Raw genomic sequence first — 119,849 nt, forward strand, 5'->3', positions numbered from 1 at the left:
CATTACTATTATAAAATGGCGGCCATCTTGAAGATTCCCGAACACGTGCTTTTATTTCAAACTGAAAAAAACTAATATAATTCGACGTTTGGAGCAATACAATTTGGCAGTTGGGTTGCACAGTATTTCAATTTCAAAGAACCTGGGTATGAACTACTGGGAGGGGGCTATATCTGATGTAAATTTTTATTTTTCTTCTTAGTAATGCACTCGCCGCTGCAACACAGTAAACCGGAACCGGTTACCATGAATTGTGTTCCAAAACAGTTTTTGGATCAGTCAAAAACGATTTCCAAACTGTTGTCTTTTAAGACTTTTATTATATTCTTGATTGTCTGCAAAAAACTCCGCCATGAATCAACAGTTGATGCCTAGAACCCCTCTGAAACGGCTTTGATGCTCGAAAGAGTCGTGAAAACATGTTACAACTGCGTCAACGACAAAGCGCTTTGTTGTTACACAAGCTTCCCTTAACCAGAGTAAGGGTTACGTACTACTATTATATTTGACTCGACTGTCGACTGTCAGTCAGTAACTATCATTCTTCTTCTTCTTCTTCATCTTCTTCTTCTTCTTCTTCTTCCAATAAAGCACTCCTTTGATAAACAAGATTTTGTCAGTTAGGTGTTGATTAAAAAAAACAATGATAGTGTGTACAGGAGGATAACTCGGAAAATGAGAGCCACATGAGTAAGAGTTAAAAAAATACTGTGGCTGGTTTTTGTATATAGGGAGGTAGTGGATTAAATTGCAAACCTGTTCTTGGTAGAATAAACATTTAAAGAGTCATGGGCGTCCGGACATTGGGGGGGGGGGGCGGCAAAAATGGGGTTAGCTGACCCCCCCCCCTGGAAAATCGGTGAGCGAAAAAGATAGATGATTATGGAAAAATAGAAACGTGGACAATTATGAATTCTGAATTGAACAATTTGGGTCAGAATGACCCCTGGTTAGTTTGACACATGAACATCAACTCCCATTTACATGTAAACAAATCATGGATGCGGTTATTTCACAATTTATTTACTCTCAACACAGTGTTTTAAACATGATTCATTCGTGCGAAATCGAGGAGAGAAGTCAATCAATTTACATTTATTCAGTCCGTGAATAGGAAGTGGAGGCGACGTGGGTCTCTGCCGAATTTCTCGAGGATTTTTTAATGAACATATTCTTGTCGGTGTTGATTTGATCAATGTGAACGATTATCATGCATAATCATGACAGCCTGTCGTCAGACATGGTGGATCTTAGCCATGTCTTGACTCGTCTCAGCGTGCTAGATGATCGTTCCACCGTACAAGTGGCGGCGAGCATGGTTAGTAATATGATCGTCGCCTCACGCACGGCTGGGAACAAATTCGTTTCTTGACCAAGTAAACACAATCTGAATCATTCTGTTCGATGGACTGTTGTTGTTCATGTCGTAAAATGACATTGCCTCTTGTTCACAATTATCGATTTGATAAAATTCCTCGATGGTTCGGACTGTATCTGTACAGTCTGATCGATCGAAATTTTTGATATGGTTCGGATGGAGTTGATATAACATTAACGCAGGCATATTAGATTCTGAAAATCGGCTTCCTGATCATGTCTAATTGAACAGCCTGAAGTGCTTCCGTGATGGGCTTTCAAAAGTACGAATATTTGGCGATTATGTGGAGCGTTATCACAAATGTCGCCGTTCCACTTTCCGTCTATAGCTGATATGTGGTCTGTCGTCCTTTCGTGTTCTGTTGGTTTTGTGCTAAATATTCTAACTGACGGCGTATTTCTATTCATGGTTAGCTTAGATTCGTATGCTTTTATACTTTGCAGTCCACCTTGTTTCGCTTAACAATTGTGTGTTCGGAACTAGCCGACTTCTCTAAGGGATCTCTCTGAAATACTTAATGATTGCTTTCACAGTTTCTATGGTATTACAATCATCAGACACTGTATTAAGATCATTTACATCAAGATAAATATGGTGAGTCGAACAATGTACAAACACGGCGAGAGGATAATCGGCTTTAATACGGGCCACCATATGTTGCTTTCGAGCCATAGTCGAGCCACCATCGTATCCTTGGCCGCGCAGCTTGTTCAAGCTCAGATCGTACTTTTTGCACTGTGTTACGATTGTCCCTGCAATAGTTTCTGCGTTCATTTTATCAAGTGCTGTATATCCAACGAAATCGTCTCTTTCTCATCGAAAACTCTATGTCCGATAGACAGTTGCTCCGTTCCCGAGATATCAGCAGTCTCATCCGCTAAGATTGAGAATCATGTTGAATTGTTAGCTGCAGTAACATATATGGCAAAACATGTATTTATGCCCCCCTTCGAAGAAGAGGTGGTATATTGTTTTGCACCTGTCGGTCTGTCTGTATGTATGTATGTCCGTCCACCAGATGGTTTCCGGATGATAACTCAAGAACGCTTGGGCCTAGGACCATGAAACTTCATAGGTGGATAGATCATGACTCGCAGATGACCCCTATTGATTTTGGGGTAAGTAGGTCAAAGGTCAAGGTGACCCGAAATAGTAAAATGGTTTTTCGGATGATATCTCAAGAACGCATATGCCTAGGATCATGAAACTTCATTGGTACATTGATCATGACTCGCAGATGACCCATATTGATTTTGAGGTCACTAGGTCAAAGGTCAAGGTCACGGTGACCCGAAATAGTAAAATGGTTTCCGGATAATAACTCAAGAACGCATACGCCTATGATCATGAAACTTCATAGGTAGATCGATTATGACTTGCAAATGACCCCTATTGATTTTGAGGTCACTAGGTCAAAGGTCAAGGTCACAGTGATCCGAAATAGTAAAATGGTTTCCGGATGATAACTCAAGAACGCATACGCCTAGGATCATGAAACTTCATAGGTAGATAGATCATGACTCGCAGATGACCCCTATTGATTTTGGGGTAAGTAGGTCAAAGGTCAAGGTGACCCGAAATAGTAAAATGGTTTTTCGGATGATATCTCAAGAACGCATATGCCTAGGATCATGAAACTTCATTGGTACATTGATCATGACTCGCAGATGACCCATATTGATTTTCAGGTCACTAGGTCAAAGGTCAAGGTCACGGTGACCCGAAACAGTTAAATTGTTTCCGGATGATAACTCAAGAACGCTTTTGCCTAGGATCATGACACTTCATAGGTACATTGATCATTAATCGCAGATGATCCCTATTGATTTTCAGGTCACTAGGTCAAAGGTCACAGTGACAAAAACGTTTTCACACAATGGCTGCCACTACAACGGACAGCCCATATGGGGGGCACGCATGTTTTACAAACAGCCCTTGTTCCTTTGGAGTCTTGTCGAAAGTCGTAGTCAATAGGAGGTATGTATTCCTTTTGTTAAAAGCTTGTTGTGGGTATCACTAGAGATGAGTCGATCGTTATTGACGTGCTTCCCAATATCCATATCATGGCACACTTTAACACTTCGAGCGATTGACGGTTTAGGATCGGGGATAGCGCTGGTTAACGGTTCAGGATTGAGGGCAGCGCTGGTTGACGGTTCGGAATCTAGGTGTCTCTGGCGTGGGTTCTTTTGGCACAGATAGATCTATGTCACAACTGCAGTCGCGCTGTTTGCTTGGAGGTGCTTCCGTCGTGATGATACGTCATGATGACGTATTCAATTCGTAATTTACTAAAATTAAAACATTCGTAATGTTCTCTAGAAACTACATGGTGGCGTAGGTACCTTCATGGATCTCGATGGAAAGAAAATCCCCACTGTAAGCATCTAAAGTACCGGTAGACGAAAAACATCTTCGATGAAATGACTAATTAATACACAGATCCCGTCTGAAACGGGGCCTTCCGATTCCATTCACGACTTACCTATCACATTAGTTATTGTGGGTTAAACATAATGAATGTCTTCAGATGATGAGGGATGACTGATAAGAATTATACATGAGAAAGGTCACTATAATCAAAGGGGAGAGAAAATATGTATTTATAAACGACATTTTCTACTTTATTCAGAAAAGCTCACTATATAATTATGCTAATGACAATACCTTATCTTTTCATTCACCAGATTTTAATGAAGTTATTACAGTTCTACAAAATGAAAGTAACATCCTTAACGACTGGTTTAGGATTAATAAAATGTAAGCTAATCCAGATAAATTTCAGGCCATAGCAGTAGGCAAAAATTCTTTTAGTAAAAACCCCATAAACAAAGTTGGAGACAGCAGCATAACATGTGATGAAACAGTAAAACTTCTTGGTATTGATATTGATTATAAACTAAATTTCGAGGATCATATTGGGAATATTTGTAAAAAAGAGGATAGGCCCTTAAATATCCTTAAAAGAATAGATAAACATCTAAATAAGCTAAATAAATTGACAGTTTTTCATACTTTTATATTATCCAATTTCACATTTTGCCCAACGGCCTGGCATTTCTGTTCTGAAAACAATACAAAGAAAATGGAAAGACTGCAAGAAAGGGCACTTAGATTTGTTTACAATGATTTTTCTTCATCTTACCATGATTTGCTTCAAAAAGTTCAAATTCCATCTCTTTATATAAGAAGAATGCGTACTATGGCTATTGAAACCTACAAAATTCTTAACGGGCTTGCGCCTGTAGTACTAACTAACTTAGTTGTTAAAAGAAATTCGTCAATAAATTTAAGATATTCAAATATTTAACAGATTCCTAGAAGTAAAAACATCAACCTATGGTAGGCAGTCGTTCAGGTATGCTGCCCCTGTGCTGTGGAATTCCCTCCCAGAAGAATTTAGAGCCAACATAAATTATAATCAATTCAAAAATCTTATTCAGTCTTGGAATGGAAATGTCTGTAAACGTTCTTCTTGTTCCTGGGACAGGGCCACAGCACAGGTACAGCATACTGCAAAATATGTAGTTTCTAGTTTCTGTGCCCTTCTTTTTCATGTTTATTGTGCTTATTTTGTGCTTGTTTTGTGCTTTTTGCGCTCTTGTTGTGCTTTTTGTATTGCATGTTTCAATATTACCGTGTTGATTTCTATTGTCTATAAATATTCTGTACTGCTTGTTGTTTGTGCTGAAATGCTTAGGCCTATTTGCGTACCCGTCTATGTGTATACATGTACGCATTAATGTTGTATGTTTAGAGCCAGTTGCATGACACCAGTGACAGTCAAATAAACATTATTCACTTTTCATTACTATTTTTTATCTGTTACGTAATCTGTTTACTTAAATTCTAATACGACCCAAAGCTTGCCTTGCTTGTCAGTCTTTATGTGCTTGATGCCAGTCCATGAACATTTTTACCATGAACATTTTTCACTATTATTTTGTTTAGCATGAAATCTGCTTTTACCTTAAATCTATAACTACCTTCGGTCTGCTGTGATTGTCAGTTTTTATATGGGCTTATATATACTTGCTGTGCTTGTCAGTTTTATATGTGCTTATATGTACTTGCTGTGCTTGTCAGTTTGTATAGGCTTATGTGTACTTGTCAGTTTTTATTTGGACGCGATAGCGTACAAATAATGTAGCGAGTTTTGCAAGTCAGTATGAGCTTAGCTACGCTGGGCGGAGCGTCGTTGTATACAATCGATATTGGCCAATGAGAGTGCACGCTTTGCATGAGCGACAGCACTCGTAGGCCTGCATAACCTGCAGTTAAATTATGCAGTCGACAATTGAGTCGGAACAGTGGTGTAATGGTAGTTCGCTGGCTTAGTAAACGAGAATCCCGCCCTGATCACTGGAATTTTTCAGAGGAAGAAATTTTTCCCACATTTGCTTTTCTCGTGGAAATTGCGCATTACATGCAAAATACAGTTAAATCATATATTTGACGTAAAGAATTTTAATAACTTAAAGTTGAATTCATTACATATCACTAAACTGTTTTGTCGAATTCTCAAATTGGCATAAATAAATTTGTAATCCGAAACACGCTTCTGAATTTTATTGTTACGCCACATAAACAAATTGTAGCTTCAAATAAACAGTGCTTCGTGTATTTTTGCGGTTTCTTTGTCTCAGTAAAAAGCGCGCGAAAACTTTGAAGACGTTTACATTATTTCATCACATCTTTTAATTGTCACATATGCGAACAATTAATTTGCTACTTAAGAAAAAAGGCGAATGTTTATGTTTAAGAAATTCTTGAGTTTACTATTTAAAATGGAATATACGGGATAATCTGGCATTGACCAGCGACGAGAAAAGAAGTAAGTATGCAGTAATTCATAAGAGTTGCGCTGATACGGCTGCATTGGGGGATCGATCCAGTTGGGATTATGCGAGTCTATGCGTGAGAATAAGTGTTCAGCAATGAAATAAATGTCGTTATCCATGACTTTATAGGTTTTTTCTTAAAGAGTCATAACGGACCAAAATAACGTCATAAGAAACGTACAGAGGGGGCTCATCTTTCTACGTTATGTAATTTGTCGTGTCGGCAAAATTGTTGCTCAATAATTTAAAGAAAATAATTAAAATATTAGATACACATAACACAACATGTACATGATTCTAGGCTAGTTATTCTCTAGCAAGGAAACCAACATTCTAAAGATGGTTGCCATTGCAGGAACCAATTGCGAAAGAAAAAGAGACGTTATTCTGTCTAAGTTATCTCTATAACATAACTATTAGGATAAACAGTGCACCCACAATTCGACCCGTGCTTTAAGACACACTCTTTATAAATTTGAATGGGTTTTGTTCATTTCAAACGTGCGATACAAAAAGCTAAAACGTAATTTTCAAAAATGAGTCGCGTCTAAGATTATGCAATAGCGTACAAATTCAGCGCCTTCAGCGCTTTGATTTTTTATGTGCTTATATGTACTTGCTGTGCTTGTCAGTTTTATATGGGCTTATATGTACTTGCTGTGCTTGTCAGTTTTATATGTGCTTATATGTACTTGCTGTGCTTGTCAGTTTATATATGCTTATGTGTCAGTTTTTTATGTGCTTATGTGTACTTGCTGTGCTTGTCAGTTTTATATTTGCTAATGTGTACTTGCAACCTTTTATTTGTGAGGAAGCTGCTGACCAGTTCAATTCGAATCTGTTTCAATTTGATACCTCGTGTTTACCCACTTTCTTAGCTCATGTTGTGTTTGGTTTCTTCTTAGTCTTTAAACTCGCAATATTTTTTTAGATCTACTTATAGATCAAGATCAGCGGCCTCCTGCACAATATTTCTTTAAATAGTATGAAAACTATCAGAAAGTAATACTGTGATTTCATTAACTAAGTAGCATGCATTTCATATCTATTAACTTAATTTTGCTATATTTTATTTCCATATTGTAGCTGTTTTATACTTGTTACATTTTTACACATGTTTATATAGTCGGTTCAAAAGCCTTAATGGCTTTTGTTGTCTATTTGTGTCTTGCCGACTCAAAATAAATCGGCTAGATTGAACTTTACCAGTACGTAGTTGTTTACCGCTATCGACAAAGCGGGGGTTTGGTGGCGATAGCTCCCGATGCTAAGGAAATATATAGAATAAAAAAGATTATAAGGTGTTGCGTTAGTTGTTATACATAGGGTGTTAAGGGTTAGGGTACGCTGTACGATGTTAAGTGTTGCGTACCGGTAAAGTTCAATCGTCCCTACGGTCAAATTATCAATTCCAAATCCTAACTCGTAACCTTCCAGATATACTTCATTATGCACCATATATTATCTGGCCTTATTCGTTAATTTTCTAAGCCTCCGGAGCAAACGGCGAGAAACCCCCCTTGACTCCCCCCCCCCCCTAGGATCATTTCTGCGGACGCCCATAAAAAATAATCTTCTGAGGGGTGTATGTTTCTAAAGCAATGATTACTGCTGAGGGTTACCAGCCCCAGTTTTCTTTCGAGTTTTCCAAAAAAACTTGGGCGAGTTGACTTTTCTCCAAGAGTTGTCTTGGCGCGAGTTGGCTTTTGGGCGAGTTGTCTGCCTCCCCTGCTGAGTCTGGATCGTCGTCGGTCCTCACCCCAATATAACTACTAGCCAAATGACCTAATATTTTCCTTTTCAAGATTATCAAACTTATGGTATCTGACATATTTTTTTTTAATATTTTCATTTAATTATATAGCATGCACACACCTATTCTGGTACCCTGCTTCTTTCACTGAGGAAGTGAAAGGGGAAGGAACTCCAGACAAGCACACACCCTTCACAAACTCCATTGTTTTGATCGTAGACAGCCGAGTCATTCTATACATAGATGGTGACGTCACTACGTTATTGTCACCTCTATACTTAGACGCATCACGCACCTCCATTTGGAGGCATTTATGACTACGACACAAAGAAGTCCGCGGATGAATGAAGAATTTGCTTTATAAGTAAACATTCATGTTATGATTTAAAAGTTAAGTATTATTTTGTTCAGTCTTACGGTCTTATGTTAGTATCAATTATAATTTTCGTTAGTTTTCAACTATTTCGCTCTTTATTCATTTTTTTAAAAACAGAACTTTCACTTTCGTTTGTATAACAACATGTATCCTTTATTGACGAAAGTTTGCAATGAAATAGCGTTTTCAAAACCGCTTAAAAAGTTTCAGAAGGTGTGTCTGATGCATGTTTTGAAAAGACACAATGTCATAGTTATATTGCCGACTAGTATGGGAACAATTTGATATTTCAAGTGGCTCCATTTGCATTGCAAGAGAAGTTCAAATTGACTTGTTCAGTTTGTTAAATTTTGACACCCTTATTATATATTTTTTATAAGTGCCTGATAAATTTATTTCTTTAAATAATTGAAATCATTGAAAATTTAGTAAAAGCACGGCATTGATGTTCTATGATGGTCATTTTTAGTGGAATAGTATGTTACAAATTACAATAAAACAATTATAACTAATTTGTATTAATGAATTTAGATTAGGTGTCATTTTTAAATGGGGTAGTAATTCATTATATGAGATTAGCACATTATATAGTTGAAAAATAAATAACACTTTAATGACTTACCATAGTGAAATAAAGTAGCATAGAATATGTTGCAGGTCACAAAATGCAAAACTGAAGTTCAAACTCAGAAGAAGCTTTGCAAATATTTTACACTGACAACACTTTCTATCTTCCTGCCCTAGTTTTTTGGGGAAAATTTTAATATTATTAATATCATTGAGTTAAATTATTAAAATATCAATATGTTTTGATTACATTAGCTAATTATAGTATTATATTATTAATAATGAAATACTTTGCGAGGAAAGTCCCATTCTGTTTTAATTAGTCTTAATTACCTACTAGTAAAATTGAAATTATCAGTGACATCCAATAATTGAATTATATGCGTGTGAATGCATATGTTTTTTTGACAGTTACATAGTACCCTATTTAATTGTATAACAACAAATAACTATAGTTCCACAACCCAGCCCAAGTTTACACAAACTGAATTAATTCATCAATTGATCCTATTTAATTATATTAAAAACAACATGTGTAAGATTTTGAGAATATCCCATGTATTCCTCTAGTATTCCTTTAGTACACCCAATCAACGCCCCCGGTTTTAACCGGCGGTTTTTACTGGTTAAAACCGCCCCGGTCAATACTCCCAAATTTGTCATTACTGGTCAATACTGGTCGATTGAACTTTACCCCCAATTTTGATTAATATTCCATGCTTAATTAACAATATTGATAATATAAATTAAACAGACATGTTGCCAATAATGTCTTAAGCTATTAATACCCACTATTTTATACCTGTTCATGCAAATAAGTCAAAGTTGGTCAACTGGATTTTTCTGGTTGATTGTTTTTTTTTAAATTCTAATGAATCATGAATGCTCAGAAAATTCTGTGCTTGATTCAACACGAACCTGTCAATTACTGTGTATTAGTTGTTCCTCATGACCCACGTCCCCAGTCTTCTCACAGTCTTCTCACCTATACAGGTTAGGGCATCCAAAACTGATAATAGGGCCTTAAATGGCACCTTCTTGACACAACCCTTACTTGTCATGTATTCTTGCCTGGATTACTTTAAGTACTTTTTAAACAAAATAGTGAAAAAATATTTCATTTTCCATTGATATAAAAATTAACAAAAAATATAATTAGAAATAATTATTAAAAGAAAGTAGAGTAGACCCACAATTGGTAAACATTATTTGTTGGCAAAATCAAGAACTTTGATTGCTTATTCTTTTGAAGACCAATTGAACTTTAAAATATGAAAAACCTCTTAATACAGAAAGGAGACAAGTTAGAAGTAACTATTAAATTAATAGCAAGTTATCACCTTTTGTGTGAGTGAAATAGCCTAAGGGCAGATTTGCTTCATTGTCACTTTCAGAGACATAACACTGCATGCATATTATTACCAATTAAGGCTTAGGGACCAGATTTATGACCCTAGAAACCACACTAGTTCTGTTTGTCATTCTGCCTATTAAATAGATATATCAATAGATCAGTGAAATGATTTATTATGGTTGTTTTTAGGGAAGCCTCAAACAAATTTTACCAATTAAATAGATCTAATTAGAATTGTTTTTATAAGTACCTGTATTGTTTCTTTCATTTATTGAGATCCTTGAAAAATTGAGTAAAAACACATCTGTGATGGTCATTTAAAGTGGAATAGTTGTGATTTTTAATGAAGAATAATAACTATATCCAAGTTTTAACTGAAACACAAATTATTTTGACTAAATAAATATCATATTGGGATATTTATTTTGAGACAAGTAAATAAAATTGTTTTGTAACATTTAAATTATAATGTCCCAATACAGCTAGTATGAACATTTTACATTGATTTGTAGTACTCAGGTGTTCCCTCTCAAAAATATTCTTTAAAAATTAAAGGAAACTCAACGATGAAAATATTTTCAGAACCAGGCAAATAATAGGAAAGTTATGTTTTCACTAATATTAAGTAACAACACACACCTACCATTGAACAATATATCAGGCACTTATGGTGCAATATACAAGCGTTAATTGGATTAGCAAGTGTATATAACAAGATAACAGCTATTGTATAAAGGGGTACTTATGGTGCAATATACAGGCCCATTAATCATCATTGATGAGATAAGGTGACATCTTTGAAGGGGGATAGTCATTCATAAGATGAGATTAGTACATTATCATACAAAAACATTTTTATGTAGTTTATCACTCTTTTAATTATTATTAATAAATTGCTTTAAATTTACCTTTTTTTTAATTCATAAAGTGATTAATTTTTCCTTAAATTCCACAAATTCATTTAATAAAAACGGGTAATTGTGTTTTGTGTTTCTTATATCAATAAGTTTTTATTACATTTGCTAATAAATTATATTATTAATAATGAAATAATGTGCACGGAGAGTTCAATTCTGTTTTATTTAGTCTAAATGAGTTATTAGTAAAAAATAAAATATCAGTGACATCCAATAATTTGATAATAAACATATGAATGCATGAAAAAAATGTTGACAGTTACAAAGTAAATATTTATTTATCATATTTATCTGTTACAAGGAAAACAGTGTCGAAATTAATTTTAATTTGATTTTACCATTTTCATTTCACCAATTGACCATATTTAATTGGATAAAAAACAACAAACACTGCATTTGCACAACCCTGCCCAGGTTCACTCAAACTGAAATAAGGTGTTAATTGTGTATTCAAAACGGGTCTTGATTACACATTATTCTTGGTTGCATTTGTGTTGAGCAACATATATAAGATACTCAGTAAGATTTTGATGATATTCCATGTATTCCACTAGTACACCAACATGCACTTACTAATGATTTACATGCAATCATTACACAGTTAAACCCTCAAAAAAACAATTATAAAACCAAAAAACCATACAAGCTGCCACGGATTCTAGATTACACGGATAAGAAACGGGACCGTTATGCCAAATATCTTGTTGTGTCTAAGTCACGTGACCGTGTCGTAACTATCGATCTTTTATCGAAGCGCCGAGGTTATAAATTTGATGTACCCACTCACGTATTTTGTTAAATTATAGTTTCATTTCTAGGCCGATTTTGACAAATTATATATCATTAGAAAGCTTACGTAACGTAGTTTTCAGATATATCAATATATATTAAGTTTTTCTTCTGATTTCGGCAGCCCGGCGAGTTATAACTTTAACTTTTGCAAATAACATACCGTTTTGGAGTTTTAGAATCTAGATTTACGGTTGACATGTTCGTACTTTATACCGATTTGTAGCGTTTATATTTGGAGTTCAGTTTTAAAAATAACATCTTGCTTAGGAGAATAGAATTCTGTATACGATAGAAAAAAAAATTGTTTAAAAACGAAAGTAATTAAGGAATGAAGGCGGGAAAATGTAGCGCGCGTTCCTAACGCACTGAACTGATGCTACGGTCTTGGCGATTATGCTTTTGTTTAGATACCGGCCATTGAATTTCCTTTGCCATGATTATTATATTTTTTATGAAATATATTGAAATATTTTGTTCTAGAGACATATCCATAAAGCTAAGTATTAATGAAGCTTAATAAATTTACGATTTCAGCTCTTGATTATAACACAGAAAGGGTGTTAATTTTATTATGAAACAGCGTATACAAATGTTTAGCGGACCCTCTTGATATTTTTCGGCTTTGCATACTTCAAATATAATGGGTGTCAAAACATTCATCGTTTGTTGTTTATTATTAAAAAGGTAATTATGTAAAATTATATGAAAGGTTATTAACCATAAATTATCAATTAATTAAAATTATTTAAAGATTCTTGAAAATCACGGTCAACTGTCTATGCATGTATATTGAAATATCTTTATAAGTTAACAGAGTTATAAATATATAGAATTCTAAATTAAAACTCTGTATTATTTGTATTTTTCGGAAAGATTATTTAACCCCGTTGTGGTCAAATGAGAATGCTGTTTTTAATTATGTTGTTCCGTACACTACCATACACTCTTTATAGGACTACGAAATGACGGAGTTTTTTTTACCGGTACCCGCTAAATACGTTAAATGTTAAGTATTAGATTTTTAAAATGTTTAAAATGTACATGTATAGGTATTAAGCACTTATAATTATTGTGATTTAGCTGGCTGACATCTATACAGTATTTAGTTTATGGCAATCTGTATGGGCAGATGACTATAAATGTTTTCAATACGCTACATATCTTATAAACGCAAAATTGAGTATTTGGCGTTACATTACTCCAAGAAATGACCACTAATACCACGAGAAGACATGGAGGTATCATAAAAAGTGTAATCTGACCAGACATTGCCACCTGTGGTTAGGGACCAATATACAAGTATAGGTCCCTGCTGTGGCGTATGACACCATAGTGTTATTTAGTATTGGTCGGCACAGTATCTGATCATAACGAGATAATTGGTTTGTGCTGAACACAGGGGCAATAAAACCACAGATCTATCAATAAACAATATTATTGAGATATCTTTTTTTGAACACCGCGATAAAAATGCTCAAACCATGGACTCTAGATTACACGGATAAGAAACATGGCAACATTCTCAGAATCATCACTGCTATATGTGTAATCACCTAACAATTCGTCTAAAAATAATTTATATATTTGAGTTAAAGACGATGTACTGTTGTTTAAGTCTGAATAAACTATCTGTCTGCCTGTCTAAATCCAAGCCGTAATCGTCCCGGTGAAAAAAAATCTGATTTTCAATAGTTGGACACGATGCCCTGATGTCAAAATACGAAATGACCCGCGTAACACGGACCGTGATTTTCAAGAATCTTTAATAAATTGATAATTTAAGGTAAATAACATTTCAAATAATTATACAAAATTACCTTGTTGATAATAAACAGCAAACGATGAATGTTTTTGACACCCATTTTATTTCAAGTATGCATGCAAAGCCGAATAATATCGAGAGGGTCCGCTATATACGCTGTTTCATCATAAATTTTACACCCTTTCTGTGTTATAAACAAGAGCTGAAATCGTTAATTTATTAAGATTCATTTATAATAAGCTTTATTGATATGTTTCGTGAACAAAATACTACAATATATATTCCATAAAAAAGATGGCAAAAGAAATTCAATGGCCGGTTTCTAAACAAAAGCATAATCGCCAAGACCGTAGCATCAGTACAGTGCGTTAGGAACGCGCGCTACATTTTCCCGCCTTCATTCCTTAATTACTTTCGTTTTTAAACAAATTTTTTTTCTATCGTATACAGAATTCTATTCTCCTAAGCAAGATGTAATTTTTAAAACTGAACTCCAAATATAAACGCTACAAATTGGTATTAAGTACGAACATGTCAACCGTAAATCTAGATTCTAAAACTCCATAACGGTATGATATTTGCAAAAGTTAAAGTTATAACTCGCCGGGCTGTCGAAATCAGAAGAAAAACTTAATATATATTGATATATCTGTTTACTACGTAACGTAAGCTTTCTAATGATATATAATTTGTCAAAATCGGCCGAGAAATGAAACTATTATTTAACAAAAGACGTGAGTGGGTACATCAAAATGTATGACCTCGGCGCTTCGCTGTACGCTAATCGTAAAAGATCGATAGCCACAACACGTTAAAACGCGCGGTGGTAAAACATAAAATGTGTATTTCTTGTGTTTAACTCGCTATAAATCCATTAATAACAACGGGAATATACTAAAAGTTATATTTTTTTGAAAGAGGAATTAATAAGCAACAAGATAACGTATAAACCAATAAAATCGGATGAATAGTTTTTGCATAAGATTGAATTTACTACAGTAAGGGTCAAATACTCGATTCATCTCCTGTCAATATACACTCCGTGAAGCTGCTTCATAGATATTAAAAGTTAATTAAAGACTTCATTAACAAAATAATAATTTTGATAATAAACAAAGATTGTACTTCAACCGAACAATTATAAATTTATTGGGGGGGGGGGGGGGGAACATCTGCACTAAAACTAAAATGGGGGGGAAACATCTGGGGAGGAATTGTCTTTGCGGGGAAACGTTTTGGGGAGGAAACGTCGGGGGGGGGGGGGGGGAAATGACCGGAAACCATTCCCAAAATGGTGAAAAAAAAAACACTGGCATTTAAATTAAATGGAAAACATACAATATTATGTCAAGAAAAAAAAGCTGTAAAAATCTCACCTGCTTGTCTTTGATGTTGCAATTAGCACATTCAGCATTTTCAGTATCTACTAAATAAATATATGAAAGTGCCAAATGTCCAAGATACCATGACGTCTTCCTCAAAATGTTAGATCCTTCGAACTCAATTTTATTTTATCCCTGACTAATCCTCTCACACATTAGGCCTACATGTAAGATTCCTTGCAATGTTCACAGCGTTTATTTTAAATCGTTTACGTTCTCAAATTTCAGCAGGTATTTAATTATAAATATTTATTTATGATGTAGATTTATTAAATATTTCGAAGATACAGTCTTGCAACATGTTTAGTTAGTCTAAGTTACGTGTTTAGTGATTCTTACAAACAATAGACTGACATGAAAAGTGGCTCCTTTTGAAGCACAAACTGCATCCAACTATATATTACAGCTGGCCCGGTTTGATGGGGCCTGTTTTTGATAATAATTAATTACCATTTTTCACTTCCGTGTTTATTATGTTTACCAACGACATGACTGGAAAAAAAGTCCGTTTCCCACAATGCTTAGCGCGCATTCACACAGGTCAGTAAAGACCGGTGTGACACAATGACAGCCGAGTAGCTTCGATTGAATATATGACGTCATCAAGACGCCATTCGTTACGATGTAAACATGGTTTTCAGTTTAAAGGCGCTGCTGTTTTTGAATTGTGCTATATTTGTTCTGCATCCTGCACTGGGTAATAAAAAAATTATTTCGAAGTCTCTTCACCCGTATTTTAATTAAATATTATATAATTATTCATTAGCAATATGTATTTAACGTTAAATATAATAGGTCAGTGGTTTGAGCCTGGGGCTAGGCGGTGTACTTTTTCCTCAGTTTTTTTTTAAACTTCTATTCTTGTTGAAAGTTCTAAACTGCAGATCTTCTATAGTTCCCATGTTGACTTGTTTCATTAAATGACAAATGCCCCCAAAAACACCAACATACAAAGTATTTGATGAAGTCTCTTTAACAAAAGATTGAGTTAGAGAAATGGGTTTGGAAAAAATAAAGACAGCAATGTTTATTCCACATCTAACATGGCCATACATGACATCAATAGTATCCATGCAGGGTTTTGCAGCTTATTTTATAGCCATTATGTGCCTTAATGACCAATTTAAAAACTCAGTATATGATACACAAGGCAAAACAGGATTTTTTTTTAAAGATAAATTAGAAGAGAACAAGTCTGATTCTAAGTCTCTCTGGAATACACTAAAGAATCTTGGTATACCTTTCAAAAAGTCTAAATCATCCTCTTGTTCTAACATTGGCTTGAAATTGGATGATAGTGATGAAATATGTTTTGATAAGGAAAAGGTATCAGAGGATTTTAATATTTTTTATACAACAGTTGCATCTAAACTGGTTGAGAAGTTGCCAAAGGCTATTTATAGGTATGGAAGAAATTTTGTGTTTAGTTTTTACTCGCAGAAAGGTATAAGTCAAAACAATTTCTCTTTTTATGTTATGTCTGAGAATCAAATTTTAAAATATTTAAATAATTTGAGTGTTAATAAATCTACTGGGTTGGACGGTATTCCCTGTAAGTTTGTTAGAGATAGTGCTACAGTAGACTCTGCCAATACCGGACTCTCTGAATACTTGAACTCTCCCGATTCCGGACGGTCGGGCCAGTCCCGTATTTTCGCCTTCTATTTCTTTGTTAAAAAATGTTGAATAAACCGAACTCTCTGAAAACCGGAAACCGGACGGGTATCTCCGAAAATTTGGTCATTCTCAACGTAAAATACATTGAGTATACCGGATGGTCTAAATTCTCAAGATGCCAGAGGTGTGAAAATAACAATACCTAGTCAGCACAGCAAGTGCGGTGTCACACATTTTGCCATGCGAAATTATCGATAATCGGATTAAACATACCATAAAGGTGTCAAGTCGTTACCGCGCTATGGGAGTCCGATTAAGTAATGTTAAACAAACTGTGAATGTCTATAATAGACGTGCGGTATCACCAAAAAGTGATTGACTCGATCGTTTTATTAATTATTTATTTTCGCCTATGATAAACAATTTAATTTAAAAATTAATGCATGCCGTTGCGTCGGGTATTTTAAAAGATCTTATAGCCATGTTTTTAACGCTGAAATGGTTGTTTGTTTGTTTGTCAGATAAACTGTTAGAAATATGACTTTTAAATATCCATCCATCTGTATGCAAATTCATTCATTGCCGTTTACTAATTTCGAACGCATCTAAAATGTCGCAGCCTCCAGCTTAACGCAGACACATAGAGCTTACGTTAGAGGATAAGATAAAGCTCAGGCATGGCGAAATTAGAAAAAATCTGCCGGTCATCCGGACAGGCATTTCAGAAAATGTGCCGGTCCGGAGAAAATTTAGCCGGACCGTAAAGCAACAACAACTTAACTAGAAAATTCAAAAATGGCGGCGATCACATCTTGATCTCTTTATTCAACCGGCCGTTAAATTGATTTTAATCGCTTAGAGGTTACACTGGCAGCTAATTGGTGTTAATCGGTTGTGTGATGTCAATCATGTTGTGAAAAATTCGCGTGTCAGTTTTTATTACATGTATTCCCTATTAGAACGGTTCGGTGCGATAATTTCAATAACGTATGTGCAAGCCGAATAATTATCAAATTAAAGTTATTCGAAACGATTTAAACATTCTTACTTTAATATGATTGCAGTTTGGAGCGGCTGTTAAAATATACTGCGCACAGTACAAAACAAGTTACCTGACATTTAATGATTAAGGCATTTCATTTTTCAGAACGTTTACTAGTAATTAATTAAATAAAAAGACGGTTTATTTACATGCTAACGCAGTGTAATTGTTAACAGAGATTCATTTTCATTTTTGACCAGTATCAGAAAGTCCCCGGGAAGCACGTTTTTTTACATGGCACTGCATATGATGCAATAAAAACATTTCTTTGTACATGTATCGTATTGCATTCAATCTAAATTTAAATTCGCTTGTCCAATGAAAGCTCTGCCCCATAATGCACTGTACTCTTTACACTTATGAAAAATGGCGTATGCATATGGTTGTGTTGATCACGATACCATATTTTATTGTCCTTATCCTACTTGAAAAATATGTAAAAGCTATCATGATCTTTTTTGTTAGAACGCAGTTGGCGATTTTGCAAACGTGTTTAAAGTAGGTGTTGTGTAACAAGTTGGATTTGCTAATTGTACGTAACAAACCTACAGCAAACATCAAAACAACGAGCGATTTCATGTTCACGATGTAGTAAGCGATTTGTTCTTCAAATTTTCAACTTGAAAAAAAAAGATTTGTTTGCAATCATTTCACATTCTGCCGGTCACCAGGACCGACATTCTTGTTAAACCTGCCGGACCAAATTGAAATCTGCCGGTCAGGACCGGCGGACCGGCAATTTCGCCAAGCCTGAAAGCTCATCACAGAATCAACTGCTCAACCAAAACCATCTCTGAAGGCACTCTGCGTATGCAGCCGTATGGACATGAAAAGGATGGTGACTTCCTGGCAACGGCTGACACCCTCCTTAACATTGCAGAAAATAAGATCGTAAAGGAGAAATGTGTTTTGAAGCAGAGAGTGATCTTGGACTTTTTCGTGAAATCGTAAACTTTAAGAATTAGTTGGTTTTGAGATTATGAATATCTTAAAAAATAATTATAACGCTGTTTTTTGCTTGTGTGTATGTTTTATGAAATGTGGTACATGTATGTATTGAATAATAAATCGTGTATCTACAACAATCTTATTTGTGTCGTCACTCACCTATATGACAAATGCCACGTACGTACATGTATAAAGCACCACGCTCACTTTGGGATTAATCAAAACAAGATGGTAAGGATTTTTTTTTGCTTTTAATCGATTAAAAACACAAATTGTTTAAGTATGCAATTAACATCATCAGTACCTGCGTACAGTTATCACATGGTACATATAAATGTATATGGTTTGTTTTATTTTTATGTGATTCTGTACACAATGCATACCATGTATATTTCGGCAATATGCATACTCTTGGTAAACCGTAACTCTCTGAAAACCGGACGATCAGGCCGGTCCCGAGACCGTCCGGTTTACAGAGAGTCTACTGTACTATTATAACATGTCCACTTACTCATATCATTAATTTGTCTTTAATCCAAGGGGTTGTTCCTGATGACTTGAAATCAGCAAGAGTTGTCCCCCTTTTTAAGCAAAATGATAAATGTGATGTTGGCAATTATCGCCCTGCGTCCATACTCAGTATCATATCTGAGGTTTTTTGAAAGGGTTGTTTATGACCAAATTGAATCCTATCTAAATGAAAAAGAAATATTATACAAGTTTCAGTCTGGTTTCAGAAAAAGATTTTCAACTGACACTTGTCTCATTCACTTGTCTGATTATATTAAATTTTGAATGGATAAAGGTCAGTTTATAGGCATGATATTACTGGACCTACAGAAAGCGTTCGATACTGTTAATCATTCTACCCTTATTATGTAACTTGAAGCCTTAGGCCTCAGTCAAGGTATTTAGTGCGTATGTTCAGGTCATATTTATCTGATAGGCAACAACATTGTTGATGTGACTGGTACCTTCTTACAGCCTTGTATGATTACATGTGGTGTTCCACAAGGGTCCATACTCGGTCCCCTTTTGTTTTTAATTTATATCAATGACATATCCGCAGTGGTCAAAAACAAATTGTTACTATGTGCAGATGATTCTTCTGTTTTGGTTTCAGGGAAAAATAGGTCAACTTTTGAAAAAGAATTGACAAAAGATCTTGAAACTGTTAGCCATTGGTTAGTTGATAATAAATTGTCCCTGCATCTTGGTAAAACTGAATCTATCATAAATTATTTGGGTCTAAGCAGAAACTTAAGCAAAATAAGGATCTTCATACATGTATTACAGATTATTAATTCAACTTCATAAGTAAAATATTTATGTGCTACCCTTGATCAACATTTAACAGGTGAATCCATGGTTACTTCAATCATCAAAAAGGCAAATGCCAGGTTAAAACTTATGCACATGAAACAAGCATTTCTTACAGACCACACTCAAAGACTTTTGGTTTCTTCACTTAGCCAGTGCCACTAAAATTGACTATGCGTGTTCCTTCTGGTTTCATGGTTTAAATAAATATTGGAAGGATAAGCTCCAGGTCACCCAAAACAAATTGGTCAGATTTGTTTTCAATCTAGAACCCAGGTCTCATATCAGCAACCAACATTTTGTTTCTTTAAACTGGTTACCGGTTTCCAAAAGAGTGGAACAAATTACACTATGTCATGTATTCACAATTAAGCATGGTTATCTCCAAGCTACATGAGTCAAAACTTTGTAACTCAGGATTCTGTTCATACTTATAGAACTAGGTCTAGTGAACATGGGTCATTTTTGCCTCCAAAGTTTAAAAGTTTTTGGATTAAGTATTTTGCTTACCATGGATGTAAGTTATGGAACATATTACCTCCACATATAAGGAGTATTCCCACTTTCGATACTTTTAAAGGAGCGGTTAAGAACCACTTTTTAGAATTGTGATTTTTGTCCTATTTATTTTTGTTTTGTTTTTAACTCCTCACTAGTCCCAAGAGTAATGTGATATTATTTTATTTTTCAACATTGTGCTTTTAGCCTGAGATAACTTCATAGGTCAGTTACTATAAGGTCTTTCATTTTTATCTTGTTACAGTGTCATAATCAATTGAGCAACAGCATAATTTAGTCATCTTTATAACTACCTTTGTTCTTTCATATTGTAATGATTCTTTTTATTTTGTTTTCATGGTCCATGCCTCTCTATGTCTGACCACCATCAGTAGAAAGGACCACAATGGAAACAAGAGATTATCATCTCTTTTTTGTGTCATCCTTGATATTGATGCTTACTGACATGGTTCATCACACAGCATTTCATTAATAACATATTTTAAATGTTGTAAAATTTTAATGTATGTATGTATTGTTTTATTATGTTATGTTGCTCATTATTGAAATAAATCTATCTATCTATCTAATTTCACAAAGAATCTTTTTTTCATCAATCCTGGCCCAAAGTTCCGAATTATTGGTTTCAGATGTTTCAAAATAGAATGGTTAGGTATAGAAAAAGTTTTAAGTTGTAAGACCTATTTAACTGTTATCTTGATGGTAAGTCTTTTCTGTTTAGTATTATAATTAAGTGACTGTTATCAATAATTATTTTTAAGTGAACAATTACGGCAATTATATTTTTCCTTTTTAAAGTAAAATTGAGCTGAAAATCCCAATTTTATGGGTGAAGTCATATTCTCAAAATAGTGATAAAAGGCCCTGCAATGCATTTGAACGGGAAATTATAATTCTAGATAAAAAATCTCCATCTAAACAACATAGTTTCAGTGGAACAGTTTAACCATTGAACTTTAAGTATGGGAAGAAAACATGGGGGAAAAAAAGGAATGAAAATAAGGCGGGCATCCGATTGTGTCCCGCAGTTTGTTGTGTTTTCTTTCAAATTTTGGTCCGTTAGGGGGACATATTCCCAATGGAAAAAAAACTAATAGAAGGTTTCCATATTATTTTTTTTTTAATAAGTCTCAACATTTAGTTCATCTCCTATAGAGCTCTAAAAGTTTAACCTTAGTAAAATCAATGTTATATTGAAATCACTATCCTTCTCAATTTGATTGATTTTTTTAGCAGAAAACAAAAACTCTAAATTTCCCAATTTAAGTCAAAATGACGAGATTTTTGGAATTAATTAGCACATCCCACGTAATCCACACATACATACTGCATCTGTTTCATAATAATGATAAATCTGATTATAACACAAAAGGGAGTTCATTAAACTGTGTACTTAACTTACACATGAAATTTCGTGTAAAACACTAATGCAGTTAAACTGTATCGAAAACATCTGATTTGATTAAGTAGAAAAGTGAGGATTAGTTCCCATTGTTAACAACTTTATTATGATTGTGGGTATTGTGCTTTTCAGGGATGTTGATGGTATATGGCCAACTGACCAAAAATATTTTTTATTTCTTACATTATTTTGTTTTTTCAATATTGCCCTTGTCAAAAAAGTGAGCAAAATCCGGTTATAACCCAGTTTTAAACTGGGTTTAACCCTGCGGTATTGGCACCGAGCTAAAAGCGAGTCTTTTTAAACACACTTTTTGCTTACCGACTTGGTTTTATCTGAGTTAAATCTTGGTTTAACTCGCTTAAAGCCAACATAGTGGTTTTTTTAACCGTCTTAAGTGGGTTTAAAGTGTGTTTTTTTCAGGCATCTGTGTTTAACTCTGCGGTATTTGCACTGTGCTAAAAGCGGGTTTTTCAGACACGCTTTTAGCTTACCGACTGGGTTTTTTAGCTTACCGACTTGGTTTTTTCTGAGTTAAATCTTGGTTTAACTCGCTTCAAACCAACATAGTGGGTTTTTTAACCATCTTAAGTGGGTTTAAAGTGAGTATGATTTTCTACAAGTTGGTTTTTTGAGGTTTTTTAAACATGCTTAGACCAACTTCTGTCTGTGGAGTTGGTTTTAAGTGGGTAAAAAGTGTTTTTTATGTGAGCTATAAGCAGGCTAAACACGGTTTTTAAGTGAGCGAAAAGTGAGCTGAAAGCACGCCTTTGTTAGTTTTTTTCACAGTGAAAACATGCTTTTAACTCGCTTTAAACCTAGTTATTAACAGTATTTTATCTGTGAAAAAAACAAAAGCAATTTGTGGGTTTGGGTAAGTTGATTTTTGTCGGTTTTAACAGTGTTTTAGTGAGTTTTTTGAAGAAAGTAGGTTTTTTGTGAGCCTTTTGTGGGATTTTGCAGTGTGAAAAAAAATAATTTTGGACTAATATGTTCTAGAAAAAATGGTTTTTGTGAAGCAATTACAACAGTTCATTATAAGCCCCATGTGGTTAAAAGGGAAAAAAAAACAATGTGTACGAAAATTATGTTTATGTGACAAAAATAGTACACCGCAAATTAATACAAACAGATTATTTTTACAATACATTATACAATAATAGACATTTATGGAAGATTTGAAAGCAAAAGGTTGACCGCAATGGACCACTGCGGGTGGAGTATTTAGACCGCAGCTGCTGCAGAGACCTGGATCTCAGCTGTTGGAGGTACCTGAACCGCAGTGGAATGAGGAACCTGGATTTCAGCTTATGGAGGGACCTTGACGGCATACGGTGTTGGGACCTGCACAGCAGCTACTGGAGAGACCTTGACCGCTATGGGACCTGGAAAGCAGCCAGTGCAGGGACCTAGACCTGATCTTGGCGGGTGGAGGGACCCGGAAAGCAGCTGGTAGAGACCTGGAAAGCGGGCGCTGGAGCGACATGTAGTTGTACCATTGATGCTGCTTGTGTCCTTCTCCTCTTGAGCATCTCTTATGCCAGTTGATCTGCAAAGGATTAATACCATATCACTTTCAAAAGGGCAAGGCATTCTTCAAACATGTTGATTGGTTATGTTTTCGTTCCACTTAACTATGAAATATTGCTGTTATGGTAATCTTGTTGCTTTAATAATAATAAATTTAAGTTATTTGCTTGTTGTTTTTGTTTGTTTATTTTTGAAATTTTAATCCCGTGATCACATGTGACTTAGCACTTTTCATCAATTATTAAAAGAAATTGCGTTTGGTAAAAAATGCAGTTTGAAAATGTACCAAGATGCGTGGTCTCATTTGGCTGTGTGGTCTGGTGGCATTGTAAATGCAATAACCTGTATAGTTTACCTCTCAACAAATCGAGCTTTCTTGGTCAAGGACAGGGTGAGGTTTTCCCACTCTTGTTCCCCTCAAGTTTGCCAGCTTGTGCAGGGTAAAAACCAGGTTTAAAAGTACATACATCAGGCAGGCGATGATGCACATTCTTTCCAAAGGATCTTCCCATCGATGTCAATTTTGCCTTGTGGCAAGAGTTTAACCTTCAAAATTAAAATATATATGTTCTAATTAAGTATGAGGGAAAGAAATCCGTTCAGTAATAACCAGAAATAGATATAAATAAAATTTTAGATGACAATAACCATGAAACACAACCATAATTATTCACTGTACACAACATTTACACTTTTTCATGTGTAAGTTTATCTATTTTCGCTTCAAAATGTGTTGTTTATCCTTTAAATTGCAATACAATAACTTATCCATTTACATTTCCCAGTGACAATACATAAATAAGATAATGATCATAATTACTTAAATAAACTAAATAAAAAAGGGGTGAAGAAATGACAATACAAACCTGTTAAAACTGTTCTTCAGTATTCCAAAAACAACAACAGGCAGTTCAACCCCCTTTCCAACCAACTTATTATTGATTTCCACATTGCAGTAAAAAACACATTGTTTTCATCACACAATACTTCATGCTGACAGAATTTCAAGACATTTTACACTACCATTATAAGTCTTTCACTTCTTTATATTAATGTTGCTGAATTAAATTGAGCTCAATATTCAATTGCTGACACCAGCTTGTTTTTCAAAAGTTGTTGTTTTTAAAGATAACTTCCTCAGTGCAATAGCCAATCAAAAGCCTTATATCTTATTCCACACAGCCTTATCTCTAGGCAAACCCCATCAGTAGCCTTATCTGCCCCTAGATAATCAGTACCCTGTTTAGCTCTGAATGCCTGACAGATTGTTATCTGTTTATTGTTAGTGGTGTGAAATAAGGGTGTTTTTAGGTATTGTCTTGTTATTTTGTTGACAGTTTATGTAACACAGGTCATGTTTGGCATTTTATTATTTTATTGCAAATTAAGAAAATGGATATGATGGTATCATATGCAAATATCAAAATCTTGCATAACTTATGTACAAAAATGAATAGATTATTTCCAAAATAATGTTTCCAATACCATAATTATTTAAATATGCAGATTTAACAAGTAAATACTGTTTTAAACAAATATAAACAATCATATGAGATTAATCATATGAGATTGTTTAAAAAAAAATAAAATAAAGACATAAAACAATCATAAGATATTGTTTATAATAAAAAAAACATAAAGATAAAAATTCAAAGTGAAACACAAACTCTTTCATTTTCATGTATAAAACTAAGCTTGACCATTGTTATAGTTTTTGTCAGTGATACTTGTTGTCCATCTGTGAACCTGTGATGTTCTGAAAGAGCCATTTTCATCCAATATTCCCTAAAAATTATGGGGAGCACACAAATGTACAATAGGGACAATGGCAAACAAGCTGTAAAAAAAGCCCCTTTACAATTGACTTGTTTTATTTATGGCTATAAACATCAAACAAAGACCCAGTTGAAGAATTATTGTTTCATTGATGAGTTATATTAATAAACAAAAGACCAACTTGTTGAAAAGTGTTTTAAAGTGAGTCTTTAAGCCTCGTTGCAGCTCTCAACTTATTTACAAAAAGACCAAGTTAAACTCGCTTAAACCCACTTCTGTTTAAAAAAAGACCAACTTCTGTTGTAAAAGACTCGCTTATAAAACAAAAAGACACACTTAAACACACATAAACCAACTCATATTATAAAAAGGCTCACTTTTGACACACAAAAAACCGACTTCTTACAGAAAAAAACTCGCTTAAACACACATCTTCTTAAAATAACCAACTTTAAACTCAGTTAAGCACACCCGGGTGTACATTGTCCAGGGTAATCATGGAACTTAGGCTGGAAATCCATGGTATAACATGGAATTCCATGGTAATCCCTGGAATTTGAAACAGTTTCCAGGGTTTTCCAGGGTTTTGTTCTAGAAATGTCCATGAAACGTGGACTTTTTTTCCAAGCATTTTCCAGCCTTGGATGGAAAAGCATGGAAAAGGAATGGAAAACGCTGGATTTAGGCTGGATAACCCTGGAAAATATTTCCAGATAGCATGGAAAGTGGAACATAGAATTTTTTAAGCATGGAAAAGACTCTAACATTTTCAGCTAACCCTGGAAAAAACTTAGACTTTATAAGAGGAGAAAATAACTTATAAAAATGCAACACATTTTATTCAAAGTAAATCAGAGTTCAACAATTTACACAACATATGAATAAAACATATAACAATGTGCATAGTTTGGGCAGAAATAGTAGTAGTTATAGTAGTAGTAGTAGTAGTAGTAGTAGAAGTAGTAATGCTGGTGCTGGCAGTAGAATATGTTGTAGGAGTAGAAGTAAAAGTGGTTGTTGTATAAGTTGTACAAGCAGTTAAACTACTGATAATTATACTATTGGTGCAAATTTAAGTGACAGTAGCAGTTACTATTGTGTTGTTGTTTTAGCATTTACAGGAATAGTAGCAGTAATGGTAGCAATAGTAGTATAAATAATAATAACAATACTAGTAGCAGCAGTAGTAGTAGTAGTTAAGGAAGTAGCATTAGCAGCAGCAGCAGTAGTAGTAGTAGAAGTAGCAGCAGCAGCAGTAGTAGCAGTAGCAGCATCAGCAGCATCAGTAGTAGTAGCAGTAGTAGTAGCAGTAGTAGTTGAAGTACTAGTAGTAGTAGTAGTAGTAGTAGTAGTAGTAGTAGTAGAAGTAGTAGTAGTAGTAGTAGAAGTAGAAGTAGCAGCAGTAGTAGTGGTAGAAGTAGTAGTAGTAGTAACAGCAGCAGCAGCAGTAGTAGTAGTAGTCGCTGCAGCAGGAGTTGTAATAGTAGCAGCAGCAGCAGTAGCAGTAGTAGTAGTAGCAGCAGCAGCAGGAGTAGTAGCAGCAGCAGCAGTAGCAGCAGCAGTAGCAGTAGTAGTAGTAGTTGAAGCAGTAGTAGTAGTTGAAGTAGTAGTAGTAGTAGTAGTAGTAGCAGTAGTAGCAGCAGTAGTAGTAGTAGTAGTAGTAGTAGTAGTAGTAGTAGATGTAGTAGTAGTAGTAGTAGTAGAAGTAGAAGTAGTAGTAGTAGTAGTAGTAGCAGTAGTAGTAGTAGTAGTAGTAGTAGTAGTAGGTAGTTGTTGTTGTTGTTGTGGCTGTTGTAATAGTAGTAGTAGTTTTGCAGAAGTAGTAGTAGTAGTAGTAGTACTAGTAGTAGAAGTAAAAGTAGTAACTTTCAACAAGTTTAAATTCCTTAACCCTGTTCAAGGTGTATACACACTCAATATTTAACTACAGTCCAGGTTTGCAATTAACAAACTATCTGAAAAGCCTGTGTGTGAGTCAGATGTGTCTGCGGCTAATCTATTGGTTATAAAATATCACAGCCTTTTCTGATTGGCTGAGTTCAAATACAGAAAGTTTACCTGTTAGATTGAAATTATGGAGAAGGCGTATTGAAGAAAAAATGCAGGTTAAACTTGTTGTTAAAATGAAGTTAATGTAATTTCACAAACAGTAGAGTTTAACTTAATGAGTTTTTTCCATTAACAAGAATTTCTTAAAATAATAATGTATGGATATCATTTGGAAAGTGACATGAAATGTTGTTAAAAAGTGATGCATACAAGTGTTTCAGAAGTCTGTCTAGGAATAGAACAACAACTGAAGGTTTGTGCTTTTCATTATTTCTAAATATTCCTTTAAATTTATTCTTCTTATGTCATCATTGTAGACCTTTTTTATGTGACATTTTAGGTAAAAGTATGGCAAATATAGAAGTTTAAAAGCAGCTGTCACACACATTTTCACTAAGTGCAGTTTGCAGCTTGATAAAGGAAGTCCTATGTGGAGATATTAATAAGCTTGAATGTAGTATCGGAAGTTTATAATGCATGGCTAGGGAACTGAGGCTAAGGGAGTTATGTGCTGTGCATGATGAGAACTCAATGCTCATTAATGCTGTTAATGTTTATAAATAAATTAATTAAACCAATAGCATTGTTTTTTAGGTTTCACTGTACATTTTCATACCAATAGAATTACACATCATTCTAATTATAGCAATAATAAATTTGTACTAATCATACCTACAAATTTTGTTATGCTATGCTTTGTGATGTATTAACTTCATTGTAAGTTATTATTTAAAGACAATTTTACTAAATATTTAAAACAATACTTGAATTATTTTCTATATACATTTTCATTATGTGCTTTAACTGTAGCTGACCAGTTGATGGAAGATACTGCAGAGTTTGGCAGGGACATAACCCAAGACAGCAAAGCGGCTCTTTTGGCGCATTTACCAAGAGGACTAACATGGCCACAAATTCATGGTAAATATTGTTATGCCCTGGGCTCATATAAGTAATTTAGTGTTAACCACCTGAAAGTATTTTGTCTTTTTGGTATCCAATATTTTGGTCTAGTTTCAATTACAGGTTATTTTTATATGAATTAGCAAATTAGCATATCTTTCATATAGCAATATCTGAATATAAAATTCCTATATATGTTTGAGTTTCCAGATACATGCTAGTGTACCCCGTTTTGGGGCATTTAAGAAAACAACAATATAAATTTCAAAATAAAAGAGAGTCATATAAAAATATAAGTTAAATCAACAATTTATTCACTTTAAAGTCTCAGTTTTCCTGTGTGGTTGCCTGTTTGCAAGTAGATTAAAGCCCGCTTGCAAACTTTAAGAGAATAAATTTCACTAAATGGAAAAGAAATAATTGCTAACTACTTAGGATCGTAAATGTTCGCTCAAATACAAAAAAGCCAGATGTACCGAATTGAGCAGTGATATGAAATATCTAAAATAGATTAAAATGTGAATGAGCATTGAAGTATAGATATTCAATCATATGATTGCTGCACATTTACTTTTACAGATGAATGTAAAAAACTTATGACTTTCTTGTAATATTGTTTGCTTTGTTTTTCTTTCAGAGATCATGCAGGAGCCGTACAGTATAACAGCAGTACAAGTTCTATAAAAGATCCACGACCTACTGAAGCCCAGCTAATTAACAAAAAAGTTTTTAAAAACTGTAATTTTATCCCACCTGGGTACTTATAATTTACTAACTGTCACTTGGAAAGTAATACATGTACATGCATTCATGTTCTGAATTTCTTTGAACAATAAAATTATATAAAAGTATTTTAATGAAATTGAGCACCTAAATTGCATTAAAGTGAAAGTAGCTGAGAAAAATAGTAGTGCTGCAACAATACGCCAAAAACCGTATTGCAATATATTGTCAGCTCAAAAACCCGTATTGCAATATATCGCAATATATTGATAACTTGTACCAAAATTATAACTTGCCAATTACCCAATAATCCCATAAATTTCAATTTTAAAGCAAATTCCGGTAAATATTTACTATAAATGTGCTCAAGAATAATTAGAAACACAAACATTTGCAAATTTTCTTAAGTATCAAATACATTTTTGCAATTGTTACTATTTAAAGATGTGATGAAATAACGTCCAACCGGGGCGTTTTTCCCACTGAACACGCGTAATTCAGCTGACGTGATGTTCCCGTTTTTATACAACACAAAATACACCCATACTTTCCATGCGACGTTCTACATGTCTGTATAATTTTCGCGCGCTTTTTATTGAGACAAAGGATAAAGCACTTTTTATTTGACGCTATAATTTTTTATTGTCGCGTTAGCATTCAAATTTGGAAGCGTGTTTCCGAAATTCGGATTACAAATAATGCTCAAATCAGAATCGAACGAAACATTTACAGCTGTGCGCAATTAATTCAACGATAATCTGTTCAAAAGCATCGAATGAATGCTCCCATGTAACAACGCTACTCCGTATAATACACTTTTTAGAATGCTTTTTTTACATAAAAAATAATTTACACTGCTTTGTTTTGTTTACCTTTTTATCATTAATTCGGATGGCTTTTCTGGACGAAATGTGAATGAATTTTTGTAAAATTTTCGTACCGGTATGATGAAAATCATATCGCAATACAATATGCGGATTGCGTATTGCGATATATACCGATATACCGGTATATTGTTGCAGCCCTAAAAAATAGTATCCTTAATTGTTCTCATGGGCAGCTACATATATTGTGACAAACATGAAGTAGCTAAAATAACTTAAATTTTTCATTTTGTTTCTTGTATATCGTTTGTACAGGGTTCGTGAATTGTTACTGTATATTACTTGACTTGCTTGTATTTTGTTACTTTGAATACATGTTGTTAAGGTTGCATTATACTTTTTAACTTTTAAAGTAGCGCCTGTTCTGTTATGTAAGGGCCTGATTTATGATAATGGACCTAGAGGCTTTGTAAGCATGTATTAAACAACACTTGTTTGATCTGAATAATTTGTTAAATAAATGTAACACAATTTGTAATCTGATGTTATATTTTGATGAATTGTGAACAAAATAATGCATCGAAGAAACTAAGGCATTATGTTGATTTTTTGTTTTGTTTTAATCTAACCTTAAATTATGATTTATTTAAGCTGTGAGTATTGTATTCATTTAATACATGAATATTGTTTTTAGACCAGAAATTTCTTTTTCTATTCAGTGACCATGGTAAACGCTGGACAATTTTCCATGTTATACCAGGCATCCATGGAATATTAAACAAAGAAAAAACCTGGAACATTTTCCAGGGTTTTCCAGCCAGCATGGAAAAAATACCGTCCGAATACTCCATGTAATCTGGAAAACCCTGGAAAAAAATCCATGGTTTTCCAGATTACATGGAGTATTCGGACGGTATTTATTCCATGCTGGCTGGAAAACCCTGGAAATTGTTCCATGGTAATTATTCCAGGGAGCCTGGAAAACCATGGAAACTATTCCAGGCTATTTCCACATACCATGGACAATTTTCCACCCTTTTTTTTTAAATATTGACGCTGGAAAAGGCTGGAAACTTAGTCCGAATACTCCAGCCTCATATTTTCCATGGATTTCCATGGAAAACCCTGGACAAAGTACACCCGGGCAGTTTAGCGCACATAAAACTCACTTTTATTAGCAAAAACCAACTTCCGCTAAGAAAAACTCAGAAAAAACACAGTTTTATGTTGGTTTAAGTGTGTTTTGGTATGAAAGTGGGTTATTTTTTGACAAGGGTAAGACCTGATAACAAAAGACTAGTTCATTGGCATGTGATAAACATGGCCCATCTCCTGCAAGTGACACCCAAGTTACCCCTCCTGCCTACCACAATTTATTGTAATTGCCATTTATCGTGGACAAGTATTACAAACAAATCAGAAAATGACTGACTCATTTTTTTTCAAAATCATTAATTGGTGAATTTAAATGCTGCCCAAAAAGTGCATTTAAAAAAAAAAAGAAATTTTGTGTTGACGGTAAACAGTTTCACAGAAGTTCCATATTATTAACCAGATTTTAAACTTTAGCACTATTGTATTTTTTGGTTCCTTAATTTTTATGCAAAAAGTTTTGTCCACGTTTAAGCAAAATACAAAACTTGAAAGTTTTTCAATTTGACTTGAAAAGTATATTGTTTAGAGTGAAACGACATTAAAGCATGTTAACTCTCATGTGTGATCTTGCGTATGTGGGTATATGGATAAAGGTTTGTTTTTCCATATGACATTGTCTACTGCGCACTTTGAAAATGCTCAAGGCTAAAATTTTGAATTAAACTTAAATACATTTGAAACAACATGCGGGCAAAGGTACATTGGTTCAGTTAGTTTTTTTCGGACTCAAAATGATTTATTACCCCACAATTGCAAACAATAATATTGTGTTTTGGACTTATGTCTCACACATAAGTGGAATAGTGTAACTGTAAGCTTTATTTAACTTTATAATTGTACTAAGTTAAATCACCATTTGAATTTTTGCTGTTAACAACATATTTGAGACCCGGTCTTAGAAAAAGGCGCATAATGTATGTGCGTAAAGTGTCATCCCAGATTAGCCTGTGCAGACCGCACAGGCTAATCAGGGATGACACTTTCCGCTTTTATGGTATTTTTCGTTTAAAGGAAGTCTCTTCTACACGAAAATTCAGTTAAGGCGCAGGGGTTCTGAAATATTTTAAGAGTCTAATTGTCCACGGACAAGTTGGACCCACAAATTCACTTGTCCGTACCAAAGAAGTACTTGTCCGTACTTTTAAGATAGATAAAGGAAAAGGTCATTACTAATTAAGCAAATAATACAAGCATACACTTTTGTTAACTTTTATTTTAAATTATAAACATAGTTAACTAGAAAATTTAACAAAAAATACAAGCAAGATGTGCATATAATAAGATCACGTTTAAGTCACACATGATACTAGTCTTATTTATAAGACGCGCAAAGAATTTAGAGATACTTTTTATGTGGGCTAAATTCTTTGGAACTCCAAATATTACCAATATAAAAAGTAGCTTAATATTTGAGAGCGTAAACAAGTTCGACTAGCATGATACATGTACCATCACGGATATTTAATAATCTCAACATGACTACACAATTCACTTGAAATAAAATAATATTTAATAATCTCAACATGACTACACAATTCACTTGAAATAAAATAATCTCCGTTAATTATAAGTATATAAACATCCGCTAATAACAGAAACTCCTTACGAAGTTTACATTTACACACATCGGCAACGTTCCAAGCCAAGGAAAATCAATTAGCCAAGACTCAAAAAATTCTCGTTTCCGCTTGGCGTCGTGTGTTTATCATATTCAGACTTGGCTTTTCTCTTCTTTTCCGACGCCAAACTGATTTTATCATTGGTCTGATTAGCGTCATGGCTAGACGCTGAAGTGGTTTTATTATATAAAAATCGAATGCAGGTCGTTAGAACATGTATGCGGCCATTTGCAATGTACGAAAAGTGTTATCGTAAAATTCTTATGCATGATTGGCTGTTGCTATACACGTGTGCTGGTTTCTCTATTAAAACAGGGACATAGGTCCCTGATTAAAATTGTTTTCTTATGCGTGATTGGCTGTTGCTATATATACTCGTGGACTGGTTTACCACATTAAATAATTATTATCAGAAAATAACATACCTTTAGTAAAAAAGTGTGCTAGTCCGCAGATTAATCATAAGCTATTTATATAAACTTCGTTTTTTATTTTCGAAAAATATTGAAGTTTCGTTCTCGAAACAAATTTTACCACAGAAATTTTACTTGTCCCCGGACAAGCCAGCTTTCAAAAACTGCTTGCCTGGAAGGGTAAATTGACGACTCGGACAACTCGGACAGTATATTTCAGAACCCCTGAGGCGAAAAGTGTCGTCCCTGATTAGCCTGTGCATCTAGGATGACACTTTACGCACATGCATTAAGCCAAGTTTTCTCAGAACGCGACTTATATATATTGATTCGTTCTTTTTTAATACTAGTGAAGTTTTGAGACACTAGTGGATTGTTGGGGCATCCATGTCCAGCGGTTTTCAGCCTTATATAACAGGGGCCTATTAAAGGCCCCTTCCCAATTGAAAATTTCTTAAAAATTATGCAGTTTTCCCAAAAATCCTAACTTCGCTAGCTTTTTCATTTCCCAAAGCAGTAATTTAAGCGAGAATTCTTCCCAAAATGAGCAATTTCTTCCCAAAACCCATAGGCCTTTAAGGCCGTACAGATAACCACTTTCCCTTTCACTGTGCTTAGAAAGTGAAAACAATTTTACATAAAGGTCCATACAAACAGAAAATAAAACCTGAATTCTGAACTATCGCTTATCTTCTGAAATGGCGGACGCAAAAATGCTTGTACAGATGTGACGTCACAAACAGATGAGATAGGGGAATCAATGATATGCGAGATAGGATCATAAAAGTCAACAAAATCATCTTTTTTATGTTAAACTCAACACAAAACATTATTAACCCAATAATTTAATCAAATTTCAATGTAAATAGCGTTAAAATCTAAATATATTGACTTTGGATTTTTTTTTAAATTGACCTTTAACAAACTTAACTTTTTTTTAACATTGCAGGTAGGCGGGGCCATTATCGCCATCCCAATAGAGGTAAATTGTGCAACTGTGTTATATCTCACATTTACATAGATTTTCTTCATATTGACATGTTGTAGAATGTAACCATTTTTGAGCGAACTGAACTTCTCCCTTACCTTTACCACTTAGATACTTATTTATACGCATTTGTAGTCCCCTGTGAAAGTAAAATTATATTTAAGACCTTTCTTACTAAATTTCAAGTTTTAAAGGCTTCATTTCTAGGGCTGTAACAATACATTCGAATCTTTGAATTACTCGAAAACGGCTGTGGACAAATCGTTTTCGTATAGGTAAATACGAGTGATTTGATGCTCAAACATACACACAACAGATTAGCAGACGCAATTTCTTTTTTGTTTATCTTTACGACAATGATTGTGCAACTTATCAACAAACATGGAGCCTAGCAAAGGGAATGCTCATAGTTTCATACTATGTAATGTCATGTCAAGTTGCATAATTGTTCTACTCAAGGATTTTATTGGTACTAGTCATGTTCTCAAAACTAAGTTCAAAGTTTAAGCAGTTTTAGTCAGTGTTTTGTTATTTCAAAGTGTTATATTTTCAGTATGCAATTAATCAAATTGACAAATACTCATAGTTCATACTATATAATGTCCTGTCAAGTTGTCAGTATTACTTTTGTCCATTGAAATTCATATTCATGAATAAATATTCGTATTCCCAACCCTGTATTCGAGATACGTATCGTATTCGTCTCCTAGTGTATTCGTTACAGCCCTATTTATTTTCAACCTTTAGATACTGATGAGCAGCATACAGCATAAAACCTGAACAAACTGCTAGCGACTGGCTGTTCTGGTTTTATGCTGTTTGCACATAGCAATTTTCACTTTGCTTCTTATGGGGAAAAGGTTTAGTTGAATGGGATAATTGCAGCCCATTATGAGCTTTATTTTAAATGATGCTGAGGCATCATAAAACTTATGAATGCTTTTGTACCTATTCACATAAATCAATTTTGATGCATAGATTTTCAGTCGATGTTTAAATAAAGATTTCAAGAGAATAAAATATATTTTTTAATCTACAAGGCCTTATAATGTTGTTTTCTGTTCCAATAGGCCAAAGGTTGTCATGATAATATATCTCATGCACCTTGGCTCAGAAAACAAAGTTTACTATTATGCCCCCCTTTGTAGAAGAGGCGGTATATTGTTTTGCACATGTCGGTTGGTTGGTTGGTCCGTCAGTCCTTCCACCAGATGGTTTCCTGTTGATAACTCAAAAACGCTTAGGCCTAGGATCATGAAACTTCATAGGTACATTGATCATGACTGGCAGATGACCCCTATAGATTTTCAGGTCACTAGGTCAAAGGTCAAGGTCACAGTGACTCGAAATAGTAAAATGGTTTCCGGATGATAACTCAAGAATGCTTAGGCCTACAACCATGAAACTTAATAGGTACATAGATCATGACTGGCAGATGATTCCTATAGATTTTCAGGTCACTGGGTCAAAGGTCAAGGTCACAGTGACTTGAAACAGTAAAATGGTTTCCAGATGATAACTCAAGAACGCTTAAGCCTAGGATCATGAAACTTCAAAGGTACATTGATCATGACTCGCAGATTACCCCTATTGATTTTCAGGTCACTAGGTGAAAGTTCAAGGTCACAGTGACTCGAAACAGTAAAATGGTTTCGGGATGATAACTCAAGAATGCTAATGCCTAGGATCGTGAAACTTCATAGGAACATTGATCATGACTGGCAGATGACCCCTATTGATTTTCAGGTCACTAGGTCAAAGGTCAAGGTCACAGTGACTCAAAACAGTAAAATGGTTTCAGGATGATAACTCAAGAATGCTTACGTCGTGGATCATAAAACTTCATAGGTACATTGATCATGACTCGCAGATGACCCCTATTGATTTTCAGGTCACTAGGTCAAAGGTCAAGGTCACGGTGACTCGACACAGTAAAATGTTTTCCTGATGAATAATTAGGCCTAGAATCATGAAACTTCATAGGTATATTGATCATGACTGGCAGATGACCCCGATTGATTTTCAGAACACTTGCTTTGGAATGTTATCATGCATTTGCACATCTTTTTGAAAAGGGGTATGGCCTCTTCAAAAACATTGTGCCAAGGGGTGAAGCAGTTTTCCTTAAATGGTTATGGTGAAAAGCATTCTGGAAGTCACATTTGTACTCCAATACTCATGCAACTTGGTCAGATAACGTGTTCTTATTTATATCAGCTAAGTTAAAAATAGTCCTACTTAAACACATTGCTACCATGTCGCTTGACATTTTTCCTAATACCGGTAAGGCACTGGTGAAATCTTGTAGACAGTCTAAAAGTTATATTTTTAGTCCAATCATCATGAAACTTGCTAAAAAAATGTTTCTATAAATGATATCTAGGCCCATAAAATGCTTCTGGTCTGTTTAAAGGCTTTGCCACAAGCACTTGGCTAGGTTTTTATGCCCCTGAAGGAGGGCATATAGTGATCGGACCGTCTATCTGTCACACTTTGCATTTAGGTTTCTGCGTTTAGGTTTCCAAAAATGCTCATAACTTCTATGTCCCATCAGATAGCAACTTGATATTTGGCATGCATGTGTATCTCATGGAGCTGCACATTTTGAGTGGTAAAAATTCAAGGTCATCCTTCAAGGTCAAAGGTAAAAAAAACAAATCCAAGGGAAGTAAGAAGCTTCAAAGGGAGATAATTATCTGTACCTGCCAAATGATAAAAAACAATTAATAAATCAAAGCGGCGCAGTATGGGGCATTGTGTTTCTGACAAATCCTTGAAGAGGTTACGAAACAATGGTAAGTTATCTATTAAGCATATTTGCTAAATGTTTTGAGAGACCAGTAATATAGAGCTCTGGGCAGTCATATTCAGAAAAAAGTCCTTTTCTTTTGACATTTTGTAATATTTGATGATAATATAACGTCTGATATTTAAGTTTTCTAGAAAAAAATCATATATTAACAAACAAAAAACTTAGTATAAATATGATGATATGATATCATCCATATAGGAGGAAATCCACAGCAACAACTCCATAATCAGCAACTGCTGCAACCGCAAGGGCAGCAGCAACAGCAGCAACCGCAACAGCAATTACATCATCAGATTCATCCATGTAATTGAAATTTGTTCTTTTTAGTTTTAGTGATATGCATGGAAGTATAGATCCGCCATACATTTACCACATTACCAAATAAGATTTGCGTATCATGTTATTTATGCTGTATCTTAATAGCGTTTAGAGAATCATATTATTCAATACAAATCATTTAATCATTCAATACAAATAAGCAGATGATGTATTGTTCATTACCAGCTCATTCTGGAGGAAATCAGAATCATCATCAGATGTTTCCTGAACAACAACGGCAGAGACAACTGGCTCAGCAGCAGCAACAGATTCAGCCATGTATTTTAAACCGTTATTTTAGTGTTGTGATTTATATGGTTACTAAGATCTGCCATGCAATAAGCACAAAGTTTTGTGGAAAACAAATCTGTAAATAAAAAAAATATTTTTTTTTAATGTATCTTGATCATGATGTTTTTCCATGTAATATATTCATCTGCTTAACAAACATCTGGCCTGCTAGTGTCCCAAACTGAAACCATGGTTTCAGTAAATAAAACTTACTTTGAGTAGTAAGCAGAATATTAACATTACATGTACGTTAAAATTTGCATAATTGCGTTATACAAATACAAATAAAAACTTTGGGGGCAAATGCAGGATTATGCAAAATTTGCATAACAGACAAATAATTTCAAACAGATTTTACCCTACTGTCCCTTTCATGGATGTGTATTGTGCTAGAATATGCCTCTTATGCTCTAGATCAAGGTCACAATAAGCATCCGAAGGTCAATTTTTGTCAGAAATAGAACTTCTCTGTTCATATATAGTATTGTTTTTTTCAGCACATATATAATCACCTTTTTTTCTTTAGTAAACAATTCTATAGCAATTCTTAAAACTGATATCTTAGAAAGCAATCATATTATTCAATAAAAATTGTTGAATCATTTAATACAAATAAGCAGATGATATTTTGTTCATTACCAGCTGATTCTGGAGGAAATCATCAGATGTCTCAAGACCGACAACAGCAGAGACAACAACTCGCTCAGCAGTTTGAAGAACGACAACGGCGGAGACAACAACTCGCTCAGCAGCAGCAACAGATTGAACCATGTATTTTAAACTGTTATTTAAGTGTTTGTGATATCTATGGTTACTAAGATCTGCCATACGATAACCACAAAGTTTTGTGGGAAACAAATCTGTAAAAAAAAAAAATCATGTTATTTTTACCGTATCTTGATGTTTTTCCATGTTATATATTCATCAGCTTAATAAAATACTGGCCTGCTTGTGACCTAAACTCAGAAACCAAGGTTTCAGTAAATAAAACTTTAAGTTAAGTAAGCTGAATATGAACATGTTATAATTTACTTTAGATTTTAATTATCGTCAACAATATCACATTTTTCGTAACGATGGAGACCTTGGTCACAAATTAAATGGTAACAAGAATATTAATGGTAATGTGTTTTGATTTACCTAAGCAGAAACTTTTCATTATAAATTTCACATTGTTACAAAATAATGCGGAATACCTTGGGAAAAAAATCATTGATGAATACAGAAATGATTATGTACAAGTTTGCTTTGCATGATAAATAAAATCATTTTTAAAGTTTGAGAACTTTAGAATACTAAATTTATAAAAACTTAATATTTTGATTGCAATAAAATTTTTATTTGCAAACAATAATTCTTGACTAGTGATAGGAATATCATCTTGTTAATATGTGTATCAGCAAGAAAATGCTAAGCGCTTCGGGCAAAATTAACATGTCAAACGCAGTCAGCACAGGCTAATCAGGGACGACACTTTCTGCTTGCATGATTTATTTCATTTCAATATAGTCTCTTCTTAGCAAAAATTAAGATCAGGCGGAAATTGTCGTCCCTGATTAGCCTGTGTGGACTTTTAATCTTGTTAATGTGTGTATAAGCAAGAAAATGCAAAGCACTTCCCGCAAAATGTACAGGTCAAATGCAATCCGAACAGGCTAATCAGGGACGACACTTTCTGCCTGTTTATAAAAAGAGTCTGTTTATAAATTAAAAATTTCATAAAGCGCAGTGTTGTCTCTGATTAGCCTGTGCTGACTTCACAGGCTAATCTGGTACTTCACTTTAGAAACTTGCATTAAACCCCCTTTTCACAGAGCTTGGCCAATATATAATTCAAAGATCTTGTTCAAGAAATAACAATCTAGTCGCTCCTGTTCACTTTTACGGAATTAGGAATATTCATAAACAGTTAAATTGATTGTATACAACTCTGATTGTATATTAATCAACCATTTTAGTAATAATAAGAATTTATAAGTTTTTTTTATGACAGTTCTATGCAACTAAAAATGCTAGTATATTTAATTAATAAGTTTATGACATGTCCATTTCATTTACACTGCTTTACGAAATTCAATTATGAAAATGCGAAAAACAAGAATGAAAAACAAGTAAAGTGATGATCAATGTGACATATTTTTGGCTGCATTCACATGTTAATTTATTTTATGTCATGTTCACAACCAATTTTGGTGTCAGATAAGAGCCCTTAGTTCCAGTAGTTTTAAGCCATTTTATTTCCCTTTGCACTGCCTTTGAGCTGTGCTCTGTGAAAATGGGGTTAAATGCATGTGCGTAAAGTGTTGTCCCAGATTAGCCTGTACAGTCCGTACATGCCAATCAGGGACGACACTTTCAGCCTTAACTGGATTTTTGCTAAGAAGAGACTTTTTAACACGTTACCACTTACATGCGTATTTTCACGCATTTGTAGTCCCTAAGAAAGTTATATTTAATTTAATACCTTTCTTACTAGATTCAAGTTGTTAAGGCTTCATCTCCAAACCTTAGTTACTGATGAGCAGCAAACAGCATAAAACCTGAACAGACTGCGAGTTACTTGCAGGCTGTTCTGGTTTTATGCTGTTTAAAAAAGCCATTTTCACTTTGCTTCTTGCACGGGAAAGTGTTAAACCAAAAATGCCATAAAAGCTGAAAGTGTCGTCCCTGTTTAGCCTGTGCGAACTGCACAGGCTTATATGGGACAGCACTTTATGCATATGCATTTAACCCCATTTTCCACAGAGCACAGCCCAGTTATATTGTTATACAAGGCATGTTAGGGAGTTTTCATCAGCTTTTAAACGATATTCTTGTTCATCATGTACACGGTTTGTAAAGAAGGATTTTTTGACACTGAACTTATATTGACAAAACTAAATTTATTGAACAGAAAAAATGATAAAGAAATGTAATTGTTCATTTTAGTTCATTCTATACTGTTAATGAGCCGTATTCTGTAAAAAGGGGATTATGGCATGTGTGTAAAATGTCGTCCCAGATTAGCCTGTGCAGTCCACACAGATTAATCAGGGATGACACTTTCGGCATAAACTTGATTTTTGCTAAGAAGAGACTTTCTTTTAATGAAAAATATCATAAAAGCGGAATGTGAAAACAAATAATTAGTATATCATAAATTATTATTTGTTTAGCCCTGGTTCTCATGCATATGCTGAATAGTATTTGTACAGAAAATGTCATAATGTTAATTCTATTTTCAGCCTCCCAAACAGCAGCTGGACCTGGCAGCCCAGAACATCACCATGGCAATCAAGGTAGGTGTTTCTGCACTGTGCCTCTGTTTCACATGGTGTGTGCCAACCAGGGTTGGCATATTGACCGGTCAATTGAGTATTGACCGGGCCGGCGGTCAATACCCGGTTAAAACCGGTCAATACTGGTCAATACTGGTCATTACTGGTCAATACTGGTCGATTCAAAATTGTAGCATTTAAACATTACAAAGGAGCCATTTTATATTAAATCAATAATTATTCTGTAATTGATAAACTTTTTGCTGAGTTATTTTTTGTAAAAAAAATCTTTAAAGCTGTAAAAAGTTACTTCTTTATTATTTACGGAAACAGCCTCAAATACATAAGGACTAAGGCAATATCTTTATCTCAGTGTATCACATCTGTTACTAAAGTACTATTGTAGGTACCATTGCATTTCACTTATCTATTGATATATCTATTTGATAAGCAGATGGACAAACAGAACTCTTGTGTATTCTAGGGTTATAAATCTGGCCTCTTAGTTGGTAATAAAATGCATGCAGTGTTATGTCTCTGATATTGACAATTAAGCAAATCTGCCCTTCGGCTATTTCATATCACTCACACAAAAGAAGATTACATTGTACTTACTATTAATTTAATAGTTACTTCTAACTTGTTTCCTTTCTGTATTAAGAGGGTTTTTTTTCCTTTTCATATTAAAAAGTTCAATTGGTATTCAAATGAATAAACAATCAAAGTTCTTGATTTTGCCAACAAATTATGTTTTCCAATTGTGGGTCTACTCTTCTTTTCAATTATTTTTTTCTTTTAATAATTATTTCTTATTATACTTTTATATTCTTATATCAATAAAAAAAGTTTTTTACACTATTTTGTTTAAAAAGTATTTAAATAAATCAATGCAAGAATACATGACAAGTAAGGATTGTGTCAAAAAGGTGCCATTTAAGGCCCTATTATCAGTTTTGGGTGCCCCAACCTGTATAGGTGAGAAGACTGTTAGAAGACTGTGGGGACAGTGGGGTATGAGGAACAACGCATACACAGTAATTTACAGGTTCTTGTTGAATCAAGCACAGAATTATCTGAGCATCATAATTCATTAGAATTGAAAAAAAGTTCAATCGACCAGAAAAATCCAATTGACCAACTTTGACTTATTTGCAAAATTTTGAGAGATTGGCCTACAAATTGCATGAACAGGTATAAAATAGTGGGTATTAATAGCTTAAGACATTATTTGCAACATGTCTGTTTAATTTATATTATCAATATTGTTTAATTAGGCATGGAATATAAATTAAAATTGGGGGTAAAGTTCAATTGACCAGTATTGACCAGTAATGACCACATCGGGAGTATTGACCGGGGCGGTTTTAACCGGTAAAAACCGCCGGTTAAAACCGGGGGCGGTCGATTGGTGCCAACCCTGGTGCCAACCTGTAAACTGTATCAAACATAGACATGTGTAAACCAATATATGGTAGGGATATAGAGCATGCCCATATCTTTGCATGCCGTGTACACAAAAATAAGTGCATATTCCATATATGGATATAGTCAAAGGAAATGTTTGTGTCCTGCCCATTTCTTTATTCTACATCTTTTATTTTAGAACAATTGACACAAGTTATTCCCATATTAATTTGATGTGATACATGCGAAACCATTTTGGTTAAAGGGCTAATTTAACCACGATAATATTTCAAGCCATATTCATATTATTAATGGATATAGTAAAAGCACATGTAGAAACTTGTAGTACATAACATTATAGAGAATTAATTGTTGGATTTTAAAATAAATTGGCATAAATGATCATCATACAAAGACAACAGTTTTCATTTGAAGTCATCCTGCTCTCGTAATGCTCAAGGTCACAGATCAAGGTCACAGAGGTCACTAGAAGCTTGTGCATATTTCTTCAATGGAAATAGAGATAGATAATTTACATGTAAGGCCAGAAACTTTATTGTTCATGATTGGATTTTAAATAAACTGGCACACATTATCACCACATCAAGTCCATGTGATACATACAAAACCATGGCACTTTAATGTCAAGGTTGTATTGGATATTGATGTGTTTGCAAACCATATTGGTACAAGAGTTCCGCGGTCGGAGATGACCGCATTGAAGCCGGATTTTTGATTTAAATGACAGGAAAGTACCTTTCGTGTTTTTGTCAATGCAATACTTAAATTACTGAAATATTGTTCAAAGGTCAAAATGAAATGTAAGTACTTTTCAAGGCATGAGCAAACCTTGTGTTATGTTTTGAATGCATGCATATACATGAACAACAATAACATTTAAGGTCACAAATATGAACTTGAATTGACAATTAGGAAAGTTTGATCTCAATTTTTTTATTAGCAAATTAGTAACATATTGTTTGAAGTTTCCATCAATTTCATTTTCAAATGTAAGAAAATAAACTTAGATGAAATAATACTATTTATTGTTTTGCTTTCACATACCTACACAGAAATCCAGACAGCCTTATGATCACTCCAAAAGGTTTCTATCACACCAGTTCTAGCAGATAGATTGGACACATAAATATGATCCAAGCTTGAATGATAGTCTGTGGTTTCACTAAGCTACTAGTTCTGGCCAACCTTCATATCAAGTTTGAAGACTCTAGGTCTAAGCATACCAAAGTATTAACAACTTTAACATATTTACATCCAAGGTCACAGTGACCTCGACCTTCAAATGAATGACCTTGAAATGACCAGTGGTCATCTAAGTGTGCTTGCAAACCTTTACGTCAAGTTTGAGATTCTAGGTCCAAGCTTACCAAAGTAACAACAATTTTAACATTTTAACATTTAAGTTCACAGTGACCTTGACCTTCAAATGAATGACATTGAAATGAATGACCTTGAAATGACCAGTGGTCATCTAAGTGTGCTTGCAAACCTTTACGTCAAGTTTGAGATTCTAGGTCCAAGCATACCAAAGTTATAACAATTTTAACATTTTAACATTGAAGGTCACAGTGACCTTGACCTTCAAATGAATGACATTGAAATGAGCAGTGGTGATCTTCTAGTACTGGCCAACCTTTATGTCAAGTTTGAAGACTCTAGGTACAAGCATACCAAAGTTATAACATGGAATAAGAACTTTAACATTTTTACCTACCAAAGTTATAAGAACTTTAACATTTTTACATTCAAGGTCACAGTGACCTTGACCTTAGAATGAATGACCTTGAAATGACCAGTGGTCATCTAAGTGTGCTTGCAAACCTTCATGTCAAGTTTGAAGACTCTATGTCCAAGCATACCAAAGTTATAACAATTTTAACATTTTAACATTTAAGGTCACAGTGACCTTGACCTTCAAATGAATGACATTGAAATGACCAGTGGTCATCTTCTAGTACTGGCCAATCTTTATTTCAAGTTTGAAGACTCTAGGTACAAGCATACCAAAGTTATAACATGAAATAAGAACTTTAACATTTTTACATTCAAGGTCACAGTGACCTTGACCTTCAAATGAATGACCTTGAAATGTCCAGTGGTTACTTACTAGTTCTGGCCAACCTTCATGTCAAGTTTCAAGACTCTAGGTCCAAGCATACCAAAGTTATAACAACTTTAACATTTTTACATTCAAGGTCACAGTGACCTTGACCTTCAAATGAATGACCTTGAAATGTCCAGTGGTTACTTACTAGTTCTGGCCAACCTTCATGTCAAGTTTCAAGACTCTAGGTCCAAGCATACCAAAGTTATAACAACTTTAACATTTTTATATTGAAGGTCACAGTGACCTTCACCTTCAAATGAATGACCTTGAAATGACCAGTGGTCATCTGTTAATCCTGGCCAACCTTCATGTCAAGTTTGAAGACTCTAGGTCCAAGCATACCAAAGTTATACCATGAAATAAGAACTTTAACATTTTTACATTCAAGGTCACAGTGACCTTGACCTTCAAATGAATGACCTTGAAATGACCAGTGGTTACTAACTAGTTATGGCCAACCTTCATGTCAAGTTTCAAGACTCTAGGTCCAAGCATACCAAAGTTATAAGAACTTTAACATTTTTTATATTGAAGGTCACAGTGACCTTGACCTTCAAATGAATGACCTTGAAATGACCAGTGGTCATCTGTTAATCCTGGCCAACCTTCATGTCAAGTTTGAAGACTCTAGGTCCAAGCATACCAAAGTTATACCATGAAATAAGAACTTTAACATTTTCGAGCACGCCGCCACCCCGCCCGCCCGCCCGCCCGACAACATCAATCTATAAGCCGAGATTTTTTCGAAAAAAATCCGGCTAAAAATGTATGAAATTAATGAACGTACAAGTTGTTGTCCATAACTTTATAGTGCATAACTGGAATTCAAAATAAACTGGCACAGTTGATCACAATACAAAGACAACAGTTTTATGTAAAATCATCCTGCTCACTTAAAGCTTAAGGTCAAAGTGGACACTTGAAGCTTGTGTATATTTTTACATTTAGATAGATAAAGACCATGTTAATCTAACGTTATTGTGCATGATTTGATTTCAAAAATATATTGGCACAAATGATAAACATTACAAGATGACTTGTCACTCCAATTAAATGTAACTTGCTAAAAGGTCATGGTTACATGGACACTTGAAGTTTGCATCTTTTCTTTATTCGTATAAAGAGACAGAACATGTCTCCAGGTCCCTTACTTCATTGTACAAGATGGGAATATAACATAAATTTACAACAATAATCATCATATGTAGACGTTGCGTCGAGCGCAAGAACCCGCCTAGTATGCCATGGCCTATGGCACACTTTTCTTTCAAAGGTCAAATTGTGTCAGGTATATGATTGTTTATGCATAGAGAAAATTAAAGTTAATTTGGTAAAATATTCCACATTCTGTACACTCTTGTACAGCTGGTCTTAAAACTGATGTACAACTATTTGAAGCTAGGTTATTTTTAGTGAAATAACTTGAGTTATTGGTTAACTTTAGAATTTAATTATCATCAACAATATCACATTATTTGTATAGATGGAGACCTTGGTCACAAATTAAATGGTAACAAGAATATTAATGGTAATGTGTTTTGATTAACCTAATATAACTTTGTGGTTATTTCGCTACTTAACCACACAGGAGGAAGATAACTCAAGACTGTCTAGTTTTACATTTCCATATAATTAGAATATTTGATTCACATATAACTCAAGAGCATCAAACGTCAAGGCTCCGATCTGTAAAATATACAAATACACATATTAAGACATATGATTAATAATAATTACTATATTATTATAAATATCCTTGAATTAATAATAACATTTATAATATGTCTTGTTCTAGTGGCTTTACAATTGCACCTGAACCTTAAACATTAGTTTACAATACAAATAATAACAAACATACAAAGCAACAAACATATATCACATGACAAGAACATTACATAGTACACAACACACAGTTTTAATTACCAATTTGTGGAACTGAATGGAGTTCACTCCCTTGCTCCTTCTTCCCACGCTTTCTGTGACTGCTGCAAGTTAATCATGCACAAACATTATTAAGTGCATTTATTAGTAATGAGTTAAAACAATTCAAGATATTAAAATATCAAAAGAAAGAAATGTATCCATTGTGCAACCATTTCAACAACCGCGAAAATATATGACTCAACATTAACAACATGTCAAATCCTTCTTTAAATACAAATGAAACAGTAACAATGGATTGAATGCAGTTAAATACAACCAAATACAACATACTAACCAGTAGAAGTCCTAATTAACCATGTATTACTCAAAATATTACACGAAGAAAACCGCTGTCTTTGTCCAACAGTTTCCCTCCAAAGACTGACAAAACCATTCCCAATAGTAAGAGAACTGACCACAAGAAATAGGTTACACATAAGTAAAATAGGGTTAAAAACCACTCGGGTACACTAAGCAGAAACTTTTCATTATAAATTTCACATTGTTACAAAATAATGCAGAATGCCTTGGGGAAAAAATGTTTGATGAATACATAAATGTACATAAATGATTATGTACAAAATTACTTTGCATTATAAATAAAATCATTTTTTAAGTTTGAGAACTTAACAATACTAAATTTATAAAAACTAAATATTTTGATTGCAATAACATTTTTTTTTAACCCAGCTGCATTTGATTGCATTCAAGAATGAGTCAATGTTCGTTAATTGGATACCTCCATTTTCTACAGATTGAATTAGCTGAGTTCTTTTTATTTTATCAGGCTTACCGTCCCATATGAAATTAAATATTGCTGATTTTATATCGTTAATAACATCAATTGGTGGATTTGGGAGAACTGTAAATACATATATTAACTTAGGAAGTGCAAACGTTTTCAATACTGTGTTTTTTCCAATAAGTGTAAGTTTACGATGATGCCATGATTTTAAGCAGTTTTTAAAATTCTGTAATTTAGGTAGTATGTTTTTTAGAACTGTATCCTTTTCATTATTTGTGAAAGTAATTCCTAACGTTGTGGCTTCATCGGATGTCCAATTAAATTTCATTTCTTTATTATATTGAACATTACTTTGTTTTAATTTACCTACTCGTAGCACAGTACATTTACTTTTGTTTAGTTTAAGACCCGATGTCATTCCGTAAAGGGTTAGCGACTCTATAAGGTTATGGAAAGAATCGTAATTGTCATTTAAAAAATAAGTTGCATCGTCAGCAAATAGGGATTGTTTGATTTCTTCGTCAGGTTCTAGTGATATGCCTTTTATGTGTTTATTTGATTGGATGTGATGTGATAGATACTCGATGCAAATAATAAATAGGGATGATGAGAGTGGACATCCTTGTCGAACCCCTCGTTCGATATTAAAACTGTTTGAAAAGAAGCCATTGTTAATGATTATACTGTTAATATCGGTATAGAATAGTTTGACCCATTGTATGAGACTTTCACCAAAGTTCATATTTTCTAAGCAAGAGAACATAAATGAATGATCAAGCGAATCGAATGCCTTTTCAAAGTCTGCAAAGAATATTAGACCAGGATTATTTGAATTGTTGAAATAGTTTATGCATTCTTGGATAAGACGAACGTTTTCACCAATGTAACGTCCTTTTATGAAACCAGATTGAGATTTTGAAATGATTGATGGTAATATTTTTTTTATTCTGTTTGCTATACTTTTAGTTGCAATTTTATAATCATTGTTAAGTAAACTTATCGGGCGCCAGTTTGATAATGATTCTAAGTTTTTTCCAGGTTTTGGAATAAGTGATATAATACCTTGTTTTTGTAGCGTAGTTAAGTTTTCGTTGTTAAATGAATAGTTTAGTGAATTAATTAGATGTGTTTTTATATCATTCCAGAATATTTTATAAAATTCGATTGTGATGCCATCAGATCCTGGGCTTTTGTTATTCTGCATTTCTTTTAGGGCTAATCCACATTCATATTCATTAAGCAATCCGTCGCACAGTTGTTTTTCCTCCTGGTTTAAAGCGTGATGTGTATTTTTAAAAAGGGTGTTATTTTCAACATTTTTTCTTTTATAGAGGGTTTCGAAAAATAAACGTTGTTCTTCTAGTATTTGAGTTCTGTTTGTTATATCTTTGCCATTGACTACTAATTTGTGTACAGTTTTTTGTTCACTTCTACGTTTTTCAATGTTTGCGAAATATTTTGTATTTTTTTCATTGTGTTCAACATGCTGTGCACGCGCTCTTAGTATTATTCCATTGAGATGTGTATGATAGATTCCATCTAATATTTGTTTTTTTAATGTTATTTCATTTTCAATGTCGGTGGTATCATTTGTGTTTGTTTGATGCAATTGTTTTTCAAGTGTTTCAATGGTTTTGATGGTGTCAGTTTCAAGTTTGTGTGTTTCTTTTTGTTTAAATGATGTGTATCTAATTGTTGTGTTACGTATATTTCCTTTAATTACTTCCCATAAGGTGTTTGGGTTTGCATCTTTATTATTTTGAACTGTATTTAATATTTCCTGTTTTATTTGTGTTTGATATTGTGCATCTAATAAAATGCTGTTGTTAATTTTAAAGTATCCTGGGCCTCTTTCAGGTTGTATATTGTGGAGTTTAAGTTCAACTAGAGAGTGGTCAGTCATAAATCCTGGTTTTATGTTACATGTGTCAATAATGTTGCAAAGAGATTCAGATATTAAAAAATAGTCTAATCTACAAAATATTGTTGGTTTTGTGTTTGAGTGCCAGGTGAATTTGCTTTCGTTTGGGTATACTGTACGCCAGATATCTATCATATTGTAGGTTATAATTATGTTATTTAAAATGTTTCTATTTTTAGTATGAGTATAAAGGTTTCCATTCTTTTTATCCAATAATGGGTTCAGGACAGTATTAAAATCACCACCGATTATAATATTTTTTTCTTTGTTATTAATTATAAAGGATTGTAATGTTTCGTAAAATGTGGAGTCGTCTATGTTAGGGCCGTAGACGTTGATTAGTGTTATTTGTGTTTCGTGTATTTTGATATCTATACTTGCTTGTCTACCAATTATTATTTCCTTAAAGTTATCGACTGTGACCCCTATATTATTTTTTATCAGAAAGGCAATACCTTGTTTATTAGTATGTTCTCCACTGAGATAGATTTCTCCGTCCCATTCATCTTTTAAGGTTTGTGCTAAAGTAGCAGGGTTGTCATTATAATTGTAAACAAAGGATTATTTTGGAATAGTAACCGATTGGGCTGGGGGTCAAGGGGCCGCCTAGGCCCCCTTGTAGGTCCAGGGCAAGGCCCTGTTAGGGGGTCAGGGGGACATTTTAGGGACAAAATACTGCTATTCTCAGAGCATAAAAAAGTTAAAATGATGTCTAAAAAGAACAGAAAATTTTAAGATTTTCACATTATTAGTATACTGTACAATGTAAAAACATATTATATTGATAGATCTTTGCATGTTTCAATTCTATCAATTACCCGATAATCCAGTATTATTACGATTTCTTTTTTTTCAAAAACAAATTACGGCCAATATTGACGATGAATGTCGTCCGCCATTTAACGCAAGTGCATATACAAATTTAATTGTGGGATTGGGGAATTCCAGTTGAACATGAGTGAATCACGTGACGCGATTTGAGAACAATGAGAACCGTTTTATATTTAGTAATTACGACAAATCAACGAATCAATCTAAACTGTTACATGTACCTCCTTTCTGAAAAGTTTGCGAAAGTGAAAGTTAATTTCTGAAAATAAAAACGCGTCTTTCTTTAAATTTTACCGAGTACTTTTCATTCTGGATCGTGATATAACTTGTCAGGTCATTCATGCATGTAGACCTAAATGTATGCATAGTTTGGCAATCTCAAAACACATTATTTACCTATTTATTATAGTATGTGCTATGACCATTTCTATAACAAAATGCATTATTTAATTTAAGTATTTTCAAATGCGTATAATTTAATGTGTTATCTGAAATCATTTTCAGATTTCATTATTCACGGAAAATTAAGAAAATTCTAGCAACAGAGACACATTTCTCGTGTTTTTCATGTACAGATGAAAATCATGCCAACATTAGACTTCATGTATAACATCACGTCTTTCTTCCTCGGGGAAAGCGTGGACTTAAATATTTAGATGCTGAATAACAACTTCGTAGCACAGAGGTCGCTAATATCTGTAGTAAAAGTAAGGTCACTTCCAACAGCCTTGCTGTTGGGCTAGCTCTTTAACGACGTGGTTAAAGTGTCGAACAACCACTCTGGATGTCGTGGGTTCAATTCCCGGCCTGAGCTCAGTATTTTCACAATAATGGCGACGAGGATGAGATTTTATCTTGTTAGAAAATCGAAGAGCATTTTTTAATATGTGGAAAATTTTTCTTTAACTAAGAAAACTAGTTAATTACGCTCTACAGTGCTACATTCGTTGAAATACGGTCAGTAATAATCTGTGAAATGTACAGCTATTTGATACAGTTTCACGTGGGGTCGGCGTGTATTCGGCTGCCTGAGCGCTGATTGGTTGACGTGCTTACCAAGAAGAATTTGATTGACAGTTTGAAAAATCAATATTGGCCACTCGCTGAGAAATTCATTGAAAACAGTAGTTCTTAGGCCGAGTTAACGGACTGACTGAATGACCGGGTGTCGCTCTACTTTACTACTTTTATTCCTCGTCAATTATTGTCGGTTTGCGTGATCAAAGCTTCCGATCGCAATTTTAAAGATTCGGGAAAAACAACCGATTTTCTGGCGATTTTAACCGATGAATTCGATCGGCAATCGGTTAATAATGACAACCCTGAAGTAGGTGTCAAATGACATTCTTGTAAAAGGCATATACTATATTTTTTTTCGTCTAACCATTTGAAGATTTTTATTCGTTTGTCTTTATTGTTTAATCCTTTAACATTTAAAGTACATAATTTAATCATTTAAGTGGGTGGAGGGTGATGTGAATGGTAATTTGTATGTGCTTGTCCAGTAAGTTTCTATTTTAAAATATGTCCAGTTGCTCTCTATAATAAGACATAAGATGTTCATACAAACAAATAAAAATATGAAACAAAAATAAGGGATACAAAGGAATGAATATTCCATATAAATGAATAGGAAAAAAGAAATAATCACAAAAGAGAGAAAAAATCAAATAAACGACTTGTCAGCAATAAAGACAAAAAAGCGCACTTCCGTACACTGGAAATACGCAAGTTAATTAAGATTGTGATCTGAGAGACAAAAACGTATATGTATAAAACCGAAGATTGGTGTTTTAATTTAATACTAATAAAACAATAAAAACTATTACATTGTGTATGAGGGGTCTTTCGGTGCGTATGTTTTCGTGTTTGTGCTTGCGGGTGTGTGCGCGCGTTATGACACGCGTGAAATGCGCGTGTGATGTGCATGTACATGTAAAAGGGTGTGCGCTCGGGTTCGTGCGCGTGTGTGTGTACGTGTATGTGCGTGTGTGTGTATGAACGTGTTTGCTTTTAGTTTGTGTGTGTGCGTGTGTGTGTGTGTGTGCAAGTCATACATAAATGAACAACGCAAAAGCTTAACAGTTACAAACTATACACATTTAAACAACAAAAAGGGAACACATATAGACACGTAAAGAAAACGTTCTAAGTACTCATGCATATTTTTTTGTAAAGCATATACCCATCAAAAATACACCTTCAAGTTTCATAAGGAAAAAAACTACAATTCTTGAAAAATACGGAAGATGTAATAACAGGCAAAGCCATCGATAGCATTTTAAGCATTATTGAGCATTTAAACATAAAATGAAAGCGAAATTAGTTTAAGCGCTCTATGCTTTTTTATGGAAAAAAAACCTCTCCAAATAAAGAAGGGAAAAATAGAGCAAAAAGTTAGTTTCCAAGCATAATGGTATGCAGTTACACTATTTTTTTAATCAAGTTGAAAATATCCCATTTAGAAAGAGTATTTGTTAAAAAAATGTGTTTGATGCAATGTTGGTAGAGTTGAATATCTATAAATGTGTATGCGTGTGTATGCTTGTGTGTATGCGTATGTGTATTCGTGCGTATGCTTGTATGTATGCGTGTGTGTGTGTGTGTGTGCGTGTGCTTGTGTGTGTGATTGCGCGTTTATGTATGCGTGCGTATGTATGTGTGCGCGCGTGTGTGTGCGTGCGTGCGTGCGTGTATGCGTACGTGAGTGCTTGTTTGTGTTCGGTTTGTGTGTGTGCAAGCCATATATAATTGAAAAAAAGCAAAACAACAAACAGTTACAAAATATACACATTTAAACAGCAAAAAGGGAACAAAAAGGGACGCGCAAAAGGAAGCGTTTTAAGAACTCATGCATATTATTTCATATCTCTTTAAAGAAATCATATACCTATCAAAAGTACGTGTTGTCAATATCCTACTTAGAGAGAATATTTATTAAAAAGAAATGTGTTAAATACAATGTTAGCAGAGTTGAATATTTATAAATGAGTATGCGTGTGTATGCGTGTGTGTGTGCGTATGTGTGTGTGTGTGTGTGTGTGCGTGTGTGTGTGTGTGTGTGTGTGTGTGTGTGTGTGTGTGTGTGTGTGTTTGTGTGCGTGCGTGCGTGCGTGCGTGCGTGCGTGCGTGTGTGCGTGCGTTCGTGCATGTGTGTGTGTGCGTACGTGTGTGCGTACGTGTGTGCGTACGTGTGTGCGTACGTGTTTGCTGGTTTGTGTTCGGTTTTATGTGTTCATGTCATACATAATTGAGAAAAGCAAAACAACAAACAGTTACAAAAATTAAAAAAGAGTCGATCAACTAACGTACTGTGTGTGTGTGTGTGTGTGTGTGTGTGTGTGTGCGTGCGTGCGTGCGTGCGTGCGTGCGTGCGTGCGTGCGTGAGTGCGTGCGTGCGTGCGTGCGTGCGTGCGTGTGTGTGTGTGTGTGTGATCGCGTATGTATCCGCACGTGTGTGTGCGCGTGCGTGCATGTGTGTGTGCATGTTTGAGTGTGTGCGTGTGCTGGTTTTACTCTGCGTGCGCGCGAGCGTGTGAGTTATGGGCATGCGTACGTGTATATGTTTGTGCGTTTTTGCGTGTTGGTTTTTGCGTGTGTGTATGTTGTTATAATTATTAAGCGTTGATTACAATAATAACTAAATAAATATGGCTATTGTAATTACAAAATATTGTTAATATCAAGAGACACACATTTTTTTTTGCAAACAATAATTCTTGACTTGTGATAGGAATATCATCTTGTTAATATGTGTATCAGCAAGAAAATGCTAAGCGCTTCGGGCAAAATTTACAGGTCATATGCAGTTGGCACAGGCAAATCAGGGACGACATTTTCTGCTTGTATATTTTTCATTTCAAGATGGTCTCTTCTTAGCAAAAATTAAGATCAGGCGGAAATTGTCGTCCCTGATAAGCCTGTGCGGACTTTTAATCTTGTTACTGTGTGTATAAGCAAGAAAATGCTAAGCACTTCCAGCAAAATGTACAGGTGAAATGCAGTCCGAACAGGCTAATCAGGGACGACACTTTCTGCCTGTTTATAAAAAGAGGCTGTTTATAAATGAAAAATATCATAAAAGCGCAAAGTGTTGTCCCTGATTAGCCTATGCTGACTTCACAGGCTAATCTGGTACTTCACTTGACAAACTTGCATTAAACCCCCTTTTCACAGAGCTCGGCCAATATATAATTCAAAGATCTAGTTCAAGAAATAACAATCTTGTCACTCCTGTTCACTTTTACGGAATTAGGAATATTCATTAATAGTTACGTTGATTCATGTATACAACTCAATATTAACCAACCATTTCAATAATAATAAGAATTTATAAGGTTATTTTATGACAAGTCTATGCAACTTAAAATACCAGTATATTTAATTAATAAGTTTATGACATGTCCATTTCATTTACACTGCTTTACGAAATTCAATTATGAAAATGCGAAAAACAAGAATGAAAAACAAGTGATAACCAATTTGATAGGACATATTTTTGGCTGCATTCACATGTTAATTTATTTTATGTCATGTTCACAACCAATTTTGGTGTCAGATTAGAGCTTTTAGTTCCAGTAGTTTTAAGCCATTTTATTTCCCTTTACACTGCCTTTGAGCTGTGCTCTGTGAAAATGGGGTTAAATGCATGTGCGTAAAGTGTTGTCCCAGATAAGCCTGTACAGTCCGTACATGCCAATAAGGGAAGACACTTTCAGCCTTAACTGGATTTTTGCTGAGAAGAGACTTTTTTTAACACATTACCACTTACATGCGTATTTTCACGCATTTGTAGTCCCTTAGAAAGTTATATTTAATTTAATACCTTTCTTACTAGATTCAAGTTGTTAAGGCTTCATCTCCATACCTTAGTTACTGATGAGCAGCAAACAGCATAAAACCTGAACAGACTGCGAGTTACTCGCAGGCTGTTCTGGTTTTATGCTGTTTAAAAAGCCATTTTCACTTTGCTTCTTACACGGGAAAGTGTTAAACCAAAAATGCCATAAAAGCTGAAAGTGTCGTCCCTGTTTAGCCTGTGCGGACTGCACAGGCTAATATGGGAAACACTTTACGCATATGCATTTAACCCCATTTTCCACAGAGCACGGCCCATTTATATTGTTATACAAGGCATGTTAGGGAGTATTCATCAGCTTTTAAACGATATTCTTGTTCATCATGTACACGGTTTGTAAAGAAGGATTCTTTGACACTGAACTTATATTGACAAAACTTAATTTATTGAACAGAAAAAATGATAAAGAAATGTAATTGTTCATTTTAGTTCATTCGATACTGTTAATGAGCCGTTTTCTGTGAAAAGGGGATTATGGCATGTGTGTAAAATGTCGTCCCAGATTAGCCTGTGCAGTCCACACAGATTAATAAGGGACGACACTTTCGGCATAAACTTGATTTTTGCTAAGAAGAGACTTTCTTTAAACGAAAAATATCATAAAAGCGGAATGTGAAAACAAATAATTAGTATATCATAAATTATTATTTGTAAGCCCTGGTTCTCATGCATATACTGAATAGTGTTTGTACAGAAAATGTCCTAATGTTAATTCCATTTTCAGCCTCCCAAACAGCAGCTGGACATGGCAGCCCAAAACATCACCATGGCAATCGAGGTAGGTGTTTCTGCACTGTCCCTCTGTTTCACATGGTGTGTGCCAACCTGTAAACTGTATCAAACATAGACATGTGTAAACCAATATATGGTAGGGATATAGAGCATGCCCATATCTTTGCATGCCGTGTACACAAAAATAAGTGCATATTCCGTATATGGATATAGTCAAAGGGACTGTGTGTGTCCTGCCCATTTCTTTATTCTACATCTTTTATTTTAGAACAATTGACACAAGTTATTCCCATATTAATTTGATGTGATACATGCGAAACCATTTTGGTTAAAGGGCTCATTTAACCACGATATGATTTCAAGCCATATTCATATTATTAATGGATATAGTAAAAGCACATGTTGTAGAAACTTGTAGTACATAATATTATAGAGAATTAATTGTTTGATTTTAAAATAAATTGGCATAAATGATTATCATACAAAGACAACAGTTTTCATTTAAAGTCATCCTGCTCTCGTAAGGCTCAAGGTCACAGATCAAGGTTAAAGATCAAGGTCACAGAGGTCACTAGAAGCTTGTGCATATTTCTTCAATGGAAATAGAGATAGATAATTTACATGTAAGGCCAGTAACTTTATTGTTCATGATTGGATTTTAAATAAACTGGCACACATTATCACCACATCAAGTCCATGTGATACATACAAAACCATGGCACTTTAATGTCAAGGTTGTATTGGATATTGATGTGTTTGCAAACCATATTGGTAAAATGTATGAAATTAATGAACGTACAAGTTGTTGTCCATAACTTTATAGTGCATAACTGGAATTCAAAATAAACTGGCACAGTTGATCACAATACAAAGGCAACAGTTTTATGTAAAATCATCCTGCTCACTTAAAGCTTAAGGTCAAAGTGGACACTTGAAGCCTGTGCATATTTTTACATTTAGATAGATAAAGACCATGTTAATCTAACGTTATTGTGCATGATTTGATTTCAAAAATATATTGGCACAAATGATAAACATTACAAGATGACTTGTCACTCCAATTAAATGTAACTTGCTAAAAGGTCATGGTTACATGGACACTTGAAGTTTGCATCTTTTCTTTATTCGTATAAAGAGACAGAACATGTCTCCAGGTCCCTTACTTCATTGTACAAGATGGGAATATAACATAAATTTACAACAATAATCATCATATGTAGACGTTGCGTCGAGCGCAAGAACCCGCCTAGTATGCCATGGCCTATGGCACACTTTTCTTTCAAAGGTCAAATTGTGTCAGGTATATAATTGTTTATGCATAGAGAAAATTAAAGTTAATTTGGCAAAATATTCCACATTCTGTACACTGTTGTAAAGCTGGTCTTAAAACTGATGTACAACTATGTGAAGCTAGGTGTCTATTCAGCACATTTGCTAAATGTTTCTAGTGACCAGTAATTTAGATCTTGGGACGAAATTACTCAGAAAAAAATCAAGTTTTTCTCTGCTTCTACTGTTTGTTGTAAATGCTGATTATTTTACATCTAATACAAGTTATTTTAGTAAAATAATATAATACAATAACATACATGTTAAAATGAGTGGATGATATTTTGTTCATTGTCAGCTCACAGGAGGGAATCTGAAGCTTCAACTGCAGCAGCAACAGCAGCAGCAGATTTTACGCTAGTGTTCCTGTCGTGCTTTTGCATGTTTTTGTGCATGACATCATAGCTTTTGTTTAATATGATCTTAATAGCAAACATAAACAAATAAAACATACTTATATATACTTTATTGGCCAATTGTAAATTATTGCACAGAAATAAACGTTCATGCAGTTAGTTCACTTTGTTGATTTTATTTCAGTCCATTGTGTATTTACGATTTCAAAAGTATACAAGATAATTTACATGCCATGTTACTAATATGTAAATTTAAAGTGCAAGTACATGTTTGTGTCCGACCCATAACTATGTAGTGCATAATTTCGTATTGAAATTAATATGCACACATTTATCATCATATCACATGTGGTAACAAGTTTTCTCATTTAAGGTCGAGGTCAAAGTAGACATTTAAAGTTTGTAAATATTTGTTATATAGAAATGGATAAGGTAAAGGGTCTTTGGCGCCCATTATTTCATTGATACAAGTATAAGATTTTCAAAAATAAATGAGAACACATTTATTTCAAGACAAAGTCCCACACAGCATCATGTAACTTGCTTAAAGGTCAAGGTCACAATAGATTCTTGAAATGTTGGAACTTTATATGCATAAAGGGACAGTACGCGTCTTGCTCATAACTTTCTTATGCATGATGGTCATTGAACAGGAACATACAAAAATGAGTATCAAATAAAGACAAAATGAAGCGCGCAAGAGAAGCCTTCTAGGTTCAAGGTCAATCTAACATTTAATGTCTCAGGTCATATTGTGTCAGAAATAAAACGTTGTTTATAAACTGAGATAATGCAGGTTATATTAAAAATGTTATCTTCACTATTTTAAGACAGTGTATCTCCAGCAAGTTTTGTATCCCCAGTTTCAAGGTCTAGGTCATACTTTAATTTTTATGTTTAATATATACATGAAGTAATATTTCCTTTCCCAACCATGTTTTCAAACTTGCTTTAACAATTCCTTATGTGGTGAATGTAGTTACATTCATCAGATGGTGTGGTACACTTGAAGCAGCCTACTGTCTTCAATCTGAAGGTCACACATTGTGTTGAAAGGTCCAATAGTAGCATTTGGTACCTGCACTTGGGACTAAAGTAAGTCGTGGATCATGTGCAGAATTTGGGTTTGAGAGGGAGATGCAACCTCAGTGCAGTCAACACACCATGACTTAAGCAAATCAATGTGTACATCTGATAGTTAGAGCTATAACTGACCATCAAACACCCTAGATACAGCTTTGCAACAGATGTATGTAATTAAGAATTTATACTGCAGTTTGACTTTTTACAGACCCATGTGCCGGTAACAATTGCTTCAATGGAGGAACATGTAAGCCAGACATCAATGGTCCAAACGGTGGAGGTTTTGAATGTATTTGCAGCATGAAACGACGAGGAAAATATTGCGAAAAAAGTATGAGTTAAAACATAGATTTTAATGCTTAGCCTCTTTTTTTATCTGATAAGAGCATGAGTTATTGGTATAGGGGACATCATCCGGCGCCTATTATATACACACTTGGGTTGGAAATCAAGATCAAGTTTTCACTTTTTATCCAATCTTAATCTAACACATGCAATGTTAGTGTACAACCATTACATCTCTGTATAACTATTATTTGGCGAGATGCCACCTGTACAACTAGAGTTATTACTTTTTTTTCTAGCAAACAGGGTTAGCTTTTATTATCACCTTTTGCATGTACGTCATGCGTCGTCATTATTTAGCTCGTGAACACTAGAAGAACTTTCTGTGACGAATCTTCATTAAACTTGTTAAGAACACTTTATTTTATGCTTTCCGGTGGTTTATAGAGAAATATCAGTGAATTAAAACTGATAATTTCATTGTTTCAAACAGTGAAAATTAACAGTGAAAATTATCGATAATTTTCACTGTTAGCAGTGAAATGACGTCATTATCCCAGGGAAATTCTTTAGTTAAACTCTTTAACAATGTATATAAACTGTGAAAAAGTGCATAAAATAAAAAGAAAATTTGTTGAATTCGGTGGAATATCGATTTTAATTCACTCGTCATCATAGAAAAAATATATTTCCACTCGTGGCTACGCCACTCGTGAAAATATTATTGTCTATGATCACTCGTGAATTAAAATCGATAATCCACTGAATCCAACAAATATCCTCTATATAATAATGATATTTTGAACGGTTTTAAAACTTTGTCATTTAGGGAAAAATCTTGAATACAATGACAATTAAAGAAAAATGGTTATACTCCTCTAGAAGTCTATTTTTCAAATCTTCATGACACTTGCTCACAAATGGCTCCATCAGTTTAAAAACTTTAACTCCAGGGAGCGGGGAAGTTAATCTTTTATGCTGATAGAGAATCCTTGTGAACACTCCAGGAGTTCCATTTGTTGTCCAAACTTTTAAAAAGGTTTCCACAACATGTATACCTATTATATCTTGAGGAGTTCAAAAATGATTCTGGTCTGCTCATTTACATGTCTGTGTGGGGCTGTGGTTGCTTTTATTCAACTCTCAGCTTTATAACACAAAGGGTTGCGGAGAGCCGCCATGGTTAAAATTATAAAAGGCTATGAGTACGTTTAAATGGGCTATGTGGCGCTGGAGCAGTGTTCCTTAAATGGCTTCAATTAAAACTTGTTAACAATTTGAGCTGGATTGCAACCTTTCAGCATAAGTTGATTGCGCTTCCATCTGAAGATGATTAAACCTATTATCAAATTGATAAATGCACTGGACTTGTTTGCTATTGTGTAAACAGAGGGTACTGTAGTATCAAACGTTGGTGTAAACCCAACTACGGTCTTCACATTGAAGAGCGACAACAATGCGTTGAAGTACAAAAGAGGAAGTGAAACAAAACTCACTTTGGTTGAACCTAGTACATCTTCATTTCCACAGCTCAATAAGTATCGTAGTTGTTGTCATAATCATGATCAAATCACCATCATTATTATAATCATCAAAATAACCATCATCATAACATATCTTTTGTATCCGATTATTGTTTTACTCTGACAATTGTTCCTACGCTTATTTTGACAAAGGCAAATATATGTTTACTATGTTTTTGGATAACCGGACAATGCTTTCCAAATTGTTTGTACACCCGGACAATCGTTTCTACGTCATTTTGACAGACTGTATATTGGTTCCTACATTATATTGACGCCCTTGAAATTGTTTCCTACAATTAGATGCCCTAAACAACAACAACGTACACGCCGATTGAAAGTTATGACTTCATAATTAGCAGACAAAATTCAACATTAATCAGGGACGCCACATGTTTTGAGATGCATTAATAAACGAGCCAATACTGCTTCCTATTTTGCGCTAAGAACAGGACGTTTTTACAGTGTAAGAAGGATTTAAACTGGTTTAAAAAAACATATTTCGCATTAGTTTGCAAATAATTGAAGTGCGATTCAGGGCCTGGGGAGATCAATTCATCTATAAATGTACAGAAACATACAATCACAACCCATTTGGAAACGTGAAACATGAAGGTGTTTTAAAAACAAGTCGTTGTACTTGCCTGCGTAACGAGCACACTACCACCATATCAAATCGTTTATAACATGAACCAATTGCATTACACATATGGGCTGTGCTCGGTGAAAAAGACGTTAAATGCATGTGCGTGAAGTGTCGTTTCAGATTAGCCTTTGGGATGACTCTTTTCCGCCTTAACTAGATTTTTGCTGAGAAAAGACTTTCTATAAACGAAAAATACCATAAAAGCGGAAAGTGTCGTCCCTGATTAGCCTGTGCGGACTGTACAGGCTAATCTTGGAAGGCACTTTACGCACATTCATTAAATCCCCTCTTCACATAGCAAGGCCTTATTATACAAGTAACTATATATAAAAGAACATTGGCTTCTTGCCGATTTGAAATAAGATGTTTCATTTTAACAAAAGAGATGGACTAAATGACAAATTATTGGTGCTTAAAATCATGAGATTGCTCAAGATCGCATTTAAGCTTTTGTCAATTTACTTAATTTTTTTGTAACGGTTGTCATGGATTTTGTTCCCCGGACATGTATTTGTAACTTGTACTTAAAATTACAAATTTTTCAATATGTGGAACAATGTTGATTTATTTTCCATTGAATCTCTACCAAACTTTCACAATTTCTGTATGTCAGAACACCAATGAAGAACGAACTAAAATGCATCTAATTGTGAGATACATGCTGACTTTATTTCTTCGTTATAAAATCTTAATTGTTTATCCGATCTTCACCACTCGTACATAGCTTGTATATGGACGTTATATTACAATGTCGTATTTATGCAACATTAAGCCAAACATTATAGAATTATTGCCCTTTTTTTCCCTAAAAAAATTGCAAAAAGACCATTATCGTAAGTAACGGCTTAATTTTTCATCTAGTCTTAACCAGTGTTTTATAAGCATTGGTCAAAAACTAGGTCACTGGATCACTTAGTGCGTTTTAAACCAAAATTTTATCCGGACCATAACTATATCATTTATTGTTAGATTTTAAAATGACTTAGTACATTTTGTTCACCATCATGTGACGGTGTGTCTTGCGAAAGAAGAACGTCGATAACTCCAAGGTCAATGTCACACTTGGAGTTCAAAGGTCAAAATGCCTATAAATGAGCTTGTCCAGGCCATAACTTTGTCATTTATTGTGTGACTTTAAAATCATTTGGCACATTTTTTCACCATCATTGGACAATGTGTCATGCAAAACAATTATGTCAATATCTCCAAGGTCAAGGTCACGCTTTAAGTTCAAAGGTCAAAAATGGCCATAAATGAGCTTGTCCGGGCCATAACTATGTCATTCATTGTGAGATTTTAAAATTACTCGGTACATTTGTTCACAATTATTGGACGGTGTGTCATGCGAATGAATTACATCGATATATCCAAGGTCAAGGTCACACTTGGAGTTCAAAAGTAAAAAATGGCCATAAATGAGCTTGTCCGGGCCATAACTATGTCATTCATTGTGAGATTTAAAAATGACTGTAAATAACTTTGTTCACAATTGTTGAACGGCGTGTCATGCGAAAGAATTCAAGAGTTCAAAGGTCAAAATGGCCATAAATGATAATGGCATAATAATTATTAAAAATCACCATAAATGAGCTTCTCTTGTTTAGTGAAGACAGCATGCAAAATATTCTGTGTCAATGCAGCATGTGGGGGTTAATGTCACGTATGTGACAAAGCTCTAGTTAAAATTGCAAAGAGGACATTTTTAGTATTAAGACATCACTTTACATACAATATTCATCAGAAATGCACAGTTTGTCTTTGGTAATACGATACTTTGTTAAATTAAACTGCTGGGCAGATTATAACGAAATTTTACAGGCATTATCCTAGGTTGATTTTCTTTGATAGTTGATCAAATTCTTCAGGTCTGTTTCATAATGGAATCACTAGAAATAACAAAAATGTATCTTTATAACCGCAAGATCAGGGGTTAAATATTTGGTGTTTTATATATCGTATAACTGTTCTCTACTAAGTTTTTCAAACCACGATACTGGGGTCAGAAGTGGCCACGCCCCATTTGTCAAAAGATTTACTGCTTTTTATCCGCTAGCATAAATGTGCGCGGTTTTCTTTCTCCAATTACACAGCTGACCAATGATCGATTGCCATCTTTGCCCTCTTTTGTTGCTACAAACATGAGATTTAAACAAACCAATATTTTCAGCAATATCGGACCAATATAACTGGCGAAAATGCCATATGTTTTTGAACTTAATTTAAAAAGAGCATACTTTAGGATTGATTAACAGACAACAGTTTTGGTCATTTGGTCAGGAAATGCAAATATACCCTGAATTATGTCTTAAAAGATAGAACATTGAAAACATTGAACTAGAACATTGAAAAATCTAAGATGTAGTGACGCTGAAAGACTCACAGAGCAATGTCGCAAAAATCAAGCTCTTCCAGTAATCTATCCACAACTGCTACACAAAACACACCTGAACTCATTTTACTCACTGCTCTGCTGTCCAAGCAGTCAGGAGTTGTGGAGCTGGGATCAACAACAAGGTACCCAGGAGATGAAGAATAACAAATCTCCCTGGCTACCGGGCTCCAATCTACAAACGACAATACTTAAGCATTCCACATTGAACACAGCCTACATCCCTTCAACAATTTTGTTGTTTTCAGAGACAAAGAACTAATCAACTTGTATTGTGTTACACATGTAGAGCACACGCGGTCTTTCTGCAATGGGTCCTTTCTTATTGCAACATACTTGGAAATTAAGCCGCAGTTCTCTGGCAAAGGAGAGCACAAACAAGCAGAATGGAAGGTCAACCACCTTTGAAGAAGTCACAACCATCTTTATGGCAAAGCAACACGCAAAGTGAGTGCATCAGCATTCACCACGATACAAAACAAACAACCTCTACAACCCGCTCTCAAGATCCGAGCAGGTCCTCATATTTAGGCTGAGGACAGGCCACAACCTCACGAACCACCACCTGTTCGCCAAGTTCAGTATTGGCCAGCCAGACCAGTTCCGCCTGTCAGAATGACAGCATTACTACAGAACACTTGCTGCAATACTGCGCAGAACAATACTGCCTCAGGCGCCAAATGAAAGCCAAGTCTCACAGCAGTATGTATGACATGCAGCGCATAGCTACTTTACCTCAGAGAGCTGGCGTGTCAATCTGAATGATCGACAAAAAGGATAAACAACTTGGTTTTGTACGTTTGGTTTAAAAACGGGATTGTTATGGGAACACCTTGTGCAGGCACTAAGACATCATCACGGAAAAGATGCTGATAATGTTTGTACGCATCTTATCTTAGCAATGATTGTTAACGAGCCAGATCGTCTCAATAATATCAGAATTCTAGCTCTATAACAAAAATTTCTTTATGATCACCGTTTTTTTTTCTAACTTGCATAGTTTTAATAATATTATCATCAATTTTAATGACAATTTTCGAGATGATATACACATTTCCATCTTCAAGTTCGAAGCCATATCGCTTGAAAAACTTTCAAACTAGAGCCCATGAACTACCAAAAGTAGACCAAATTAACGTGTTTTCCCTTTAACTCAACTACATGTAGTTCTCATTTATCTGAAAGCATTCCTGAAGTCTGATAAGTACCAGGTAGCATGAAAGTTGTCAGGATTATTATGCTCCCCATATATATATATATATATATATATGGGGAGCATATAGTTGCCAGTTTGTTCTTCCGCACTTCCGTACTTCCGAACTTCAGTATGGTCACACTTTTGTTACAGTTTCTCATAGCACATTCAATACTTTACCGATCTCTTTCATATTTGGCATGTTGATACCTTGCATGGACCTCTACCTTTTGATGACGTTTGAGCTAACTGGGGTAAAGGTCACCAAGGCTAATAATATACTTTTGTTACCGTTTCTCATAGCACCTTCAATACTTTACCGATCTCTTTCATATTTTGCATGTAGATACCTTGCATGGACCTCTACCTTTTGATGACGTTTGAGGTCACTGGGGTCATGGTCACCAAGGCTAATAATAGACTTGTGTTACAGTTTCTCATAGCACCTTCAATACTTTACCGATCTCTTTCATATTTGGCATGTAGATACCTTGCAAGGACCTCAACCTTTTGATGACGTTTGAGGTCACTGGGGTCAAGGTCACCAAGGCTAATAATAGATTTTTCCATCAGACTTTTGTTACAGTTTCTCATAGCACCTTCAATACTTTACCGATCTCTTTTATATTTGGCATGTAGGTACCTTGCATGGACCTCAACCTTTTGATGAGATTTGTAGTCACTGGGGTCAAGGTCACAGGCTAATATTAGATTTTCTCAATGTCTCACTTTTTTTCCACACAATTAACCCATATATCGACAAAGCATCATTAGGGAGCATCCATAAGTTTTACTGATATTCTTGTTCCGATTGATTTGTTTTTCCAAATAAGTTTTATCGATTCTACAACTAAAAGAGTTTTAAATTTTATTTTCATCAAACTGGATCAATGTGACACAGACCTTCAAACAGGCATTATTTGTTACAAGCTGGAACTTTTTTTCAATCTTTATTAATTAATGACAATTCTGTAACAATACGTTTTATTTTGTGTGTATTATGTATGTGTTTCTGTACATGATCACTTTATGAACAGTGCTCTGTGATAAATGGGTTTAATGCATGTGCGTAAAGTGTCCTTCTAGATTAGCCTGTGCAGTGCACAAAGGCTTATGAGGGACGACACTTTCCGCTTAAACTAGATTTTTGCTAAGAAGAGACTATTGAAACGAAAAATATCATAAAAGCTGAAAGTGTCGTCCCTCATCGGCCTGTGCAGTATGCATAGGCTTATCAGGGACGACACTTTCCACCTAAACATGATTTTTGCTAAGAAGTGACTTTCTTGAAACGAAAACTATCATACAAGCGGAAAGTGTCATCCCTGATCAGCCTGTGCGAACTGCACAGGCTCAATCTTTAAAGACGCTTTATGTACGTGCATTTAACCCCTTTGCACTGATCACGGCTCATATTGATTGTTTTCTCAGAGATGCATGAATGCAGAATGTTGGCGTGCAAGAAGATCCGTGATTGTGGGTCATTATCTACTGGCTCCACGTGTATATGCACTACCAAAGACGGCAGCAGTCAGGCGTGCGTCATGGACAAGAAGTCAGGGAGTACGTACACAATGACACCATCTGTGAAGGCACATACCAATACATACTCTAAAGGGACCCTTAGGTTTGCTGTTCATAAGACTATCCAAAATTGCGATCTTTACAAAACAAGTACATTAGAGGGATATTTTGATGCAACTTGTTATACTTGTAATTTTAGACATGAGGTTATACACCACCATTTAGTTTTCCTCCGTTTGTTTGTCCGTTTGCCTCTCCATCCGTAAAAATGGGATATATCGAAAAGGCATAAGGTCTGTATTCATAATATAAGTGATGAGAGGATTATGCGGGGCCTTTGGTTTTCTTAAGAGGTCAGACGACTGTTGCTTTAAACAGGATTACAATATTAAAATACTGCAATTAACAAAAACAACCTAACATACAGCCAAGTACTTTCTCTGCACATGCAGAGCGATGAATGATTTTTGCACTTGTTCCAACCAGAAGTGCAATGTCGTCTCGATGTTCAAAAAACATCTTAATGCTCGTGTTTTATTAGAAGCATTACCAGGTAAATACCAGATATTACGCTAGTCGATTTTCCAATAGTATAAATCAGTCAGGTGGATTGTTTAATAAAGTTGTACACGAAAGTTTGGTGCGAAATACTGGAAGCGTAGGCCACGAGATTGTTAGTCTCTTGAAACAGTTGACTAGCCTACTACATGTTTGCCTTTTATTATATGTTTATTATGTTCAGCACAGTTAGCTTAGCTTTATATTAACAACATTATCGTTCATCACCAACATGCAGATGCTTTGTTACACATGTTCTGCACTTATAATTTTAATCCAATATATACATTAACTCTGGATTATTCAACACACAGTTATTAGTAAAACTTCTTTAACCCGAGCTACACTCAGGAAGACATATATGGGCCGTGCTCTGTGAAAAAGGGGTTTTATGCATGTGCGTAAAGTGTCATCCCAGATAAGCCTGTGCAGTCCGTACAGGCTTATGAGGGATGACACTCCACATTAACAAGATTTTTGCTAAGAAGAGACTTTCTTGCAACGAAACATATAATAAAAGAGGAAAGTGTTGTCCCTGATTAGCCTGTGCCACACTTTACGCATATGCAATAAACACCATTTTCACAGAGCACGGCCCATGTATATTTTACTGTGGGCTTTTCGACACACTAAAATGTTCGACCATCGTAATAATTATGTGAAGGAGACATAAAAACATAAATAAATGAGTATTAATTTGATTGTTTTCGCTATTTAACGCCGCAAACACATCCCTCAATCCGTTCCTGGCTATCAAAAGCTGTAAACTATTTGCCCTTGTAAGATAGTCTCAACATAGCTCGGTAATAAAAAAATTATTGACTTATTTTTAATATTACAGTAAAATAAGAGACAGGCAAATGTGCGTTATCAATTATCGAGGTTGTTATTGCTTATAAAAATTTCCCTGTATTATGATATTTTTGCTTGTGGTTTAGTCACGATACGTTCTCGAGATATCAATGCTAAGGGTTTAAAGGTTATCATATAAAAATAAAAACCCTCAACTTGTTCTCACATATATTCTTCTTTTATTTCCTTCCAGAGAGGTCGTTCTGGAAGTCGTCTAAATCGAAGAACAAGATCATCATGGCTGTGACGGGCTCGTTCATACTGCTATTCTCCTTGTGTCTGTGTATGCATTGCTGCAGGGCAAGATCTCGAAAGTAAGACTTGTCATGGATGTCTTTGGCTTTATGCTTTGCCAGGTCCAAACCTCTAGTCACTGGCTACAAGTTTGAATATTTGACCAAAGAAAGGTGCAAGTGAGGCATGAAGACGTAAATATAATAATTGTACCAAACTACCAGTCGTTTTGAATGGACTATGTAGAAATCACTTGGTCCAGTCAATCTGTTGGTCGGTCTGTCCGTCTGTTCTTAACTTTGTGTAGACTGTAATTTCATCATAAATTGAACGTTTTACACTCAATTAGGCAAAGTGATTCCCTTTACAGACAGTGTAATGCACGCAATATCCACGTGGCTACCTTCAAGGTTGAGGTCACAATAGGATTGACCAATCAAATACAGCTCTTTATAGGCATTATAGAGCTCGTCTGCTCTCGCCATATCCCTTTCTTTGAAGTAGTCTGAAATAACTTGACAGATATATTGATCTACATGACACTGTGTGTGGTGCGCATGAACCGTTTGGCTACCTTCCAGGTCAAGGCAGTAAACTGTTGGCATTTTGATACTGTTCATGCAAATGAATTGTGTATTTTTTTTCTAGGAAACAGCTTGAAGTCAACTACCGTGAGGCGGTGGAAAGTGGATACCAGCCTCTTACTAGCCCGCCCTCTCTTATGGCAGTCAGTACAGACCTTTTCAAGTCAACGTTCTGTTGTGCCAAGTCATCCTTCCCAGAGTCTTACATTCCCGGTGTCCCAACAAGATCAACGTCAGACCATGCGCAAAAAATGGTCGTTGTTGGTATGATGGCATTTTTTGATTTTTTAAAAATATGGGTAGTAGGTACAAACATAACAAAGGTTGTTTCTGAAATCCAAAATTAAGAGATGTCATAATTGCAAGAAAATCAGATGTACACCTTAAAACGTTTGAAAGATCAAGAGAATTTGGAACGAAATATGTATGGGTTAATTAATATTAAATATCTAACTGAAAGAGGACGTTGCATAAGTGACGTTCGCTTTCAGTTCTCTGACCTGGGTAACTTCAGATGTCATCAAAAACAAGAGTTTTTTTGTAGCAATAGTAGTCTTATCAGTACAATAGATGATTAAATGTAACGCTGTACGTTTTTGTGTGTGGTATATTTAGTACTGAATCAATAAAACGTAAAATAGTGTTGGTGACTATGCTCTTGTGTTTTCAATTACTTTCTGTTTAAAATACATGCTATGTATTGAGTTAACTATTTCTCTTTAGAGCTTCCAGAGGCTGTCAGACAGTCCACCAGAAGTCTTCTGAACGAGGCCCAGAGCAGGGGTAATGTCCGGTTATCGGCCCACACGTTACCCAGCAGTCGTTTCAACGGGCCTTTACAAAGGTCTACCAGCATTTTAAGAAACCCGTCGAAAACGTATGGTCAGAGGAATGATTTGCCAGAAGCTATTGATGACGTAATAAGGAAACACAGTTCAAGGTCAATAGGGTCCCGCAGCCATATTCCTGCCTTCACTGATGCTCCAGATGAGGTGGTAGCCAGTAGGCTCAGTCAGGTACAAATGCAGCGATTAGAACTGGCCGAGGAAGCATCAAACACTTGTCTTCCCAATCCCCCGGATGATGAAGATGATGAGGATGATGGAGAGGGCAGCGAGTCCGGGGAATCAGAACCAGAACTGAAACCACAGGTTATTGCTTCTGGGTCCATGAGAGGCTCCCTGATACATGCTCCACAAAGACGGAGTGACGAGAAGATGTATAATATGTCTACAAATGCAAGGTTTTGCTCTAGGATACCAGATATTACAAGGTCAGGAAGAAATCAAAAAGCAATTTGGGATCTTCAGGAACAGCTGGGTCATTTGAGATTGAAATATGAGAAGGGCATTCAACAGCGCAGGAAACTAGAACATGGCCAAAACATGCCTTTACGTTTTCAGTAAACATGACTAGTGGTATTGTTTGTGAGAAAATATCAAACACTGTGTTCATACTTATTTATAAATAAAATAAATAATTGTAAGTAAAAACTGTCAATAATAGTGGCAAAAACATCTCTTTACTTGTTTGGTGACCATTCACGTAATAATGGTCATGAGTGATAACATATCAAGAATTATTAAGAATTGTATGAATTGTTTGTAATTAGAATAAATCAAGTTAAACCATTTGAGCATCCTACACTGTGTAGTGTATTGAATGTATAAGCTTTAAGGCTAAGGTCTGAGTTCACTTGCACAAAACGACAATTTCAATGACTGAAATTGCTAGTTCCATATACATTGGACGTGTATCATACTGGTAAATTATTTATCTTCTTCTGCAACACAGTGGATCTGCTCAATGTTCAAAAGGGTCTAACAGACAGTATGCCAGGGTTTAAAGTGAAAGTTGACTTGAATACATTTTTTTATAATATAAAGTAAGTATGTAAAATATGTGATATATTTATCGTTATGCTGGCTTTGGTGTTAATTTACAAGACGAATAAAAGTGTTATTTTACTCTGTTAAAAAAAGCTTTTAAAGATGTGTAGTGTTTATCGTTTATTTCTTTGCCGTTCATGTAAATTTCGTCTTCTCGCCAGTGATACGGTTGCACCTCTTATTGCAAGTCAATTTGATGTCCGACTTACGTCCGAACTTGGCATTGTGCATGGCAGATTAGCATCAACTCATTACGAACACAAAAATTTACTGATGAGGATGATGTTGATGGAGATTAGTTCTTATTTTTAGAATAGAGAATAATAAATTTACTCATGGCTATGAGTAAGAGCACACACTGTTTGAATTGTACTCAGGAATTGTTTTTAGTTTGGCCTGACATTGGATCGATATTAATATTTCATTGGCATGATAAGGGTTTTGGTGACTGCTCGAACATTATATTCAAGAATGGTCATATTTCTGTGTATGTCAAAACTCCAACTTTCGTTTGTGTCCGTCACAATAAATTTCTGTTTTTTTATGGAACGATATTTAGCTAAAAATTACATATTTCGTTTTAATGGAGCGGTATTCATGTCAAAATTGTAATGCGCAATGTTGCAAACCGCTAAGTGCCTACTGCTTAATGATCAAAGTACTGAAGGCACTGAAGTTGTTCGCTATTGCATAATTTAAGACGCAACTCATTTTAAAAAAGTAATTGCAAGTTTTAAATGAACACACGCCATTCAAATTTATAAAGATTGTGTCATAACGCACGGGTCGTATTTGAGTGCACTTTTTACCATCCTATTAATTTCATAGAGATAACTTAATTAGATACAATAACAACAACATGACCCTTTTTGGACGTTCTGAAAGCATAGAAAGTATGATGAAAATGGTATGAGAACCAATCACCATCATATTAAATGAATATTGCTGGAATACCGAATACGTATGTCACTAAGAATATAATTTCATGATGAAAATTCCCTGAACAAAACTTTAGATTTTTGACACCATATACACATTTAAAATATACAATAAGATACTTGATGAAGATATATAAAAAAACAAATCTGCGAGCGATACTTTTTACTCACAAATTAGGTAGTCATAAAGACAGCACTATGACCCGTACTTTGTTGTTTATGCATTACTTGTTACCCTAGCAGTTCACACTTTCGGCATAGCTGTTTTACCCAGCTGTTCACCTTAAATGACTCTTACATAACGCCAGCAGACACGCATGAATATTTTCGAATATTTCATAGGCTGACTCGAGATAAAACCTCTGAACTTCGGCTTCCTCACTGTGTCTGTGGTTCCTCACTGTGTCTGTGGTCAGCGCAAAATATGTAGCACTGTTCAATGTAAGGAATTCCGGACTACTCTCTGTATGTTCTAACGACACAAATTTTGTCTCAGTTACAATTACGCGTTAAAAACCATCTCGCAGAATTTCTGAGTCAGTACTCGTTCACTAAATCGTCCGGGGAATATAATTGACCATCGATAAACATAGTTTTGCTTTCAATATGAGAAAACAATAATACCCGATATATTAAAGTGTCAAAATAGAGGAAAATCGTTTAATTATCCAACCACAATGTTTACCGTACTAGGTCAGCACGTCTGGAAATCGTTCCTGAACGCCTGGGTAGGTTGCCCTTATTTACAAGTTTGCTATTTTGAATTCAATTTTGTATCGAAAAGCATTGTGCTAAAATGTGCCATTTACAATTCGCAATGAGATTTTTAATGACCCTCGTCATGCGAAAATGGGTCTTATTCCATATGCGCCCATATATATATATAGCCCACTCAGCCTGCGCAGTTCTCAGTCTGGTCAGGAGATACATAATGAGACCATAGCACATTGAGTGATTTTATAGCGAACAGCATCGCCTCTGACCAGACTACGCAAATGCACATGTTGGGTTTAAAATACGCTGGCCGAAACGCACAAGACCCATTTTCGCATAAAGCGGATATGAAAGTTTGATTTAAATGTATCGAAACAACACTGCGTTTAAATTAGTGAAGAAATATACTCATAATAAGGCATGTGAGAACACATATGATGTGCACTCCAGTAGTATAATTTTTATCTACTTACATTAATATGTGGTTTGACAATGATAACATACATTTCATGCGGTGAATACTCGACTTACAAGTGAAAAAACCCACAATAGTTAAACTTTTGTTTTAAATTTATTTATTTAGAAACTTAAATTGCAAATTTTATTTCAAAGTCAGCATTTACGCCGACTACATTTTTAAAAGATAATTATTGTTATATTTATTTTTTTTTTAATATTCGGTTTAAGTGAGTATAAAGCAAATTTGAGGTTGTCTATAGTATACCCATAGTATTTGTGAACTCATGTTCAACGTTTTATAAATTAAGAACTGTGAAAATAAACAAGCTTAACCTTCTACTATTGCGTTTTTAGCACCCTTAAATACAAATACAAAGATCGCCGCTATCTGTTGAGAACAAAAAACGTTTCCTAGAAATATCAAATTTAACGCCGCTGTAGAAGCATGAACGAGGTTACGAAACAGATAATCCTCGTTATATTTCATTGTTTTTATATTCGGTTTTAGCGATTATGAAGCATTTTTGTTGTTGTCTATCGTATCACTGAAGTTATTGTTGGACTCATGTTCAACGTTTTATAAATTGAAAATATAAACAAGAGTAACCTTATACTATTGCGTAGTTTTCGAGAATCTATTTATTGCCTCAGATTATGAATGACTTGTACTACGTCATCAAGACGCAGCAGATAGTGGACTATTTTAATCATTCATAAACAATCTCTTCCGCGACACGTATAATACAAACATTGTTTATTGATTCGTTTCTATATAAGTTCCGTTAAAAAATATTACATTTAACACGATATTCACATAATGTTTCCATTTGAGAATGAATATAGTTGAAGAATTCAAACCTGTTGCATAAATTATACAACTTTTGACTGCAATTCGAAAACGACACTAAACTAATACTTGTCATAGCTAGCTACATGTAACTGAAACAGTCAATCTCTTGCACGACGGTTACATTACATTCACCTCTGTGTTGGGATCAGAACGGACTATTGTTATGAAAGCGTCTCATTCATGTCATGATATTACCAAGCGTTCATCATTGAGGTGACAGTATACTAAACAATCTCTTGCACGACGGTTACATTGCATTCACTGCATTAAAGAAAACCATCTCATACCATGATATCTTACCAACATACAAACACACGTCGAAGCAATTCCTAACGTCACTCAATAAACATTATGTTCAATTGTTTACATTTGTAAAGTGCGTGGAATGATTCCATCTGCGTAAATGGGCAATTAAATAGTTCCTAAGAGTTGCATTAAACTCGCAAGTTTTTGCACGATTTATCGTACATTTAAAAGTCATATTTCTTAATTTAATGCATGCGATCTTAAATATCCAATCAAATATACATTAAATGCGTTTGTTCGGATTTAGCTATTTTGTAGACAAAATGGCACCCTGAGCCTTTCGCAGAGTTGTATGTGTGAGCAAGGAACGACAACTCTGCGTGGAGATTGCTGAAACAGTATCGACGTAAATTGTCGCCCTTCAAGTTTGTCAGTTGTAGCATGGAGATACTTGCCTCGTGTTGACAAGCGGATAAATAGTGACATTAATTAAAGGTTTGTAATGATTCGTTTTATAGACCGCTCGATTTTTAACGAAAACATAGATAAGCATGGTTGTTTGCCGTCAATCACGTAAGCTAATTATTTTAAGGTAGACGTATCGAAGGATACTTTCATGAACACGTGCTCTCAAACATCAATGCGAACAACCATGTGATTGATATAAAAAATACACTTGCAAATTAATTGACTTCGTAGCATGTGTATACTGGTGACAGTGCCTTTTCATTCCGTTTATATGTCAATTTCAAAGTTTATGAGTTCTCTCCGCGCATGAGGCTGCAATATGTGAGTGTTTCGCAGCACTGTTAACAAGCATAAGACTAATGAAAGGCGCGATAAATTTTGAATGATAGCTGCAGTTCCAGCTATTTATATACATTTTTTTATTTTGATCCGGTCGTGTGCTGTGGGTAAAGACAAGAGTACTCGGTAAAGACAAGAGTACTCAGGGGATAACCACAACTGTCGGGTGTTCTGACCACCATACAAACTCGCATGCAGGAATCCATCTGGGGCAGCTAGTGTGGCAACCTCTTTCGTCGCTCTCGGACACATACTCGGTCTGATACGTGTGCATACAGGCTCCAATTATAGGGTATGGAGCCAATACTAGCCCGTTAGCGTACCATCGGCGACGCTTTTATCGGAAACGACCGCACCCAACTGGCGCTCGAACTTGGCGCATGCGTGACCCATCGGGCGCTCGAACTTTGCGCATGCGTGGCCCACCGGGCCGCACAAGTCTGCCAAGTTTCGTCGCTCTCGGACACATACTCGGTCTGATAAGTGCGCATACAGGCTCCAATTATAGGGAAACGGAGCCAATACGGGCCCGTTATCGTACCTTCGGCGACTCTTTCACCGGAAACTACCGCGCCCAGACGGGCGCTCGAACTTGGCGCATGCGTGACCCAGCGGCCCACAGAAGTCTTCCAAGTTTCGTCGCTCTCGGACACATACTCGGTCTGATAATTGCGTTTACAGGCTCCAATTATAGGGTAACGGAGCCAGTACGGGCCCGTTAGCGTACCATCGGCGACGCTTTCAGCAGAACCTACCGCACCCAGACGGGCGCTCGAACTTGGCGCATGCGTGGCCCACCGGGCCACACAAGTCTGCCAAGTTTCGTCGCTCTGGGACTCATACTCGGTCTGATAAATGCGCATACAGACTCCAATTATAGGGTAACGACACACAACGACATGATATATGGATTCGTTGACTCGATATAAGGGTGGCTTGACATAATTTATTGACACAAGCACCCAGTATACTTTAATATTGACTTAATATATTGAAAATGTGACTAAATATATTTATATTTTGACACAACAATGTTCATTTTGTAGTTATAAGACAGTCAAGGCTTTCCATGAACATCCATTCTCTTAGCAGAGTTGTCGTTCGTGCTTTAACATACATCTCTGCAACGGGCTCAATGCCAAAATTCTTGGCAAAAGTCAGCAAAGTAGTTGTACGCTCGTTCATGGAAATATCTAGGACCCAGGCATAATATTTTAAAGTAATTACCTTTAAAACTTCATGTATTGTTAATTAATCGACAGATTTAAAAACAATTATGAGAACTATGTTCACGCCCATTTACGCAGATAGCATCACTCCGCTAAAATGTAAACAAAGGCCGCAATGGTGATGAAAAGCTTGTTTATCTACAAACACATTGGAAGTTTCATAGCGTGTATGTTTAGGTTAAATGTTTAAGCAAATGAAATAGCTGACTATGGGAATATATCGTAAGTCTGCATGTTGGAAAAGCATAATCTTTTGCAAAAAATAATAAGATAATAATTATCTTTGATATGCTTACAGTGAAAGAATTAAGTCCAGTAAAAAACCACCTGTCACTTGCCCCAAAACCAACCAGTCTGTGACCAGTCCCAGTCTGCCACCATTCAGGCACAGTCTAGGGTGTCAAAGACTGCCAGGGTCTCACCAAAAAAACTTGCCGCCTCAAGATCTTCCTTCTTGCAAGAGCGAAGCCACAATTTGCCAAAGAAGCATCCGGTTAAACCGATGCCTATACCAGAAAGAAGGCAATATCAACCCCAGAAAAGACGAAGTTACATGTCGAAGTCCAGTAAAAAACCACATGTCACCCAAAAACCAGCCAGTCTGTGGCGAGTATTAAACAGTGCCAGTCTGCCACAATTCGGGCACAGTCTAGAAAGTCAAAGACTGCCAGGGTCTCACCCAAACAACTTGCCGCCTCAAGATCTTCCTCCTTGCAAGAGCGAAGCCAAAATCTGCAAAAGAAACATCCGGTTAAACCGGTCCCTATGTCCATATACATGAAAGTGTAAAAGTAGATGAAACAACAAATATTGCATCAGACTCATAAAAGTCGAAGTTAAGTATCATGCATGAAAGTATCATGCATGAAAGAGATTTACATTTAGTCGTAGCTACCGTGCTTATGAAGAATATTACAAGTTAAGAAATAAGGCATCAAAGGCAGTGCATTACGCCAAGAAAAAAACATGAAAAAGGAATAGTAAGTATGTAAAGACAAATGCCAAGTAATTCTGGGGCTATGTGAAAAAACAGACAAAATCTAAATCTTGAATAGGTGATTTGACTGCTGTGAATGGGGATAACTGAAGATACGGAAAAGGCCGAAGTCCTGAAGAATTTCTTTACTTCTGTGTTCACTATTGAAGGGGACTCTAGGACACCTGCTTTTAAAAACAAATTACACTCAAATGAAATTATTGAAGACGTACCATTGACACCGGACAGCATATTGAAGCAGTTAAAATCGTTAAATAAAACGAAGGCCGCAGGACCAGATGATTGTCATCCCATGTTACCGAAAGAATGTGAAGAACAATTATTCATGCCCTTATATATAGGTTGATGTTTATTCAAAATCGCTACAAGAAGGAAGCATACCAGGTGACTGGAAATTAGCTGATATAACTTGTATCTATAAAAAAAGTTCAAAAAGTGATTCTGGAAACTATAGATCAGTGTCTTTAACATCGGTCATGTATACAATGCTAGAAAGATTTGTGAAACAGAGTATAATGAACCATCTGAAGAAGCATGACCTACTTTCTGATAGTCAATATGGATTCAGAGATCATAGAAATACAATTCTTCAATTATTAACTGTATTAGACAACTGGACTGAAACACTTGATGAAAATGAAAGTTGACACAGTATACTTCGATTTTGCTTAGGCATTCGAGTCAGTACCTCATAAACGTCTCCTACACAAGCTATAAGCGTATTGTATTTCAGGGACTCCTCTCCCTTGGATAGAAAGTTTCCTGTTATGCAGAAAACAGCATGTGGTTGTCAACGGTAACAAGTCTAGGTGGAGTTATGTGATTTCTGGAGTCCCTCAAGGATCAGCTATAGGCCCGCTATTGTTTGTCATTTTTGTTAACGACCTCCCTGAAGCTGTGAAAAGTGCTTGCAGTCTATGACGATGCTTAAACTTATTGTGTTATAAACTCAAGACTAGACCAACACATTTTACAAGCTGACATTGATGCTTTTTGTGAGTGGAGCCAGGACTGGTTATTACTACGTTTTAATTACAAGAAGTGTAAGGTAATGCATATAGGAAATAAAAACTTTTGACACGAAATGCCATATGATTGATACAAATGGGAATACTGTTGATATTGACATTATTGAGACAGAGAAAGACCTGGGAATAAATTTTACATTTAATCTGAATTTTGATCATCACATTAGTCTAATAATAATAAGATTAACTCTTACATTGGTCTGATTAAAAGAAACTTTGTGTTTATGAACGAACGTCAATTCCTTTTACTGTATAAAGGGCTTATACGCCCCATTACGGACCATGGGCACATTATATATTTCCCTGTGACTAAAAATAACAAAATAATAGTAAAAATACACAGCAAAGGGTCACAAGATTAATCCCAGAGTTGAAGGACTTGCCTTTTGAACAACGTCTTCAAGAGCTCAACTTGTCAACGCTATATTAAAGACGTGATAGAGGTGTCATGATTCAAGTTTTTGCAATAATTCACCATATTGATGACTTCGAGTATTCACATATGTTTACACTCTCCAATGGCAACCATGATATTAGAGGACATAAATACAAACTGAAAAACGGGAGAGCCAATAAGTGCATACGTTTAAATTCCTTCACAAATCGCATAGTAAACGCATGGAATACGCTTCCAGATGAAATTCGAAAAGTGTTGATGAATTCAAAAGAAAACTGGACGTTCTCTGGCAATTGAAACGTTTTAATACAGAGCACATTTACTACCATTAATTTATGAATAGACGACCAAACCGGACCTTGTCCGGACGACCACAACGATGCCAGATCGAGGGGAATTATAGTCCATCTAGGAACTAATAATTTTCCCAATCATCACAAGGTATCATTGTATGTAGATAATTATTACATTTACACATGGGTATGTGTATTGCTGAAACATTGCAAGTCAACTTTATTTAATGTGGTTTAATACTAACCTAGCACTATAAATTACTTACGTAATGCTACTTCTGAGATTGTTCAATATATTGCTATTAATACTTTACAGTAAATATATACACATAATTAATAGTGTGCATTGTAAATAGACTACAATATATATTTCTGTTTGTATGACATAGGATGAGAAAATTGTGCAGCCAGTCCGGGATTAAAACCTCGGACCCCATGCTCTTCTGATTGAGCTAGTCAGGGCGCCACAAAACAACTCCCCTTTAGTGACAATTACTAAGTTCGTGCACTGACATTCTCCTCTGTCAAGCTGGAATTTGTTCGAGAATTCAAGTCACAAGGATCGGTGTAAACCTGATCCATTTAAATCATGGACAGATTTTGTTGAGAATTACTTGTATCATGGTCCCACATTGAGACCAAATGTTGCAGGATGGGAAAATTGTACAGCCAATCCGGGACTCGAATCTTTGACCCCTCGCTATCAGGACCAGTGCCTATGATCATGCTGTTAGATACATGTGCACAATAAAACATGTATTTAATTACTTGATCACTATTAACGGTTACCGTTAACCTGGTATATTGTAACTGCCACCATTGTGGGATCATGTTATTGGTCATTATCAAGTTCTGAACATATAGACAAACTTATATATAGGATAGTAGATGTTTGTTTCTGTCCACAATGCTTAAAACTATAAATATATTAACTGCAATTCTAGGCTATAGATAAAATAAAATATGATAAATGAAATGCTTAACATTGCTGAATTCTTCCTTCATTGAACAGTGTTTCAGATTGGGTCGGCCCTTCGGCTTTTGGCCGATAAAATTTTCAAATGACCGAAGAAATTTAATTCAGTGAGACAATTGGTGCGACAAATAAACCGTTCGTCAGACAATGTGACCGGTACATTTCTGTAGGAATAAGTCAAGTCTTTTGGACGATCAAATATCAGTGTGCATTCTAGACCGCGCGATTACGCGAATCGCACTATTTTTCCAAAGATCGCGCACATTTGCAGCATGTGTGCGATAAAATTCGCGCGCTCGATATCCATGGGTATTTTTAAATATCAAAGCGATATTGACTTCGCCGAAGTTTTAAAGAGCCGATCTACCATTGTCTGTCAATAACATGTATCTAGTTACCCAACTTAAGGCGGAGTGTCGTTGTGTTGGAAATTCGATATTGACCAAAGAGAGCGCACGCTTTTAGTGAGCGACAACACTCGTAGGCAGTCAGTCAATACCTGCATTAAAATTATGCAGACGACGCGTGACGTAATTGACATAAGCGTTTGGTTTTGTGGCAGTTTGTTTGCTTTGTTAGACCTACCATTCTAATCTGACGTTACGTTGTACACCTCCACGATGAAATCGTGGCGAGTTACTTAGACAACTGATGATGGCAACCGGGTGTAATCCTCGTGGAAATTGTGCATTTCATGTGTAATATTGTCGAAACATTTATTCGACGCGTAAAGCGTTTTAACAAATTATCTTTGAATTGATTTAACATAACTGTAAACGTTTTGTTTGATTCGCAAATGGGCATACTAATATTAGTTATTTGAAAAATCTTCCGAATTTTAAGGTTCGATGTTTAATGTAGACGCGACTGGATTATGGGAAATGGATAGAGTTGGAACATGTATGCATCCATCGATCATTACGTACGATAGGGTAATATGTATCTATGTATAAGTATAAGTGAATTTCGGTTGGAGTTTTGAATAGAAAACTCCTACACATCAGAAGAGTGACCTCACTTTTAATTGTATCCTTAAAATTCTCTCTTTACATTTAGTTGTCCTCGAATGCTTTGAGCTTTTATGAGTACACACGTACAGCTCATCCGGAAGGTCAATAGCTGGGACTTGACCATGAATAATTGAAATCTAAGTCTATAGTTAAGTGTTATTTGAAGTAAAATGTTATTGGATTTAGTTTTGTCTGAAAGTGTTTTCATGATTTAGGAAAAATGTTTGTATTTCAAGAGTCTCAGAGAATACTTTCCAGTCAACCCAAATGGAAAGACGTCTGGGTTCAAATCCCAGCAGGGGCTCCTGAAGATGATGTAATGTCAACAAAACATTTATTGATAATATTCAATTGTTACTTTCATTTTAATACAATAATTGCAATGGTTTTAAATTGCATTGTCTAGTTTATAAATATCGAATATGCATGAAATCAAATATTTTATTGTAATTACATCGATAAAGCAATTATCCTGAATATTTTATTTTATGATAACAATATCAGTAATAACTTCCTATTACCAGTATATACACCATTAAAAACAACGACCGTTTGTGAAAATATCCACAAAATATACCATAAGAAAATTAATTTAACTGCTGTTTTTACTCTTGAAATAGGGAATTCAAGCGTCAATTCAACCAAAATTGAGAACATACTATGAGTTTTCTAAATTTTTAAAATTAAAACTATAATATCCTTCTTGATTTTTTTACTCGAATTGGGAAAAATGATTTATTTTGCCATTTGGAATATGACTGAATAATGGCTTTAAAATCAGATTAAAAAAAAGACCTGAGTTACAAGGCAAATAAATGTGCATCTAAGTCTTAAGAAAAACATAGATTTTATTCAATACCTGGTGTTTATTTTCATCATGATCTCTTACCAATTATAATTTTACATGAAACAGTCCAATTTTCTTGCGGTTTCCTTTAAACAGGTTTACTGGGAAAATGTGTTATCTTTAATTTTGATAAATAACTAAGATTACATTTAGACACATTCTTAATGTAATATACATGTACATGTATCATGACATTTTTTTAAGTTTTATATTTCAAACCAAGTTGATATTCTGAAACAGCTTGTGGTACAATAGGCCATATATACAAATTATTCACAATATAAATTAATGTTTTTTAAACAAAACATACCAACTTGCATTATTAGTCTTTACAACATTTATTATCTAAATTAATAAATTGTCACAACTTTTATTTAATACATAAACTTTTTTCTGCAATCAATTTTTACATTTATCAGTGCAATATGTACCCATTCATATAAAATTCACAAATGTCAAAAGGTTAAGATGTTAAAACAAAAAAATGTTAAATCAAATTTTAATTCTAGGACATTTTTGTACTGAAGTGATTGCATGCACATGTATATTTAGTGTTTGTTAGATTTAAAAGAGACTCAAAAAATAAGTTATTTGTATGGTACTGTATGTTGAAACATAAATAAAGCTGAACATGACAGATTAAACTGAAGTGAAGTTGTGTTTCCTTTTTATTTTAATCAGATATAAATTATGGAAAAGTATGCAAGTGTATGAAAGTAAAAAGTAAGGACATTCGAATTTACACCCCACTGTCCCTTTTTCTATTGTAAAACTCTTCCTTTGCACTTTGCAAAGAATATCACAAAAAAACCTGTCATATGTAATCATGCTTTAAATGTGTGTACTTGGATGAATTGCTGTACCTTCTGAATATCCTGAATAAATGATATTAACATTGAACAAAACAAGGACATACACTACTGTATTTGGTATCAGCAATTAAGGTCTTTCTCCAGAAATGTGCTAAGGCAAATGGGAAAACATGAGTGATTCACCGGGTACTGGGTTACCCCTTTGAATTTGTTTAATTTTATGCACTAAATCAAATGTTACTGTAATTAAGACAGTGCAATAATTGAACAGATATATTTTAACCCATCAGCCTTTAAAAAGTTGTGAATCTTTTTTATTGTTATGGCATTTATTATATTGAAGAATTACCACATGCGGGAAGCCCATATTATATATATATATATATATATATATATATATATATATATATATATATATATATATATATATGCTATAAAAGAATTCTGTTATAGCATAACAAAATAAATATATATCTGGGCTTCCCTCCTGTGGGTGGGAATTACAGCAACACAAATTGGTGAGAAAATGTAATAAATTAAAGATTTAGGCACAGGGATGCCATGGTGCTTAAAGAGCCTGGGGAAAGGCATGAGTATTACTAGAATGGTGATTTATTATTTATTTAAAAGATCATGTAAATAATTAAATTAATGTTATAGCAGTTTGGTTCTGTGCAGTTTTTATTCTGTATTTTGCTGACAGATTGTCATATTTCGCTTACATATTTTTTAATTGTTATATATATTGCTGAATAAATTTGCAAGTGTATGACTGATGCTTAAGAGTTGTCCCCTTTCAGGAAAAGCATGGGGCAATTAAATGTATTTTACTAAAATAACAATAACAAAACAACTGTACTAGTGTTGGCCTGGAATTTATTTTGAGATTTCTATTTTATTATAGAATGAGTTTAATTGAGTAAACAGACTGTTTACTTTGGTATTCATATTTATATTCAACATTCCTCTCTCACTCAAAATCTTGTTAAAACAGCAACTAATTAATTGTTGCTGCTTCTTGATAATTTTATATTATTTTCTAATAAAGATATTCAGCTTTGTCTCTTTGTTAATATTGCAATATGTTCATTTTATTAAATATGTGCATGAAATAAAGTTTAATAGCACGCGCCCAGTTGTAAACTTCAAATACTAGCAGTTAAAGCAAACCCGATGGGCGCGGCCATTTTGATTATGCGACTATGATCATGTGACTAAAACTCACTTGCGGTGGAAAGTAGTCCGGGAGCCCACGACAGAGGTGAATGTAATGAACCGCAGTGTAAGAGAGTGACTTACATCGTGTCTGATGACGAATGTTTTTTTAAATTAAGCTTAATGGTATCATTGATGTGTACAGATGTAACATTCTTTATCGTTAATTACATGCTGGGTATGTGCATGTTGGTTCTGCAGAGTTACTTATACAAAAAGTGCAGTGCATAATGGAATCAAATGTGTTGAATAAATTAACGCGATGGCAAGATGTGAGTTTCACCCAAGCACAAAGCAACATACAATCATGCATGATACAATGATGTCATTGTATACAGTGTACTTACCGGTCTTACTGAGAATAACGTAGTGACGTCACCATCTATGTATAGAATGACAATGATGTCAATTGACAGTCGTTCCGAAATGCCACGGACGACTACGGAAATTTACGGCGTATATTGGAATGAGTAGAGGGGAAACTAGGCTTCTGGGACAGAACCGTTTCCCTTCCGTTTTCCTTCCGTGTCCCAGGAAATTCTATATATAAATGTATAGGTAAATAATATCTTTTTCAAGATATTATATATCCTTTCGTGTCCCAGGACATTCTATATTTAAATGTATAGGTAAATAATATCTTTTTCAAGATATTACATATTTCCGAAAGGTCAAGCTCGGGGCAGCTTCCCATTCGCAAACGCGGCGGCTCGAGATTTTGACCACTACCATTATTCGTGAAGGCCTTTGAAAAATATTTCGTTTATATGTTTAATTTCAAAGTCTTGGTAAACAATGTCGTTTGGTTTGATCATTCCGAGTAAGAATGCCGTGGTAATAGCACCTTTGCGATATTTTTTCTCCTTCATATCACACTCTAATTTTAACACGTATTTGTCAATCAACCTAAGTTGATCCCGTTTTTTAACGTTCACCCACTGTTTCATTGACTCTTTAATGGTTGATTCCATCTTTTTAAACTCATCGTTTGTAGTCCAGAGCATTTGATTAAGTTCATCATGCAGTTGGACGCTGTATGTTTTTGGTATTTTAAACGTTTTTTTGAATTTTAATAAGTTAGACGTTCCATCGTCTTTGTCAATAATCATACCACATTTTCCGAACCCTAGAAGCTCCAAATACCTCTTATTTTCCTTATCAGTTTCACGCTTACTACATTCTAGAAAAAACGGATAAAATCTCATTTGTTATAATAAGGATGATTTAGTTAAATTAGTTTGATAAAGCATACATTTGCATATATTGAATACCAATTTCCTCATCAGGTGCACCTGAGCTTATAGTAAGTCAATACAATTTATAATCATCAATAGTTGTAGAAGGTGGAAAAGGTGGTATAGAAAAAAACGTAACAGCAGAACTAGTACCATACAGCTTATCCTTAGATTGACGAAGAATACACCATTCTCTAGCATTTTTGCTACCTTCAAAAATCCATTTTTGTAATAGTTTTATCTTTTACAGCAAATAGAGCAATTCTCCAAATTCTTACTGGATCAGGACACTCAATTGTAATCGATCCTGAACCCAGAGTAGCCCACCCGTTATCAGTAAGATTGTTAAAAGCATGATATGGTTTAAAAGATTGACCAATTACTGCGCTTGAAGTAACAATAAACCCAGTTACACTAACATTTTCTTCCAAAATAGGAATATATCCACTTAAACATGGAACACTTATGTTTTCTTTAGCTTTACTAATATGCTTATCAACATAATGTTTAGTTGCAGCGTCTCGATCGTCTGAAGGATCCAATACATTGATTATTTTGTTAGAGTTTATATTTAGTACACCTGTTAAAGCACCACCTGCTAATGGAAGATGCTTATCAACATAACTTTTAGTTGCAGCATCCTGAGGATTAATAGGATCACCAACACTTCTTATTTTGTTAGAACGCATTTTTAGTTCACCAGTCATAGTATCTCCAGACTTTGAAACAGCGCGATTATCAACATAATTTTTCGTTGCAGCGTATTGAGCATTAGCAGGATCCAATACATTGATTATATTGTGAGAATCCATATTAATATTTGCGTCAGCGGCATTTTTACCATCTCGCCTTAAGAACGTATTAATGGCCTGTGATAATGTAACCCCTCCTGAAATCACTCTTTGCGACGATCCTGCGTTTGTTTTACCAAATATGTTTACAGACATTTTTATATACACATTATTTTTTAATACAATGAGTTTATTACATGTTGTAAGCTTACGCTCTCACATTGTTTAAGAATGTAAAGACATAGGTGACCACAAAATACCTCACCATCCGTTTGTACTCTTTCGCTATTATAATACACAGGATATAGCTGACGAGTTCAACAGGCGGTGCTAACCCATAACTGTCAAAGTACAGTTTTTCATGACCGTTTTTGATCCATGCAGTCCAGTGTGTACCATTTCCTCGCGAGTCGCATAGATTTAGAATTCCACACTCTACCTTTTTAGGGATTTTCGGAAGTTCATCGCGAACATAGACACCCCTAAAGTGTTTAATTTTTAACTTTTTAGCGGCATCTATCAACTGGAAATTGGATAGAGGTTCGTTTGGTAAGACAACTCCTTCAACATTAATATACTTTTCGGTATTAAAACTCATTTTATATAGTGCTATCAATGTTTTGTTTTCATTTGATTGTTTAGATACGTTACAAGTTCAAGTGGTGGCTCTAAACTTAAAGTGTCAAAGTATATTTTTTCATTACCGTTTTTGATCCATGCCGTCCAGTGTGTTCCTGGCATATTGGGATGACGTGGATAATTGTCGCGCACATACCTTACTCTAACGTTTGAGCTTTTTAGTTGCTTTGCGACGTCAATAAGTTGTGATGTGCTTGAGAACGTGCTGTATATGGGGATGTTGGGGACAACACGCCCACCCACGCTCTTAAACTTTTTTTATTATCTTTTGATTGTCTGTGAGATTATTGCTCATCTTGTTTTTTTCTTAGGAGGTTATGTCCATAAGCCATTGTATGAATACCGTCTTTTAGTATAATACGCTTATCATCATTTGCGCTCAGAGCTACCTTTTTGACCGTTTCAGTATATATTTCATGCGCGCATGATCTGATAACGTTCAATGACCTTAGCACTTCTTGACGAGAAAACAGCGTGTTTTTATAATCGTTGTGTGTAATGGTGTTTTCGATAACGCTCTTTTTTACCCCCTTACACTTTTTGTTTTCCTTTCCTTCATACATTTTACACGAATACAGTTAAGCTCTGAGTCCTACAAATTCCTCTATTTGTTCTCCAGCTGCCTCATCTTTGAACATTCCGAGAACCTTTTTGTTCACACCCGTTTTAATTCCGGAGGGGTGATCTTTTGGATACTCACTCGTATCAAACAGTCTTTCAACATCGTTTGAAATGTCTGCATAAAAATCTTTAGTTTTAATTTCGTAGACAAGACTGTCTGTGTCCGTAAACAATAGCTTTGCCTTTTGTCCATATTTAGCCTTGATGTAATTATAGTGAAACTCATTCATTATTGTCTTGCTTAAGTCTAGAATAGACATTCCAAGATAAATGGGTTTGTTATAACATAACTTGGTTTTTCTCATATGAACAGCTATTAAATTTTCATCAAATATAGTCAAGCTGTCGAAATTTACCTTTGCAAGGAGCTTTTCCGCCTGTGTAATATTATTTACCAATCGGATATCAACACGATTCTCGATGTTCTCCATTGTTTTTCCAAACACACTGTTGTTCTTCAACTTGAAGAAGTCTTTTTCAAAGTTGTTAGTTGCAGCTGTTCGCAATTCAGTGTTCAAGTCGATATATGTTTTTAACCAAGGTCTTTCATCAAACTTAATTCCTCTGTGAATGTTGGTAACTCTGAGCCCTAGCTTTTCGTACCGCTGCAAGTTTTCATAATGTACTACATACTTGGTTTTGTTGTTCAAGTTTGGAATAAGCTTTTTAACTTTTGATCCCTCAGGTATAATGTTTTCAGGGGCTAATGGATAGTCATTATGAAGATCATGTAATTCATCAGGATATTCCAAGTCAACTTCTAAAATACACCCCTGTCCTTCTGTGCATGAAATGTTTTTCCAATCGTTAAGCTCATTTTCATTCATCCACTTAAACCCCCCCCCCCCCCGGTTGGAAGTGGCTTACTCATCGCGCACCCGTAGAGATTGTTAGCATCCAGATAAATGATAAACGATGAGTCTTTGCTTTCATCATAATCATCACCCATATACTTATTGTTTCCAATACCAAGACGCGTTGAAATTGTACTAACCCCACCTCGAATACCTTGCTTTAACATTAGCAACACGTCATAATCGTTTATAAGCTCAAGTTTTATCTTTGTCAACTTAAGACACGCATCCATAGATAGTCCTGGCGCTGTATAATACCATGCTGGATCTAGTTTATAATATTTATTGCTAGCATCTCTGAAGTTTTCGAAAACGTCGGCTAGCAGCAAGACATCACTCTTTATGTAGAGTTCAAGGTAGTCTCTTATTGTTTTACAGCCAAAAGCCTTCCATACTTTGTTTACAAATTCATAATCATCATTACAAATAGCCTTACCCGTGAGCTTTGAGTAGAATGCTTCCTTTGGGGGCAATGACGTTTCTGCGAGTTTTTCAACAGAGCTCACATACTCATATGGAAAGATGCCCTTTTGTTTCAAGAGTGTAAACTCATTACCGCTATAGACTTTATCCAATTCACGAAACTGATCATCGGTAAGATTTCCTGATAAAGCATCCAAACTCGATTGCATAAACCTATAGGTATCGATAAACCTAATATCACGATAAATAGGCTTTTCCTGTCCTTTTTTGTTTGTATACGTGTCAACAACAACCTTCCTACAGAACGAAATATACTTTTCCTCGTTATTTGGAATGCAGCTAGTTTGTCCTCCAATACTTAACTTTTTAATAAATAGATGACAGTCATATCCAGAAAGATTGTGTAGTAATACAGAAATAAATTTAGGGATTTTATACCCTAAATTACACTTTGAATGTGCCGCTCCTCTAAACTTTCCAGTCGAGTGACAATGATCGCGAACCTTTGTATAGCTATCAGTGTTGCCTTCTAATCTAAACTCGCCTTCATCACCTTCGCATATATGACATGTGGTCGCAGCATCGTATTTAGCTTGATCATCTTTTGTGAATATCATTTCCTTGGAAAATTTAAATGTGTTGTAAATATCCTTAGTGGTTTGTTCAACAGAGTTAACAAATAATTGCGCGACATCATCTGTTTGATTCTTAGCTGAATACACAACAGGCTCTCGACTATACAATGAGCCATCAGAGCATACCACGTGATAGCAAAACGCGCTTCTGGAACTTGTGTGTAAACGACGTCGCAGGATCCGGATTATAATAGGCTCGATAAACGATTCGAAGTCTGCATATATTACAAACGGAACTCTCATTGATCTACAGTAATGCTTGAAATACTCTGTGGTTCCCTCTGCTGGCATCACTATTTTCTGTGTGCTGTGTAATGAACAATATTCATTGTGTCTTTGAAGACCCTCAACTGTTCGATGACCTGTTAAGCACCTTTTACAATAATACATTTTATTGTGACCGGTTTCAGTTCGTCCCGAAGCTAATTTGTTAAAATTTTTTATCAAGCAATAATGTTTTGTTTTTCCATTTGAAATCAGCAATAAATCAATAGCCTTTTCACTTTCGTTTTTACTTATTATTAGTGGGTAAATATCCTTTTCTTTAGAATCATAACCGAATATATTGATGCTCAAGTTGTTGCTTATTTCAAATTTACTTATTACATTTTCATCCACTGCAACTGGAAATTTAATACCATCCCAATTTAACGACTTTGCGTGTTCCTTTAATTGTTCGGTTATTCTTTCGGAATGTTTTACAATAGGATTTAATGCTCTCGTGACGCACCACTTGAAACATTCGTCATCTTCATTCTTTATGTTAATAATTGCCTTTTTAGCAGCCAACTCTTTCGGCAATGGAATGTATGATTTACCTTTTAACGGCTTATACGTACCGGTGTTAATTTCCAGTCTAATGACGGACTTTAGCCTCCAATTGCTTCCCTTCATTTGAAAATTTGCAAACGATTCCAAAATCTTATCTACCATTTGGGTAAATAATTCAGCAACATCAGTTCCCTCCAATACTATTTCAGTTCTCGAAACAAAGGGTATTTTTTCGATTACACCAGTTTCATGTTCCATAGAATGCCGCTCCATTTCACACACTAGCACTAGATTCATTTTTATTTGACGATGTTTGCTCATAAACTTTACAACTTCAGGTTTAACAATATCTAAAAATGTTGGAGCATCAGTTTTTTCAACCTCATCAATAACATATTGCCTTGCTAAACGTTTAAGTGCAGATTTACTTTCTTTAATTACTATGGCACTTTCACTAATTTTAATATCACGTTCACTTCTTTGCTGCTTCTTATAGTAATTATTATAAATAGATTCGACTTCTGCTTTAAACGCATCAGCCTTTTTGCTTATCGCTTTCCTTAAAGGCTCTGGTGTATGTTTAATAATCCAATCATAGCTATTTTTTGCAGCTGTCTTTACAGGTTTAACAGCCCAATCATAGCTATTTTTTACAGCAGTCTTTACAGTCTTTACAGGTTTAACAGCCCAATTAAATAACCTATTTATCATAGTAGGTTTTTTAGCTGGTTCAGCCCTTGCATCCTCCCTCGCATTTTCCCATACATCATTATCCCTTGCATCCTCCCTTGCATTTTCCCATACATCATCATCACCCGAATCCTCACCGTTGCGTCTGCTCAGCCTCGCTATCAACTCAGCTTTTGTGAGCTTCGAATATCCGCAACAGACCCTGATCTTTTGCGGCTTTCTTCAACTCTTTTACAGTTTTGTTATTCATTTTATATATATTAAAAAATATTTAGGTCGATTCAATTTTTTTTTAATAAGCATGTGTTTTGCTTATAAAAACATGACCTCATACCTCATTCCATTTACCACTTGTCCGTTGTTTCTCTTTTTTATATTACAACCAAGCGCTTTTATTGCTTGGTATTTTGAGTTATAGGTTGTTTCCTCTCCAGTTTCAACATTCGTTAATTTAACAATTACTTTAGGCGAAAACGGTATAGGTCTGCCTCGCGGTCTTTTTTCATTAGGTTCTGGTATAACAACATCTTCTCGTTTCCAATCTAGTCCGTTTTCCTTTGCAATCAACATTAACTCCATTATACTTTGATCAGTCGTAGCAGGAACGTCAATACTTTCTAGCATTTTAATTAATACTCTCTTTGTGTACTTCATTTTTTATATAAAAAATACTTAAGCTAATTTATTGTTATGCTGCAGAAGGAATAGCACGATCTAAATTAGTAAATTAACATTCCATAGTATTCCTCTTATTCTTTGGGAACCCTCATCCTCATCAGCATTATCATCACCCTCCTCCTCATCATCATCCTGCACCTCATCATCATCAACAGGAACCCTTTCAGCTAACCTTTGTAGGTATGCTACATATTCTTGCTCATCAGCCCTACGTTTCCTCATCCTTGTCCTCATCCTCGTCCTCATCCATGTCTTCATCCTCGTCCTCAATCTTATTAACCTCCTCATCCTCTCGTTTGTTGGCTAGTCTTCGCATAAATCTAGCACGGCAAAAACGTTCCCATCGCTCACGTTCCGCTGTCAAATACTGCTTAATTTCCTTTTCCTCCTCGTCCCTACGTTCCCGATCCCTACGTTCCCTAAGTTCCCAGTGCAGCAGTGTCAAATATTCCTCATTTTCAACCCTACGTTTTCGATTCATACGTTTCGTAAGATTCATATGTTCAATCATTGCTGATATAATATTTTGCAATCGCTGCTCTGACTCTTGATTCATTTTTTATATAGTATTTTGTATTATTATTTCGTCACTACATACATTTTAGATCCGTCAGAGGTAAATTTTATCGTTTGGTCGGAAATAACAACTGCGTACGCTTCTGTTCCCGCTGGCACATTCTGGTGGAATGTTGCTTGGATTTGCATCTCTACCGATGCATGTTTTAACCGCTCACTTTGTTTGCTGACATCAAACACCATAATAGGAAACAGGTCTTTGAAATCCGCCGGTGTAAAGTTACTCTGTGTTACCAGCGGATCCATTCCATAAAACTTTTCGCTAAATCTAGCCGCTTCATAGTAAGCTCGTGAGAACTTTTGGTTTGGAAAAGATAAGTTGTAATCAGCCTCAGGGTATCGTTGATTGTTAACAGTCACGTACATGTTATGAAGATCGCAATGATCGAATATCGATGTATTTCTTTCTTGATTATTTTTGCGATTAGTTTGAAATCCAACCAAAATGTATCGCGGTTTTTCGGTTGGTGTTCTAACACTTAGTCTCCAGTTGAACGATGTAGACTGTGGCACTGTAATACTTTCGCAATGTCTAGACCTAAAAGGGACGGGTACTGTTACCTTTGATTCAATTGATTTGTACAATTGAAATTTATCCCTATCTGCAGGTAAAATCTGAGGCATAAACCATGACAATCTATCAATGCTTACTTTACCCGCAGCTGCTGCATGTGCGCGAAAGATGGCATCGTCGTCAGTTTTTCTAACAAGTGCGAGCGTATGTTTAAATCCATACACAATCTTGTCATAGTCATCACAAAAGCCGAAAATGTGTTTCAGCGGAACAACGAACGAAAATGTTCCCTTGGGGTTAGGCTTCTTAATAAGGTATGCCTGCCTGATGTTAAAGCCTGCGTTATCTGCAATTACAGCTGTTGTCGCCGTATCTTTACTCCAAAGCTGATTGAGTCCTTGCGCTTTTGAAAACCCATTCGGATACTTTAGCATTCCAATCATGGTCGTAGCCTGTCCAGGATGATTCAACGATTCTATTTGTTGATCGGATAGCTAATACGTAATATTGGAAAATAAATGCATAAGCCCATTGTTTGTTAACGATACTGCGTCACCGTCTGCGTATGCAGGCGTGCCGTCATCGCCGTCGGCAACTTTAGTTAGTATACCTTCAATGAGTAGGTACGATTCCGCAGGATGAGCAAATACATCATACAACCCGATATCGATAGTTATGGTACCCGATGAATTTAAATTCGTACCATTTACAGGCTCATACGCCTTAAACTCATATTTTTCAATGGATTCATCAACGGATAAAGCTTCTGTAAAATTTAATATTTCGCTCGACATTCTTACTTTTTATAAGAAAGAACTTTTTTTTTTAAGCCAGACGAAGACCGGATACTGTGTTCAACCTTTTTACAAGATCTTGAATTGATATTGCGTTTGCCCTTGCGGTACCTCTCTTCACCCCGACGCCGTAACCCGCAAGCAAGTTGTTAATGTTTGTTTCTTTAATATAACCCTTATTTACGAGAGACGCTAACGCGTCCCTCGATTCTTGCGTTACTTCGCGATTTTTTGGTGCATTATATCCATCAATCAAAGCTTTAGCTTTGGCTATAGCTACATCTTTTCCAACATCAATAGCTTTTAAACCAACTTCTTTTACAACCGATTTTCCGGCTTCGATAGCCGTTTTACCTATTTCTGTTTTCGATGCGCTACTCGCTTTTGATGCCACCGTTTTTGCGACATTTGCAGCAGTTTTCACAGCCGTTGATCCTACCATTCGCTTAAAGAAATTTGAGACGGTATCAAACATTCCAGAACCGCCGATAACGTATTTTTTTATATACCTTCGTTTAACAATCATTTTTTAAATACGTAACATTAATTTTTTATAATATTCTTTGTCTATTACCGCTTGTCTCACCAGTTCATCTGCTATGTCTATTATTTCATTTTTTACTCCGGTATAACCTGCATTATAACTATTAACTCGTAGTGTTAGAATTTAACGAGTCTGTTTGGATCAGAAGGCATTAACGCTATTCCTTCTCCTTTCTTCTTGAATAATGAACTTATTTTGTGTGTCTTTATAGGTTTTAAATATGCTTCATAGATTGGTTTAATAATTTTTCTGTACTTTTCTCCAGAACTTGATTTAACCTTTCCCGTGTCAGGATTCACAATAGCATTGGTGTTTAGTAAAATTGTTTTGTAGGAGTCAATGTCTTGTGAAGTATATTTATCGGAATCAGGATATTTCGATGTTATTAGCTCCCAAAGTCCTAGGGTTCCATTATATTTTGTTTCTCCAACAATTATATCATCTCCAGATAGTTTAACCTCTGAATCTCCAATATAAAAAGCGCCACCTTTATCATACAGTCCAAATGTTTTATCGGTTAATTGTTTGCCTGCAATCGATCTCAAGTATTATTGCTATTGAACCTAGTTCTATTAATGTTTCTTTCGGTCTTTTATCCTCTTCTGCTTGTATGCTTGGGTATTGAGAGAAGTAATGGCATTAGGTGTTGTAGCTGCTAATGCTGCTGGCAGTGCTTGTATCGCACTTGACGTTGCTTCTTTTAACTCTCTTTGCGAATCGGTGATAGGTTTGTAAAGTTTTGTTAGTTCTCTGTGTTGATCAATGTCTCCTAGCTTTCAGATAAAGAGTCTTGACGAATTTTATTTCTTAATATAAGATACTCATGCACAATGGAGTCCCTTTTTTCCGGATCTGTAATCTTGAAAAATGACATTTTTAAATAGAAATAATAATGTTTTTAGACGTGATTTGAGACGTAATTTTTGACGTAATTTTTGACGTGATTTTCAACGTGATTTAAGACGTAATTTTTGACGTGATTTGGGACGTAATTTTTGAATTTTTGATGTGATTTTAGACGTGATTTTAAACGTAATTTTTGACGTGATTTTATACGTTATACGTTGATTGAGAGGTGTTCGTCTGTTTTTCTCTCGATTTACTAAACATGTTTTGAAACGACAAAATTGCATCTTCACGTCCTTTCGCAATAAGGGACTGTTTTGTTTCCTCGTCTATACCTACCCTTATTTTAGATCTTATTTCTTCTTTCATCTGATTGAATTTGTCTTGTTCACTTAGAATCAGTGAGTATTCTTTATCAGAAATTTGATCGTCTGCCAATGCCTTTGATATAAGATCACTTATTGTGTTCAATTTTGCTTCTGCAAGTGTTTTAATTTTTTCGTGTTTTTCAGCTTTCATTAATAGCTTTTTATTGGTTTGACCTCCAATGATAGACAATATTCCTATACCTATTGCAGCTCCCTCCATTGCTATTGCAACTGGTGCCGCAATGATTGTGCTCAATACTCCTATCCCCGCCGCACCTAGCACCATTGAAGAAACAACAAGAGCGTTGTCCACTCCTGCTATAACTCTCACTGCTCTGTGATACTTTTTAGACAAGTTTGCACGCTTGTCTCTTTTTGTGGCAATTTCTTTTTGAATTTCGTTTATCTTTTGAAGCCTGTATGACTGAGCAGTTCCTTCAACGCTAGTCGGTTCTGGAGCCGACGGAACGGCAACTGGTGGTAAAGATGGATATAATTTAGCGTTACTTGCATACGTATCGTATGCGTTACATTAAGAATCTTTGTACTCCATTTTTATATTTAAAAAGATATTTTTTAAAGCGACTGATGTGTGACAAAGCATAAAGTTTCACCTTCAACAATATCAACTGCAACGTCTGAGTTGTTTTGAATTGTAACAATTATGTCGTCAACAGATTCAGCAATAATTCCATCTTGTAAACTACATCTCTTTTCCTTTAAACTTTGTTTGAGCGATACCGAACAAACACCTTGAAATAGCCGTAAACCTATTTTTAATTTAATAGGAAGTGCTGCTTTCGGTTGAATAGTGAGCGATTGCTGCACCGAAATACTCCATTTACCATACAGTGGTTTTGCAGGATATGCAAGATTCTCGTGTGGCAGCCATTTAACTGACGCTGGTGTTGGTCGTTTATGCTTGTGGATAAATTTGTGAATTTGCATGCAATGTCTTTGCATTTTTATATATGTGAATATTTTTTAAAAAGCATCCCTAATATTAGAATACTGCTAAATGGTGAATTCGGTCCTAGTAGCAATCCTGATCCTGCTCTCATGTACATTCCTTTTCCAGATTTAAGATACAGCCCCTGTCCTAACGATCTACCTTTCTTCCACGGAGCTAAATACAATCCTTTACCTGCTTGTATTACTTTACAACCGCTTCCGTTTTTCTTTAAATACAAAACACCCGATCCACTAATTCTGTCGACAACTTTACTACCGGCTGCGGCTCCAACGCCGGTTAGCAAACCGGTTGCAAGTCCTGGTAAAACGCTTGACGTAAGAAACTTACTCGCGGTAGCCAACATCGGCAAAATAGCTCCAATAAATCCCCCTTCAACTTTTGTGTTGTGTTCTATTTGTGTTTTTGACATTTTAATCGTCACTCCTTTACCACTTTGGTACGCTTTTGTCATTTTGTTAATCTGCGCTTGAGTGAGGGCTAGCACGTGTTCTCCAGATAAATCCTCGTGTGATAGGCGAATAGACACGGGAGCTCCTGATTGAATAGCTTTTTTTTTTCTCTCTGACCTTCGCTAATATTTACTGGTACATTTACGAAACGACTCATTTTATATATGATTTAAAAAAACTTTTTTACTTTTCTTTTATATGAAATTTAATAAAAAGATTTTCACCACGCAAATTTACAAGTTTCCCGTTCTGGTCAGTGAGTTTTGTCTCAATTGACGAAATTGTCGACAAATTAACAGGTAAATAAACCAAATTAACTGGTGTTTCCATAATTTTATACCCAGGTCCAACCGATGGGAAAAAGCTGTAAATTACGTTTTCAGTCGAATTGTTAACATATGATGAGCTAATTATATCACTAGTTACTTTCAAGCTACTAATACATAATATATTGACAATATTTTCTGCCTCATTATATCCTGATGAGTATATTTCTGCATTAAAACCCAATACCGTTCTTATAGAGTTTGCAGGTGTAAAGTCTATTTTATAATCAGGTGCTATATTTAGTACTGTTCTGAGTGTGTTGTCGTTCGGCTCTAGGGTTATATCGTACTCGTCCGAGTCAGATTTGTAATAATTATTCTCCTTCATTCTTCGTTGAATGTAATCGCCTATATCATCTAATTCGTATGAACCTTCTGGAATATTTATATCATACCAATCATCTCCGTTGTTAGGGCTATAGCGAAAGTTATTGTTTGAAGAGTCTATATTTGGAAATGAATAGTAGGTCTCCAAACTAACTAAGGCCATTTCATATGTTTTGTCTACATCTAGTTGAATTGGTGGTCCTAAAGAAGTACAAATTATTGAGCTATTACCATGCAATATAATGTGAAAAGAATTTTTCGAACCGGTATTAATTCTAATTTGTTTTATTTCCGCTAACATTTGTTCTAGTACTCGTTCCATTTTTATATAGATTTTTTTTAATTAGTGAGGTATGTAGAAATAGTCAAATCCTGATCTATACTTACCATTATTCTTTTTACTAGTAAGATCTATAACAGCAAATCCATGAGGACGGTCCCAGGCTACTTTACAAAAATGTCTAAATTCTTCTTTTGACATATCTGTTGAAACGTGATCGTTGTAGATGTGATTAATATTTTTCATGTCCTGTGGGAACAAACACGTAAAGTTTGCATTTTCACGTATTGTTTGTCTTGGAAGTTTAAAGTAGTTTTGTGCGAGATAAAAGCAGTCTACATTGCTGTGGCGTCCTCTGATGTAATAAGTTTCACATTTGTTTTGTTTTTCCAACTGAAGGTCGTCAAAAATCATTAAATTCTTTTTAGAGCTATTCAAGTCTCTAGGATCAGGTACATCATCAGACGTTTAAAAAAACTTACATTCAATATCAGCTGGCTTATCTAAACTTTTAGCAATTAATTCAACTAAAAGAGCTGGTGAAACGTTATTCTCTATTATATAGTCTTGTTCGGCAAACAATTTCAGAATCTCTTCTTTAGGCAGCTTTTCTTCAAACGCTTTCTTAATAATTCTGTACTCCGGCTGAAATAGCGACTTGCCAAAAACTTGCAAGTTGTTGTAGTCTAACCATCCTGGTCGTAGTAAAAGGTTTAACAATAGTATAGTTTTTCCGCATCCGCTTTTACCAATAATAAGACCTCGTATTGATCTCGGTAAAAGTCTACTGTTGCATCTTTTTGAAATATCATCATTCCATGAAAGATCTGTAACTTCCATTTTAAATATAAATTATATTTTCATTTAAAAATGTATTGCGTAAAGTGCAAAAGCAAAACTGAGACAGTTGATGTGCAAAATGTTGAAAGTAAATACAATAAACCTATGCTTCGCGGAAAGTGCGTCGTTTGCGGTTGTGTTAAAACACAGTTTGTAAAAATGCATACTAAAACTGGAGGAGACTTGGTTTCGTCGCTAAATTCGGTAACCAGTAAAGTAAAGCTTCCGTTGGCTAAATTTTCCGGTGAAATGCATATTCCAGGAATGAACTTTGCAGGACCTGGAACTAATTTAAACGAACGATTAACTTCAACTGGTGCTTATAAAGACTGGAGTAAACCAGTTGATCGAGTTGATAATGCCGCCTACCATCATGATTTAGCTTACCAACACTTTCCAGATACAGCAAGTAGAAACGCAGCTGATAAAATTATGCTTGAACAAATGGATGCTATTAAAGACCCAACGATCCGTGAAAGAATTGAGCGTAGTATAATAAAGCCAATAATATCTACCAAGGCAAAGTTTGGGTTAGGTTATAAGGGGAAAAAAAGTTGTGGCTAAAGAACTAAAATGGACTGATCAACTCGAACACGAACTGCATAGACCCGTTGTAAAACGTTTTAGAAAAAGAATAGTCGTTGCCCATGGCATTGATAAAATATGGGCTGCTGATTTAGTAGACATGCAAGCTTTTGCTAAGTTTGATAATGGTGTAAAATACTTGCTAACAGTTATAGATGTATTTTCAAAATATGGATGGATTGTTCCATTAAAGAGTAAAACCGGAGTTGAGGTAGCAGAAGCATTTCACAAAATATTTAAGGAAAGGCAACCCCAAAAGTTGTGGGTCGATAAAGGAAAAGAGTTCTACAATAAAAATGTAATGGCGTTGGGAGTCGAGTTGTATTCCACAGAAAACGAAGAGAAAAGTTCCGTGGTAGAGCGGTGGAACAGAACAATGAAGGAAAAGATGTTCAAATATTTTTCAGCCAACTCTACCAGAAAATATATCGATGTCTTAGATGAAATGGTCAATGATTATAACAACACGAAGCATTCATCCATCAAACTGACACCTGTTGATGCTAGTGATAAAAAGAACGAAAGCGTAGTTTGGTTCAATTTGTACTCCAAACACCCTCAAAAGTACGGTAAGCCACTATTTAAAGTCGGCGATAAGGTGAGAATCACTAAAAAAAAGGGAATATTTGAAAAAGGATATACGCCTAGATGGACTGAGGAAGTGTTTACAGTGTCACAAGTTCAATATACGGATCCACCAACGTATAAAATCACTGATTATAATGGTGAGAAAATACAGGGTACGTTTTATGAACAAGAACTACAAAAGACAAGTCAAGAAGTATATAGAATTGAAAAAGTTATTCGAAAACGCGGAAACAAGTCGTAAGTCAAGTGGCTCGGTTATCCCGAATCGTTTAATTCATGGGTTGACAATAAAAGCCTAATAGACTTGTAATAGACATTTTCATACCCAAGTGAGGGTTAGGAAATGGACCTTAATCCTTTTTAAAATCTACTAAATCCATAACACGTTCATCATAAATCCAACAGTTTTTAACAGGTTTATGGCTTTTGCATTTATTGCAATAAAATAATTTTTGTGTAAATTTTAAGTCTTGTAAAAATTTATTTAGATGCTCCTTTGGTGGTGGATTTTCAATTTGCCGAATACGCCGTTGAATCAATTCTTGTACCGTTTTGTCATCCATTTTATATAGTAAAAAAAATACTTAAGTCATTTTCATTTTATTTTTATTTTTGTAAAATGCACGAATAATGGTAGTGGTCAAAAGTCCTCGAGCCGCCGCGTTTGCGAATGGGAAGCTGCCCCCAGCTTGACCTTTCGGAAATATGTAATATCTTGAAAAAGATATTATTTACCTATACATTTATATATAGAATGTCCTGGGACACGGAAGGATATATAATATCTTGAAAAAGATATTATTTACCTATACATTTATATATAGAATTTCCTGGGACACAGAAGGAAAACGGAAGGGAAACGGTTCTGTCCCAGAAGCCTAGTTTCCCCTCTACTGAAATGTTATGATATGACAGAAGTTTGGACATAATTAGTGGGTCATAATTTTGAAAGGTAAAGTTGATTATCGACATAAGTATGGAACTATTTAAGCACTATCGTATTGATAGGTATTTAAAGCTTACTGTATTCTCAGTGTATAATTTTACTATTCGTTTTAGCTTTTTATTATTTGTTTCTATCTACATGTATCTACACATCTATTGTTTTGCTTGCCGAAGGCGAGTGATATCGTTTTGGCGTTGTCGATACGTCCGCCATTCGTCCCTCTGTCCTTGTTTGTCGGGAGCTGTTTCATGTTAAAGTGCATGGTATAGAATGTAAGTCGTCCATGATTCGACTGCGTGTTCGCACGTGAGCCGAGGACACGCGCATCAAGCTGGCCGGCCAACGGACACACCCATCCATTGGGGATTTGCACTTTGCGAGAGGCGGCCGATTTTTCGCAAAAGATTTATCGTATGTTCGACTGGTCGCCCCGGCTTCGGTTGAAGACCGCGCCGAGCTGGCAGAACACGTCAGGGCTCCCCGTATCGATAGCAATGAAACCGTGTCAAACTGAGCGTCTTCGGACCGACTAGTTTTAGCCCCGTTCGCACTGCCGAGGACAGGCCAGTGGTATCTTCACGCTGGCCGGCTGTGTATGCTGCCGGGACCACTGAGAGCCGCTTCGCCGAGTAAACTTCTTGCTTCTAACCTTTGCAAAGTTGTTCCTCAGGCTGATCGCCCTCGCTGAGAGGGCCCTGGTCTGGCGCGCGCTGTACAAGCGCACCTGTCCTCGAACACCGGCCCGCGAAAACAGCTACTGCCCTGGAGACTAGGCACGTCCCGAGAGAAAAAACGTTCTTATTTTTTTCAAATGTATAAAAGAATGATTTCGTCTCCAGCGGTACCGCCCAAAACAGAGTTCTACCCGCTCATCGGGACTGTCCCCTTTGCCGCTACACGGAAATCGCTTCCACCGATAGATTCTTGGCCGAGAGCTCGGTAAGCGCGACTAGGCCCACGAGACCACCTTTACAGGACCCGTTTTTTTTATAAAAAATATTATTTTCAAATTGGTGAAATGTTATGCTCTATGATATTTAATAGTAGAATGCTATTGTTTTTACAACGAGGGGTACACTAGTTGTACTTGTAACTTTCAGGTTGAACTATAAACCACATAGATTATATAAATATAAATGATGAATATCTGTTTTTATATATTTTAATTATAGCCTGGTAAAAAGACTCTTGATATCTTAAGGTTACACGCACAGGTCTGGGGCAATAGGGGTTGTGCTACTTTATAAATATGAGGTCGATATGCAATATACATTATTGCATGTTTATTTTCTGGAGTACCAACTGCAACTTACCAAAATAAATAACATTAATGGCTGTCTATTTCTTGTATACCCAGTAGGTTTACTGGTCTTAATGGCAAAAATAAAGGCTTTTATTATTTCCCGCCATAGGCGGAGGGATATTGTTTTGGCGTTGTATGTCCGTCCGTCCGTCTTTCCGTCCGTCCGTCCGGAGCCATGTCTTGGAAGTGCTTTAGCGGATTTCATTGAAACTTGGTATATGTATATCTATGATAAAAGGATGATGCACGTTAAATGGAATAGTACACCATCTGTTAATGACAGAGTTATGGCCCTTTGTATCTTGAAAAAATGCGTTTTTTGTGTGTCCGGAGCCATATCTTGGAAGCGCTTTGGCTGATTTCATTGAAACTTGGTATGAGTATATATATATGGATAAGAGGACGATGCACGCCAAATGGCATTGTACACCATCTGTTCATAACGGAGTTATGGCCCTTTGCATCTTGAAAAAATGCTTTTATGAGTGTCAAATATAATACTTTTGTGTCCAGAAGCATATTGGCGGGGGATATTAATTCAACGAATTTGCTTGTTTTAACTGAGATTATAGTAAACAAAGGGAACAAATTCAGTTAATTCATTAAGTAACGTAGTCAAATGGTTCGAATGTTTTGTCTTCTTTTCCTAGAAGTAATTTATTCAACATATGGATAATATAACGTGCGCCGACTGCTGTCATAATTTGGTAACTTCCTTTCCACTTATGCATACTGCATGTTGCTTACTGCCGTTGTAATTGACGCTTTGTTACAACATTGATTTTGACTGACGTCAAAGTACAGTGTCAGCACGTGTGTTAGAATTGATAAGTACACATGTATGACATTGAAATTGTTGCTATTCAATCATAAATAAGGGATAATGAACACACAAATATTTGATAGTCGCTAAGCATGTTGCAATAATCACCAAGTATAAACGAATATACAACAAGCATGTTGAAAATGTCTTGCCACAAATGATGTTTTTGTATACTTAAATATAATTCCATAGATTATCTTTTTCTGCCTGACTTCTTTTTGCGAGAGGGGGCTTTCGCCGTTTTTGCCCTGTCTCGAAACTACTTATTAACGGTTCAAATAGATGTGTAAACGTTGTAATGGTGAACTAGAAACAAAAAAAGTGCAGCCACCGTGTAATAATATTTATAATTTTGCCGCATCTGCTTTTTTTACGTTCACATGCACTTTTTTGTTTCTAATTATACAGATTTTTTTTACGAAAAAGTGGATTTATCAACAAGGATCACCTAATTGAATAATGTCATATTCAATTTTACCTCATTAATTCGCGGTTAAACAGTTTTAAACAGTTCCAAATAACTACTAGTAAGGAATTTATTTTGAAATGTTCCCATGCAAATAAAAGTTTTAAGTTTTTGAAAATAACAAGATAACACTTGCTCTAAATTTGTGTCGTATTCACGTGATCAAAGTCAAAATATATTACACAAATAAAACCCATTCATGCCTAGCGTCCTGAAAAAAGGACATTGCAAACAGCGTAGACCCAGATGAGACGCCGCATTATGCGACGTCTCATCTGGGTCTGCGCTGTTTGCTTAAAGAAATTTCTGTAAGAAATATTCTAAATATAGAAATAAATATACCAGACACCCTACTTTTGGAAATAAATTGATCCAATTTAGAAGGATGGGAGAGTCCACTGGGCATAAATGGGTTGAATCAAAAAGATAACTTGCCGTGGCTAACTGCTCAGAGTGGTCACTTATTGACAGTCTTCAGTTTAACCCATTTATGCCCAGTGGACTCTACCATCCTTCTAAATTGGATCAATTTATTTCCAAAATTAGGGGTGTCTAGTATATTTATTTCTATATTTAGAATATTACTCGCTGAAATTCCTTTAAGCAAACAGCGTAGACCCAGATGAGACGCCGCATTATGCGGCGTCTCATCTGGGTCTACGCTGTTTGCAATGTCCTTTTTTCAGGAGGCTAGACATGAATGGGTTAATCTAAGGCACAGTGAAAAACGGCCTGAATAGGTTATGATTCAGTTGAATCAAGTGTGAGGATAGACGGGATTTTTTTTATACACTTTCATTGAACTGTTATTTTTTATGATACCAGTATAGTACGCTAGTGATAAAGAAAGAAAAGGAATATAATATAAAAGTAATCTGCTCGCCCAAGCAAGAATGTGCTATCTGGATTTACTTTAAACCCATGAATGTTCCAGTCGGCAGAGTCGAGCAAGTTTAATCTGAACGCACGTTTTGTTTTGAAGGGGGTGTATTTTGAACAGTGTTGATGTGATGTTTTGATGCCCACTGACCTCAGTACCGATTTGTTTAGGTTACGTTTTTATGTTGTTCCGATTCAATTTACAATTTTAACGTTCCCGATATCGAGTTTTGTAGCAATTGTCTACCTTGATAAAACGAATCGAGACTGAAACACAAGTTGTCTATAAAGGCATCACAATGGTTATTTATCAACGGTCCAATGAAATAACATCATTTTTTTTCGATGTTTGTTTTTGTTGTTTAATGTCATATTTATTCACCTCTATATATGTTATTATTAGGTCACATGCAAATTGTTTACTATATAATATAGTTAATTAAAACTTTCGTTCAACCTGTAAGTTTTTTTTCTCATAGAGGGATATCAAATACATGCATAACATTATACAAACAAAAACATGATTCACACACAAATGCGCACATGAAATGTATATTAAAGAATCATAAGATTGGACTTCCTAAACAATATCAATCATAAGCAAAGAATGACCATGGTATAGTTAATTACAGTACATAACGATTTACAATATAACGATTATGCTATTGGTCTTAAAATAGTTTAACAATTCATCGCTTGAGTATTTTCTTTCCTTAAAATTGTGTATGAGCTTTTATGGTCTATGCTAGACAACGTTTATTCATCAGCCTTCTTATTAAACGCAATACATTCTTTCTCTCACAAAAATACTTATATAATTATACATATATATACTTTTACATTTCTTTGATACGTAAATTAAAATACACTGATTGTATGTATCTCATATTATAATAAAAACAAGTGTATGCTTCTTTGTCCATTCAATATTATTAGAACGCGTATTCATTTTTGCATGAAAAGTTGGTGTATCTCAATTATAACTTAAACATATATGAGCCTTGTTCTGAGAAAAATGGGCTAAATACATGTGCGTAAAGTGTCATCCCAGATTAGCCTGTGCAGTCCGCACATGCTAATCAGGGACAACACTTTCCGTCTAAACTTGATTTTCGGTAAGGAGGGACTTCCTTGAAACTAAAAATACCATATAAGCGGAAAGTGTCGTCCCTGATTAGCCTGTGTGGACTGCACAGGCTAATCTGGGACGACACTTTACGCACATGCATTAAGCTCAGTTTTATCAGAACGCGACTTTTATAAACATGTTAAATATGCCTCAGTCCAGTCTTTTTCAAGTCAAAATAAAATAAATTCAAATTGCATATTAGACATTTTTATAAGTGTGCATACATTTTATTTTTGCCATATAGTAAAACAAACATTCATATAACATTCATGTAAAATTCGTGCAACATACACAGCATACACAGCAAATCATAAACACATACATATAAGGTGTGTATAGACATAGAAGTAGAAATCCAAGATTCATATACAACACATGTTTCAAATTAGAAAAAAAAATGAAAAGAACAAAACCTGAATATACTTAGAAGATTAAAGATTAACAAAATATTAAAGATTCACATTAATGGTATAAACATAGTTGCAATCATATCCCATTCATGTTAAACAATTTACATATATTTTTCTTTTTTTAAACCGAAAAAAAAACAAAAGAAAAAACATTGGATAACTTATTAAAATAAAGTAACACCTGTATGAATGCATATCTTTTTTCTCTAAATATTATGCACATAAGAAAGATGACTTAATTAATTGCTGAGTTGCATTATGTGTATTACATGATAGTGCAGATTTAAAAAATGCAGATGTGATGAACCATACATTTATTAGGTGTTATGATTAATAAAGTAGTTGTAAGGGATGTCTGAACATGTTTTGACTAATGACCAGTTTTTCGATTCTTCTTCTGTTTTTTAATGTACTTTTGTATATTTCAAATAATGGCTTCCTGCTATTCACAAGTTCATAGTTCAGGGATTTCTATTTTTCTTTTGAAAATCAAAAATGTACTGTTTAATTACAAGGCATACACTACTTACAAACAAAAAACTACATGAGAAAACAAAAACAAAAACATTTGAAAAATGTAAACATCACATTGATATGCCAATTAAATCTCTATGAGGAAAAATGCTTGTGTGACGCAAAAATTATCAATTATTGATTAAAAGCAAGCTTTTTATAGCACACTTTATCTCAACGAGGCTCATCGTCAAGAAAAAGGGTACTTTAGATTTCAAAAATTCGATAACTTAAATTTTTCCGCAAAAATTAATTTAAACATTTTTTTAATTACTTGAATAACAAGTCTCTATGCACAACAACACACTCACAATTCTGATAAAACCTTCAAATAGTTTGAAGTTAATTTTAACCGTGGTTAGATTTAATAAAACATATTGTTTAAAAAAAAATCATCAGAAGTGCCCACTTTAGCTTTAACATATATTTTTCCCCTGTCAAACATAAAAAAGGAAATTTTGTTTAATTGTGTCTTGTTCTGTGAAAATTGGAAAAATGCATGTGCGTAAAGTGTCGTCCCAGATTAGCCTGTGAAGTCCGCACAGGCTAATCTGGGACGACACTTTCCGCTTTAATGGTATTTTTAGTTTAAATACCTTTTTTACCTGATTAGCCTGTGCGGACTGCACAGGTTATGACTACACAGGCTAATCTGGGACGACACTTTACGCACATGCATTATGACCAGTTTTCTCAGAACAAGACACAATTTATCGTTAGACCTTTTAAAAGTTGAAAAAGCCTTATTTCGTTTATTGTTATATGTTTCCGATCCTTTTGATACAACAACATTTTAACGATCGCAACATACTCATCTTTAGTAATTTTATTTTTGAGCGGCACCGCCGCCACCGGAACTACAAACCGCGTTCCCAACCCATAACCCCGTATTGCCACAATCAAATTTCATAATGCAGTTAGTCGCGGGCGTGGCTGATCCAGTGCACCCACAAACCACTACAGGCGGTCACTTCCTAACGAGGGACATGTAGCGAGAACCACCAACGGAGTAGTTTTAGGGAGAGAAGCTGCCGGACATACTGTAACTAAAGACATGTGTTCATTTCCCCTATTTCTTCTAAATTAAACAACATATTTACTAAAAGAGAATTAAAAACACATGAAAACGAACGAGAAATAGAAAAAAAAAGAATAAGATCTGGTCCATATCGACGAACGCTCTAATAAAAGGTTTTGATTAAGTCCTGCTTACGGGAATATCTCAAAACACTTTTTTAGATAACACATACTGTTGCAAATCATACATTGCCTTAAATTGATAAATTTTAGTCACGGAACTAAATATTTTGATAATAATTTAAATAAGATAAACAAAGTCTTCCTTAGTTGGGCTGGATTAAGTGTCATATGGATTAAAAGACTAGAGCGCATATCGTGCGACAGTTCGGAGTATTATAAAGTAGACGTCATCCTACACTTAATATAAGGGATATTTAACCAAATTAACGAAAACGACAACAATCATTGCACATTATTCTATCGTTTCGCGGTTGTAGTGCTATATACTTTTAAACGAATCCTAAATCCATGTGTAATTCCATATTTATTACATCAACCTATACATCTGAATTAAATTAAAATCAAACTTTTTTTGGGGAAATATTTGTATCGACTTTAAACGCTAGTTTGGTCATTTTAGGCTCGAATTATAATAATTCGTACCCGGGAATACTTAAGCTAAATTGGTTGTTGTCGGCACATTTTTTTTTCAAATTAAATGTTCATTTTTATGTCAATATTCTGTAAAATAGCTTTTATATGATCGAAACTCATACTTAAAAACGCATGTTAAGGCAGGTTTTGTTGAGAACAATATTGACAAAATCATGATATACGCATTCGAGCAAATGATCAAAGCGTTTAATTTACTTTCAATATTTCCAAGTATGCGTGTCAAACACACAATCTGAAATATTTTTAACATTGAAAATCAACCTAGTGTTGATAAACAAACACGTCATAATTGCTGTCCCCAACATTTGCAGAATCTTACGTTAACTTGTGTGTTTCGTCCCAGAAATTAATTAAAACGATATGCATCATAAATTGTGTACTTAGTTGAATGAGAATAGAGAAGCGGGAAGCTGCATTTATGGAAAAATCGAAGTTAAATAACAAAATAGAATGATAAGTATTATAAACTATTATAAACGACAGCTCTGGGTGGGACAACTATAATCGCCCATGGCCGGACAACGTGTAATTTTATATTGGTCTATTATAGACGCACGGCCGATATCTTTTCTATATTACTTTCAATATGTAATATAAACCAAAAAAGAAACGTTCAAAACTTTAATCGAAATTTGGAAGGAGAAATCATCGAGAGAATATAACGGTTTCATATATACAAGAGAAACGTGAACAGTCTTTATCAATTTCCGATGTAAATATGTATATTTGTATAAGTTGGGACAATCGAGCATTAGTAGAAAAAAAATGTATAATTATTAAAAACAAAATATAAAAAAGCCACCGTGTAATAATATTTATAATTTTGCCGCATCTGCTTTTTTTACGTTCACATGCACTTTTTTGTTTCTAATTATACAGATTTTTTTTACGAAAAAGTGGATTTATCAACAAGGATCACCTAATTGAATAATGTCATATTCAATTTTACCTCATTAATTCGCGGTTAAACAGTTTTAAACAGTTCCAAATAACTACTAGTAAGGAATTTATTTTGAAATGTGCCCATGCAAATAAAAGTTTTAAGTTTTTGAAAATAACAAGATGACACTTGCTCTAAATTTGTGTCGTATTCACGTGATCAAAGTCAAAATATATTACACAAATAAAACCCATTCATGCCTAGCGTCCTGAAAAAAGGACATTGCAAACAGCGTAGACCCAGATGAGACGCCGCATTAAATTTCTGTAAGAAATATTCTAAATATAGAAATAAATATACCAGACACCCTACTTTTGGAAATAAATTGATCCAATTTAGAAGGATGGGAGAGTCCACTGGGCATAAATGGGTTGAATCAAAAAGATAACTTGCCCTGGCTAACTGCTCAGAGTGGTCACTTATTGACAGTCTTCAGTTTAACCCATTTATGCCCAGTGGACTCTACCATCCTTCTAAATTGGATCAATTTATTTCCAAAATTAGGGGTGTCTAGTATATTTATTTCTATATTTAGAATATTACTCGCTGAAATTCCTTTAAGCAAACAGCGTAGACCCAGATGAGACGCCGCATTATGCGGCGTCTCATCTGGGTCTACGCTGTTTGCAATGTCCTTTTTTCAGGAGGCTAGACATGAATGGGTTAATCTAAGGCACAGTGAAAAACGGCCTGAATAGGTTATGATTCAGTTGAATCAAGTGTGAGGATAGACGGGATTTTTTTTATACACTTTCATTGAACTGTTATTTTTTATGATACCAGTATAGTACGCTAGTGATAAAGAAAGAAAAGGAATATAATATAAAAGTAATCTGCTCGCCCAAGCAAGAATGTGCTATCTGGATTTACTTTAAACCCATGAATGTTCCAGTCGGCAGAGTCGAGCAAGTTTAATCTGAACGCACGTTTGTTTTGAAGGGGGTGTATTTTGAACAGTGTTGATGTGATGTTTTGATGCCCACTGACCTCAGTACCGATTTGTTTAGGGTACGTTTTTATGTTGTTCCGATTCAATTTACAATTTTAACGTTCCCGATATCGAGTTTTGTAGCAATTGTCTACCTTGATAAAACGAATCGAGACTGAAACACAAGTTGTCTATAGAGGCATCACAATGGTTATTTATCAACGGTCCAATGAAATAACATCATTTTTTTTCGATGTTTGTTTTTGTTGTTTAATGTCATATTTATTCACCTCTATATATGTTATTATTAGGTCACATGTTAATTGTTTACTATATAATATAGTTAATTAAAACTTTCGTTCAACCTGTAAGTTTTTTTTCTCATAGAGGGATATCAAATACATGCATAACATTATACAAACAAAAACATGATTCACACACAAATGCGCACATGAAATGTATATTAAAGAATCATAAGATTGGACTTCCTAAACAATATCAATCATAAGCAAAGAATGACCATGGTATAGTTAATTACAGTACATAACGATTTACAATATAACGATTATGCTATTGGTCTTAAAATAGTTTAACAATTCATCGCTTGAGTATTTTCTTTCCTTAAAATTGTGTATGAGCTTTTATGGTCTATGCTAGACAACGTTTATTCATCAGCCTTCTTATTAAACGCAATACATTCTTTCTCTCACAAAAATACTTATATAATTATACATATATATACTTTTACATTTCTTTGATACGTAAATTAAAATACACTGATTGTATGTATCTCATATTATAATAAAAACAAGTGTATGCTTCTTTGTCCATTCAATATTATTAGAACGCGTATTCATTTTTGCATGAAAAGTTGGTGTATCTCAATTATAACTTAAACATATATGAGCCTTGTTCTGAGAAAAATGGGCTAAATACATGTGCGTAAAGTGTCATCCCAGATTAGCCTGTGCAGTCCGCACATGCTAATCAGGGACAACACTTTCCGTCTAAACTTGATTTTCGGTAAGGAGGGACTTCCTTGAAACTAAAAATACCATATAAGCGGAAAGTGTCGTCCCTGATTAGCCTGTGTGGACTGCACAGGCTAATCTGGGACGACACTTTACGCACATGCATTAAGCTCAGTTTTATCAGAACGCGACTTTTATAAACATGTTAAATATGCCTCAGTCCAGTCTTTTTCAAGTCAAAATAAAATAAATTCAAATTGCATATTAGACATTTTTATAAGTGTGCATACATTTTATTTTTGCCATATAGTAAAACAAACATTCATATAACATTCATGTAAAATTCGTGCAACATACACAGCATACACAGCAAATCATAAACACATACATATAAGGTGTGTATAGACATAGAAGTAGAAATCCAAGATTCATATACAACACATGTTTCAAATTAGAAAAAAAAATGAAAAGAACAAAACCTGAATATACTTAGAAGATTAAAGATTAACAAAATATTAAAGATTCACATTAATGGTATAAACATAGTTGCAATCATATCCCATTCATGTTAAACAATTTACATATATTTTTCTTTTTTTAAACCGAAAAAAAAACAAAAGAAAAAACATTGGATAACTTATTAAAATAAAGTAACACCTGTATGAATGCATATCTTTTTTCTCTAAATATTATGCACATAAGAAAGATGACTTAATTAATTGCTGAGTTGCATTATGTGTATTACATGATAGTGCAGATTTAAAAAATGCAGATGTGATGAACCATACATTTATTAGGTGTTATGATTAATAAAGTAGTTGTAAGGGATGTCTGAACATGTTTTGACTAATGACCAGTTTTTCGATTCTTCTTCTGTTTTTTAATGTACTTTTGTATATTTCAAATAATGGCTTCCTGCTATTCACAAGTTCATAGTTCAGGGATTTCTATTTTTCTTTTGAAAATCAAAAATGTACTGTTTAATTACAAGGCATACACTACTTACAAACAAAAAACTACATGAGAAAACAAAAACAAAAACATTTGAAAAATGTAAACATCACATTGATATGCCAATTAAATCTCTATGAGGAAAAATGCTTGTGTGACGCAAAAATTATCAATTATTGATTAAAAGCAAGCTTTTTATAGCACACTTTATCTCAACGAGGCTCATCGTCAAGAAAAAGGGTACTTTAGATTTCAAAAATTCGATAACTTAAATTTTTCCGCAAAAATTAATTTAAACATTTTTTTAATTACTTGAATAACAAGTCTCTATGCACAACAACACACTCACAATTCTGATAAAACCTTCAAATAGTTGGAAGTTAATTTTAACCGTGGTTAGATTTAATAAAACATATTGTTTAAAAAAAATCATCAGAAGTGCCCACTTTAGCTTTAACATATATTTTTCCCCTGTCAAACATAAAAAAGGAAATTTTGTTTAATTGTGTCTTGTTCTGTGAAAATTGGAAAAATGCATGTGCGTAAAGTGTCGTCCCAGATTAGCCTGTGAAGTCCGCACAGGCTAATCTGGGACGACACTTTCCGCTTTAATGGTATTTTTAGTTTAAATACCTTTTTTACCTGATTAGCCTGTGCGGACTGCACAGGTTATGACTACACAGGCTAATCTGGGACGACACTTTACGCACATGCATTATGACCAGTTTTCTCAGAACAAGACACAATTTATCGTTAGACCTTTTAAAAGTTGAAAAAGCCTTATTTCGTTTATTGTTATATGTTTCCGATCATTTTGATACAACAACATTTTAACGATCGCAACATACTCATCTTTAGTAATTTTATTTTTGAGCGGCACCGCCGCCACCGGAACTACAAACCGCGTTCCCAACCCATAACCCCGTATTGCCACAATCAAATTTCATAATGCAGTTAGTCGCGGGCGTGGCTGATCCAGTGCACCCACAAACCACTACAGGCGGTCACTTCCTAACGAGGGACATGTAGCGAGAACCACCAACGGAGTAGTTTTAGGGAGAGAAGCTGCCGGACATACTGTAACTAAAGACATGTGTTCATTTCCCCTATTTCTTCTAAATTAAACAACATATTTACTAAAAGAGAATTAAAAACACATGAAAACGAACGAGAAATAGAAAAAAAAGAATAAGATCTGGTCCATATCGACGAACGCTCTAATAAAAGGTTTTGATTAAGTCCTGCTTACGGGAATATCTCAAAACACTTTTTTAGATAACACATACTGTTGCAAATCATACATTGCCTTAAATTGATAAATTTTAGTCACGGAACTAAATATTTTGATAATAATTTAAATAAGATAAACAAAGTCTTCCTTAGTTGGGCTGGATTAAGTGTCATATGGATTAAAAGACTAGAGCGCATATCGTGCGACAGTTCGGAGTATTATAAAGTAGACGTCATCCTACACTTAATATAAGGGATATTTAACCAAATTAACGAAAACGACAACAATCATTGCACATTATTCTATCGTTTCGCGGTTGTAGTGCTATATACTTTTAAACGAATCCTAAATCCATGTGTAATTCCATATTTATTACATCAACCTATACATCTGAATTAAATTAAAATCAAACTTTTTTTGGGGAAATATTTGTATCGACTTTAAACGCTAGTTTGGTCATTTTAGGCTCGAATTATAATAATTCGTACCCGGGAATACTTAAGCTAAATTGGTTGTTGTCGGCACATTTTTTTTTCAAATTAAATGTTCATTTTTATGTCAATATTCTGTAAAATAGCTTTTATATGATCGAAACTCATACTTAAAAACGCATGTTAAGGCAGGTTTTGTTGAGAACAATATTGACAAAATCATGATATACGCATTCGAGCAAATGATCAAAGCGTTTAATTTACTTTCAATATTTCCAAGTATGCGTGTCAAACACACAATCTGAAATATTTTTAACATTGAAAATCAACCTAGTGTTGATAAACAAACACGTCATAATTGCTGTCCCCAACATTTGCAGAATCTTACGTTAACTTGTGTGTTTCGTCCCAGAAATTAATTAAAACGATATGCATCATAAATTGTGCACTTAGTTGAATGAGAATAGAGAAGCGGGAAGCTGCATTTATGGAAAAATCGAAGTTAAATAACAAAATAGAATGATAAGTATTATAAACTATTATAAACGACAGCTCTGGGTGGGACAACTATAATCGCCCATGGCCGGACAACGTGTAATTTTATATTGGTCTATTATAGACGCACGGCCGATATCTTTTCTATATTACTTTCAATATGTAATATAAACCAAAAAAGAAACGTTCAAAACTTTAATCGAAATTTGGAAGGAGAAATCATCGAGAGAATATAACGGTTTCATATATACAAGAAAAACGTGAACAGTCTTTATCAATTTCCGATGTAAATATGTATATTTGTATAAGTTGGGACAATCGAGCATTAGTAGAAAAAAAAAGTATAATTATTAAAAACAAAATATAAAAAAGGCTAAAAGGGCTGGCAGAATCATGTGTGCGTTTTTTATCCAAGACGACATACGTGTCACGTCGCCGAATAGAACAGGAGGTATTAGGCCGCATTCTGAAGATTTTTGCATCTCTATATTAATAATTTATCGTGCGGCTAGACTTGATTAAATACGTGTAATTCCGTTCACAAAAATTGATTTTAAATTGTTTTCGATCAATACTTGTTTGGTGTGATGAAATTAAGTCAGGTTGTGTTTACACCAAACAGGCATAATTAAAATACAATAAGGTTTCCAAAATTCATCGAGATTGTCAGCAGCTAAAAAAAATCGTCAATTTATCTTTCCTCAATATGTACTACATATAAAGAATTCTAATTAACTTACTGCGCACACAAGAAGGATTTCCAGTCCAAGACCCGTTCGCAGCGCAAGTAAAGAAGTTGTCTTTCAGCGGCTGGAAACCAACGTTGCAGTTAAATATAACTGTGTCCCCAGGGGTGAAAGGTCCACCAACACTCACACTTCCGTCTGTGACGCTCGGTTATCCATCGCACACTTAAATAGAAACTTGATATTCAGGCGATTTGAAATAGTGTATCTATTTGGATAACAAAAACACAAGGCTCTAGAAACATGTAGCAGTGCAATAACACGCCCATTAAGGAACAGAACGTCACCACTTCGCCGTCAAGCAGCGGTCCGATGTACGTGTCCGTGTATTTGATTGTGGTACATGTAGATGGATCTTATCCCATCTTTGAAGGTCAAAATACCATAGCGTTTCTCACCAAATATATCGAAATTTACTATATATAAAGCATTATGTATTAACTCACGGAGCGCGCAAGACGGTTGCCCGGTCCAAGACCCGTTGGCAGTGCAAGTGAAGAAGTTGTTTCCCAAAGGTAAGAAACCAGTGTTACAGGAAACTGTAACTATGTCCCCATGGGTGAAAGGCCCTATCGCACTCACGATTCCATCAGTTACACTCGGTAAAGAGCCGCATACTAAAATATAAAATAAAAACTTGATATTTTCTTCCATTTTGGAAGAGACAAATCAATAAAATGAAATAAATATGGTTATGGGTCATGCGTACCTTTACTTAATATTCATCCGAATTTCTATGAAAGATTATCCTTAATCGCAAACGTTCACATTTTTTTAACGAATTTTAAAGTTAAAGATTAGAAACTTAAATGAATGCATATCAAAATCATGCTGAATTCTTATTGATGTTCACGAAAGTCATCGCATAAGGCTTGAGGTTATATGACAACACATCTACATTTAAAGAGTTGCAGAAGACGTTGTAATGAAGACAATGTGAAGATGCATTCGAAACAATTGAAGTAACATATTGTTTAAATATTGCAACTATATATTTATGAACATGATGATAGCTTACGTCTTTCGCAGGTAGGAGCTTTGGACCAAACTCCACGGCTGTCACAAGAGACGCTTTTAACGTCCCTCGTGACGAACCCGGATTGGCATTCAAAGGCCAACACGGCTCCCACGGGAAAATGTGTGACATTGTCCAGTCGAAAGGCAAATGACACCTGTGCAGGATCTCCGCCTATAATTAAAATATTTTTTATCATGATTTAATGATACAAGTTAAAAACATTATACATCTTTTATATTAAAACATGGCTGATTATGCTCTTTAAATGTTTAAACTGCATTTACGTTTAAAAACATGATAATGGTACGTTATCGAATATCCACCGTGGGTGAGTGTTCATTGAAATACTGACATACTGATTGTATAACTACAATCGACACTTGTATACGAGTGACAGTAAACTTTTAATTCGACGAAGAAACCATACTATACTCTACTATATAAGGAAGAACGCTATGAAACACTATTAGGTTCTCTTGAGTGTGAGGCTACTGTTTTCGAGTTTAGGGTTACACTTAATTAACATGGATAATTCATGCGGATAGAGATGGAGGCTGAAAAAATAGTGAAAAAAAATCAGCTTAGAGAAGATACTTATTTGTGCCTAGACATTAATGTTATACAAACTTTATTTGGGATATGGCCGTCTATCCAATGATTTTGTGTGTTATCGCCGCATCAAAATTTTATTTTTAAAGTGTTTTTTTAACTAAAGCATATGTTACTGCAGAAACCACTTTTATGTCCTTTATAACGGGAATATTTTCCGTATGGCAATCTATGCTCCTTCCGCATTTCATGATCCTAGATCGAGTATTTTTTCGCTTGATTCAGATTTTATTTATAATAATTTCTGTATAGTTGAACCCAAACATTTTTGTCCGACAAATAAACAACTGAAATCATCTGCACATTACCGATATGGCTCTTACTCACATACCAAGCTTTATCAACCTAGCTTTAGTAAGTTTTTAATAAGAAAAGGATCAAGATTCTAAATTATTGATGGACACACGGAAAGAAAAATAAATGTCGGGCCATGGTTGAACATTTGATCCCCTAAAAGCACTAAATACATATTTTATTACATGGTATCCGCATTTCACGTATCTTATATAAACTTACATTCAACTAAAATTTACTTTGGACCAAAAATAAATAAAAATTACACTTTATACAGTTTTCATCCTCGCCTAGAGGACAGTCCCTTTTTCCATCGCATATTAGCGAAGATTCTAACATCATTGGCCGGTGTGGCCGGTTCCTGGCCCAAGGCGGGTTTTTACATAATAATTTTCGGCCGAGGCAGCAATAAACTTTGAAAGAAAAGGAAAACTTTCTTCCAGCATCATAAATTATTGTATCCATACAAATAAATTATTTATAACCAATAACTTTTTAACATATTGCATATTATATAAAATTAAAGTTCTAACATAACCAATACAAATTAAAACTTTAACTGTAAGGGAAGATCAATTTTCTTTATTATGTCAGACCAATTTGCCATTTTTATACACGTAATTTGACTCTGGCATATGAATTCGAAAAGGGAGAGAAGCTTTCAAATTTAGTCATACACGAACAGAAATACAACTATTCCATTTGTATATACTAATAAACAGGCAAGCATTTGAAACAATTTAAAAACAAATTTTACAATCTAATGGTGGTATGAAAGATTTTCAGTTGTTTAATTCTACACAATTTGAAACGGATATTCAACGAATGACATACTTGTTTACTTTTTATGAAAATAAAAACTTAACAAAAACCTTTCAATTAAGAGTTCAAATTCATATTAAGAATGTCGAAATGACAACCGGCGATTAATACGGCCATTGTGTTGCATTTTATAATAACATTATTAGTAATAAATAAAAATGAGACCGCTTCTTAAATGAAATTTATTTCAAAAATTACATTTTGTAAAGTCAGCATGTTTAGTTTTTACGCATTTATTAAACAAGTTTACAACTACTAATAGATAAGCAACTATATTTTATAAATTTAATAAAACTAATACGTTAGATTTGACATTTTCCTAGAAGATAAGCTGATCGATTATAAATGGGTTCGAGCGTCACGATTATACTGGCGGGAGGCGAACGTCATAAAATTATGTTTATGGATAATTTTAAAACAAAATATCAGCAAGACAAATTCGTGTTTAATCGATGAATCAGAGCTGTAAATATACTTTCCGTATATTAGTCAAAACTTTTACCTATTGTGTATTTATATCACAATTTCTATGTTAAATATATTTTTCCTCAGAACATAGACTTATAGTAAATGCGGAGGTATTGCATTTATTAATGCTGATCAGAGAACTATTAATAGATTTAGTAGTCCACTGAGCTGATTTACTAAAATAAATTTGCAACTGTTTATTTGAAATACTGCGATCTGATTGGCCACTCAATAATTTTAAACACTAAATAATTAAAAGAGTTCAGGATGATTGTGCATGAGTAAACTGAATGTAAATCTGCTATCTACATTCCAGCTGTTCATATTAGGTCAACTAGAATAATTCTTTCAAATTAAAATACAGGTTTTAGTATTAATTACTTACCGAAGACGGAACGCGAATTTCGCAACGGCGTTAGATTTTCCGAATTCGAAATCCTATTGCGTCCCTGTACAAAAAATACACAAGAGACAAAAACTATCACGTACGGAACAAACTCCATTGTAGCACTTGCGAAGGTAAGCTGGTTGAAAGTCTGGCTCTCAGGTAGAGATTAAAAAGCAATGCTGCTTCAAATACTTATATAGTAAGATTTTAGTAACACGTGTATACGAGTAGCGGAATAAGGAAGTAGACAATTAACACATTGAGTGATATATTTAAAAACAGAATGTATTTGCCTGGCGCTCCTTTCTGTATGGCCTCAAGAAATATTTTACATTCCCAAGTTAAGATGAAATAAAATATAAATAAGATATTCGCAACTCTTGTTTAGATCACAGGTATCACTGAGTAATATGATCTTAAAGAGACCTTTTCACGTTTGGATAATTTGACAAAATTTAAAAAGAATGTTTCAGATTTGCAAATGTTCGTTGTAGATATGCTTTTTGCAAGGAAGCCGTAATACTAGACAAACTTTTTGTGGTCATTTTAATCGCATACCCTATACCTTTACTATAAACACATTGACCGACCATTTCATATTTCACCGCCACAAGTGTTACTCATACAGTCATTTTTGCCGCTAGCATTTCAAACCCGTCGCGCAAACCTATAATGTATTGACGTCACAAGTGGCTTTTATAAAAAAAATTATATGTATACGTTATTATTGATGGTATATTGAGCCTCTTTCTGTATAAAATCTATTATATAGGATAAAAGATGATAAATTCTCCTTAACGCTCAATTATAGTTCTTTAGGTTTTAATGTAATTAGTGGTTTATTACACAAATGTTTCTTATTATTTTACCATCTTAAATAACTGTTTTATTAAAATACAGAAAGCCACTGTTAACCAGTTCACTTAGGTAGTCGCTCTTTTACATCATTTTTCACTATGTGCATTAGTACCCAGTTTTACAATCACCAGTGTTTTATCAACTTCATTATTTTATTACAGATGTTTAACATAAGGTTATCAGGGGCAATATGGTTTTTTTATGATGTTTGTCTATGAAACATGTATTTTTTTTTTAAAGCAATAGTTTTAAGTGTAATATTACACACTTAAATGTCTTTTACAAATCTATAAGATTGGCCATGCATGTTTGTAAATTGTGTTATTTTATGTATTATTATATTGAACATGTCATGGACTAGACAATAAACCTTGAAACTCTCTTATTCAATTTCCTTAAATGATTTTGATTAATCAATATACATGATATCATTGGTATTTTAACTTTGCGTTTTCGCAAGTCAAAAGATTGAGAAAAAAAGAAAAAAACTTCCAGCATCGTTTACAACGAAATGGACAACATTACAAAACTCACCAAAATTAATACTGTTAAATGTAAGCTACAAAATAAATTTATAAAGGTTTTTTATATTAAATTTTGTTGTAAAGTTAATTTCCCATGTGTTTATCTATGTATGTGTTAAGAGGTTTGACGCGAAAATGTTAATGTAGACCACTTATTAAGGAACAAATTAACAGACACGGACTAATGAATAAACCTTAAGCTAAAATAATTGCTTGTTGGTAAACAGTATCAGTATGATTTCCTTTTTATTTTAAATCTTCTAAGCCAAAAGGGATAGTACGCTTGATAAAAAAACAAGCATTGATACATGTGTATGAACTCAGCAAAATAGAAACAAACTTTTTCTCAAGTGTTGTTTTCTTTTTATTATAATATTTTAATATTCCATTTTTAATTTTCATTTGATTTCTTGTTGATATCAGTACATGTAGTATATTTGTTCAATCTGTGGTTGAACGACATTTAACAGTTTTGCTTAGGGGCAACATTACGGTTATAGAAACCGGCCAACTAATCGTTCACTCTCATGTTCACCAGTATTTGTAACACAGTTATTTTTTGATTCCCAATCTATAAAATCTTAACGTCACAGGCGCCGTTATAAAACATATACATGCATGTATTTATTCTCCAATTATTTTCCTTATACATGTTTGATTGATCTTTATATGTTATTTTAATATTTTTCCAATGAAGTAGCCCGCGATCAGAACATATTTCATGTCCGAGGTGTTGAAATTAAACCATTGGTTTAACGTTGCAAAACCGAACTTGCATAAGCAAAGAATACAAGTGTTAAAACTGATAACTATAAATGCTTTTCACATGCAAAACACTTGTCTTCTTAATGCAACGTAGGATTTTCCCATGGGATTTTTTACCGGCGGTTTTGTCGGAGTCTTGGTGTGGTTTTAATATTAATGAGGTAACAATCACAGTCGTGGAAATGATATTTATTTGATAAAATCAAGTCTTGTCTTGGCATATCATTTAAATCAAACACTTGGACTTTTTGAGCCCCTTAAAACATTGTAAAATCACAGATTCTTTGCATTGATTGTTTAAACGTGATGACTTCAGTTTTGATCATTTTCTTGTGTATTTTAAATGTATTTGTATTTTGTCTAGCGCTGTTTTGTTGTGTCAACTATTTACAATTGTTGACATAAAATAAAGGAAAACAATCTTAACAAAGATTACATATTGGTAACAGAGTAACACAAATCCCATTTTCAACTCAATATGATTCATTTACGGATTGTTTGGTATGATCGCAGATGTCCATTTGATTTAAATACGCAGTATCTTTTGCGAATGATGAGCAGGGAAAGTGTTTTGGTAAGACGTTTTGTCTTGCTTTAAAAAAGGGAACTAATCCACCAAAAATGTTTTATAATGAACTCGTAAATGTATTAATTTAATTAATGTTTACCTGTTGATTAAAATCTACAATGTAATAAAAATAGTTTTACTTTTATAATCCCTTTATGTGCTTTAATATCTGGCAAACTAAACGTATGCACTGGTTTTAAACTTCAAATTTATGAATTGTTCCTCAGACTTGATTTGTGCACATCCGTTCTTAAACATAGGCCCAGAGAAGCTTGCTGTAGGGTAGAGTAAAGCATATGTGCATATTGTAATAATATACTGAGACGTATGACTTAATTTTTCTGGATTTTTTTCGAAAAGTTCCGGATTTTAGTAAGCCATATATGTTGATTTCCAAATTGGCCCTCAAACGTCTTCTCAAAATTTCGGTGATTAACAATTTAGTAAAACACAAATTGAAACTGATTCAAACAACCGTGGATATAAATCAGAAAAAAAATATATTCTAGTTTTTTAATAGTTAGTAAAAGGTGACAAGTGTGCAAATCGAAAACTAATGTAACTGAAATAAAAAGTCGTGAATTAATGTAACTGAAATAAAAAGTCGTGAATTATTCCATTTAATTAAATGAACTTAATGTACCGCTTAAACTGCTCATTTACTGTAAAGCGATGACCGCATTGTCAAAGTAAGCAACAATAAGATTACCAGCATCGCTCTTAGAATTCGAAAAACAAAACGGCAAACATAACGAAATTCACCTCAATTAAAACTTTTAAATTTTGATCCTAAATAGCTACAATGAGAATTAAAAAATCGTATTTAAAAAACCTATTACAAAAAACGTATTTGAAAAAAATCTTGTTAAGTTCAGTTCGGTGTTTATCCTCAACGA

At 34.7% G+C, this 119,849-nt stretch overlaps 1 protein-coding gene and 2 long non-coding RNA genes across 4 annotated transcripts; 2 read left to right on the forward strand and 1 right to left on the reverse strand.

Moving 5' to 3' along the window:
* Positions 1-15,685: 15,685 nt before the first annotated feature.
* Positions 15,686-69,722, forward strand: LOC127857757 (uncharacterized). 2 transcript variants are annotated; one of them, XM_052394415.1, is made up of 12 exons: positions 15,686-15,819; positions 33,912-33,944; positions 36,961-37,065; positions 37,267-37,359; positions 38,014-38,142; positions 40,596-40,649; positions 55,163-55,216; positions 58,147-58,269; positions 65,408-65,539; positions 67,104-67,224; positions 67,793-67,992; positions 68,452-69,722. In XM_052394415.1, the coding sequence occupies exons 1-12, from the start codon at positions 15,753-15,755 to the stop codon at positions 69,132-69,134; spliced, it is 1,794 nt and encodes a 597-aa protein (XP_052250375.1). In that variant the 5' UTR covers positions 15,686-15,752; the 3' UTR covers positions 69,135-69,722. The 2 variants fall into 2 exon arrangements, with proteins under 2 accessions (XP_052250375.1, XP_052250376.1); XM_052394416.1 differs by lacking the exon at positions 36,961-37,065 and having other exon boundaries at positions 15,694-15,819.
* On the forward strand, positions 25,084-29,191 carry LOC127857759 (uncharacterized). Its single transcript, XR_008038619.1, has 3 exons — positions 25,084-27,578; positions 28,136-28,246; positions 28,866-29,191. It is a non-coding gene; the product is annotated as an uncharacterized LOC127857759 (long non-coding RNA).
* On the reverse strand, positions 45,772-46,550 carry LOC127857758 (uncharacterized). Its single transcript, XR_008038618.1, has 3 exons — positions 46,379-46,550; positions 46,084-46,145; positions 45,772-45,846 (listed from the first exon to the last, which is right to left on the reverse strand). It is a non-coding gene; the product is annotated as an uncharacterized LOC127857758 (long non-coding RNA).
* Positions 69,723-119,849: the final 50,127 nt, after the last annotated feature.

This window comes from Dreissena polymorpha, chromosome 14 (genome assembly GCF_020536995.1).
Source record: "Dreissena polymorpha isolate Duluth1 chromosome 14, UMN_Dpol_1.0, whole genome shotgun sequence".
NCBI classification, from domain to species: Eukaryota; Metazoa; Mollusca; class Bivalvia; order Myida; family Dreissenidae; genus Dreissena; species Dreissena polymorpha.

Coding starts and splice junctions, on each gene's coding strand:
- LOC127857757 (XM_052394415.1), top strand. CDS start 15,753: ATGGTTTTCAGTTTAAAGGCGCTGCTGTTTTTGAATTGTGCTATATTT. Junction 37,066..37,266: donor ACATCATCAGATTCATCCAT/GTAATTGAAATT, acceptor GTTCATTACCAG/CTCATTCTGGAGGAAATCAG. Junction 58,270..65,407: donor AGGAAAATATTGCGAAAAAA/GTATGAGTTAAA, acceptor TTGTTTTCTCAG/AGATGCATGAATGCAGAATG.